Raw genomic sequence first — 144179 nt, forward strand, 5'->3', positions numbered from 1 at the left:
ATCCATATTACCTTACAGACTTTATGTTTTCTTACTGCCTGAAAATCGTTCCTTTGTCACATTTCTTTTCCCAATTAACTTACCATCAGCTTCTGTCCAGTTTTAGGCCTGAAGATAACAAAGTCTGCTTCAATATTGAGATGGATATACCCTTGGTCGTCATAGATGTCACCCAATTCACCAATTAATCTCACTTTATCAAAAGCAATTGGGACACCCTGCAGACTAATAAATATGTCAAAAGGTTATATATGATTCTTCCAGTCATTCTTTTTAGATAAGAGCAAAAATGCACAATAATTGTAGATATCAAACATGCAGAAGCAGCTATCTTTAAAAAAAATTAAAATTTCAAATAGAATAAACATTTTACCTAGATGGACACCACTACAATTCTTAAAATAATGTTTATTATTAAAAAGATACAAGGATTGGTGAAGGTGCAGCATACATGATGGATTTTGAAGTTTAACCTTTCCACTTTCAATGATTAGAAAATGTTTTGCTGAGACCTGAACTGCATGCTCAACAGGCTAACTAACTGGTTTCTACAAATGATGCAATTCACGCATCAAATTGATGTTTTCTCTCAATTTTCCCAAGACAAACAGCTGCACCAGTTTTGGTCAGATCTCTAAACACAGCCTTAGGGACAAAGGATGGTATTGTTGGAAGCACCTACTGGTTAAGGTGTTGCATTCAACTCAAAGGAGTGATTTCCAGTGATAAGGTTGTCTTCCTCTTCATACTCCCGAGAGCAAGTACTCATTCTCAGGAGCTAGCAGGCCTATGCTATTTCACTCAAGTGACCACTCATCATGAGGTGAGACACAAAGCAGCTTGACTATTTGACTGTGAATGGCATAGGACGCTGTAACACGCACACCAGTTTTCTGCAGCAATGTTATTCCTTTCACTCTCATGATTAGGAGCACAGGACCAATTGTAACAACATCCTGTTTGCTGCTGAAAGCAATTTATTCAATACAGACTGGGAATCACACCTGGATCTTCTGTTTGGGACAGTTTAATGCTAAACTGAGTGCTGTCTTTATTCATAAAGCCACATCTAATTAAAAGTTGATGTGAATTATACAGTGAAGAATAGAATCATGGGTTTCCTTACAGGCAATCATTTCATTAAGGGTTCCAGATGAGATCAAAAACCACAAAACTGAAACTCATGATCATGAATAATTTTCTGATTCCAAGATCAAATTACTGCCTTTTAATTAATTTTATACCTAATTATAACATATGCAGCAGAGATCATAAGAGCAATTTTATAGCACTTTGGGTTTTTTCCCAGCTGCAGATATTCGTGTGATGTCTACACTGAAAATAAATCAAAACATGACTTTTTAATTTTCCAACTGGAAAATCAACAGTGGATTCCAAAACTGTTTAAAGAAAGTGTAAGAATGCCTTTATAGAGAGTGCTTTCAATGATCCAATGATGTTCTAGGCCCCCTCCATTATGAAGTGGTTTTTCGGAATTGGTGCCACTACTGTAAGGCAGGTCATCAATGAAACAAATGGCCAGATGTTTTAGTGACATTGGTTGAGAAATAACACTAGTTTCTTCAAAAGCTTATCCAAATGTCTGAACCTCCCTCCATACTCTGCTACACTGGCAGCTAAATTAAGTTCTCAAGTCTCTGGAATGGGTCTTGAACACAACACTGCAATTCAGAAGTTAAACTGCAGCCAAGTAAACAAAAATGACATGGACCCAGCTGGCGCCCACCAAGCCTCTTTGAATCTCACTATTTATAGCTTTTCATCATTTAAAAAATACCTTGTTTGGTTCTTTATGAATCAGAAGTTGATTAACTCACATTAAAATGCATTTACCAGTTTTGCCTATCAACTGAATCTATCAATATTTCTTGGGAATCTTACACTTCCATCAACACTGCCTAAAATAGAGCTGTCAGCACATTTCACTTTAGCTTTCGATAACCTAAGTTAAGCAAAAACTCCAACACAGATCCTTAAACAACACTGGTCACATATTGCCCATTAGAGTAGCTGGAGAACTTGACCATTGGTGCTATAGTTTTTAAACTGATCAGCCAGCTTGCTAAGTAGGCCAGCAATTTGCCTTCATTTCCACAAGCTTCAACTGCAACAGTCTCTCAGAATCAACCTTATTTATATGGAATTCCAGAAGACATTTGATAACTATGACAAAGAAAGAGACTATTAAGTCCTTACCAGCTTTCTTTTGAGCAACACAATTCCATTCTCCTATTTTATCTTTGGAGCCCTTCAAGTTGAGCCCTTGAAAAGAAAGCCAGTTTCCCAGTGAAACCATTCTACCACTTTCTCAGACTACAAATTTCAGATCGGCGTCACTCACTGCGCAAAAACATTCTTCCTCACTTTCCTCTCCAACTCCTGTCCATGAATCCATCTTTCTTAGCATTTTACCATCACTTAATGCAAGCCTCTCATCTACTGTACCTACACCTGTCATAATATTCTGTAACTCTTCAAAAAATTCTCTCAATTGCCTTTGCTCCAAACAAAATGACTTCAGCTTCTCCAAACTAATCTTGTAACCAAAATTTCTCACCCCAGGAACTATTCTGCTAAATCTCACTGCCTGCTCTCAAGAATCTTCTCATCTTTATAAAGCATACAATTTCTGGTCACCATGCTTTAGTACAGGCTGAACTTCATACAAAATGACTCTATTAATGAAGCCCAAGATGCCATATTATTGTCAATAAGTTCTGGTACCTTCAAAACACTATCTACGAACCCTCAATAATGTATGAGTCATTAAGAGTACACAAGACAAGGATGAACCATTCACAAGCATCTTTAATAGATATGCCAAGTAGATAATTCACTTCAGCCTCTTCCTAAGATTCCCATCATCACGGATGCCATTCTTCAGCTAGGTGGTCTCAGTCCGTGTAATAAGATGATGAGTGAGGGCACAATACACAAAAGGCCAATAACATTTTGACTGCAGTATTGAAGAGTCATGCTCCAGGACAAGTGTGTATAACCATACTGTTCCAGTAAAGCGAGCACACCGGCATCTATCCAACATGGTGGTAAACTTCCCAGCCAATCAGCAGTCCATAAAACTACTTTCAATCATAATGTGATGGAAGCTGATATTGACTGTGCTATCATTGTACACAGTCAACAATAATCTACTCAATTTGGGTTCCACCGAGATCATTAGGCTCTTCAGCTCAATTCAGCGTTGATCCAAACATGGATAAACAGTAAGATGGTAAAGGAAACAATATCCTTCTTATCAAGTTACTGTTTGACGACACATGGCATCAAGTAGCCCAAGTAAAATTTCATCAATAGGAATTGGAGAAAACTGTCCATTTGTTGGAAGTCTAGTACAAAAGGAAGGAAATCGTAGATGCTGAAAGCCAACTCAACAGAGCAGTAGACCAAGTTCTTTAGCTGTTTTACGAATAACCTTTCCTTAATGTTATGATTAGAAGAGAGGACAATCTCTGATGATTACTCAAAGTTCAGTTTTATTTGCTATTCCTCAGCTAATGAGTTTATACTCACATGCAGTTAAACCTGGACTCCACAGGTTCAAGCTGATAAGCAACAAGTGCCAAAGTCTCCAACGAGACAGTGTCCAACCACCTCCTTTTAACATTCAATAACTAAAGAACTGACCATCTACTTCAAAAAGAAAGGAGAACACACCTTCATCTACATCAATGGAACTGAGGTGGAGAGTGAAGAGCATCAAGTTCCTTGGAGTGACAATAACCTGTCCTGGACTTAACATGTAAATGCCACAGTCAAGGCGGCACAACAATGCCTCTTTTTCTTCAGACAGTTCAGGAAATTTAGCATGTCCTTAGATACCCTCACTAAATTCTACAGATGCACCATAGAAAGCATCCTGTCCAGGTGCATAACGGCCTGGTATGGCAACTGCTCTGCCCAGGACTGTAAAAAACTACAAAAGGTTGTATGTATGGCCCAGACCATCACAGAAGCCAATCTTCCGTCCATGGACTTTAATTACACAGCTCACAGCTGCAGAAGGGTGACCAATATTATCAAAGACCCATCGCACCCTGGTAATGATCCCCTACAACCTCTTCTGTCAGGCAGAAGATACAGAAACCTGAATACACGCACAAGCAGCTTCTGTCCTGCTATTATCAGACTGTTGAATGGACTCTAGCCTCAAATAATGATGCTTGCAATGTAACCTGTATGCCTCTAAGTTGTTTTGATCTGTACATCCTTTGCTTACGAGCGTGACGGGCAGGTCATGGTAAGCAAAGCCTTTCATTATATTTCTGTACATATGACAATAAAAATCAGTGTTACTACAACAAATGGAATAATTGACACAAACACAAAGATGACCATCAAAACTTCCATCTGCACCATTAGACGTGGTGACAGATTTTTAAGCTTGAGTGCATCTGCACACGCACGGGTAACATTCGTAGGTTCTATTTGCATTAACATCTATGGTTACTCTTGCAGTGATGGTCCTACTAAAGCTGAATGTTTACACAGCTAGGGAAGCCTGGGACAGAGAGCCCAGGCAGAGCGACACTGGCTGTTGAGCAGTTCAGTGTCTCAAAGAGGGCAAGTGAGAGGGTGAACAGTTTTTCAACAACAGCATCTTCCCTTCTGCCAGACAAAGACTCGGCATTTTTCCAGCTAATGATTATCCGATGCAAGCTGCCAACTTAACTTGCAAGTTCTGCTCTCCCTTTAAGGTCAACATGCAACTGACTTAGAATCCCAGAATTATATATTTAAGCAAGTTAGCTAGTTCAAATTTCAGCCACATGACAAGGACAGACACTTCTTTTGTCCACAGCTGGCTTGACAAAATCAGCTCGTGACCAGCAACTGTGCGTCAGTTTTAGGTGGAAATACGATACAACGTAGGTATTTCAGAAACTTATTGAAAGTCATTTGATCAGCCTCAGCTATTTTATAAGTGCGGCAACATTATCCATTTTTAAAAGGAAACAGAATTTAACAAAATTATAGAAGAGAATACTTTGGAATTTAAGTTCATTGCCCTTGGCATTGACAAAAATGCTACTTAAATGGAAAGAAAGAGCAGAATGCTGCAACACAAAGGGTCTATCAGGTGTCCATGCACATAAATCAACTTACATATAGGTGAACAGGTAACTGAGCAAATATAATTTCTGCAAGGAGAACTGGAGGAGGGAGTGGCAAAAATAGGGGTAGAGATGGGGTTCGGTTTAAGAGAAGGTTGCCAGAAGGGGAGAGTTGAGATTGGGGTGAGCAAAAACTGGGCTACGGCTTTGGGAAGTTCAGTTGGGATGGGTGAGAGAAGAGGGGTAAGGAAGCGAAGTAAGGCGAACCAGTTCTGACATTGAGTTGGTAGAGTGATAGAGAATCTGGATCATCTGACCGGGTCCTTTGCTGGCTTCGGAGTGCTGATCCATGGAGTTCTGGTCTACAGAGGTCAAGCCGGATTTCAAATGTGTTTGTAAGAGTAATAGGAATACAGAATTGATTCTGTATTTTAAATCCATGGGCTAATGAGTTTGGAGTTTAAACCTTTGTTTTTAAGTGAGTTCCCTCCTCCACCCTCTGAAACTGATGCCCTCTCATTCAGCCTCTCCGGTCTTCCCCCGTCTTCTGTAATCTTTCCAAATCCCCAGTGCTCCCTCTCTCTTCTCCTCCACCTCTTGCCCCTCTCCTACATCCTCCTCACCCAACTCGTCTCACCCCGCACCCACCCTCACATCAGACGCGTGAAAAGGGAAAGTTTAAGAGTGATAACGGGCCAAACGCAGGGAGGTTTAGTTGAGGGAAAGCGGGTCGGCACGGCCGGGCTGGGCCGAAGGGCCTGTTTCCGCGCCCCTCACCTCTCGGAGAAACGGAGTAGCTCTGTCCGGAGCTGCTTCTCGATGCCGGATCTCTGCCGCTTAAGGAAGACTGGAGACAGGGTGATGTGCCTTCGGAAGGTGTCCAGCACCAGGCACGAGTACGGGCTCTTGATGAGGGAGCAGGCCTGGCTGAAAGAGAGCTGCTGTCCTCCCCCTGAGACCACACGGCCCTCCGGCCCAGAACTCGCCATGCTGCTGCTGCCGCCGTAAAGCGGCGCCGAGCTGTCGTAAAGTGGTTCACCGGCCACCAGGTGGTGCTGGTTTCCAGTCAGAACTGGTACGGGAAGTAGGAGAGGAATGAGCTGTAGGTGGTCAAGTTTATGCAACTGTGGTTATCACATTTACTGTCAGAATTCTCAATAGATTTAAAAATCATCCATGTCGAGAGTTAAAATCGTACTCTCTGTCCACCTGGAATGATTCCACTGCTGAAGGAGGCCATTCAGTGTGTTTTTTTTGTTACTTAGCGAGCCATCTGTAGTTCACCAGGTGCTGCTAACCCTCTACTTTTCCTTTTAACAAAATGAAGATAAAATTCCCTTTGATTCTGTCTCCACCACAGTCTCAGCCAGTGTATTCTAGACCCTAATAACTGAATTAAAACATTTCCCCTGAATGCTTCCTTTACCAGTTATCGAAAGTTTGTGTTCTGTAGTCTATAATGCTCCCATTAATGTTCACTCTCTACCTATTCTGTTCAAACACCTCATGATTTTCAACAATTCTGTTAAATCACACTTCAATCTCCTCCAAAAGGTACAATTCCACTTTGTCTAATCTACTGATGTTACTGATGTTTCTCATCTCTGCAGGCAATTTTGTGAATAGTTCTCTACTGGCAAGAATGAATTGTCCTGGAAACAGCCCTGAGAAAAGTATTCTTCTGTTCATTCCTTCATACTTCAGTCCTTACTTTGAGACGAGGCGATGGTCTCGAGATATTGCCACTGGACCAGTAAGCCAAAGACCCTGGTAATGTTCTGAGTTTGAATTCCACCACAGCAAATGGTGGAATTCCAATTTGATAAAAATCTGGAATTAAAAGCCTAATGATGACCCAGAAACCAATGTCAGTTGTTGAGAAAACCCATCTCGTTCACTAGTGTCCTATAGGAACGGAACTATTGTTCTCGCCTGGCCTGGCTCCAGACCAACAATAATGTGCTTGACTCTTAACCATCATCTGAAATGGCCTAGCAAGCCATTCAGATGTATCAATTACAAGAAAGTAATAAAACAGTGAAACAGGTCACACCCACTTGGCATTGACCAAGGAAAGGACAATAGCAAACACAACCCTGTCAACTCTATAAGCTAACTCTGACTTACTAACATCTGGGCTTTCAAGCCAAAATTAAGAGAGCTGTTTTATAGATTCATTAAGCAACTACTTGACATAATCATACACACAGAATGATACTTCACAGACAATGATCCACTGGCAGGACAGATCTAGTGGATATGACAATACAGTAGTATACAGTTAGGAGGGACATGCCGTGCGAGTCTTCAACGTTGATTCTGTTTGTCATGAGGTGCCACGGCATCAGGTCAAACATGTATAAAAACATTCTCCTGCTCTTTACAGCATACCATCATCCCCTCAGCACCCGGAGCAAGCAATAAGGGTGGTAGCAAGGCCTCATTTAATCAAGTGTGACATCTAGGAATTCTAGCAAAACTAGCATCAATGGGAATCAAGAAGAAAACTCTGCTAGTTGGAGTCAGTCCTAGCCAAAGGAAGTAGGTTGTGATTGATGGAGATCAATCATCTCAACTCCAGGATATCCATGCGGGAGTTCTACAGGGTAGCATTCTAAGCCCACTATCAGTAAGAAGAGCAAGTCAGAGGGAAGAAATTTTTCTGTAATTCCCAAAGTACCCCAAAGCCTGTCCAGCATGCACAAACCACAAGTCAGGACTCTGATGAAATACTCCCTACTTGCTTAGTGCAGCTCTCACATACTCAAGATACTTAACACTATTCAGGACTAAGCAGGCTGCTTAACTGGTCCCACATCCATCAAAACCCACTTCCTCCACTACTGATGCACAGCAGCCTCATTGGGTGCTATCTATGAGCAGCGTTGCAGAAATTCACCAAAGCTGCTTAGACAGCACCCTCCAAACCTACGATCACTTCCACTCAGAAAGTAAAAGGCAGCAGATATATGGGGACACTGCAAGTTTCCCTACAAGCCACTCACCATCATAACATGGAAATGTATCACTATTCCTTCAGCGTCACTGAGTCAAAATCCTGCAATTCCCTCCTTAAGGGCATTGTGCGTGTAACTACACTAACTTGAGGGCAGCTCACTATTATCTTCTGAAGAGCAACTAGGGAGGGGCAATAAATGCCAGTCCAGCCGGTGTCACCCATGCCCAATAAGTGAATAAAGAAAACTAGGAGATCAGATAGATGAATATATTTCAAAAAGTTGCTTTGAGGAACATGACAAGTTTTTTAGAAGTCGTATTTTATTTTCTTACTTGTTAACCTCATGGGTCGGTCATCATTGTTATATATTGATCTATTGCCTAGGCAGAGAAAACCTTTAAAACATATTTGGAGCAAAGGTATATCTCAAAAAGACTAGTTTCTCAGGTCATGATTACAGGAAGTTATTGATCCTTGGTCAGGCAAAAGTAAATTAATACACAAAATGACAAGTCATTTCTCTGAATTCTCTCTTAGGGAGATTCTTTAGCATATCTGGCACTCAAAATACATCTCACATCATCACATATGAAAATTCCCTTTTGGTCTTGATAGATCTGTGAAAGAGAGTACTAAAACTCCGAACCCAAACACCAAAAAGGCAGTCTGTCAAGGATATGCTGAGAAAATGTTGGAGCAGCCAGGATCCTAAAGGGAAGCAAAGATGGGATTATTCCAAGACCACAAAGAAACAAAACAGGCAGACTTATTCTTATTAAGTTAAATAAGAGGACACAATCCTCTTACGGGGTTAATGGCAGGATTCTTGGTAGTGTGGATGAACAGAGGGATCTTAGGGTTCACGTCCGTAGATCCGTCAAAGTTGCCACCCAAGTTGATAGGGTTGTAAAGAATGTGTATGGTGTGTTAGCTTTCATTGGCTGGGGAATTGAGTTTAAGAGCCGCGGGGCTATGCTGCAGCTCTATAAAACCCTGGTTAGACCACACTTGGAATATTCCATTCAGTTCTGGTCGCCTCATTATAGGAAGAATGAGAAAGCTTTAGAGAGGGTGCAGGGGAGATTTACCAGGATGCTGCTTGGACGTGAGAGCAGGTCTTATAAGGAAAGATTGAAGGAAGTAGGGCATTTTTCATTGGAGCGAAGAAGGATGAGAGGTGACTTGACAGAGGTGTACAAGATGATGAGAGGCATAGATAGTGTGGATAGCCGGAGACTTTTTCCCAAGGTGGAAATTACTATTAGGAGGGGCATAATTTTACAGTGATTGGAGGAAGGTGTCGTGGAGATGTCAGAGGTAGTTTCTTCACACAGAGAGTGGTGGGTGAGTGGAATGTGCTGCCAACGGTGGTAGTGCAGTCAGATACCTTAGGATCATTCAAGCGACTCTTGGATAGGCACAAGGATGATAGTTAAATGAAGGTTATGCAGGTTAGTTTTGATCTTACAGTAGGATAACAGGTTGGCGCAACATCGTAGGCCCAAGGGCCTGTACTGTGCTGTATTGTTCTACATTCTATGTTCTAATCGATTCCAAGTGACCTGTGTTCTTCATTGTTGTCACATTTGTGACCATAAGTTTTGCCTGATAAATTAAGTGACTCTGAACAGATTTGTTTATTGTACATTTTATCTTTCTTTGGAATAAATCAGTCAATAATTTGAATGAAAATTTACCTCCTTGACAATTAATGGGTCAATCATCAGAGAGATTGAATATGTCCATATGCTTCAAATACAGAACTTACACCGTTGCAAGTATAATATAGGGCAGTGGGAACCAAGTGCTGTGAAAGTTGGGTGCCCAGGTCAATAACAAGAGTAATCGACATCATTGAATCAGAGGATAGCTTTAGCGGAACAACATTCACAACAGTCCCTCCTAATATTTAATTTGCAAACAAAGGTAAATAAACACATTTATGTCTGTGACATTTACAATGTAGCACATCCTAACTCCTTAGTGATCTCGAACAAATTTGTTCTGGGAACCATTACCTGAGCCTTAACAGATTTAATTAGGTACTATTGACAACTTGCAAATCTGGAGTGAAATATTGCCAAGTTGACACATGGATGGAAAGTTAGTTCTCAGTTTAAGAAGCTTATGAGTGCATCATAGAGTCATAAAACACAGAAACCGTCTCTTTGGTCCAACCAGTCCTTGCTGAACATAATCCCAAACTAAACTAGTCCCACCTGGCCCACATCCCTCCGAACCTTTCCTTTTCATGTTATTATTCGAATGTCTTTTAAACATTGGAATTGTATCCGCATCCACCATTTCATCAGGAAGGTCGTTCCACAGGCAAACCACACTCTGTATAAAAATAATTGCTTCATGTCTTTTTAAAATCTCTCTCATTTTAAAAATGTGCCCACTAGTCTTGAAATCACCTATTCTGCGCAAAAAACAACGACCATTAACTCGATCTATACCTTTCATTCTTTGACAAACTTCTATCAGGTTGCCTCTCAACCTCCTACTCTCGAGTAAAAAAAGTCCCAGCCGACCCAGCCTTTCCTTATAACTCAAACCTTCCTTACCCAGCAACATCCTAGTAAACCTCTTCTGAACCCTCTCCAGCCTAATAATATCCTTTTTATAACTGGACAGAAGAGGCCTCCCTAATGTCCTATACAACTTCACCACGACTTCCCAATTCCTACACTCAAAAAACTGAGCAATGAAGGCAAGCGTGCCGAATGCCTTTTTACCCACCCTGCCTAGATGTGATGTAAACTTCAATGAATTATGTACCTGCACCCCCGGGTCTCTCTGTTCTACAAGACTACCTCAGGCCTGACCATTAATTGTATAAGCCCTACCCTAGTTTGTAGTAATACCTTGCATTTATCCAGATTGAATTTCGCCTGCTGTTTCTCAGCCATTGATCAGTTTGTAATCTTAGAAACTCTTCTTCACTGTCTATTATGCCACCAGTTTTGGTATGATCTGCAAATTTACTAACCACGCCTTCCATAATCTCATCCAAATCGGTTATATAAATGTCAAATGAAACAGGACCAAGAACGATCTCTGTGGAACACCACAGGCTTCCAGTCTGAAAAGAAACCCTCCACCATTACACTCAGTCTCCTGCCATTAAGTCAATTATGAATCCAATTGGCAAGCTCACCCTGAATCCCATGTGACCTAACTTTGCCAATTAGTCTACCATGTGGAACCTTGTCAAAGGCTTTACTAAAGTCCAAATATACAATATCTATTGCTCTGCCATCATCAATCTTTTTGGTAACTTCCTCAAAATACTCAATCAAGTTTGTGAGTCACAATTTCCCTGGCACAAAACCATGCTGATTACCCCGATTCAAGATTTGCCTCTATAAATGTGCATAAATACTATCTTGTATAATCACCTCCAAAAATTTACCCACAACCTAAGTCAGGCTCACAAGTCTATACTTCCCTAGTTTCTTATTATAACATTTCTGAAACAAAGGTACAACATTAGCCACTCTCCAGACATCAGACACCTCACCCATACTTATAAATGATGCAAATATTTCTGCAAGGGGTCTTTTAATTCTCTCCCTTACTGCCCACAATAATCTGGGATACCTTAGATCAGGCCATGGAGGTTTATCCACCTTTGTATTCTCTAAGACTTCCTGAACTTCCTCTTCTGCAATGTGAACTGTTTGTAAAACATCAAAATTTATATCTCTGCATTCTCTACAATCCATTTCTTTCTCCATGGTAAAAACTCATGTGAAATATTCATTTAGTATCTCTCCCATTTACTGAGGTTCAACACAAAGACGATCTCTTGATCTTTACGAGGGCCTCCCTTTTTCCTAGTTACCCTCTTGCTCTTAATGTATTTGTAGAACCTCTTTGGATTATCCTTAAATTATCCACTAATGCTATCTTATATCCCCTCTTTGCCTACCTGACCTCTCTCTTATAAGACCATAAGATCATAAGACATAGGAGTGGAAGTAAGACCATTCGACCCATCAAGTCCACTCCGCCATTTAAATCATGGCTGATGGGCATTTCAACTCCACTTCCCTGCACTCTCCCTGTAGCCCTTGATTCCTTCTGAGATCAAGAATTTGTTAATCTCTGCCTTGAAGGCATCCAACGTCCCGGCCTCCACTGCACTCCGCGGCAATGAATTCCACAAGCCCACCACTCTGGCTGAAGAAATGTCGTCTCATTTCAGTTTTAAATTTACCCCCTCTAATTTTAAGGCTGTGTTCACGGGTCCTAGTCTCCCCGCCTAATGGAAACAACTTCCTAGCGTCCACCCCTTCTAAGCCATACATTATCTTGTAAGTTTCTATTAGATCTCCCCTCAACCTTCTAAACTCTAATGAGTATGATCCCAGGATCCTTAGCTGTTCATCATACGTTAAACCTACCATTCCAGGGATCATCCGTGTGAATCTCCGCTGGACACGGTCCAGGGCTAGTATGTCCTTCCTGAGGTGTGGGGCCCAAAATTAGACACAGTATGAATGGACCTACACTCTTTATACTGATTAAGTGATTCGATTGAACAAAGTAGTTTATATCTAAAATAAAATTCTCTTTTCTTCTTCACTAATCGATTGTTCCTTAATTTTATCAGCCTCACCCTTCACTCTAATGGGAACAAAATGCTCATCCTCACACTCTTGAATGCCTCTCACTTATCAGAGGTACTTTTACCTGTGAACAGTCTACTTCAATCAACTTTTGAAAGTTCTTGTCTCATTCCATTAAAATTTGCCTTACTACAATTAAAAACTTTAAATTTTTCGGAAGCTTATCCTTTTCCAAAACCATTTTGAAACTAATAGAATTATGATGCTAGACCCACGCTTTTATTTTGGTCACCTGTCCTGCCTTATGATCAGAGGATCAGAGGTATAGATAGAGTGGACAGCAAGAGACTTTTTCCTAGGGTGGAGGTAGCTATTATGAGGGGGCATAGTTTTAAAGCGAGTGGAAGTAGATATCGGGGAGACGTCAGAAGTAGGTTCTTTACTCAGAGAATGGTAGGGGCATGGAATGCATTGCCGGAGAGGGCAGTGGAGTCAGCCTCATTAGGGACATTTAAGCAGCTATTAGATAGGCATATGGCTGATAGTATAATGTAGGGGTGGAGGTTAGATAGGCCTTAGGATTAGGGTAAAAGTTCAGCACAACATTGCAGGCCAAAGGGTGTGTTCTGTGCTGTACTGTTCAATGTTCTATGTTCTTATTGCCCAAAATAAGGTCTGAGTTTGCTCCTTTTCTAGTAGGAGCATCCACTTATTGAGAAAGAAAATTTTCTTGAACACATTTGAAAAATTCTTCACCATCCTAATCTTTAACACTATGGTAGCCCCAGTCAATGTTTGGAAAAATAAAACCCCCATTATTACAACTTTACTATGCTTACACATATCTTAGATCTCCCTATATATTTGTTTCTCAATTTTCCTCGTACCACGCTGGGGGAAGGGGGGGTGGGGGGGGGGGGGGGGTTGCGCGGTGGTCCTATAGTACAATCTTGTCAAAATGATCTTTGCTTTCTTATTCGTAATTCTACCCATATATTTTCCCTGGGTGATTTGTTTTTTAGAGATATCTTCCCTAGTTACAGCAGTAATGTATTCCTTCATCAAAAATGTCAACCACAACCTCCCCCTGATTTCTTGCCTCCTTTTCTATTCTTCCTGTAGCATCTAAAACCCAGAACATTGACCAGCCAGTCTTGTCCATCTCTCAGCCAAATTTCTATAATAGCTATGCTGTCCCAATCCTATGTTCTAAAATATGCCCTGAGTTCATCAGCCTTACCTGTAAGACCTCTTGCACTGAAATAAGTGCAATTTAGCTCTTCAGAGTTACAACAATCTCTGACACTCTCCTGTCTTTCTTTTCTAATTAATGTGATCTCCTCACATTCAGAAACATCCCCATCAATCCTTCTTCTTATACTGCTACTTAGAATTCCTTCACTCCCCCTCTCTATCAGAATTATGTCTCCCTTAATGGATTGAGCAAATCTTCCTGCTAAAATATTGGTGCCTTTCCAGTTTAGGTTAAACTCATCCTTTTTGAGCAGTTTTTTTCTATTCCAAAAGACATTCCAAATGTCCTAAAACCTGAATCCTTGAGCAATACACCCGCTCTGCAACCATTGATTTATCTTCCTTAATCTTTTGTTCCTTCCGTTGTTTGAGTTTGGCATTGGGAGTAAACCAAAATTACTACTTTCAATATTCTATTTTTTAATCTTCTATCTAACCTCTTAACTTCACTCAGTACTGCTTTATTGTTTTTCCTTAAGAATGTCATTCCTATCAATGTGTACAATAATTTCTGGCTTCTCAATCTCACCTTTAACAATATGCTTGAAATATTTAGAGACGTCCTTGATCCTAGCACTAGGAAAGCAACAAACCATCCTCAATTTATGTTTACTGCCACAGCATCTCCTGTCTATGTCCTTGACAGGAGAGTCCGCTATAACAATAATTATATTAAATACTGTCAAATGCTGTCCAATGTAACAAGCGTCCAATAACTGACTGGCCTTTCCATTTTCCTCAAAAAGACCATCCCTTTCTACAGTTCCAAAAACTGAAAACCTGTTTGATGGAGGAATAGCCACCAGAGACTTTTGAACTACATTTTTACCTTTCCTGATAGTCACCCATCTATCTTACAGATCCTGCTGCGTATTACTAACCACCTCACTCTGTACCTCATCTATGCCCGTTAATAACTAAAGCCTAAAAAAGTTTCAATAATGCCTCATATATAAAACAAACTAACTTTTATTACCTACAGAAACTAACGTTAAAATGGAAAAAAATTAAAAATATGGGTATCAAATGTATAATATTTCAATGAAATCAACCACTTAGCCAATTAACTGAATAGACAGAGACTCCTCTTCAATAAATTTCGTGAAGAGGAGAAAACTTGTCCAGAGCCGACACCCTGAAACAAAAACGCAACATTCCTTTTTTTTTCAAAAAACAGGTTCGGCTTTTCAAAAAAACAATCTTTGCAATGTGAAACAGAACCCTCTACGACACGTACAGACTTTTTTAACTTCTGAATTTAGAACAAAAATAACCTCAGCAATCCACTGTAAACCCTTAAAAGCTTATTTTTTAAAAAATCCATTTTTATAAAGTTGCAATTTATTTTTGTTTCTTTGGTTTTCTTTGAATGTTAATGAAACAAAATGAATGTAAATATTATATTAGTAAATTATAATGACTGTAATAACTGTTAAAAAAAAATAAATTTTTAACTAAGCTTGCAATCCCAGGAGCAGCTGCAAGAACCACGCTAGAGATTTACAGCAAAGAACCAGACCCTCAATCCAACTCGTTCTCACCACTCAGTTATCTTGAACTGATCTAATCCCATGTGCCAGCATTTGGCCCATAGACCTCTAAACCCTTCCTTTTTTGTACCTGTCTAGGTGATTCTTAGCGTTGTAATTGTACCAGCCTCCCGCACTTCCTCTGGGAGTTCATTCCATACACGCACCCAGCCTCTGCGTGAAAATGTTGCCCCTTTCAAATCTTTCCCCTCACCTGTGGCTCTGGACTCCCCTCCCCTGGGAAAAAAAATACCTTGGTTAGTAGATTAAAATTCATTGTGGTCACCTCGATTACAAGATTAAAAGATAAATATTAAACAGGAAAGTTAAGATCAATTTTGGAAGTTTCAGAAGAAATTTTCAGGCAAGTGTAAACAAGTGGAATGTTATTTTTTAAAAATAAATCAGATGCAATTATAGGAACTAGGAATTATAGGAACTATATTCAACCAAACCTGTTTCAATGTGCATTTAGGTTATGGTTGATTTGTATCTCATCCAGCTTCCCAACCCAACAATATTTATCAAAGATAATGGGAACTGCAGATGCTGGAGGATCTGAGATAACAAAGTGTGGAGCTGGATGAACACAGCAGGCTGAGCGCCATCTCAGGAGCACAAAAGCTGACGTTTCGGGCCTAGACCCTTCATCAGAAATCTCTGTTACGAAAATGTCAAAAGATAAAATATCCATAGCCATTTGAGAGTGGGAGTTTCACATTTCCACTAAAGGATAAATTTTGTCTTCGATCAATAGTATGAAATGGGTGATAGTGAATTGGCAGACCATTTTACATCACTCCTGAATTGCATTTCTCTTGATTTCACAAGGTCTTATGAAGATTTCTGTTGTGTGTGGTACATCATGAATCTAGCTATTTTAGAATAGTGATCATATGGAGCAGTTTCAAGATGAACATTTTCAGTGTAAGTTTGATTGCTTTAAGCCAATGGATTCAGTTAGAGCTGATTTTTTTACATTAATTTTACATTTACCATGCGCGGCGTTGTCTTACAGCACCATCTAGTGCCAGAGATCTGTATAACACCAAAAAGCAATCATAGTTATCGAGATAACAAGGTGTAGAGCTGGATGAACACAGCAGACCAAGCAGCATCATAGGAGGTTGATTAGCAATCATAGGCAGCTTTGAACTGTGGTGATAAATTGGAAAAAAAAAAGCAATATATTTTTGTGCTCTTTCTTTTACTTCTGGTCCTGCTCTCTTTCTTCACTTCTGCTATTGCCTGTATTTTTCACTTTGCCCACTGACATGCTTCTTATTCTCCTCAGTAACATAACATCCACAATGTGTGATTGTGTATAACCTGTCCGTTCAGTATTTCAGGAAGGGGGAATGCTATTTCAGGACCTGCCTGTTGCTTGAGAATGGCTGGTCTTGGACATCATTTTAGGCAAGTCATGAACATAGGTGCTGAACATGTCACCAATGATATGCAGAAAAGGCAGATCATCACATCAGTCAGTGTGTAACATTGATTTTGGCTTGAGCAGTGTCATTATTGACCTCAAGAATCCCTACTGATGATCCCTTTTAACCTTGCAGAGTACAGTAACTGTTGAGCAGCAGGAGAGATCTGCACCATCACCTCAAACAAAAAGTAAATGAGTAAAGCGCTCATCAACAATTTCAGGTTAGCTGCTAGTTGATGTTTTTGGTTTTGTGGTTTGTTTCTGACTTAGTAGCATCATTTTGTGGTCAACTTCCTTATTTTAACAAAGTCAACAGGAATTAGTGTGATACATGGTGAAGGCCACAGTCCTCATATTAATAGATCTGTTCACACCTTGTTTAAAGGCTTGACTGCTATACTTTAGACCCAGCTGACTTCCAGCATGACAGGGAGAATGAAGAAATGCAACGCAGAAGAGAAAAAGCGACTCAGGGCTCTCATCATAGGCTCACATCCACCTTAGGTCTTCAGGGAGCAATCTTCCTATCTCAGACTCAGAAAGTAATCATCTGTGTAGTTTGGGATTAATTCACAATTGAGATGGCTAATGGAAAGCTACCACCTACTGAAGGTAGACTGATAACCTCAGAGCACAGCAAACTTTAACAGAGGCTGTAAAATGTGTCTGTGGCTCTCAACTTCTACATAACAGTACCCAATGGGCAATATCTGCATGATCTCGCCATTCACCATCATGTAAGGGAAGCTACTAACAACATTTTGTGGTAAGAAATGTAAATATATTGCAGTCTCTGCACCCACCAGCACAGTATTCTGGACAAACAATCTTGACTAGCAGCTCACATTTTTGAAGTTAGACATCAACCCATAACCCACCAATGTAGAGGTGGCTGAAAAAAATAGAACTATAGCTGATACCTGAAAGGAAATGCCTGTTTCCATACTCTTCTTTTCAGGCTGCTGACAACCTACTCTGATAACTTACTGTTTAAATTTCTGACTCATTGTGGGTCAACTCCTGTGGTTTATTTTGCCATGGAGAGTTTGGTCCAGTCACTCCCACTGACAGCCCACGATTAATGAATGTGAATTCTTTAATCATTTGGAGGAAAAAAATAATTGTATCATATTCATTTCATAGGCAGTGGCCTAATGGTATTATAGCTGGACTGTTAATCCAGAGACCCAGATAATGTTCTGGGGACCTGTGTTCAAATCCCACAATGGCAGATGGTGGAATTTGAATTCAGTAAAATACCTGGAATTAAGAATCTAAAGATGACCGTTTATCCATTGCCGATTGTCGGAAAAACCCATCTGGTTCACTGATGTCCTTTAGGGAAGGAAACTGTCATCCTTACTTGGTCTGGCCTACATGTGACTCCAGTCACATAGCAATGTGTCTTACTCTTAACTGCCCTCTGGGCAATTAGGGATGGACAATAAATGCTGCCTCGCCAGAGACACCTCTCCCCTGAATGAATAAAGAAATAAAGGTATTGGCTTTAGAAAAAATTAAAAGAAGATCATTTTTCTTTTCACTACTTTTTAAAACACATATGAATATATTTTGATGTAAAACACAATCCAGCATAAGAATTATATCTTCCATGTTCTTTCTGTGGAAAAAAAAGTTCAAAAATTGTCAAGTAAGCCATAATCAGATTCATCACTAAACTGACGAAACACTTTAAATGACAGAATTTCACATTTACACCCCAGAATTCAAATATGAGAAATAACATGAAATTGTCGCTCTAAACCTGTAGTGAAATGAAGAGCAACTCATTCTCAGAATGCTTTGTGATATGACTTCATACAGTAGTGAGAGTTAGGAATAAAACTAAACCCACACAAAATCTCATGTTCCTTGAACATAAAAACTGCTGACATACTATTCAACAGAAAAATAATCAGCATATTAACTAAAACTAAACTGGCAGAGATGAGCATCAGATATTGAATTAAACCACAACCTTAAGTATATTACGCTTACTTTTAATGAAATTCAATCAGTAGCATTAAATAGACGGATTTTGGTTTGACATTTTAATGGTATTAGGATAAATTAAAGCTAATAACATTTTAGTTTTGACAGGTTTTTAAATTTCCCTGCTTTGTGAGACATGAAAACTAAGATAAGTTGTTGAGATAGGGCCCTTTCAATTGATTTCACAGGCAGGAGATTATTCAATTGAATTATCTTCCACTTAATTTTACGATATATGAAATACAGATAAGCCGTTCTTGTAATGAAGCTACATTGATATCTAGGAAAACTGATTATCGGGGTTTTACCTAGATAATGCATACTATATTTTCCAACTACCTTAGTGGCACCCATCACAGCATACAGCATGATTTTTTTTAAAGGTACATCACCCCTATCTTTCTGGAGGTTAATTGATGATATAGTTTGTAAGACAGACAAATCTGGGTTTACTATTTATCGTAATTTAAATGCTGATGGTGTCACCATATCTTACTAAATACACCTCATTAATGACCTATCCTGCCCCAATGACATTCCTCACATCTGATTCTATCCCTTTCTTCACCTGCATTTCCGGAACAACTTATCATTCAGTGGATATTTGCATCCTTGGCCCTGCACTGTATTTTTAAGGTTACTGTGGACCCGGATGGGCACTGGAAATTCAAAGCTGCCATACTCAAGTGATAAACTCAATGCAAAGATATGGTAGTTGGCTTGCTCACCAAACTAGCTAGTTATTGACAGGTATTTTGTCACCATGTTAGGTAACATCATCAGGTTGGCCTCCGATGAAGCGATTTTGTTCTACTCCGCTTGGAATTTAAATGATCCGGTTTGTTAATTTGGGTTGTGTCATTTCCAGTTCTGTTCTGCATGAGTTTGAATATGGGGTCTAATTCCATATGTTTTTTGATTGCATTATGGGTTGAAAACCAGGCCTACAGGAATTCCCAGGCATGTCTGTGGTTTGCTTGAGCTAGGATGGTCATGTTGTCCCAGTTAAATTGATGGCCTTCATTGTCCAAGTGCACTGGGATAAGGGAAAATTCATCATGTCGTTTTGCCGCTAGTTGGTGTTTGCGTATCCTGATGGCTAGTTTCCTTCTAGTCTAGCCGATGTAATGTTTGTTGTAGTCATTGCAAGATATTTTGTAAACTACATTGGAGAAAGGTCACCTATACAAGGTTTTTGATAACAATGGACATGCCAACAACTTTGTCCACAGATTCCTACTAGATAGATAATGCCAAAAGGACACAATACACCTCAGTACATTGACCACTCTACCCTCTATCAAGAATATATCAGAACTGACAACGAGGCTCCTACAAACTCTAGGAATCATGGTAGCACACAAACCACAACCACACTACGACAAACACTCACAAGGAGCAAAGACATGCAGGGCCAATGTAGTTTACAAAATAGCTTGCAATGACTGCAACTAATACTACATCAGTGAGACCCGAAGGAAACTAGCCATCAGGATATATGAACACCAGCTGGAAGCAAAATGACACAATGAACTTTTCCTCAACTCAGTGCACTCAGACAGTGAAGGCCGTCAATTTAATTGAGACAATGTAACCACCCTAGCTCATGCATGGGAATTCGTAGAGGCCTGGTTTTCAACCTGGAATACAATCAACAAACAGCTGGAATTAGACTCCATATACAAACCCATGCAAAAAAGAACTGGAAATGGCACAACCCTTAACAGACACGATCATTTAAATTTCAAACAGTGTAGAACAACATCGCTTCATCAGAGGCCGCACTGATGATGTTACTTAGCATGGTGACGAAATGTCTGTACGATAACCAGCTAGCTCACTAGGCAAGCCAACAACCTCATCCACAACCTGTGCTACAAATCCTTGCAAGAACCCTAAACAGTGCAAAGATATCAGAGAAGGGCAAGGTGGGACCAAATCCTAAGATAGAGACTTGGAGCTCATAGTGAACTGAGTGCTGTAGAGGAGGTTACAACATCAGAGTCCAGTAGCCTGGTCTGGGGTCTTCACCATCTGGAGGAATGGCCAGCAGTGCTGCAAGAAGGTCATTGACCTTCTGCCAAGGCGAGTTCCACACTCTTCTTTCTGCCACTCCATCTCTGCTTCCACACCTGTGTCCCACCAAGGCTCAGGCTCGTCCACTCTCACCATTGCCTGTAACATCTTCCCTGACTTCTAGTTACTCTACATTCCCCTCACTCAAAACTTCCCAACATCACTAAATCTGCATCAACTTTACTGCTTACTCACCAACTTGTGAAATCTCAAGACGTTTCCACTACCTGCATCAGCACTGACTCCTTGCCACCATCATTAATCGTCCTCAATCCTTCCTCATCTCTCATTTCAGAAGATCACCAAAAACAAAGCAGTAAAGGCCCAGATGGGTGAAATCAGTTTGACAACATACTCCACAGCCCCTATGTGGAGAGAATCCTGACCCTCATAGGTGAAGACCAGGACTGCTTCTCTTGGGATGCGGAAGCATTTATAGCCCACCAACTAGGTAAGTACTATTATCCATTCCACTGCAACTCTCACAGTAACCACACTTCCAATGTCATTTATTGCTCACAATTGTTAATGACTGGCCTCTTTGCCCTTTTCTGTCTTGCAGGCACCAGCAGGATGCCCACGACCTCAACGGGTCAGCACCCCCAGAAGCCAACTCCTCAACCACCAAAGGATAAGGGAATCCAGGCTTTTGAGGAAGAGTCAGTAAGACTGCCTCCTACACATCCCTGCCAGCTCAGGTACTGACACCTCGGCGGGAGTGTTAACCTCAGTAAGTTTGGGAGCAGAAGCTGGCCAATACCTGACTTCACTGGTATCTCCATAGACTTCAGTGAAGACTACTCCCCTCTGCCTTTGAGACATGGCTATCTGTTTCCTGCATACAGTGCACTTGCTGAATAAACTGCTGGCATTTGGCGTAAGTTTGAGAATGGCAAAGCACACTGCTGCACAGCAAGATGTACACTCCCTTAACTGAGTAAGTTTCCTCCTCCAATGAGGTGCTTACTGGCATGTCTGGTCTCCTTGTGAACATGCAGGTTGGCACGAGGTAAGCAAGCACAATGTGAGGAAGTAAGCAACCAGGTCTAAGTAGCTTGGGCTAATCCTTGAGCTGGATTCCCATCCTTGCCTGACTAGTGTTCTTCCAGCAGCCTCTTGATGCAAGTTGCTGCTGTGCCCTGCAATGCAAGTCTGTGTATCCCCAGGAGCCTGCAAATGGAGTAGAGGTGCCATGATGATTCTGAGGGAAATGTCAGATACCACTGTCCGCAGATTCAGCCGGTGCCCATGGACTGTGCTTGGTGCTGCTGCTTAGTATGGAGCAACATGGAGGCTCCTCACAGCCAGTGGTGATCTGAAGTTGCCAGGAACCTGCTCTGACTTCCATATTTGTAACTCTGAACATCTTGTTAGTTTCACATGTTTGGCAATGTAGGAAGCTGAATATTGTGAGATGGGTTGGATTTTTAATAAGGTATTTAGATATAGCTACATTCAAACTATAACTTCACCTTAGATATAATGGGAACTTGTCCCCACACCTCCTCCCTCACCCCCATCCCAGGCCCCAAGATGACATTCCACATTAAGCAGAGGTTCACCTGCACATCTGCCAATGTGGTATACTGCATCCACTGTACCCGGTGCGGCTTTCTCTACATTGGGGAAACCAAGCGGAGGCTTGGGGACCGCTTTGCAGAACACCTCCGCTCAGTTCGCAACAAACAACTGCACCTCCCAGTCGCAAACCATTTCCACTCCCCCTCCCATTCTCTTGATGACATGTCCATCATGGGCCTCCTGCACTGCCACAATGATGCCACCCGAAGGTTGCAGGAACAGCAACTCATATTCCGCCTGGGAACCCTGCAGCCATATGGTATCAATGTGGACTTCACCAGTTTCAAAATCTCCCCTTCCCCCACTGCATCCCTAAACCAGCCCAGTTCATCCCCTCCCCCCACTGCACCACACAACCAGCCCAGCTCTTCCCCCCCACCCACTGCATCCCAAAACCAGTCCAACCTGTCTCTGCCTCCCTAACCGGTTCTTCCTCTCACCCATCCCTTCCTCCCACCCCAAGCCGCACCCCCAGCTACCTACTAACCTCATCCCACCTCCTTGACCTGTCCGTCTTCCCTGGACTGACCTATCCCCTCCCTACCTCCCCACCTACACCCTCTCCACCTATCTTCTTTACTCTCCATCTTCGGTCCGCCTCCCCCTCTCTCCCTATTTATTCCAGTTCCCTCCCCCCATCCCCCTCTCTGATGAAGGGTCTAGGCCCGAAACGTCAGCTTTTGTGCTCCTGAGATGCTGCTTGGCCTGCTGTGTTCATCCAGCCTCACATTTTATTATCCTATAACTTCACCTTACTGAGCATCTTTGCCACTACCTAGCAGGAGGAGATGCTGCTGGGCCTGCTGTGTTCATCCAGCTTCACACTTTATTATCTTGGATTCTCCAGCATCTGCAGTTCCCATTATCTCTGAGGAAATTCGCCTCGCCACTTGGCAATATTGTAAAGATGGAGCAAGTTGCTTGCAATGTCAAGACAGGCTTTGGCAGATTTCCTGTATGATTCAGCTTTCACTCTCGGCATAGCCCATTCACCAAGACACAAAAAGTACGTTGTATTCTTGGTGGTATTGAAACGACAAGCAAATTGATACAGAACATTTGGTAAACTGCTTGAGAGGGCTGCTGCTAGCTGGTAAATATAGAAATGCTTAATATCATTTAGTGACTCTGACACACAAGGTCGTAGAGTCATAAAGCTAATAGGCATAAGATAATGCTGTTCAACCCAATGAGTCTATGCACTCTGTAGAACATTCTGTTCTTGCTATTCCTTTGCTTTATCCCTGTGGCCCTCCAACATTACTTATCTCAAATGACCATCACATTTCCATTTGAAATAAGTAATGTTGGAGTAAAAGTCATGGGGTAAAAGTTTTCGAGTCCCTGAATGAATTGGATATTGGTCAGAAAGTTGGGAAATCATGTGTGATTGCCAGCAGGGAGCTTCTTTATATCAAGAGCAAGAAGTCCCATATTCCAACTGAGTAACAGACAGCAACATGATGTTCTCAGTTTGGGCTGTGAGAGGTCTGCATGTATTAGCATGCATTAGCATCCTTATTATTAGTTAATCTCACCTCATTTATATGAAGTTTCCCCATTCTTCCACACGGTGGATAGAATTTATACGGTAATAGTTCCTGAGATGAAAGTCAGAACCGTTAAACTGCCAAATCCAGCTAACCACCTGCTCCTCTGGATCGCCATCTTGAACACCAGTCATCAATGACACAGGACATGCTCCACAGGCAGAGGTTGCATGTAACCCCATCCATGAATGTTGGCATCAAGTAAGTACCAGCCTGATTGCACTTTCCCTCATTCTGAAAGGGAGGGAGGGAACTTTTGAGTGATGTGAGGTCCTTTGGTGGGCAGCAGAATTACACAGATATCCATACAGCACAGGTGAAAGGAACCTGAGAGCACTTCATGTTATTATGTACCTTAAGCAGGAACCTATTGTATAGACCACAGATCATGGCCCTAAGCAGTCATGAGCACATCATGCAGCCTTACCATGAATCAATCCCATTAATGGCTATGATATACTCGCAATGTATTGCGACCTGGGAAGATTGACACTAGCTGTTCAAAGTAGCTAACACCTCCAAGTCCGCATGACCTGAATCTGCTGGAGAAGCAGTTCACTTCACATTTTGAATCATAGGGCAAAGGATAATGAGGTTCCATGTCTTCAATTTCTCAATGCGGGCAGACTGAATTCACTCACACAGGAGATAATGAAAAGTGAATGTAAATATACAAATATGATAATGTATTTACAATGAATTGAATGTGGCCACCCAGCTTAAACTCCCACTGGGCTGAGGGTGGAGGTGGAAGGCCTGGTCATCTCTGAATATTCTGAGTCGAAATGTCTAATAAGCCTGAGTGAGGTTTCTCCTCCAATGACGTGCTTGCTGGCAATGGCCTTCTCTTTGTGAATGGAGGGGTACCTGGAGTGATTTCAAGTTACCTCATCATCCTTGCATCAGGGGCTGAGCACCTATGGTCGAGCAACAGAGTGCAAGTCTGTGCTTATATTCAGACACTGATAGTGCTGGGCTCTGAACTGCTTGCTCAAACAGAGGTAGAGACATGACAGTGATGTGCTTATCAGCACATGTTCCTGACTCTAATCCAACTCTCGTAGTCACCAAGGTGTCAGTGTCTCAGCTGGTGGAGGGTGCAGGAGCCAGCCTTATTGGTGCCTCCTTTGGGATATCTGTGGTTTCCTCCTCAGAGGTTGAGGAGCAGATGTCTTGTGGGACCAGCCTATTGGCCCCTGAGACCATGCCACAAGTGCCTGCAGGAAACAAAAGTGAGAATATGTTGAGAACTAGGGGTTGAAGTTCGGGTAAGCTAACAATACATTAAAGTAAGGGGAGGGCATCACAGCAATGGATGATGACTCCTCCTTAGTTGTCAAGACAGGGATGTTTTAGCATCAATACATGAGCATTGTGTTCCTCACTGACCAGGAGGAGCAGGATCCTGTCCTCATCAGGGGGAAGTAGCTGAATGTCGTGCACTCCACCACCCATCTCATCTCTTTCCCATTCTATTGTGGGCCATTTTCTCCTAGATGGGATGGAGGCAGGGACTGAGTTAGATGAATATGGGCTATGCAGCTGTCATACTGGTGCAGATGGGAGAAGGGTGATGGGGGCAGTCAAATGAGTGTGTAAGCAGGGCAGAGGGTGTGCTCAGTTGGGAGGGTAAGGGAGAATTAGGGTAGTGAGAACAAATGAAGGAAGATATTGCATATTATAGTGACAGTGGTAGACCTTAAGTTTTGATCAGAAGTTTGTGTGGTGGCCAATATAGTGTGTGATAGCAGAGAAAAGTGGTGGGCACTTATGCTCATGGAGCAAGCATTGACATAGGTGTGTTGCAGATTGTGGAGACTTGGTTGACTTGAGTGGCAGCTTCAGACCCGGCTAGCAGAGCCTGGTGCTGTGATCTACTCTGCCAGTCCTGGGTGAGGAATATGCCTTTCTCTGCACCACTCCAACTCAAAACTACTGATCTCAAAGAGGCGTACCAATTTTCCCTTGTCTGACATGTTTGGGGAAAATGATCTTGGACCACGTATGTCAACTCTGAACCTCTTGCACTTGACCTGGTTCAAAACTATGTTTCAAGTATGTTGACTCCATAACTGGAGTCAGATTAAATTAACTTCAGTGCTAGGCAAGGTTTTAGAAACAATAATCAGGAAAAAAAGCCATAGACACTTAGCGGGGATTGTGTTAAGTAGGGAGAGTTAGCATGAATTTGTAAAAGGCAGATTGTATTTGATTAATTGCATTTTCGTTGTCAAAACAGAGATTGATGAAGGGAAGACATTGGATATTGTCTAATTTGGATTTTTACAAAATATTTGATAACGTCTCGCATAAAGGTCTAGTTAACAAAATGTAGGTTCGTGAAATGGGAGAGCCTGTGTCAGCTTGGATAAAAATATGACTTAATCACAGAGAAAGGGGCTTTTATTAGGAACAAAAACAGAAGTTGCTGGAAAAGCTCAGCAGGTCTGGCAGCATCTGTGTAGGATAAAATCAGAGTTAACATCTCGGGTCCGATGACCCTTCCTCAGAACCAGTTTTTATTAAATTTTTTTTAGTTTGGAGGATGGTAGCAGTGGTGTTCTCCAACATTCAGTGCTCAGGGTTCAAAAAGGATAAATTGACAGGATGAGAAGACATATGGAAGATGGAATTTAATACAGAGAAGTGTGAGGTGATGCATTTGGGAGAAGGGATAGGGAAAGATCATTTAGATTTAATGGCACTGTTCTAACTATTGTGTTGGGACAGAGAGAACTAGAGTGTCATGTGCAGAGAAAGCTGATGTGGCACAATATCTATAATCAGCCAAGCAAATGAGATATTGATCTTTACAAATAAAGGTATGAGTACAAAAGCAGGAAGTTATGCTGAATCTATATAGTTCTGCTTGGACCGCAAGCAGAGAATTGTATCCAATTCTGGTCACCACAGTTTGTGAAGGTGCAAAGAATCATTCCACGGACAAAAGATTTTAGCTCGAAGGTTGTTTGGAGAAGTTGGGGTCGCTCTTTTGGGACAAAGAAGATTGAAGGCAGATTTGATAGAGGTATACAAGACTGACAACTTCAGGCAAGATAGGCAAAGAAATGTTTTCACATTACAATGGCTGGGTGACACAATTTTAAGGTTTTGCTTAAGAAATACACTGGGGCTATGTGCAAAGCATTTTTTTACAAAGCTATTGGCAATGACCTGGAACTTGCTGCTCACGTGAATTGTACAGATGGAGACAATTTGCTGAATTTTATCTGAAACTGACTAAGTGTTCGAAAGTCCTGTCGAGTTTAGTCATATTATCTTCACAAACTCACATCATTACCGATGCGCCAACTCCTATGGCACCAGACTTGTCCCACAAATAAAAATCTTCTTCACTGATGGGAGATGAGTCAACATGGGCTCCACTATGTTTGTTGACTCTCATTCTGCAGAATACTGAAGATGTGTTGGCAAATGAGGAGTATGAGCATGTTTTCCTGCTGGTGTACACCTCTCACTGAGCTGCCGCTGCTGCTTTGTCCCTTTTAAGTCAGATTGTGACTCTCTGTAAACTTGCTGTTTTCATTACTGGCTGTGACCTTTATGCTGGAGTTTACCCAACTTTAATAAATCAAACTCGGTTTAGGAGAATGAGAGGTGACCATGTTAAAACACATGATTCCGAAGGGCCAGGACATGGTGGATGCTGAGAGGATGTTTCCCCTCACGGGGTGACCTCCAACTCAGAGGGCAGAGTTCCAAACTTTCAGGTTTAATTCAGAGACGGGGAGGAATTTGTTGTTAGTCTGTGGAATTGTCTTCCCACAGAGAGTAATAGGGACTGGGTCATTGAATATATTTAAGGCCAAATGATACAGATTTTTGAGTTGATGAATTTTCCTCGAGTTTCGGAGGGCTGTGAGGTGACTTTATAGTGGTTTATAAAAGTGCAAGGGGCATGGGCAGAGTGAGCAGCCAAGGTCTTTCTTCCCAGAGTAGGGGAATCTAAAACTGGAGGACATAGGTTTAAAGTGAGAGGGAAAAGATTTAAAAGGGACTTCAGGAACACATTTTTCACGCAAAGGGTCGTGCATGTATGGAACAAGCTGCCAATGGAAGTGGTAAAGGCAAGTACAATTACACTTAAAAGGCATCTGGATGGGTACATGAATAGGAAGCCTTTAGAGCGATATAGGCCATCTGTTCAACACGGCTCAGTTGGACTGAAGAGTTAACATTGTATGGCTCTATGAATGTAGACAGTGTGAGTAATCAGACTATTGGAGGCCATTTACCTAGGGGGATACCACTTGATTCCATCCTTACCCATGTTCATTAATGTACACTGTCCACTTGTAGCCACTGGACAAATGTTATTGTAACTGATTTCCATTCCAGCCTAGTCTGGGTACACACAGACTGCATGCAGTACTTCTATCCTTATCTTGGCTGAAGTTTGGTGATGCAGCTTAGTCCAGTTATGAAAAATTTATTGAGCCAATAATTTTCCCTGACCTGCTGTGCGCCAATTTATAGCAGCTGAGTGAGAGCAATTCCAAGGAAATTACTTGTTTTGGATTATGTGGCACATTTGCAATGCACAGACAGCATTAAACTACAAGTTGCATATTTTAATAAATGTGCTAATATTTATTAATATTCATCAGAATGTTAAAGAATGGTATTTTGAACACAGTACCAATATCCATTGTACTATTATGTAACCATTTTTTTGCAGCAGCTTATGGTAGGTGTAAATATATCATATCTTATGTTGCCCCTTCCGAGAAACTGAAACCAGATTTCTTTGCTAATAATTGTAGTTGGTGTAAAATATCTTATTCTCAAATAGTCCTGTTGGTTCACTTTCATTTTATCTCAAGTAAATGTTTACTCTTTGCAAATTTGCAATCAGAAATCATTTTTCAGTCTGATCTGCATTAAAATTACATTATGTGTACCCAACAGAAAACAGTCTGCAAACAATAGCAAACTGAGGACACAACTGAAAATAATGTGGCACAACAAATTATGTATATATAATATCCTCATAACCATTATCTTAACTTTTACCAATCATTGCAAGACAAATGTTTTGCTGTGTGAGGAAGGAATATTGTTTAAGAAGCCCAAATGCACACTGATGAGGCAATGCTTATTTACTGTGTTATTGTTATGAAGTCATATTAACATTTATAGAAAAATAATGATTCATTATTTTTAAATATAGAATTCAACAACAAATATTCATTATATTGTCCATGTGTCACCCACAGTGTGTATATAGAGTAGTGCATTCAGTATAGATACAGTAACTGGAGACTGAATTTGTTTTTAGTATTGTTGGCATTCCATGAAAAATTGCTTTTGAATATCAATATCTGTTCAATTTAAGTGCTTTCTTTGAAAGCTGAATAGCTTATTTTGCATGCTTCTTGGAAAGTCTGTTGAGTGATGTTTCTGAAAAGTTTAGCCTTTGATTTCTCACAAAACATTCCTTAAAGCGACACACCTGGACCTTTTGGATCACCTTAAAATCTTCTTGTAAACTCAGAGCTGAGTAAGTATGTCTTTGAAGATTCCTTGAGATTGTAGTGCCACGCTGCTATTTCTGGTAGCGGGTGGTGGTTTGTTTGTAGCAACCTGAACTCCAGGCTTTGGCATTAATAAATATGGGATATGTAAAAATATCACATTCATCATGCAGAGTTAACTTGCAGTAAAAGTTTTATTTCTGTAAAATATTCTTTTCATCATGTTGGTCTCCCATTCTGCATAATTTGTGGTATTCCGTTGCTCATATTATCTGGAATCTCTTGTACCTGAAAAATAACAAAATGAGAAGTTAATTTGTTCTTACTGAACCATTGGCATGTGTCCTTTAATGCTAACAGGAATTGATGAATGCCAAGTATTTGTGGCTGCAATTGACTCAGTGACACAGGGATCATGAAGGTACATAATTGGGAAGTAAATTTCTTGTAGCAATTTGTTGGGGGGAATGAGTTGCTTGATGCACAAGGTTCTGATGGAAGCAAATAGATTCTTTGTGACACTCATCAAAATAAAAGTCATCACTGTCCGTAGCTAACGACAGAATCATTCGCCTGTTTGGAACTGACCAGTAGGACTTGAGGATGTTGTTATTGAAAGCATTAAAACAAAAACAGACCCATTTAGTTTTTCGATCATGCTGCAGCACTCCTCAGGTTTGAAGCTGATTTTCTGTATTAACTCCAGCTGCCCATGCTACCCCATTTCTCTTTAGTCCCTTCATGCTCCAGAATTTACTGGCCTCAAATATTCAGAGCCAAGCACCCATAGTGCTATAGCAGAGATAATTGTAAAAATTCAGAACTTTCTGACAGAAAGAATTTCTCTTCATCTCAATCGTAATTCTCTGAGGCTGATGGCTAGATTTCTCATCATGGGAAACCATTATCTTAACATCCATTCTGTTAAACTTCTAACGATTTTTTTAATGTTTCAACCAGATCATTGCTCATCCTTGTCAGTCCCTAACATTCACTTAGTCTACTCAATCTCTTCTCGTGGGGCAATCCAGTTCCTTCAGGGTGAGTGTGTCCTTACTTACAGAGGAGCCCAAAACAACATATGGTTATAATTCACACAATCATAAAGAATAAAAGAACAAAAGTGAAGTACAACATAGGAACAGGCCTTTGGCCCTCCAAGCCTGTGCTGACCATCATGCCCTAACTAGACCAAAAAAATTATCCTTTTTCCCTTATTCGGTCCATATCTCTCTATACCCTCTCCATTCATGTAACCATCCAGATGCCTCTTAAGTGTTGCCAATGTGCCCACTTCCACCACTTCTTCTGGCAAAGCATTCCAAGCTCCCACCACTCTCTGCATGAAAAACTTCCTTTGAACATTTCCCTTAAACTTTTGCCCTCTCTGACCTTGAACCTGTGCATTCCTGTAATTGAAATTTCAACCCTGGGAAAAAGTCTCTATCCACTCTGTCAATATCTCTCATAATTTTATAGACCTCGATCAGGTCTCCTCCCAGCCACTGTCTTTCCAGTGATAACAATCCCAGTCTTTTTAACCTTTCCTCATAGCCAAAGCCCTCGAGACCGGACAACATCCCGGTGAACATCCTCTGCACTGTCTCTAAATCTTCCACGTCCTTCTGGTAGTGCAGTGACCAAAACTGCACACAATACTTCAAACGCGGCCTAACAGGGGTCTTATATAACTGAAACATGTTTTGCCAACTCTTGCACTCTTGCATATGCCTTCTTAATCACCTTAGCTAACTGTGTTACCACTTTTAGGGAACTGTGGACATACATGCCCAGGTCCATCTGTATGTTAATGTTCCTAAGGAATCAGCCATTTATAGCATAATTCACACTTAAATTTGATTCTCCAAAATGCATCACGTCGCATTTGTCTGGTTTAAACTCCATCTGCGATTTCTGTCTCCTAGACACCAATCTATCTATATCTTGTTGTATACTTTCACAATTGTCAGCACTATCAGCAAGTCCACCAATCTTCGTGTCATCTGCAAACGTATTAATCAGACCACCCACATTTTCCTCCAGATCATTTACTTATACTGCAAACAATGCAGGACCTAAGGCTGATCACTGTGGAACACCACTAGTTACTGGTCTCAATTCTGAAAAGCACCCTTCAACCACTAGCCTCTGTCTTCTATGACCAAGACAACAAAGTGTGAAGCTGGATGAACACAGCAGGCCAAGCAGCATCTCAGGAGCACAAAAGCTGACGTTTGGGGCCTAGACCCTTCATCAGAGAGGGGGATGGGGAGAGGGTTCTGGAATAAATCGGGAGAGAGGGGGAGGCGGACCGAAGATGGAGCGAAAAGAAGATAGGTGGAGAGGAGAGTATAGGTGGGGAGGTAGGGAGGGGATACGTCAGTCCAGGGAAGGCGGACAGGTCAAGGAGGTGGGATGAGGTTAGTAGGTAGGAAATGGAGGTGCGGCTTGAGGTGGAAGGGATAGGTGAGAGGAAGAACAGGTTGGAGAGGCGGAGACAGGCTGGACTGGTGTTGGGATGCAATGGGGGGAGGGGATGAGCTGGGCCGGTTTTGGGATGCAGTGGGGGAAAGGGAGATTTTGAGGCTTGTGAAGTCCACATTGATACCATTGGGCTGCAGGGTTCCCAAGCGGAATATGAGTTGCTGTTCCTGCAACCTTCGGGTGGCATCATTGTGGCACTGCAGGAGGCCCATGATGGACATGTCGTCTGAGGAATGGGAGGGGAAGTTGAAATGGTTCGCGACTGGGAGGTGCAGTTGTTTATTGCAAACCGAGCAGAGGTGTTCTGCAAGGCGGTCCCCAAGCCTCCGCTTGGTTTCCCCAATGTAGAGGCAGCCACACCGGGTACAGTGGATACAATATACCACATTGGCAGATGTGCAGGTGAACATCTGAATATGGAAAGTCATCTTGGGGCCTGGGATGGGGGTGAGGGAGGAGGTGTGGGGGCAAGTGTAGCACTTCCTGTGGTTGCAGGGGAAGGTGCCGGGTGTGGTGGGGTTGGAGGGGAGTGTGGAGCGAACAAGGGAGTCACGGAGAGAGTGGTCTCTCGGAAGGCAGACAATGGTGGGGATGGAAAAATGTCTTGGGTGGTGGGGTCAGATTGTGGATGGCGGAAGTGTTGTAGGATGATGCTTTGTATCCGGACATTGGTGGGGTGGTATGTGAGAACGAGAGGGGTCCTCTTGGGGTGGTTGTGGCGGGGGGGGGGGGGGGGGGGGATGTGAGGGATGTGTTGCAGGAAATACAGGAGATGCGGTCAAGGGCGTTCTCGACCACTGCGGGGGGAAAGTTGTGGTCCTTGAAGAACGTGGACATCTGGGATGTGCAGGAGTGGAATGCCTCATCCTGGGAGCAGATGCAGCGGAGGCAGAGGAATTGGAAATAGGGGATGGAATTTTTGCAGGAGGGTGGGCGGGAGGAGGTGTATTCTAGGTACCTGTGGGAGTCGTTGGGCTTGAAATGGACATCAGTTTCTAGCTGGTTACCTGAGATGGAGACTGAGAGGTCCAGGAAGGTGAGGGATGTGTTGGAGATGGCGCAGGTGAACTTGAGGTTGGGGTGGAAGGTGTTGCTGAAGTGGATGAACTGTTCGAGCTCTGACTGACCTATCCACTCCCTACCTCCCCACCTATACTCTCCTCTCCACCTATCTTCTTTTCTCTCCATCTTCGGTCTGCCTCCCCCTCTCTCCCTATTTATTCCAGAACCCACTTCCCATTCCCCTCTCTGACGAAGGGTCTAGGCCCGAAACATCAGCTTTTGTGCTCCTGAGATGCTGCTTGGCCTGCTGTGTTCATCCAGCTTCACACTTTGTTATCTCGGATTCTCCAGCATCTGCAGTTCCCATTATCTCTGATCACAGTCTTCTATGACCAAGCCAGTTTTGTATCCATCTAGCCAGCCCACCATGAATCCCATGTGATTTTCTTTTGGTGAATGATAATCCTGGAGCCAATTTTTACTCCATCTTACGTTTATTTGGAATTAAACATCACAAGCTGACATCTCCCAACCTCATATACCACAGTTTCAGCAGGCATTCATGATAATACAATTTTGAAAGCCCACCTCCTGCACATCCAGAGTCATTGCCTGTGTTAAAAATGGTGCTATTCAAATATACTTGGAAGAGATAAGACTCTTTACCTTTGCAAACTCTACTTAGTGCAATAATGAAGTCTGAAAATGGTGGATAAACACACTGACCGCAATTACAATTACCGAGCAATGAGACAAAGAGAGTGGATGAAGCAGGTGAGGAAGTTAGTGAGGTCCAAAAGCAGTGTGTGAAGCAGGGAAGAGAGCGGCTGAAATTGTTTCCCTAATTGCTTCCTCTACCCATATGTTATGTTTCTGTGATTTTTGTACAAGGACATTCAGCACCTGCTGAACGGAAGCATTGTGCAGTCTTTCTATCATACAAAAGGATCTTTTTTCAGCTCTCATCTGTCACATGCATTCAGCCAACCTGTCTGTAATTCCTCTGCAGTCTCTGCATCTTCCTTGCCATCTACTTTCCCACATAAATTTATATTGATAGCAAAGTTAGATATGTTACACTCTGACCCCTCATCTATGACATTATCATAGATTGTAAATAACTGAGGCCAATACTGATCAGTGTAAAAACTGAAAGAAGTGCGGATGCTATAAAGCAGGAACAAAAACAGAAGTTGCTGGAAGGTCAGCAGGTCTGGCAGCACCTGCAAAGTAAAAATCAGTTTTGGGTCCAATGACCCTTCCTCAGAACTGATGGTAGCTGGGAAACACTAGTGTGTATGCAGAAAACAGGGAGGGTGATTGGGGAGGGACTAAACAATAGGACAGAGCCGAAAGAGAGAGAAGATCAGTCGCATAGACAAAGGAGTTGCTAACAATCAGGTTGGGAGGGTGAATAGTTGTTAATGGGGATTGTTAGTGACTAACAATGGGTAGCGTGTAATGGCAGGCTGAGTGATAACAAGGCCTGGTGTGTGGGGTAAGGGGCTAGGCCATGGGAGAGTTTAGGCCCTAAAATCATTGAACTCGATATTGAGTGGGGAGGGCTGCAGGGTCCCCAAGTGGAAAATGAGGTGTTGTTCTTTGAGCTTGCAGGTGAAGTGTTGCTTCACCTGGAAGGTATGTTTGGGCCCTTGGATAATGGGGAGGGAAATGGGCAGGTTTTACACCTTCGGTGGTTGCATGCCAATGTGCCATGGGGCTGTGGGGGTTTGGGGGTAAAGGATGCGTGGACCAGGGTGTCCCGGAAGGAACAGTACCTGCGGAAGGCAGGCAGGGGAGGGGGAGGGAAGGGAATATATGTCTGGTAGTGGCATCTCACTGGAAGTGGTGGAAATGGCATGAGATGATCTGGACGTGGATGCTGGTGGGATGGTAGGTAAGGTCAAGGGGAGCACTATCGCTGTTGCAGGAGGAAAGAAGAGTGAGGACAGAAGTACGGGAGATGGGTTGAACCCAGTTGAGGGCCCTGTCGACAATGGTGCTGGGGATTCCTCAGTTGAGGAAAAAGTGCACACTTCAGAGGCTCTATTGTTGAAGTTGGCCTTTTCTGAACATATGCAAATAGACAGAGGAACTGAGAGAACGGGATGGAGTCTTTACAGGAAGCAGGGTGTGAGGATGTATAGTCCAGGTAGCTGTGGGAGTCAGTGGGTTTATAGTGGATAATAGTGACCAGTCTATCATCAAAAATGGAAACAGCAGTGTTGAGGAAGGTAAAGGAGGAGTCAGAGACAGACCAGGTGAAAGTGAGGGCAGGGTAGAAATTGGAAGCGAAATTGATTAAACTTTCCAATTCCAAATGGGAGAGGGAAGCAGCACCGATGATGTCATCGATATACCAGGGAAAGAGTTGTGGTTGGGGGCCGGAATAGGGCTGGAACAAGGAATGTTCCACATACCCCATGAACAGACAGGCATAACTAGGGCCCATGTGGGTACCCATGGCCAACCCTCTGACCTGAAGAAAACGAAAGTTAAAAGACAAGTTATTGAGGGTGAGGACGAGCTTGGCCAAGCAGAGGAGGGTGCTGGTGGGTGGGGACGGTTCAGGCCTTTGCTCCAGCAAGAAGCAGAGAGCCCTAAGACCCTCCTGGTGGGGAATGGATGTGTAAAGGGATTGCCATCCATAGTAAAGAGCAGGCAGCTCGAACCTGCAAACTGGAAGTTTTGAAACTTGCATAAAGTGTCAGAGGAATCATGGATGTACGTGGGTTGGGACTGAACTGGGGAGAGAAGACTGAGTTAAAGTGGGAAGAGATAAGTTCTGTGGGGCAGGAGCAGGCTGAAACAATGGGCCTACCCTGACAGTCCTGTTTGTGGATTTTTGGAAGAAGGTAGAAGCGAGCTGTGCGGGACTGGGGGACTATCACTTTGGAAGCAGGGGGGCGGGGATCACCGGATGAAATGAGATCAGTTATCGTAGTTGATTCAATGGCCTTATCTGTCATGGTGGGGTAATAGTCCAGGCGAAGATGGAAAGAGGTATCTGAGGGATGCTGCCCAGCCTCTGCAACGTAGAGGTCAGTACACCAGACAGCAACAGCACTACCCTTATCAGCAGGCATAATAACAAAGTCAGGGTTGGATCTGAGTGCATGGAGTGGTCAGTTTACAGGGGGATAGATTGAATTTACTGAAAGGGGAGGCAGAGAAATTGAGACGACCAATATCATGTCGACAGTTCTCAATGAACAGATCAAATGCAGGTAAAAGACCAGAGGGAAGGGTTCAGGTGGAGGGAGAGTGCTGAAACTGGGTAAAGGGCTCTGCGGGACAGGGAGAGGACTTTTGTCCAAAGAAATTGATGCGGAGGCGAAGACGATGGAAGGAGAGTTCGACTGCATGTCGTGCCCGAAATTTGTTAAGGTGCAAATGCAGAGGAATAAAGCTGAGGCCTTTGCTGAGGACAGAACATCTACGTTCTGCTTGCAAAAAAGACCCTGAACTATCTATTGCCTGCCACTTTAACACACCACCCTGTGCCCTGACCAACATCTCTGTCTCTGGCTTGCTGCAGTGTACCAACGAAGCTCAATGCAAGCTGGAAGAATAACACCTCATTTTCCACTCAGGGGCCTTGGAGCCCTCAGGACTCAGTATCAAGTTCAATGATTGTAGGGCCTAAACTCTCCCATGTTTCAGCCCGCTACCCTACATTCCAGGCCTTGTTATCACATAACCTGCCATTACACATTACATACTCATTGTCACTAACAGTGCCCATTAACAATGATTCACCCTCTTAGCCAGATCATTATCAATTCCTCTGTCTATCCAAATGCTCTTCTCTCTCTTTGAGCTCAATCCTGTCATTTACACCCTACCCCACCACCCTCCCTATTTGCTACTGATTCATGTGGTACTTTGTTATATACAGTCTCCCATTTGGAAACAGTCCTGTTTATACCTAACTTTTTTTCCTGCCCATTTTCCAATCCTCATTCAATGTTAAAATTATTCTAAACTCACAATGTCCTAATAACTTCTTGTGACCCCCTTCACTTTCAAATGCTTTCGAAACTTAACATATTATTACTATCCACTGGTTCTCACTTATCCATTACTGGTCATATCATAAAAAATGACTCATTTGTCAAGTATGATTTGCCTTTCAAAAATGTAAGTCCTGCTTTGTACTGTTTTCTAGGTGCGTTACAAAGTATCTATTTTTGAGTTCTGTCATTGTGCCTACTACTGTAGGGCCAATTACAATACAGCTGACAATTTCTCCGTTCCTTAGAAAGCAGGATTATTTTTGCTCTATTCCAATCCCTAGCCACTGTTCTAAAAGCTTAGGAATTCTGAAATATCAAAACCAATACATTCACTATCTTGGAAATTATCTCATTAGAGAGCTAAGCATATAGGTTTTCAGGTCCATTGCTTTTGTCCCAACACTGTTCCTTTATTTTTTTCTGTCCTATTTCTTTACATCTCTTGATTTATTTAAGTTTTGTATTCTTGCTAAACTTTTGGTTTCTCATGATGTTTTCCTTCTATGTCTTCTGCCAGGACGACAAGTACAAAGTACTTATTTATATTTTTGCCATTACCTTATTCCTCAATTCATTTCACCTCCTTCTGCCTCTATTGGGCCGACTGTTACTTTCATTAACCTTCACGTAGTTACATTGTAACAGAAAAACTTACAATCTTCTGTCACTGTTATTCTCTTTCCTTCTTCCTTATCAATGCATTAGTCCTCCTTTGCTGAATAGTTAAGTTCTCCCAATTCTCAGGCACACTACTCTTTTAGGCAACATTATAAGGCGAATCACTTGATCTGATGCTATATTTCACTGATCTTGTTAGACACAATTAGACTGAATCTTTTCTGCTGCAGATTTCTGCCTTCATACAACATACATTTGTCGTTAAATACGCATTAGAGTTTTAACTGTTAGCCACTGCTTGCTTATCAACATGTTTTTTTTAAATGGAGTTTCACAATCGACTTTAGACAACTTGACCTTCATAGCTCTGTAGTTTGTTTTGTTTAGATTTAAAACTCTGGTTTCTGACTTAGCTACGTTACCCTTAAACTCAAAATTAAATTCAATCATATTATGGTCTCTCTTCCACGGAAGCCCTTTCAACATCAGGTTATTATTGAGACCTTTTTCATTGCACAATACTAGATCCAAAATAAAAGCAAAATACAGCGGATGCTGGAAAGCAGAAAATGCTGTCAAAACTCAGCAGGTCTAGCACCATCGGTAGAGAAGGAGAAAAGGTTAAATTTCAAGCCTAATATGGCACTTCTTCAGAAACATTAACTCTGTTTCTCTCTCCAAGTATGTTGCCAGATCTGCTGAGTTTGTTCAGCATTTTCTGGATCTAAAATAGCCTGTTTCTCAGGTTGCTCCTTCACACGGTGATCTAGAAAATGGTCCTCTTTACAATCCATGAACTCATGTTCCACATTGTTTCGGTAAATTTGGTTTCCCCAGTCTACATGAAGATGAAAGTCCCACACGAATACTGTATTATCCTGGTTACACATGCCTCTAATTTCCTAGTGTATTACTATGAGTCAGAAAATCAATAATTAAAAAGAGTTTGGTGAATTAAGAAATAACAAGAATCAGAAAAAAAAATGGTAGGACTTGTTCAAATCCAACTGCTGGAAAACATTCCTAGGGTCTTTGAATACCTAGGGTATTTTCTGAAGAAGGGTCTAGGCCTGAGACATCAGCCTTCCTGCTCCTCTGATGCTGCTTGGCCTGCTATGTTCATCCAGCTCTACAGCTTGTTATCTCTTATCCCAGGGTCTTTGGCTGCAGCTTTTCACCACTGTGCTGCAGGTTGATTCATGAAAAGTTCACCATATGTACTGACAGTAAAGGCAAAATAAGACTAAGTACTAATTGTTAAGGAATACTTGTCGAATTGAGAGCAAGGGTTAAAGTTCTGAAAAGTGGCATTATGTTGGAGAGCCATCATGATTCTGCACTATTCCAGGTTTAAGTGCCACCAGTTGGGAGTTAAGTATGAAAATGCTGTGAAGCTAGTGGGTAAGTAGTTTCAAAATGTAACAAAATTATAGACTTAACCTAATATTACATCTTTATCAGTTCACTCCTGGTTTTTCTGAGGAAAGAATTAACATGTCAGTGTCAACAGTGTGAGCACAGGATGGAACTCTTGTTGAATGAAATCAGCAGGCTTGCGAGCTTTGAAAGGGTGAAACTGTATACATGCTGTCCTGCCAACATAAGAGGTTTGTGCACAGCGCATATTTTTTTATGACTGCTCCAGAAGCGGCCTCCAACCATGGACTTCATCCACTTTGGTCAACTGTTCTCTGTTACTAACCTTCACTACAGTGTTGGACCAAATCATAGGAGTTGTTATCATGGACCTCAGATGAGGACCAACAGGAACAGCCACAGCATGAAGAGGCACACCAACATGTACAGTTAGCACTAGCTGCAGGAGCAGCAAGAAGAAATTGTAGCTCTCTTCAACAAAGCTACATGCTACCTCAGAAAACAGAGGATGGACTGAGATCCATCTCAAAAGAAGCAATACTACCAATGCAGGGTGTGCAATTAGAAGAACACGTTCTGAAGCAAAAGTGCCTAATGAGTTCTAGACTCTTGCAATGAGTTGTTTCTGACAATATGCAGAGTTCTCGAACAAAGCCTCCTTCCAAGAGAACTGTAGGGACACCGATTATTTAATTATCAAAGTCACCTAGTCCTGACTTGTTTTGGCTCTGCCTAATTTTTACATATATCAGCTCACACAGTATCCACCATGGATAGACCTCAGGATCTATGCAGAGATGATTTAAAACTATTTGAAAAAACTATAATGCTCGAAGTATTTAGTGCAGGCTTCACTATACTGAAATAAAAACTCGCATTCACAAAGACACAAAGCATTTACTACCTTTACATTCCTTCAATTAAATAAAACCTTTCACAGCAAATATTTCATTCACGAGCATAAGCCTTATAAAAACAAGACTTGGAACTCACAGACCCTCATCAAACAGTTTATAACTACCGCAGATATTAAACAGACTGAACTGGCAGACACCCTACTGTGATAATGGATTGTTATGAATACTGCTGTCCAGCAATAATCAAGCAATAGATGCCTTAAGATATATGTAAACAGATAGTGAAATACCAAGCAATCATTTTTAATAGCTGAGACATTTCTCTTTCAAAAATCTACTTTTAAATTCGTTGCCAGATTAAGACTTCCCTTTCACATGCCTTCTTGACGCTCTCAATAGATCCCTTTCACATTTCTGACAGCTCTTCTTAGCAGGTCCTTTTGACAAATTTCTTCGACGCTTTTGACAGGTCCTCTTGATAGTCCCTTTTGATGTGCCCTCTTGAAAAATCCTTTGACAGTTTCAATGTTCTTCACAGTAATGACTTTATGCACTTTTTGCATTCTTTTGCATCTAACTTTGACAATTCCAAAGGGAAATTTACCTACCCTGAGAAGTACCTGACTCGCACCAAAAGGCAGTTGACCTCAAGATAAAGGAACCTAAATGGCATCTCACCTTCACCAAAGGAGTCCCAGGACTAGGCCCAAAGGGTACATTATGTTTCCAAAACAGTATCATTGGCTAGCCAAAGAAATACACAAAGTTCACACTTTACCAGCTCTACTCTTCATATTTCAGGCTTCATACTCTAAAATTATCAAAACCCCCTTCAGTGTCGGCAGCTGATGACTTAAATAGCCAGCAACATCTGTGAACTCTGCATGCCCAAATCCCACCAGATCCCATGTCTGTCCTTGTGAAACTAATGATGTGGAGATACCGGTGTTGGACTGGGGTAGACAAAGTCAGAAGTCACATGACACCAGGTTATAGTCCAACAGCTTTATTTCAAATCAGAAGCTTTTGGAGCTCCTTCTAGAAGCCGGCTGCCCGAGGCTTGTAATGTATGCTCACACCATCAGGAGATGCATTAATGCCAGATTCATCCGCTGCGCTCACCAGATAGCAGAGAATGTCACCTAAGCACAACACAATGCCATCTGTGCTCTCAAGACCAATCACAACATTGTCATCAAACCAGCAGACAACGGAGAAACCATTGTTATACAGAATAGAACAGATTATTGCATTGAAGTATTCCGAAGCTGAACAACCAGGAACAACACAGTCAACTGCCTGCTGATCCAATCAAAGACTACACCTGTCAACTGAACCAAGTGATCAATACTTTTGATCCATTCATTCAGAGTATCTTATGCACTCTTATCCCACAGACATCTTGCATAGGGGATTTCTACTGCCTTCCGAAGATAGATAAAGCCAACACACCTGGACGTCCCATCATATCAGGCAATGGGACCTTGTGTGAGAATCTCTCTGTCTATGTCAGGGCATTTTGAAATGCATAGTACAGGCAACCCTAGATTCTGTCACGACACTATAGATTTCTTACAGAAACTCAGCACCCACGGACCAGTCGAACCAGGAACATTCTTCGTCACAATGGACTTTTCAGCACTCGACACCAGGATCCCGCAACGACGACGGCATCGCTGCAACACCCTCAATACGCGATGACCCCAACTGGCAATTTCCAGACACCATCTTACAACTCATCTACTTCATCCTCGACCACAACATCTAACCCTTCAAAAACCAGTTCTTTATCCAGACACATGGAAGAGCCACAGGGGACAAATTTGCTCTCCAAATACACTGACGTTTTCATGTATAGGTTCGAATAAGACTTCTTTGCTGCAGAGGACCTCTGACCAACACTATACACCAGATACATTGATAACATTTTCTTCCTTTGGACTCATGGTGAGAAATCACTGAAACAACTACATAGTGATATCAAGAGTTTCGTCCCACAATCAGACTTACCGTAGGCTACTCTTCAAAATCAGTTTCATTCACGGGCACTCGCACCTCCATTATGGGCAAACACCCCAGTACCTCACTCTATCACAAGCCCACAGATAACCTCACATGGCTGTACCTCTCTAGTTTCCAGCCTAAACATATTAAAAAGCCATCCCTCATGGACAATTCCTGCACATACTCAGGAGCTGCTCAGGTGAGGAAAGATTTTGAAGGGCAACCTCATAAGAATGGGATATGATGCTCAACTGATCGATCCGATCTAGCAGTTCCGAAGTGCCACAGTGAAAATCTGCAACAACCTCCTCAGAAGACAGACACTGGGTATGACTGATAGAGTACACTTCATCATCCAGTACTTCCCAGAAGTGGACAGACTGGGTCATGTTCTTCACTGCCCTTAACATGTCATTGATGATGACGAGTATCTCACCGAGACCACGCTTTTGCTTCCACTTCTCAGCTTCAAACGGCTGCCAAACCTTAAACAGAACGTTGCTCGCAAGAATGCTCCAAGGCATGATATATTGGTGAGACCAGGCAGATGCTACAGCAATGGATGAACGCCAGACAGCAATGTTCCCTCCCAGTTGGGGAACACTTCAGCGGTCAAGGACATTCAGCATCCGAACTTCGGATAAGCGTCTTCTAAGGCGGCCTTTGGGATACACATCAATGCAAAATCATCGAGGAGAAACTGATAGCAAAGTTCCATACCCATGAAGTTGGCCTCAATCCTGATCTTGGGTTCATGTCATGTGACCCCACCACACTGTTCTGTATCTGTACAATCTTCCCTACTGTCCTGTTTTGACACCATCACCTTGATAACTTGTTATGATCTCGCTACCTTAATCAGTTTATACTGTTTTGGATTACTTAATACTTTGTTAGACCCTCAGCACACAACTCTTATGCCTATCATGTTATTCGAGCCATTTGGTTTCTCTCCAGCACCACCTTATTTTTGTTTTTTTGGAAATATTTCTCTGCCTCATTTGACTGGATTGTAGGTTATTCCTTCGCTTGTTATTCAGCTACTGACACTTTACTAACGTTATCTAATACTTTTGATCACCTGTGGAGACTTACTATTTTACACTCCAGTCATACCATTTGTATGATATTTTGAACTCTCTGCCCTTGATCCTTCTGCCCATAAATTGTGTTTTGTCAGCTTCTCTCTCACTTTACCTGACAAAGACTGTACAGTCTGAGAGCTTGTGATTTCAAATAAACCTGTTGTTCTATAATCTGGTGTGTGATTTCTGACCCTGTGAAAGTGGAAAGTGACATGTTAGGGCTAGACATCCAATTTTTGGGCTTGTCTGCTAATTTTTATGCGACACAAAGACTCTTTGGTGCGGTGGAAGTCCAGGTCAAAGTGTTATTGAAATAACCATAAATATAAATCTGTGAACATTGCTTTGAGTACTTGTGAGCCTTGTTGTGCAACAGTTACTTCTTTTGTATCCTCTTGTTATTACCCTAGGTGGCACAATCCCTGTAACTTCAGCACAGCTTGAGGACAGTTATTAGACCCTCTGTTTTGATAGTCAAGATGCCTGTGGTGGACATCCTTTTCATTTTGGAGCCCTTTAACACCTTCCCTTTTGCATCTATGCATGGGTGGTCTCAGTCATTGGTAAAAGTGACAGTAGTGTAGCTCTATCTGGAGGTGAGGGGACAACAACTTGACAACTGTCCCTGTGGCCATATTCCCATTTCTATCTTCCTTCTCATTCCCCAGCTATATTTCTCTGCTTGTTAAACGTAGAAAACATTTGGTTGCATATCAGTGAAGCGACCAAGGTAAGGCTTTGCTTCTGTAAAGTGTCAGTTAGAATGTGCAAGTCAGAATCAAGAAGCAGTTGGTTTCCAGTCACATCTAATTCTCCCTGCAGGAAGTCATTCTTTTCACAAATATAGAAATCAGTGCCAATATCTGAGACATTACAGTACTATTGGTGGCAATGGACTCCTTTAATTTCTCCTGTATGGTTTGCATTACCTCTGGAAATGCTGAAGAAGCAAAAATATTTCATTTTCCTGTTCCAAAAACTCCCCATTCACAAAGGCCTCCCAAAATTCAAAAATCTGCATTCAGTTGAGCACCCTCTGATAGGTCCTCTCCACTACTGTTCCTGTCTTCAGCAACTGCTACTGCACCCATGTGATGTTTTCCTCACCATGTGACAGCCTTGTTATTCCCTGGTGGGAGTTCCCACTTATATGCGTGGACTGGAGCTGGTCAAGGGTGCATGCCTGTCAAGTGGCAGTGATTTGCAGAGTGTTCACTGTCCACTGAGGATCCATTGGCATCTTTCTGTTCCAGATTCTCTGGCACTCTTAAAGTACCTGTGGGAAGTAATGGACATTGATTAGAACTGGCCATTGGGTAAAGGTTAATAGTCTTCACTGCATAGACCTTAAGTCCAGTTAGTGATAAAACTGTTCAAAATGAGTGACAGCATCGTATCTAATTCTGTTACCAGCTCTGTGGGTCACTGCCATCCCTCAATTCGTAATGTCAAATGTCAGCACCACCCTGTCAAACTCCAAATTTACTTCCTTCAATATGTTCAAGGGGACTATCACTGCAAATTGAGAGCTGGTTCTCTGCCATTCTTTGTATTAAGAAAAGGCAGAGTGATGAGTGCAATGGGAAGCAGACTGTGAGGATGAAATGAGAACATTTGTGGTGGGGGGTCTACTGTGAAGAATGCATATGAGATGAAAATATCATGACAGTTAGAGTTAGTTATTCAGAGGGAGATTTGAGGAGATGCCTAGAAATAAATAAATGTGTGGAACAACAAAATGTGTTGGTTGGAGGAATGCTGTGCAGAAAAATGCAAAGGAAGTCAGAAAGTGATGGCTAAAACCTTTTTTGACACTGTATCCAGGTTCTTGACATCTCACTCATGCTGCACACAGCCAGCACCATTTGAAGTCATGCCTGTTCCCTAAGGGACACCAATCTCTTTCTTCTGTCCTGAGGAAACAGCACATCCTTATGGGTACTCATCTCCTCCAGCAATACATTCAGGTAAAAGTTAGAGAACTAATGGCAGCCTTCCCACACTTTGCTTCCCTTTCTTCACATGTTCAAGCCTTCACTGTAAAGGCTAGTCTTAGCCATTCTGACCTCTGTACCTTTACAGAGAGGTCCTTCACTATCGGTTTGCTTGAAAATGAGATGTGGTTATCTCATGGCCAGCTACTGGACTCCAATGCAATCTGAACAGCTTCCACAATATTTGGGCCAACATGACAAAAGAATGAAAAATACTGGTAACATTTTGATATATCAGGGATGTTAACAGAACACACAGCCAGACACACACAGATATGGTGCTGGATCCCTCCATATTTTGTGTAAGTGTCATTTTTATTGAGTTACATCGGATACTTCTCTCTGTGAGGGCTAATGCATTTTCTCATATGATAGTTCCAAACTCACCTAATTAACTACCTAGCACGTCAGTCAGATCTGATATTTATCCGGTTCTCCCACCTGCTGTAGTCTTTAGGTCAGTAACTCTTGACCTGATTCTGTACTTCTCCCCACTGCATTCCTGTGATTAACTGGGCTGGTTCCACTGGAGCCACCGGGGCTGACCCTGGCCCATTTCCAAGCCTAAAGAGGCACAGATTTCCTGGTCCTGACCACTCTGGTTTGTTTCCAAGCCTCCACACCTCCCCCCCTCCATAGACTGATACTGTAGACTGCCCTTGACGTACTGTACTGGGATTGTCTGCCTGAAGGCTGTCTCCCTGGGCCTGACTAAGGACTATTCCCTTCAGATCTTGAAACATGACCGCCTGGTTGATACACAAATAGTGTGTATGACGTATTTCAGTCTGGCACATGGTATGGGTGTAAGGTTAATGTAGGACTGCTGTTCAGCAAAAGGTCTGCCTACTTGCCTGAAGGCTACTGACATACAATAACAAGCTGCTTGGCTTCATGTGTGCGCTCAAATGCAAGGCAAGGCAGACTTACTGTGAACCTTCAAGGTGGGCTAAAGTAGCAACACACTAAAACACAAGATCAGATGAGGCAAAGCAAGACAAATTAAAGTAAGACAGGAATGCTGTGAACATCCAGATATGCCTGAAGGGAGTGAGTACTAAGAGAGTGAGCAAGAAGCACTGAGGTGGAGCCTTGTCCAGTCCAGTTTTGAGGGTTCCCATCCCTCAGCACAAAGTGTATTTGCAGCAGCTATGCAATGAAAGGTGGTGGTGCACTCCAAAGTTCATTGGAGTACAGAACCACATTGTAAGTAACCTGGAAATGGGTCACGATGATGCAACGACACTGGCATGTCCAGTGGAAATGGACATCTGGAGGTGAGCTGGAGTCACCAGCCACCCACTTGGAGTTACAGGTTGAGAATTTCTTGGTGTCTAGTTTCTATCCACATAGTGCCAGAACAGGAGCCTGGGTATTAATGAGGCAGGAATTAGGCAGTAATGAGGATGATGATGGATGACAACTCAGGTTCAAATCACAGCTGGTCCGAAAGGGTATTGTAATAACACTGAACAGATTGATGAGAAAAATATCTAGAAGGGGCCTGTGAAGAAAAGTTCAAGCTCTCTCACCTAGAAACGAGGTGGTGTCTTGGGCTGAGAGCTGGTTACCATTGACAGGGATGATGCTCCTCTCTGAAGTAAATGATTAAGTGGTTTCGATGGGGTAAGCACACAATATTAATTTTAAGCATCACAGAATTGTTATACCACTGAGGGAGGCTGTTTGGTCTACTGTGCCAATGCCAACATCACTGTCTCGTGCTTTTTCCCTGCACCTTTGCATGTTATTTTTATCCAATGCCCTCTTGAATGCCTCAACTGAACCACTTCCAGTCAATGCATTCTAAGCCCTAATAACTTGCTGAGTGAATGCTTTCAGCAAAGCATGAAGTGAAGGACCAAAGAATGTAAACTGAGGCAAACTAAGCAGCATTTAAAACAGATATTGGGAAAGAAATTTTTATTTCAAACATGTTAATGAACGGAATGAATACCTTGGTGGGTTGGTGGACACTAAAATCATTTGAGAAAAATAGAACAACTCGCTACATGGTGCTGAATTAGAAAAGTAAGCACACCGAAGAGTCAAAGTTGACAGGGATAAATCACCTTTTTCTCAATAGCCTACAAATTCAATGTGAGATGATAAATGTTTCCAAATTAAATATTGATAGGTCATTTACACATTTAATAATATCAGTTTCTCATGATTCTATTCACACACTGGTATTATTGTTCATTTTCTATTGCGAGTGGATACTTTTTGGAAACAGATGAAGAAGAATGAATGGCTTTTCACAATAAGTTACTTAAAAATATCCTTTGCATAAATAAAATCATTGACCAGATACAGCAAACCTTTGTTGGATCTAATTCCAACAAATGGAATCAACTTAAATACACAGCAGCGACTTTGTCATATGCATGGTCACCATAGATTCATGATTTCACAAAATACTGGATGTGAGTTTGCTCGCTGAGCTGGAAGGTTCGTTTTCAGACGTTTCGTCACCATTCTAGGTAACATCATCAGTAAGCCTCCGGTGAAGCGCTGGTGATATGTCCTGCTTTCTATTTATCTGTTTAGGTTTCCTTGGGTTGGTGATGTCATTTCCTGTGTTGGTGATGTTATTTCCTGTTCTTTTTCTCAGAGGGTGGTAGATGGGCTCCAAATCAATGTGTTTGTTGATGGAGTTCCGGTTGGAATGCCATGCTTCTAAGAATTCTCGTGCGTGTCTCTGTTTGGCTTGTCCTAGGATGGATGTGTTGTCCCAATCAAAGTGGTGTCCTTTCTCATCCGTATGTAAGGATACTAGTGATAGTGGGTCATGTCCTTTTGTGGCTAGTTGATGTTCACGTATCCTGGTGGCTAGCTTTCTGCCAGTTTGTCCAATGTAGTGTTTGTCACAGTTCTTGCAAGGTATTTTGTAAATGACGTTTGTTTTGCTTGTTGTCTGTATAGGGTCTTTTAAGTTCATTAGCTGCTGTTTTAGTGTGTTGGTGGGTTTGTGGGTTACCATGATGCCAAGAGGTCTGAGTAGTCTGGCATTCATTTCCAAGATGTCTTTGATGTAGGGGAGTGTGGTTATGGTTCCTGGGCACGTTTTGTCTGTTTGTTTGGGTTTGTTGCTGAGAACTCAGCGGACTGTGTTCATCAACTAGCTACAAAAAGACATGATCCCCTATCACTAGTATCCTTACATACAGATGAGGAAGGACACCACTTTGATTGGAACAACACATCCATCCTAGGACAAGCCAAACAGAGACATGCACGAGAATTCCTAGAAGCATGGCATTCCAACCGGAACTCCATCAACAAACACATTGATTTGGAGCCCATCTACAACCCTCTGAGAAAAAGAACAGGAAATGACATCACCAACCCAACGAAACCTAAACAGATAAATAGAAAGCAGAACATAACACCAGCGCTTCACCGGAGGCTCACTGATGATGTTACCTAGAATGGTGATGAAACGTCTGAAAACGAATCTTCCAGCTCAGCAATCAAACTCACATCCAGAATCTCAACCTGAGCTACAAATCTTCTCAAAACTCACTTCACAAAATGATTTAAGCTTTTAATTATTGCCACTTTCTGCTTAGATTATAACTCTGGTTTTGTTTTGCTTGCCTGTTTGCTTTTTTGTTACATTTTTCTATGGAACTGTAAAACATGTTGCAAGACATTTAAAAGCTCATGTGAGAAAGATAACATGACAAAAATATGTACCCAAATTCAATACAATTTCCATGTCTTATGCCTTTTGAAGTGTTTCCGTGACACACAGGTAAGAGTTATGTATAAAAAAAACTATAGTTTGGTGATCTGAAATAAACTGAAAATTATTCACACAATAAGCAGTATTTGACAGAGAAAATTTATAGAGGGTGAATGATTCCGGTTTAACCTTAACTTAATCTCTTGCTCCACACTGGCTGAGAATTACTTCCCAAAGTAATTCTGGAGTTAGATATATTTAACTGCTGACCTCACCTCTTTTCCAATGGAATATGGGTCTGAGAGACATTGAAATTTATGCGCCAATGACAAAGATCAGCAATACAGTGTAAGTTATCAAGTCACGCCATTTTGTGAGGATATGAACTCAAAATGTTGTGTTCTCATCAATTTACTGTCTTCATAACAGATGTTACTTTGAAGCCCTTGCTTTAAAAAAGGATTAATTTAATTATTCCTGTTAGTAATGAGGTAGAAAAGATGGCACTTGTGGCCCACTTCATCTTTAAGATCAGTTTTAAAACAATAAATCTAATCTGATGTAAATATACAGAAAATGCTTATGGTCATGAGTTTTACAAAAACTTCATTCCCTTTATTTAATTAAAGTCCTCTGCTAATAAAATAATTGCTACAAAGTGACTTTTTTATGGGTATTGATCGAATCTTTAATCAGCTGAACACTTATTCTGTGGTAATTAGGTCAAGGGAGCTTTTTGAGGCCAGAATCTTAAAGTCAACCCTTTGATGAAACAGAGCATAGAACATTACAGCACAGCACAGGCCCTTTGGCCCTCGATGTTGTGCCGACCTGTCATACTGATCTCAAGCCCATCTAACCTACACTATTCCATGTACGTCCATATGCTTGTCCAATGACGACTTAAATGCACCTAAAGTTGGCGAATCTACTACCGTTACAGGCAAAGTGTTCCATTCCCTTACTACTCTCTGAGTAAAGCAACCACCTTTGACATGTGTCCTATATATTTCACCCCTCAATTTAAAGCTATGGCCCCTCATGCTCGCTGTCGCCATCCTAGGAAAAAGGTTCTCTCTATCCACCCTGTCTAACTCTCTGATTATTTTATATGTCTCAATTAAGTCACCTCTCAACCTTCTTCTAATCAAATCAGCCTCAAGTCCCTCAGCCTTTCCTCGTAAGACCTTCCCTCCATACCAGGCAACATCCTAGTAAATCTCCTCTGCACCCTTTCCAAAGCTTCCACATCCTTCTTATAATGCGGTGACCAGAACTGTACGCAATACTCCAAGTGCGGCTGCACCAGAGTTTTGTACAGCTGCAGCATAACCTCTTGGTTCCGGAACTCGATCCCTCTATTAATAAAAGTTAAAACACTGTGTGCCTTCTTAGCAGCCCTGTCAACCTGGGTGGCAAACAGAGGCAGAGCAAAATGAAAGCAATTGAAAAGTGCAAGAATAAGGGAGAAAGAGAGGTTGAAGTAATCATTAAAAAAAGTGTTCAATCAAATGGTTAACAAATGGGAATTTATGAATGGCATACAACTGAGAAGTTAGAAAAACTGAAAAGGCTCAGTTAAAGGAACACAATGTCAGCAGGCATGGACACAAAATATTTTCAACTTAAAAAAATGTGGAGCTGGATGAACACAGCAGGCCAAGCAGCATCTTAGGAGTACGAAAGCTGATGCTTCAGGCCTCGACCCATTTTCAAGTGAAGTGCCTGACATTAAATATAAAAGTGAGGAAATCTGTGAACTGCATGTGGAAAGTAAACTAGGGAATCCAAATTATGTCATGGGAAGACACCACAGAAGCCCAGCAGCAACAGTGCGCCTCAGATACAAGATGCTAGCGACGAGACTCCTTCAGCAGCATCTTCCAAACACATGACTTCTACCACTTAAGAAGCTAAAAGCAGCAATCAAAATTATGAGAACACCACCATCTGAACATTTTCTTCCAAGCAACAAGCAATCAACATCCTAGAATTACCTTCCTATCAGCACTGAAGGTTGTATTGATACCCTATGAACCACAGTGGCTCAAGAATGCAACTCACCACCAACTTCTGAAGACCAATAAAGGATTGCCTACAAGTGCTGGTTTTGCAAATGAGGTTCCCATCCAAAGATTTTTTGTTTAAGTAAGTGGTAGGCATAAGGGAAATGTGGCTGCCACTCTGGGCAAGAGTGGAATACACTGGAAAAGAATTTACTCTCCAGAAGTAACCAAATGGCATCTGCTGTACTAAAGACATGCAGTTGCCCACAAATTGTTCAAGGGGATTCTGTATTCTAACTTACCATAAGTTAGCTGGAAAATGGAAAGTGTGACAAAGATATGGGACTTTTGCAAGCAGGGTGAATAACTATCTCCTTCACACAGGAGTGTAGGACTTGGGAGCAGAGATGGCCTATTTGGCCTTGTGGGGTTCTCTGCTCTTCACTAAGACTCTGAACAATCTGGTTGTGGTCTCAATTTCACTTTCCCAACTGAGTATCATAACCAAAAACCTTTCTCACTTTGCCTTGAGTAAATTCAATGACCCAGCAATCCTGTTTTCTGCGAAGAAAATTCTACATACTAATGACCCTACATCTAAGAGAAAAAAATTGTTCTTCCTGCCTTTCTCTTCGAAGAGAGTCATATAGTGTCCCATAATTTTACTCTCCTTCACAAAAGAAAATGTCATCCATTCTATCGAGCTTCCTCAGGATCCTGTATGTTTCAACAACATCATGACTCATTCTTCAAATTGTTTAATCTTTTATTTAAGTAAACACTTCATCAAAGCAACTGCACATATTTAAAACTTAATTTCAATGCCAGCCCAGTTGTTTGCAAATAATTTATACTTACCACACCATTATAAGTTTACTTACATTGGTAGGAATAAGTTATTTTTATTTTCTAGTAATTTGAATTCATTGAGGTACCATCTAATGTGAAGGTTTTGGACAGCAAGGCAACTTGGTCAAAAACTTGTCTATTTCCGCATTTAACTATGCATGTGCAGTTGCTAGAATTTGGTGTTCAGTTTCCATGCACACAGTTGAGAGCACTGATAACCTCAACATTATTTCTGTCACAAGCTTTGACCTTGTTTTTACACTTTGCGACAAATTCTCTGCCTAGCAACTGACTGAATACTTCTGCCATTAAAACTGTCTAAGATTGATCCAGACTGTTTGTAACCTTAGCATCAAATGTGACCAGATGGATTTCCAACCACATATCCATGCCATACCTAAGACACCAGAAGGAAAAAAAAATTAGGAACTCTTGTGAATCAGGCATACTTGTTTCTAAAATCTCATGACAGTGCTCCACTGCAATCAGTATGTTCATTTGCAAGTGCTAGTGTTTTTTTCAAACAGAATCTTCCTTCTAGAACTGCCACTTTTAACCTGAACATCCAACTGCTCAGGCCTATTTTAGCTTATCTATAGACAAAACCTACATTTACTCATCACTTCCAGAACTGACGGCTCATATGTATTTCTGGACTATCTCCCATGTTCAACCTGCTATAGGTTTGGCATCTTTAAAAACTCTGTTGCCTCTTTAGGAGAATTAATAATCTGTTATGATTCTGGACCAACGTTGCAACTCTGGGTGAGAAGTAGTAACCATTTTCTCAAAAAAAAACTTGAAATGGACTGAATATTTTGCACCCTATCCTGGTACTTCAGATCAGGATGGATGGTGCACCTTCGCATCCAGTCCCAACCCATTCCCTTAATATGGAAGTTGGGCAGATGCCAAATTAAGCAGCCGAACCACCAATTATAATAAACTATTAAAGATGAATTCTGTTTGGTTAAAGACGAGGCTGTTTTTCTCAGTGTGTTTAAAAATGGACGGAAGAAAAGACACGTGACATCATTTGGACAGTGCCTCTTGCTCGCCTGGGCTAAAACCAAAGGAAGACGGCACCTCCCTCTCATAGTATGAAGTCCAACAACCTTGTTTAGCCCCTAAGGCAGTGTAAGCGGCTCCTGCCCAATTCCCAGAGACTTCTCTTCTTCAGGAATGCTGTGAGCCTTCTTTCTCAGCTTGCTTCCAGTACTGGCAGTATCTATCAAGGAGATCTAGTGCTAGAAGGAGTGCTGTAGCTGCCAGCTGATTAGACTTGTATTAGGTCCCAAAGGCAGGACTTCCTCCCAGGAGGAACATAAGTTTGACTAGGAGCTTATTTAGTCCATTTATAGGGTTTTACTTATTTTATTCTTCAGCACTAATGGGCGTGGCTAGGTTAGGGTTTATTGCCTGTCCCTAGTTGCCCTTGAGAAGATGGCGGTGAGCTGTATTCTTGAACCAATACAGTCCATGAGCTGTAGGTGGATCCACAATGCCTTTAGGGAGGGAATTCCAGGATTTTCATCCAGCAACGCTGAACGAATAGTGATATATTTCCAGGGCAAGATGGCGTGAGGCTTGGAAGTGAACTTGCAGGTGATAGCGTTTCCATGTATCTGCTGCCCTTAAACTTTTAAATGGTTGCAGTCATGGATTTAAGAAGTGCTCTCAAAGGAACCTTGCTGAACTTCTGCAGTGTAACTTGGAGATAGTACATATTGCTGCTACTGAGCATCAGTGGAGAAGGGAGTGGATGCTTGTGGATATAGTGCTATTATGCTTTGACCTGAATGGTGTCAAGATCCCTGAGTGTTGTTGGAGCTGCACCCATCCAGGCAGGTGGGTAGTGTTCTACTGCACTCCTCATTTATTGCTTGTAAATGGTGGGCAGGCTTCGGGGAGTCAGGAGATGAGTTACATGCTGTAGAATACATGAGTTACATTCCTAGCCCCTGACCTGCTCTTGTAGCCATTGTATTCATGTGTTGAGACCAGTACAGTTTTTGGACAATTGTAACCCCCAGGATGTTGATACTGAGGAAGTCGGTGATGATAATGCCATTGAATATCAAGGGGCGATAGTTAGATTGTCTGTTATTGGAGATGGTCATTGTCTGGCATTCGTGTGGTGCAAATATTATAATGGCAATGGAACAGACATCTAACAGCCAGCAGTCTAGCTGCCAATCTTTCACTTCCAAAGGTGAAGTGACCTGTCTGTCCTTCCATTTCACCAATGTTTCTGCTAATTATTTTTCATTTGGCTACATGGATCTCCTTGGTCTGTGCATGGCAGCGGCTTCTGAAAGTGGAAGCCAAAGTATTAGCCCACCAACTGGCATCCATGGTACCTCCAAACTTAGAGGGAGCATTGCTCCCCACCCTTTAATTTTTAGCCCAAATTTTGAGATCCCAGGCATCTGCTAATAAAATAAAAGCACAAGATTCCACAGTTTTGAACAATGTAAGTAAACTTTACTACACAAAGTTAGAGCCATAAGTCTGCAATTTCTTCACCACTTTTATTCTAAAAACCAATTAGCATTCACCTGAGGTAAATATGGGTAGATGACACTGTGGTTGAACAGCCCACAGAACACATCAGAAAGCAAACGTATTCAAGACAGAGCCCACAAATCCCTCAGCTGCCATCCCCCCCGATCTTCATGGCACAGTGGGTCAACAAATCTCACTAAAAACATACAGGGGATTGCAATTCTTCATTCTGGAAGACTTAGCGTTGAAACTCCCTCAAAAACCATTCTGTCATAGAATGCTTCGAAGATTCACTCTCCCAATTGAGGCTGTGCCCTGCTGGATTCCAGAAACTACACTCTAACATATACCCCCGGGTGAAATTTCAACTTTTCACAGACATGTTGCTTCACCAGTGGGTACTGCATCTGCTTTTCTCCGAGGTCTAATCTTGCTCAATTGCGGAAAGCAGAAACTGCTTGCTGGTTTCTTTTAGAAGAAATAATGGGAACTGCAGATGCTGGAGAATCCAAGATAACAAAGTGTGAAGCTGGATGAACACAGCAGGCCAAGCAGCATCTCAGGAGCACAAAAGGTGACGTTTTGGGCCTAAGGGTCTAGGCCCGAAACATCAGCTTTTGTGCTCCTGAGATGCTGCTTGCCCTGCTGTGTTCATCCAGCTCCACACTTTGTTATGCTGGTTTCTTTTACCCTGTTTCTCCACTGCACTGAAGAATATAGTGCCACGAGGTCCCAAAGCTTTTAGAGCTTTTCCTGAACTGAAACAACATCACTTAGCTTTATCTCCTGACTAAGTAGATCAAATTGCATTGAATATGACTGGTTTTAACCATAACTTGCTCCTCTGAATAAAAAGTGAGCTTCACTATAGTCAATTCACAATAATTTTCTTAAATTTTTCCAGAGCTGCTTTTAAAGTCTAGAACCTGCTTGTCCATAGTGCACACCTCATCTGTCTTAAATGAAAGCAAAGTACTGTGATGCTGGAACTCTGAAATAAAAACAGAAATTGCAGGAGAACATAGAACTTAGAACATTACAGCACAGTACAGGCCCTTCGGCCCTCTATGTTGTGCCGACCTGTCATACCGATCTCAAGCCCATCTAACCTACACTATTCCATGTACATCCATATGCTTGTCCAATGACGACTTAAATGTACCCAAAGTTGGCGAATCTACTACCGTTGCAGGCAAAGCGTTCCATTCCCTTACTACTCTGAGTAAAGAAACTACCTCTGACATCTGTCTTATATCTTTCACCCCTCAATTTAAAGCTATGCCCCTCATGCTCGCTGTCACCATCCTAGGAAAAAGGCTCTCCCTATCCACCCTATCTAACCCTCTGATTATTTTATATGTTTCAATTAAGTCACCTCTCAACCTTCTTCTCTCTAATGAAAACAACCTCAAGTCCCTCAGCCTTTCCTCGTAAGACCTTCCCTCCATACCAAGCAACATCCTAGTAAATCTCCTCTGCACCCTTTCCAAAGCTTCCACATCCTTCTTATAATGCAGTGACCAGAACTGTACACAATACTCCAGCTGCTGCTGCACCAGAGTTTTGTACAGCTTCCCCATAACCTCTTGGTTCCGGAACTCGATCCCTCTTTTAATAAAAGCTAAAACACTGAACGCCTTCTTAACAGCCCTGTCAACCTGGGTGGCAACTTTCAAGGATCTGTGTACATGGACACCAAGATCTCTCTGCTCATCTACACTGCTAAGAATCTTACCATTAGCCCTGTACTTTGCCTTCCAGTTACTCCTACCAAAGTACATCACCTCACACTTGTCTGCATTAAACTCCATTTGCCATCACTCAGCCCAGCTCTGCAGCTTATCTATGTCTCTCTGCAACCTACAGCATCCTTCGTCACTATCCACAACTCCACCGACCTTAGTGTCGTCTGCAAATTTACTAACCCATCCTTCTACGCCCTCATCTTTTCATTTATAAAAATGACAAACAGCAGTGGACCCGACACCGATCCTTGCAGTACACCACTAGTAACTGGTCTCCAGGATGAACATTTCCCATCAACTACCACCCTCTGTCTTCTTTCAGCATGCCAATTTCCGATCCAAACTGCTATATCTCCCACAATTCCATTCCTCCGCATTTTGTACAATAGCCTATTGTGTGGAACCTTATCGAACGCCTTGCTGAAATCCATATACACCACATCAACCGGTTTACTCTCATCTACCTGTTTGGTCACCTTCTCAAAGAACTCAATAAGGTTTGTGAGGCACGTCCTTCCCTTCACAAAACCGTGCTGACTATCCCTAATCAATTTATTATTTTCTAGATGATTATAAATCCTATCCCTTATAACGTTTTCCAACACTTTACCAACAACTGAGGTAAGGCTCACTGGTCTATAATTACCAGGGTTGTCTGTACTCCCCTTCTTGAACAGGGGAACCACATTTGCTATCCTCCAGTCATCTGGCACTATTCCTGTAGACAATGACGAGTTAAAGATCAATGCCAAAGGCTCGGCAATCTCCTCCCTGGCTTCCCAGAGGATCCGAGGATAAATCCCATCCGGCCCAGGGGACTTATCTATCTTCACCTTCTGAAGGATTTCTAATACCTCTTCTGTGTGAACCTCAATCCCACCTAGTCTAGTAGCCTGTATCTCAGTATTCTTCTCGACAACATTGTCGTTTTCTAGAGCGAATACTGTTGTAAAATATTCATTTAGCGCTTCCCCATCTCATCTGACTCCACACACAACTTGCCACTACTATCCTGATTGGGCCTAATCTTACTTTCGTCATTCTTTTATTCCTTAAATACCTATTTGGTTTGCCAGAGTCTGTGGAGACAGAAAGAGAGTTAATATTTTCCGTTCATTATGACTTGTTCAGGAGGTGAGTAAACATCAGGTGAAACCTCACTCTTATTCAGGTAAGGTGCAGCTGTGCCAGGGTCTTTGGAGGAATTTTCACTGCAAGGCCAGAAAGAACTCACCTCATTAACTACTTACCTATCCCATAAACCTCGGTGTCATATGTTTCTATCTTCAACTTACCACACACCAATGCCAGGATAACTCACCAATTCAGATATTTGCCAAAAGACAGGTATCCATTGAATGCATGCCATGTTTAAAGCCTAATATGCCATATCAGACTCTTGGCAACTGACAGACAGTCCCAAGATGCCAGAGAGTGGGAAAATGATTCATTAAAGGGCCCTGGAGGTCCTGCAGGACAGGGTAGTCCAGAGGAAGTCAAGAGGAACCTCCTCTCAAAGGACTGACAGAGGAAGTCATGACACTTAACCCTGGCAGTCTGGTTTAGAGTCACTACCCAGATCAGTGCGATCTCCACAAACTACAGTGCCATAAAAAAAGTCAATTACCTTCTCCCCACTGCCAGAGTACACACAACACTGCTCTCTGCTACCTTACATTCACTCTTACTATGCTTCTTCACCCAGCTCTCACCAAAGCTCAGGCTCTGCTATTCTCACTGTTGCCTGCAACATCTTCCCCTACTTGCTTTTGTTCTCCCACTCAACCACAATCTCTCACAACACCCACTCTGCATGGCCTCTGTTCTGCCTACTCACTCCCTCGGGTGACCTCACCACCTTCCACCGCCTGCACCAACACTAACAGCCGTGCCACCCACTTTATCTCTTTCAATCTGTTCCTTTCTCTCATTTGGTGGCTCGGTGGTTAGCACTGCTGCCTCACAATGCCAAGGACCTGGATTTGACTCCAGCCTCAGGCGACTGTCTGTCTGGAGTTTGCACATTCTCCCCATGTCTGTGTGGGTGTAAAGATGTGCAGATTGGGCAGATGGGCCTGTTAACATGCCCATAGCACTGGGGATGTACAAGTTAGGTGGATTAGCCATGGGTTACAGGGATAGGGTAGGGGGTGGGTCTTTGGAGGGTCAGTATGGACTTGATGGGCCGAATGGCCTGCTTCCACAAGGATTCTATGATTCTACTCCAGGAAATGGCAGAATACAACAGGGCAGAAAGGTCTCACACCCCAGTGGAAAAGTGCTTGACAACAAACTCCTCACCCCTATGAGGGAAGAAGACCAGGGCTGCTCCAGCGGGGATGCCGAGACCTCCATGTCTAGCCACCGATAACTATCATTCTTCATTCCACTATAATTCTCACTGCATCCCCATTGCTAGTGTCAGCCAGGCCCCACCTGGACCCAGCACAACATCGTTTTTTGGCTGGTTCAGGGCTCGGGACTCATGGTGGATGTGGAGGAGCAAAGATAGACTTACTCTCAGCTTTGTCTTTTTATTCTTGTAGCATTCAAATGGCACTGGATTGTGGTGGCAGCTGAAGCTTTTTACTGTACTTTACTGTGCTGTTCATTGAGGAGTACAAGTGGCCATACATCATCATTCATTCATCGGCTCAATACTGAAACCTCAGTGGGAAAGTTAGCCTTAGAGAGTTTAGGAGGAGCATATGCCGGTGAATGCCTCACTGTTGCAACTACACAGCTGTCCAAGGGAGAAAATCCACAGGGCCCTCACACTCGGAAGGCTGAGAGAGAGACTTGGTATTTATTCAACCCCAGGCAGAAGAGGGCCCTGTGCTGTCGGTAATCAGAGACGTCATCCATGTACACAGGGAGGAACAGCAGCAGCAGGCAGGGACATGGGAGGGAATGGCCCTCACTGCCCAGAGACTACATGAGTGCAGCCACGCTATGGGAATCCTAACATGCCATTGCCTGGCTGCCCTCATGAACAGGATGGTGGCTGCCATTGACAGCCAGGTCCATCACCTTCAATGTCTGCTGGAGACGTGCATGTACTTTCACTCCATTGCCTCAGCCATTGTCCATAGAGGTGGGGTGCATGCTGCTGGTGTCTGTGAGACCAAGAAGACACGAGAATCTGTTTAATGCTGCGCAACATGGAGACTCTCTGCTTCTGGCAGTGAGCTGAAGGCATCAGGTACCCATGTGACTTCCAGGATGAGAATTCTCAATGCCTAGCTTGTTTGGTAAGTTAGGAACTTGAATGTTAATGAGGTGAATGTTGCCGTTTAAACAAGTTAGAATCCCTCTTAATTGGCAACCTGCTGCTTCTTGTTGAGAAACTCACTCGCCACTGGAGAGATGCAATATGCTGGAGCAAGATGCTCTCAACATTGAAATAGACCTTAATGGAACTCTTACACGATTCTGCCACAAATCTCACTGCAGCCCACGTTACTCAGATCCTTGCAAGATTCCACCCACTATTTTTTTTAAAGTGTTAGCTCTGTTTTGCTCTCCACAGATGCTGCCAGACCTGTTAAATTTCACCTGTTTTTAGGTGATCTTTCTTATTGTGCAGATTGCAGCGGAGTTCTAAACTCTCCTTGCTCTTTGAAGACAAAGCTCCAATAGACAGCTGGGTCAGTCTGGGCTTTTAATTCTATATTCAACCAAATGTTCTGACTTATCAGCAATTCCATTTCCTGCTCAAAGCATTTCCCACCGTACTTCATCGAGATCTCTGATACTCGAAGGTCATCACGTCTTATTTGAGTACCTATTTTTGTTCAATTTGCCTCAAGTTCACTTTCAAGTGTTTTATTTGCAGTGACAGATACTCAAATGTTGTCACCAGCTTGCATTTTTCATCGGCCATTTCATCTTTCACGTGGGAAGCTTGGTTCCTTAAACTCATCAGGTTTTATTTACTACAGCTTTGTTCCGGATGCTGCCATTTACATGCTTGTACATCTGATATTAACTTTTCTTGGTCCTGAGCTCAGTATTTTTTCCATTCTAAACCAGGACAACTGCACGAAGGGGAAGAGTCTAGGATGTATCTCCTGCAAAATCTCCATCTCTCTCATCGCAACAGGTTCTCTTCACATTTTCACTGATGCCAAGAATTGCATACCTGGCAAATCATTAATTAGTATAAAGTCCATTTGCTCCACAAGTAATCTAGGAATAATCCCCACAATAATAATTGTCTAATAAGTCCCTTCAAAAATTAACTTCTAACAAGGAGACAGAGTTCATAAATCCCAGTAAGGACACATTATTCATAATTTATCTTTTACTAAGCCAACTGGAGGACAAATCATAACATCAGCAACCATCAATGACTGATCTGCCCCAGCAGCTCTCAAAACATTAATTTGTTACTTCTATTGTTAGAAGAATAAGGGATCACTTCACTCTTAAAATAAAACCTCTATAATCTCCTGTAAACTGATTTATTGTCAAAAATCACACAACATTGGGTTATAGTCCAACAGGTTTATTTGAAAACACAAGCTTTTGGAGCCTCAATCCTTCTTCAGGTGTTAGTGAGAGAGGTAGTGTCAGACACAGAATTCAAAAGTAAAAGATCTAAGTGTCACACAACTGATGAGGATATATTAAACAAACCTAAGACGCTGTTCAATCTTTAATCAGTTAGAAGTTTTTAATTGATGAATATGGATAGGTAAATGCCCGAATTTCTTTCAAGTCACTTCCCTGAGAGAACTAAAGGTTTTGTCAGTATAAAGGTGACATTTTAGGTCAGACAATGCATGTTAGGTGTGAGGCCTTGTTTAGAATCTGTTTCTGTTTTGGTGTGGAGTCAGACAGGTTTTATTTCTAAAGCGGTAATTTATAAAACACCACACTGATTGACTGCCTGTAAATTGTCTGCTTTTGAACAAAATAGAATGTATCTGCAAATACAAATTCACCCCAAAGATATGTGTGTGTGTGTGTGTGTGTGTGTGTGTGAGAGACAGACACACAGAGTGAGTGTGTGCGTGGGTAGGGGGGTAAGAGACAGTGAGAGAGAGAGAGAGTGTATGTGCGTGTATGTGAGTGAGCGAGATGGGGGAGGGAGAGAGCGAAAGTATGTGTGTATGACATGGAGGGAGGGAGAGTTAGAGAGAGAGAGAGAGAGAGAGACTGTGTGTGTATGTGTATGTGCATGTGTGTGTGTGTCTGTAAGTGACAGTGTGCATCTGTGAGTGTGGGGTCACCTGTAGTGTTGACATGAACCAAAGATCCTTGTTGAGGCTGTCCTCATGGGTACCGAACTTGTCTATCAGCTTCTGCTGTGTATTGTTGTGTATCCTGAAGTCCAGCTTAGAGGATGTTTACCCAAAGATCCGAGGCCCAATGTCCTTGATCGCTGAAGTGTTCCCTGACTGGGACAGAACATCCCTGATCTGGTGACTGTTGTGCAGTGTCCATTCATCCGTTGTTGTGGCGTCTGCATGGTCTCACCAACGTACAATGTAGCAGCATTCAGGGAAGGATTTTCTTGACTACACTGAGATATTTCCCTCTTGCCATTTGGTTCTGAAGGAAAACACTTCATATGCACCATTTTCACTGTGTTAACAGCCATTTCTTTTACCGTATTGCCTTTGCTGACAAATCCTTAAGTGTTACTATTAATCTCTCTTTACTGTTTCACTTCCAACAATTTGATCCAAATGCCCTCTCTTATGGCAATGAAAACATGGTAGTTTTTCAACATCACTTCTTTTCTTTATATTGTATTTTCTATTGACTGCGCCGCATTCCCTTAACAATATAGCTTAAACCTTTCTTTAACAAGTGCACGTTTTCAGACTTCTTCCTTTCTTCAAAGTTTTTTTTTATCTTCTCCTTCGCTAATCAATCTCACTTTCTGGAAGTCATATTCAAACATCAGTCTTCTTCTTTCAGATTCCCTCATCTCCACTTCTATTTCAAGCTGCTTCATCTGAAACTGGATTCCAGCCAATCCATCAATGTTCCACCTGAGCTAGACTCCTTTCCTTCCAATCTCAGCTCCTGTTACCTCGAATATATCTGCCTTCCAAGAACCTGCTTGTAATTCAAACTCCATCTTTTCCTGCCAACGATGTTAGCCTAACTTTGGTTTAAGTTTTCAAAGCATCAAGGGGTCAATCTTGCCTCCCCAGAAAATTCACAGTAACTGGCAGAGCCATTTTTGTTTTCAACACATCTATGAAATTCATCATGAAAACCTTAACCATCCGTAACCTTGGCAACTGTCAGCAGTCATGCTTTTCTGTGGATTTTCATATGCTCGTTGAGTCCCCAAATTATGTCATGATCCTGGAATAGACTGCGAAATTTAGGCTATTGTCTAGCCAGGGACCAGTAATCTTTATTTTTAAAGCAGGCAAAGTGTGAGATGCCAGGTACTTACTAACATGAATAGAGCCGCAAAATTCCACAAGTTGGAACAAACAACAATGGCAACTGTGACCAGCTTCCTGGCCTTAGGCCTGTACTAAATAGCACGGCAAGACATAAGAACAGTGAGTCTAGTATCTTTGGCTGAGGGCAAGGTGTAAAAAGACAGGGTACTGCAGAACAGGGATGCCCGAACATCCATGTAGGCTGAGTGAATGAGTGCTATGACCGCAGGTGAACAGCCCAGGGATCCTGCTTTGTCTGGTCCATGAGCTGGGCGCCTGTCCCTGAGTGAACAATGTCCTTACTGCAGCATTATAATGGTAGGACCTTCCCACTTTGTGCTGCTCATCCAGGCAGAGGCTGCTCTCTCCTCACATCTCTTCCTGACAGGCTCACAAAACATCACTAGTGAGCTTATCGGCAACTCATTCTGCTGAGAGTTAGCCTGTGAATGGGCTGGTCGAACCCGCCAAGAATGCACTCACCTGTTTTTCCCTATATCTAAGACAAACGTATGGCAGTCTACATACAAAGTCTCCACAGGCCACATTTCAGCCCCGGGGGACGTTTGCTGGAAAGTCCTGAATTGCACTGCATTCTTGTTAAGGGAATGATTTTGCCACATCCTGCTGAAGCAACATAACAGACCTAGAAGGTGAATTCAGTATGAATGATTGGACATTTTCAATTCTTTAGCAGCAAAATAATGGTCAAAGTCTTGTGATCAGTATTGTAGCTGATCGGGCTGATACCTGCCCACTTACCTGGAAACACTGTTTTCAGGCCTAACCTCCTATTCATGATGTAAAAGAGCTCCCTCAGCAATGGGCATCCATGCAGAGAGCAGCAAAAGATCAGAATACAACCCTCTTCTTAAGATAAGTTTAAATGCTAGCAAGTGGGTGAATAAATGAATTGCTAGATTGTGAGGTGGCTGAGGCCAGTGGGTAGGGTGGAAGGTGGGGCAAGATGGATTGACTGTAAAGTGATTAGGTAGTAGTTGTGTAAGGTGGTAATTAGGTAGGCAGGTGAGTGAGGTGATGGGATGGTAGTGAAGCATGTGTGTAGTGTATTTGGTATGTGAGGTGGGCATGTGGGTGAGTGAGTAGATGGGTAGGTGGGCTAAGATATTTGAGTCAGGTTAAGAGAAGTTGTCAGTTCAGGGCCTGGTCAGATCTGGCTGCAAGGGGTAGTCAGAGGGTGGGGAGCTACTGAACATGATTTTGACTGGTTGGGTGGGGTTAGGAGTGGCATCTGGGGTTAGTGAATGGACTGGGGTAGGTCAGACGGGGCCACTCAGGGTGTTTAGTTTACTGGTGCTCAATTGTAATTACCCAAGTGTTAGACTAGGATTTTTGCACTGAATGTTTTGTTTCCAATGATCTGTCAGTGGCTATCAAACTCCAAACTTCGTCGGGTCAGGAATCATAGGTCTGGTTTCTGACAATACTGAGGCTGAAGGAGGTGAATCAATAAGTTTCAAGGTTTTTCAGAAAGCATGAGGATACCAAATTGGAATAAGGCATGTTTTGAAAGACAAATGATCTTTCTGAGGTCAGGGGGGAAAAAAGCAAATGTAACTAAGGATCATTGATCAAAAATGTCAGGGTCATATAAACGCAAGGGTAAGATTGTGAATTAAGGATTAGAATTTTAAAAATCTGCAGAATACACAAGATAAAAAATAATTTAAAAATAATGAATGTTAAAGGAGATGACATATGGAGCACAAAGGTACGATATCGTTGAACAGCGCCGGAAATTCTGTTGGTGAGGCATACAGAATTGTGCAGAATGTGAGGAAAACAGGGGAAAAGTGCTGATGATAGCCCCAGTCACCCACCTCACAACCCCTCCACAAAGCAAAGGCTAGCAACGGTCCCACTCTCCCACCCAACTCCTCATCCACGATTCTTCCCACCTCAGCTCTTGCCACTTTCCTCACTGCAAAAGGACCAAGTAAGAAGTGTCCTTCCTTCAGGATGACAGGCAAAGGCCAGTGAGCCTAATGAACTGAGTGTATTTGGAAGTGGCGGCATTTGTATCAGGGATCTGGTGCCAAAGGCCTGGATTTTGCATTTAGTGTCAGAAAAAGTCAAACAATGTCATTCGTTCAGGCAAACTGACTTTCAGCTGACGACTGTCACATCCTCCGGCTGCCTAGTGTTCTCTTGCACAGCACTCCCCTGATCAACATATCATGCAGTTCCATACATCCCTTTGTCTCTGGATACCGTGTTAAATTTCTATTTTGCGGCTAACACTCACGCTCATTCAAATGCCCCCTTACACCTATTTTTCACAGTGTGTCTCCTCAAGTATTCTGTTACCATCCTGAACACATATTCCACTTTCACACTCTCCCTCTTCTAATTACAGGAGAAGAGTCAACAACAGAAAACCAGGTATAATTTGTAATCATTGCCATATCAACAGCAGTGTAAAAGTGTGTTTTGCAGTTCGGCCAAGTGGCAGATTCACTCAATATCAGCTATGGAGAGATAGGGCCAGCCAATAGATCTGGTGACAACATTAGACAATATGCTGTCATTTGGCACTAGTTGTAAGGAGAGCCATTAAAAGAAAGATCCATTAGAATTCAAATTCTGCTTAGAGTAAGCATTTTAAGCTTAATGTAAAGAGACATGTCATGAATACTGTATCACACTCACAGCCTATTGGACTTTGTAAGCCAAAGTTAAGTATAACACATCCTAATTTAATATTGGTTCACAAACATAACATCATACAATCTCGTTTCAAGTTTATGTGCAATAATTTTAAAGAAGTATTCAAAATTGCAAGGTGTAGAGCTGGATGAACACAGCAGGCCAAGGAACATCAGAGAAGCAGGAATGCTGACGTTTCGGGCCGAGACCCTTCTTCAGAAACTCCTTCAAAATTACTATCTGAGTTTAAGTCCAAGAATAAAAGGGTTAAATTATGGGGACAGATTGCCAAGACCAGGTATGAATTCCTCTCAGTATGGGAAGCTGAGGGTGATCCTATTGATATGTTTAGATGATAAAAGGTGTTGGTAGGGTGGACAGAGAGAAACAAATTCCATTTGTTGGGGAGTCCAGATCAAGGATGCAAAACCTTCACGTTAAATTGAGCCAATTAAAAAGTGATGACAGAACAAACATTTTCACATAAAGCAGAGAGGAAATCTTCTGCGTTTTCCCTAAAGAGACCTGTTAATTAAAATATTGATGTCAAATTATTATATAGAAGGAAAAAAACTATGCACTCGTGCTCATTTTCTGAAATAAACAGTAAACATTCATTTCAGTTGCAAAATTAACCATAGTCATACAGCACAGAAACAGATCCTTCAGTCCAACCAGTCGATGAACATATTGCCAAACTAAACTAGTTCCACTTGCTTACTCCTGGCCCACACCCCTCCAAACCTTTCCTATTCATGTACTTATTTAAGTGCCTTTTAAATGTTGTAACTGTGCCCACATCTGCCACTTCCTGAGGAAGTTCATTATGCAGGCAAACCAGCCTTTGTGTAAAACTTTGCTTCTCGTGTCATTTGTTCAATCTCTCTCCTCTCACCTTAAAAATGTGTTCTCTAGTCTTGAAATGCCCCATCCTAGGGAAAAGACACCTACTATTAACCTATCTATAATCCTCATGATTTTATAAACCAGTATGAAGTCACCTCTTAACCTCCTATGCTCCAATGGAAAAACATCCCAGTCCATAAGCCTCTCGTTAGAACTCAAAACTTCCAGACCCAGCCACATTCTGGTATATCTTTTCTTAACCCTCCCCTAGCTTAATGATATTCTTCATATAGTTTCTAACACGTTTAAAAATCATAACTGGATTTAATTCAATAGATAGCCATCCACCTCCTTCTTATGTGCAGTTAGGGTTGGGCAATAAATCTGGCCTTGCTAGCATCCCATGATTGAATAAAAATGAAGCCAAGTACAGGCAGATTAATTGATTTGATATTATTCAAACTAAGAATTCACTAAACGTCAAAATTATTTCATGGTTCCCTTTATTGGTATTTATGTAATATTATAGATGCCTCAATCGCCACCATAATCAAAAGTCTCTTGCAACAATGTTACTTCTCTCCTATGCAGTTTTGGATTTCATTTCTAATACAACTTAATTTCAACCTAGTCACTAAAGGTGTCCTAACTTGTTCTTCATTCTTGCTTTTTAACATAAAAGATCCTTAGTTTGGAATTAAATAACAAGGTGTGGAGGTGGATGAACATAGGAGGCCAGGCAGCATCAGAGGAGCAGGAAAGCTGAAGTTTTGGGTCTGGATTTCTGAAGAAGGGTCCAGACCCGAAATGTCAGCTTTCCTGTTCTTCTGATGCTGCCTGGCCTGCTGTGTTCATCCAGCTCCACACCTTGTTATCTCAGACTCCAGCATCGGCATTTCCTACTATCTCTTATTTTGGAATTACGTGTTTTTCAATGCACCCTTAATCTTGTGAATATTAATGCTTAAAAATGGAAAACTTTGGTCATCCTGTCTCAAGATTACGCTTGCTAAGTGCCCTGATATTCAATTAATCCCCTAATATTTCTCACAACCTCAACATAGTTGAGTATAACAAAGTGATATTACTATTATGGATTAAATCCACAATAGATTGCCATCAAATGTACCATTGTAATATTTTCCATGCCCGCAACAGTTATCCTGTAAGTGAGAGCCAGAACTGGATTTTTCAATGCACCCTTAATCTTGTGAATATTAATGCTTAAAAATGGAAAACTTTGGTCATCCTGTCTCAAGATTACGCTTGCTAAGTGCCCTGATATTCAATTAATCCCCTAATATTTCTCACAACCTCAACATAGTTGAGTATAACAAAGTGATATTACTATTATGGATTAAATCCACAATAGATTGCCATCAAATGTACCATTGTAATATTTTCCATGCCCGCAACAGTTATCCTGTAAGTGAGAGCCAGAACAGACTGAATTATGAACAGGGAATACTCTTGACAATGATGTTTACGAATTTGGTGAATGCTGCTCTCACACATGTCATGAGAGACTCTGACATTTTAGCCAACAGCAAGAAACCATTTCAATATCCTGGGATGAGCTGCAGCTCAATTATTAAAAGTTACAGACTAATTACCTAGCCAACCGCAATTCCATCTATGTACCTTTTTAATGACCACTTTATTCACAAAACAAAAAAATCCATCAATATGTCTCATTACTGTACTCAATGACTGGACATTCACAGCTCTCTGCAGAAAATTCCAAAAGTTCAAAACCCTTTGAGAGACGACATTTCTGCTCATCTCAGCTGTAAATGGTAAGCCTTATTCTAAGACTGCAACTCAATAGAGATGGGCTTCCCAAATAAGAGAAACATTCTCCCAACTTTTATCCTGTCAACCTCCTAAAGAAATGTATACTTGCTGATGAGGTCATCTCTCAATCTTCAAAATTCAGAGAAATATGGACCGGGGGTCTCCACATTATCTACAAATACCCTGAAGTCTAGGTGGTAATTTGAGACTGGTAGGCATGTACATTCCATCAAATTGGTATCTGAGAGCCAATGTGGTACTTGGGGTTCGATTACCTTCATTTGAGAAGATACTGTCTCACAGGGATTTGTTGAGTCAAAATAGGCTTTCAAATTAAAAGCAGAGGATGATTGGAGGAAGTGATTTCATCTACAAATCTGCAAAAATCTGACTTTAAGCTCAATATCATTTTGCACAGTATTTATCTCCATATCAACTCCACTGCTTTGTAATTCAAATACATGATAGAATTTCATAGCCAACCCACCAAGGTCTACTTGAAGGAATGGATTTGAGACAAGCGTGGCAATTTGTTTTATCACATCTAATTCCTGAAATTGCCTATGAATTCCTCTCTAACTTTGGCAGCTGTGTACAGAAGGCCTCTGGGTGAAAACATTTTTTGTCTTTGATATTATTTTCAAGCATTTTCTCCAGATTTGTAAAGTGTTGCAGGTTTTTTTTTTAATTGGGAGGACATTAACCCCGCTTGAATGCATTCACATCACTGATCATTTGCACTAAGCCTCTGTACATTCCTTCAGTTTGTGGTATAGATTGTTCCATTTTGACACTACGTCCAGAATGAACCCGAAGCTCAGCAACCTTGTACTGTCTGACAGCACAAGGTAGGCTTAATTTTTGGATTTAGGAAGTGACAATTTCAGGCATCAGAACTGAAAATATTTGCAGGATCTTCCCTTAACTTAACCATCTCAAACCAGCAGGGAAGATTAGTTCAGTGTAGGCAGCATTGAGATGTGGAAGGGCACTTGGTCAAAACAAGTTTACAATTTTAACAACAACTTTCACAACATGAGAAAAATCCACAAATGTACTTGTTAGCCTTGCTCCTGGGAGTACTGCCAGCTGTATTGATGAAAGTGGGGAAATCAGGACCTTTTTTGAAAAGTGCACTTTGCATTGACGTGAAACGTGACTGGTGCACTGTCAATTGTGATGGAAACCAGATAGTTGTTTGGAATGTCTTTTTCTCAAGCACGTATCTTTTGAATTGGATGGAGATATCCCCACCTCTTGTCTATAAGGGGCAGAGGGCTCAGAAGATTATCTTTCATTGCTGTATCCTTAAAAAACGTGCACAAAATCAGAGATATTAGGAACTGCAGATGTTGGATAATCTGAGATAACAAGGTATAGAGCTAGATGAGCACAGCAGGTCAAGCAACATCAGAGGAGCAGGAAGGCTGGCGTTTCGGGCCTCGACCCTTCTTCAGAAAATGATGTTCTGAAGAAGGGTCCAGGCCTGAAACATCAGCTTTCCTGCTCCTCTGATGCTGCTTGGCCTGCTGTGTTCATCCAGCTGTACACCTTGTTATCTCAAATTCTCCAGCATCTGCAGTTCCTACTATCTCTATAACAAAACATTTTGGAAGCATTTAATGATGAGCTGGAAAATTGATTAAAATTAGTGCCTGAGAGAAAAAGAAAAAAAAACTGACAAAAATGAACAATGGAATGTTAACTGGCACAGCGACGAATACACAGCTACAGCCCATATTGAACTTGAAAGATGATGATATTGTAGAGGCACTTGAGAAGTTTAAACAAAAATGCACATTGACATTCAGTAGTCCCAATAAATGGCACTAGCAATGAAAAGAGGTTCAGCTACATCCATCTACAGACGGGTGACAAAGGATTAAATACATTTAGTTGCTGCGAATATACTACAGAGGACATCAGAAGCCCAGACAAAACTTTTGAAAGAGTCAGCACCCAGCCCCAGCTGATATCGAATTATCACATCTGAGATATGAACTTCAAGGTTTCTGATTCGTCTTAGATGACCCAACTGACAGCTTTGAAACAAAATTGAAAAATGCCAAAAAGGTACTTTTTAAAGATTGAGATGAAAGGTTGATAGATCAACTAATTGGGAGAGTCTACCCACCTCGAGGTACAGAAAATGTGAATTGGAAAGAACAAGTTTGCAACATTGCAGGCTGTAGGCACAGGCAGAACAAATGAAGACACAAGCAGATAGGTGAATACATTGCCTACCGAAACAGACAGCTTTTATATAAGCTAAGGGCAGCAGGGTTAATGTACAGGAACAATATAATCCACACCAAAGAGAGAAAAACAAACAGCAACTTTATGTGATAATGGGAACTGCAGATGCTGGAGAATCCAAGATAACAAAGTGTGTAGCTGGATGAACACAGCAGGCCAAGCAGCATCTCAGGAGCACAAAAGCTGACGTTTCGGGCCTAGACAATTCATCAGAGAGGGGGATGGGGAGAGAAATCTGGAATAAATAGGGAGAGGGGGAGGCAGACCGAAGATGGAGAGAAAACAAGATAGGTAGAGAGGAGAGTATAGGTGGGGAGGTAGGGAGGGGATAGGTCAGTCGAGGGAAGATGGACAGGTCAAGGAGGCGGGATGAGGTGGTAGGTAGGAAATGGAGGTGCGGCTTGAGGTGGGAGGAAGGGATGGGTGAGAGGAAGAACAGGTTATGGAAGCAGAGACAGGCTGGGCTGGTTTTGGGATGCAGTGGGGGGAGGGGACGAGCTGGGCTGGTTTTGTGATGCAGTGGGGGGAGGGGAAGAACTGGGGTGGTTTTGGGATGTGGAGGGGGAAGGGGAGATTTTGAAGCACATTGATACCATTGGGCTGCAGGGTTCCCAAGCAGAATATGAGTTGCTGTTCCTGCAACCTTCGGGTGGCATCATTGTGGCACTGCAGGAGGCCCATGATGGACATGTCGTCTGAGGAATAGGAGGGGGAGTTAAACTTTATGTGGTTAGGTATTTAAATTTCCTTTATATATATATTTGAAATATTCCTGAGAAGCACCTTGGGACATTTAATGTTAAAGCAGAAATTAAGTACCTGTATGTAGTTGTAGAGTATGGCCAGCAAATGTGCTGAAAAGGTACAAGTGAGAATATATAACCTTCTGTCTCACATCCCACTTCTCCCACAACATTGTCTGATTTAGAAACTGCAGATGATGTAAGAACAAATCTCTTGCTTTTCCCTCACATTACCCCTCCTCTCACTGCAGTCTTACTCTTGTGCCTTTCTTCTTTCTGTTAAGCAAGAATTGCGAACTGACGGTGTCAGAGCTAGGCAGTGATGACGGAGAAACACTATCACTCGATCTCACACTGTCAGCAATCTGTTCAGATACAATGTGTGTAATCATAGGATATTTAGAGGTGGAGACTGTACATAGCCATAAACTGGATATATTTGTGTTCCCAACCAGTCAGGAAACAAGCTACAATAGGTTCCAGATCCTGTACAGCAACTTTGCAAGTGAAATTTGTTAAATGTATAATTTAGTCAGTTATTTGATAGCACATATCTTGAGTATTACTGAAGACAAAGATGCAGTTTGTCTGAGTCAGGCTCATAAAGGGGCACACTTGTGCATACTGGAGTGCAGTTTGTCTGAGTCAGGCTCATAAAGGGGCACACTTGTGCATACTGGATGTTAGGTATATTAAAACACAGGGCCCTCTTCTTTACAAACAGAAAGAAAATGTCTCTACCAACTGAATAAAGTAAGTGAAAGCACTCTCAGGTTCACTCCTCATTAATGTCTTGTCCAATCAGAATCAACCTGCCTGGTTTAGATTTAAACAAGCTTAGCAGTTAACTGTCAGTCATTATCTAACTGGTATATTCTCTATGGCAATGCCTCTATTAATCAGAACCCAGTTGCCAATCAGCTTGAAGCAGCATGCTGCACTCATACAGTGTAAGCATAGTTTCCCCTTACATTGGTTTTCTTGAAAATAATCTGATGAATGCAAGATAAAAGGCTATATCACAATGTGTTTTTTTTAGCCATTTTAGTCATACATGGGACTTGAGCATCGCTGGAAAGGTGACTAACACCACCAAATGCATCGAACTAGGTGACAGTGAATTGCCTCCTGAACTTCTGTATTCCATGTGGTGTAGGCACACCCCACCCATAATGCTGACCGAAAGGGATATTCAGGATTGTGATGCCACAACAATGAAAGCACAGATGCAGATGTGTAGTTTGGAAGGGGACGTGCAGGTAGTGGTGTTCCCTTATGTCTAGTTCCCTTGTCATTCCAGGTCACAGAGGTCACAAGTTTGGCAGGTACCATCTAATGAGTGTTGATGAGTTGTTGCAGTGCATTTTGAAGGTGGTACACAATGCTGTGACTGTGCCTCGATGGTTGAGGGAGTAAATGTTTCCGGGGGTGGATGGGTTGCTGATAATATGGGCTGCTTTGACGTAGCTGGTACTGATCTGTGAATAGTATTGAAGCTGCAATGATCCAAGGAAGTGAAGAGTATATCATCACAATCCTGACTTGAGCCTGGTAAATCGTATTTGATCCTGGGAGTCAGAAGATGAATTACTTGCCACAGAATTCCCAAGTATTTATGTGACTGGTTCAGTTGTTTGTAGCCTGCGGTAACTCCCAAGATTTTGACAAGAGGGGAATGCAGTAATGGCAGTGAGGATGAACATCAAGAGATGTTTCAATTTTCCCAGTGAACACGATCGTTGCAAGGCATGCGTGTGATGCAAAATGTTGCAGCAATTCAGTACAGAAGACACCTAAAGGATATTCACAATGAAGTGCTTGATGCCTTAACAGTTTGCCAGGAAGCCTGTGTGACAGACCTTTACAAAGAGTTTAGTGCTCATTCCTGCCAGCAATCCTTTCCAGGAAATGGACAGCAATTTCATGAGAGCACTTGTGGATCAAACCATGATACAGCATGTTGATTAAAGTCTCGGCTTTGATATTAGCACAATGGCAAGCAATCTAAAGTGTGGGTGTTGCTGGGAAAGCTTAGACATTTTGTCATGTCAGCTCATACGTACATACAAACATACAACTTGTAGCAGGAGTATGCATGAGGCCTTTGAAGCCTGTTGAGCAACTCAGTATGATTATGGTGGATTTTCACCCTTAACTTTACTATGCTCTCCACACTTCCGCCTGAGGGCTCAAAACTATAAGTCAGCCCCCAGAATTCCAATTTACAAAACAACGTGAGAAAATAAATTTCTCTTCATCATAGGTCTATGCAACCAACCTCTTTTGCTGAAACTGAGCCCTGTGTTCTAGATTTCACAGTCAAAGAGAGACCCTCTCAGTATCTAGCCTGCCAAGCCCCTTCAGAATCTTGTGTGTTTCAATGAGATTATCTCTCAGACTTCTCAGCTCCACTAGGTTTAGATCTAATTTACTCAGCCCCTTATCAAACTTCCCATTCTCAGGATTGATGTAGTGAACCTTTGCAGTACTATCACCAAGTCAAGTATATCTTTTCTGAGATATGGATACTAAAATGGCATGCAGTATTCTAAGTCTATCTTGAGTGCAAGGAAATTTCTTGCATTTTAAGCAGTAAAAGTATTGTTACAGCTTCCCAAGGGTTTACTCTATCATATTTGGTTGGCAGCAACGTTTTTGTAACATGCACGCTTCCAGTGTGTGCATGAGGTGCACACTAAGGTCAGTAACTTTATAATCAATGGCTGCAGTCATCCAGTCACCACCCTTTGCTTTATCCAGATAGTTCAAGCACCTGTACATAAGGTATAGTTAACTGCTGCAGAATGAAGGTATCATGACTCTAGCCAGGATTCTGCACATTAATGTGATTTATTTAAAGAGGAGAATCCCTTTTGATTGTGGTGCACATCAATGTTTACATGTGATGTCCACAAAGCAACAAGCATACAGTTACAGGCTTTGTAATCCTTGTGAAGCCACATATTCGCCCTCATGCTACTGCCTGACAAGACTGCATGAAACATATTTAGCTGTCATGGAGCTCCAGTTATCTCCATTACGCAGAGTTGATTGGCCATGACAGAAACCAACAGCAGTAGCAATCATGACAGTAGCTCAGTTTTTCCTGCTGAATGGCACCGAATACTCTGGCTGTCATTATGGGCCGATCATATGCTGCACTTTGACATTCAGTATGTGGGCCATGGCAGAAAAGATGTCCCAGTGCCAGGAATGTGAGAGCCAATGCCTTGTTTTAACTGTTCTTTCACAACAGGAGATTATTTCTGAAGCCTAGTGATAATTATTGTATTGGCATCAGTTCCTGATAAATGGCAAGGGTTGAGACCTCATGGTGTGATCAATAAAAAGACAGCTAACGTTTGCTCCTTACAAGCTGCATTTTGTGATGCAGCTGCAGGATATATATGTCATGAAGTCACGGAGGCCTGTATCATAGAAAAAGACCCTCTGGCCCACCAAGTCTGCACCAGTCAAAAATGAGTACCGAACCAGTAAAATCTCATTTGCCAGCACCTGGCCCACAGCCTTGTTTGTCCTGGCATTGGAAGTGCATATCAATAATGTTTTTTCTAAACTTGGCTAGACATAGTCAAAGATATCATCACATGACCTCCCAGATTGAGCCATCACACCCTCTGATTCCTGTTACTGGCTGCCCGACATAGCAGTTCTCACAGAGCCCCATCTTCCCCAAAGTCTTTGGATGAGTCTTGGTTTTGACATTTGAAAATCTAGTCAACATAACCAACCATATATATGGTTTCCTGCTCCTACTTTTTGCTCTTTTAACAGTTTATCCTGCTCTGCTTGCCTTCTGCTCATTATGCATTCAAGAACATCTCCGTATGAGACGTTCCAAGCTGTGGGTTCATAATTCCTCCATTCCCCTCCTGTTAACATTCTGTAATAGACAAACTTACCAGCTATGAATTACCACCTACTTCACTTGTTTATTTCTTACAGAGAATGGCATAGGATATGTTAAGTTTTATATAAGTGTTCTTTTTTTGCACAACTTAACAGAAATTAGAGGGGGTAAATTTAAAACTGAAATGAGACGACATTTCTTCAGCCAGAGAGTGGTGGGCTTGTGAAAGTCATTGCCGCAGAGTGCAGTGGAGGCCAGGACGTTGGATGCCTTCAAGGCAGAGATCGACAAATTCTTCATCTCAGAAGGAATCAAGGGCTACGGGGAGAGTGCAGGGAAGTGGAGTTGAAATGCCCAACAGCCATGATTTGAATGGCAGAGTGAACTTGATGGGCCAAATGGCCTTACTTCCACTCCTATGTCTTATGGTCTTATGGAGTCCAACATACTATATAGTCAGCATGGTTTTATGCTAGGGAAATTGTATCTCACAAACTTAATTGAGTCTTTTGAGCAAGTAACCAAGAAGACTGATGAGGGCAGAGCAGTAGACGGTGTTGTTTGCTTGGACTTTAGTAAGGCATTTGCCAAGGTTCTGCATGGTAGACTAACTGGTAAAGTTAGATAACATGGGATTCAAGGTGAGCTTGCCAAATGGATACAAAATTGGCTCTATGGTAGGAGACAGAGGGTGGCCGTGGAGGGTTGTTTGTCCGACTGGATGCCTGTGACCAGCAGTGTTCCTCAAGGATTGGTACTAGGTCTACTTTTGTTTGTCATGTATATGAACAACTTGGATGAGAATATAGGAGGCATGGTTAGTGAATGTGCAGATCACACCAAAAGTGGTGGCATAGTGGACAGTGAAGAAGCTTATATAAGGGATTTTGACTAATTGGCTCAATAGGAGCGGCAGATGGAGTTTAGTTTGCGTTAAGTGCAAGATATTACATTTTGGGAAAACAAACAAGGGAAGGACTTACACAGTTAATCGTAGGGTCTTGTGCAATGTTGTTGAACAAAGAGACCTAGGGGTTGAGGTACATATTTTTTGGAAATTTGAAGTAGGCAAGGTGGTTAAGAAGGCATTCAGCATACTTGCTTTCATTGCTCAGACCTTTGAGGATAGGAGTTGAGATGTTGAGGTTGTACAGGGCTTTGGTGCAGTCCCTTCTGGAGTACTGTGTACAGTTCTGGTTGCCCTATTATAGGAAGGATATTATTAAATTGGGAGGGTTCAGAAAATATTTACAGGGATGGTGCCAGGAATGGGGGGGGTGGGGGGAGGCAGCTTGAGTTATAAAAATAGGCTGGAACATTTTTCATTGGCGTATGGGAGGTTGAAGGATGGCCTTATAAAGGTTCATAAAATCATAACAGGCACTGATAAGGTGAATAGCAAGGGTCTTTTTCCGACAGTGAAGTAATTTTCTGATGAGCGTCTAGGCCCAAAATGTCAGCTTTTGAGCTCCTAAGATGCTGCTGGGCCTACTGTGTTCATCCAGCTCCACATTTTGTTATCTTGGATTCTCCAGCATCTGCAGTTCCCACTATCTCCAAAACTAGGGGACATGTTTTTAAGGTGAGAGGAGAAAGTTTTAAGAAGGACATGACAGGCAATATTTTTACACAGAGGGAGATTTGTGTGTGGAATGAACTGCCAGAGGAAGTGGTGCATGCAGGTACAGATATAACATTTAAAAGACATTTGGATGGGTACATGAACAGGAGAGGTTTGGAGGGATATGGGCCAAACACAGGCATGTGGGACTGGTTTAAATTGGGAACACAGTCAGCACGGAATAGTTCGACTGAAAGGTCTGTTTCCATGCTGTATGACTCTATCATTCTATCCGAAGGGAGTGAATGAATAAATTGAAGGAGGAGCATCAACCGATTACAAGCCCAATGATCTGCTCCACAGCACACAGAGGGCCCATCTGCTGTCAGTGCTATCAAAACTTATGCAGCAGTGTTTGGGATTGCCTGACAAGAACTGGGTGTGAGTTCATTCCTTCTGAAGCTGTCTGTTACCGTCTCTGTTACCATCTTGTCAACTCAGAACATCTTTCATGGTTATACCGTGCTATCACACTAATTTCATCCATGCCATTGCAAAGGCCCACGTCATCATTGTGCAACAAACAGTAAAAATTCACATGGTCTTGAAACCCCTCCTTAACCTGTACAAGTTAAAGATGGTTATAAAATCTTCTCAAAGCTATGGACATTGAAACTTCCAACAGCAGCAGTTGGGCATTTTTGAGAGATGCTCTTACTACACACCTGACTAACCAGGAATTTTATGACTCCTGAAATACTGTTAACAGTCCATGTACAAACACAGCAAGACCTAGACAATATCCAGATTTGGATTGAGAAATGGAAAGTATCATTTGTGCAAAAACAAGTACAGGCAATGACTATCTCCAACAATAGAAAACGTGACCATTGTCCCTTGACATTCGAGGCCATTATTATAGCTGAATCAACACCATCAACATTCTGGGGGTTATCCCTGACAAGAAATTGCACTGGACTAGCCATACAATTATTGTGGTTACAACAGCAGGTCAGAGACTTGGAATTCTGCAGCAATAACTCATCTCCTGACTTTCCAAAACTTGTCCACGATCTACAAGACACAAGTTCCCACTTGTCCGAATGAGTATAGCTTCAACAACACTCAAGACGCTTGGTACAATCGAAGGCAGAACAGCCCATGTGATTGGCACCATCCACAAACATTCACTCACTCCACCAGCAACACTCAGTAGCAGCAGTGTATCCCATTTATAAGATGCACTGCAGGAATTCTCCTTCGACAGCACCTTCCAAACGCAGGCCACTAGAATGGACAGGCACAAAGGCAGCAGATACATGGGAACATCACCAGCTGCAAGTTCCTCTCTAAGCCCACAAAAGTCCTGACTTTGAAATAAATTGTAGTTCCTTCAGCGTTCCTACGTCAGAATCAGGAACTCCCTCCCTAATGGCACTGTTGGTTCATGTGCAGCATATGGACTGCAGCAGCACATGAAGGCAGTTCAAGGACAACTAGGGATTGACAATGAATAACTGCCCAGCCAGTGACACTCTCAATGAATATATAAAAAAGAATAATAACCATCAACACTGTAGAAACTGGTCCTCCATAGCATCATTCAAGTCAGTCATTTACGTCACTAATGTGATGGATGGAATTGTCCATCTAGCTTTCAGGATCTTCATATGATGTAGATTTACTTTCACCGTCTTCAAAGCAGGTTCCACAAGACCAGTGATCCCACATAGCTGAGAAGGAGTGCTCAATATGCTAGATCACTCCCTTGCAATTTACTGCATTTTTAGCTTCAAACATTGCTACACATCCTCACTCATGCTAATTTATTATTCCGACATTATTCCATCAGGCATTCCCTCTTAGTATTTCTCTCTACTTAGCATGAGGTGTCTGTGCTGGTATGTGCTTCACATGCAGATGGATTCAAAATTCTCTCATGGTTTTCCTCCTCTAATTCACCTCAAATTGGGGTCAATTGTTCTTGTCCTATAAAGAAGGTAAAATGCTTTATAAACAAATAAGCATGTGTTCTTACCGGTTGTGCATTGTTATCACATGCTATATGTACATGTGGCCATAAGGAAAATGTATGCCTACGTTCATATTCAGCAAATCAACAAACATTTTAATACAATGGGACATATATTTTGTAAGATACCTCCATGGAGCACAGACTCCATGCTTTTCAAGTTTTCCTTTGAGATCTGGTAGACAATAGATTCCTCATGTAAGTCCATGATGCTATGATCGAGGTTCGTCAACTGTCATAGTTACTACAGTTCTATTATGTTTCTGAGGAAGGGTCACCAGATCCGAAATGTTAACTCTGCTTTCTCCTTCACAGATGCTGCCAGACCGACTGAGCTTTTCCAGCAAATTTGTTTTTGCTACAGTTTTATTATGTGCCTGGATTTGCCTTTAAATGCAGGAATAATGAGGGGTGGACATTGTGACTCAGCCTCTATACTTTATGCTACACTTTCTTCAAAAGCATCAAGAATGTAATTTGCATAATTCTGCAATTTCTGGCTGTAATAATTATTTGCTGATGGTTCACAGTTTGTTCCAGCAGGGTACCTAATGTTGTGTGACACAAGTTAAACATGCCCTTGCAAATTATGTTTTCAATTTTTTCACGTGATGAAATGCTGAGAAGGCGATCTGATATTTCAGTGGAGAAAACAGAGTGCAGGATATGAGAACTAAGCCAACAAAACTTGCAACAGCATGCCTTCTGACCGGTCAGAGTGAAAGACTGTGAAATTACAGTGCAAGGGCTGACAAAGGAAGTACAAGTGAATTGAAAGCCAAATCAAATATGTAAAGACAAATAAAGAGAGGGTATCAAAGTTTGGATTATGCAAGACAGAAAAACTGACTAAAAAAAAACAAAAAAAACTTAACACTTTTTAAAATCTCAAACAACCATCAAAAGAACTTGTATGAACAAGAATCCACAACTGAATTTGCCAATTTTCAGTACCGGACTGCTTGACTGACAGTAATTAATATTTATCACACTGTTAAAAGGAATGGATTGGATTTAAGCCTCTGAGGCAAGTTTAGTTCAAATCTATTCCAACTTCATGCCTTTCGATGCTTTCCAATAGTAAGCAGATAATGAGGTGCCACTATCATGAATCTGACAATGAACCAGAAGGACTCAAACATATTTGTTTGAATTGTTCTGGCTCCCATCTGAAGCTGCTGTACACGTGCACAAAAATAACAATGAAATTTATAAAGCTTGCCACTGCATCTGACCACTTAACTTAGTGTTGCAGTTTACAATTGCCAGCTCTGCCTTCATACCCTTACAACAATCTTTATTCATGTTTAAAAGAATGGCCTTTCAACTAAACAGGAAATGCTACCTGTCATTTAGAGGATCCTTTAACACGAGTTGATTGGTGAATCCAACATCATTGTTCATTACCAGGTCTAGAATAGTCTAATTCCTGGTTAGCTCTAGAATATAGTGCTATGAAAAGAAGTGCCTCAAGTACACTCTATGAACTCAATTTCAAAGCAAGTTTTATATGCTAGATCTAATTATAGTTCAGAAACATCCTCACCTTACTTTCATATTTTGTTTTGCAGGATTTGCAGCAGAGTTCACAACCTCTGATATTTAGCACTCACCAGAAATAAATGCGAAACATTCCAATGGAGAATTCAAGAGAACGCATAGTGGAACAACATGAAAGCAAATAAAAATAGATAGTCTAGAGAGGCATATATGGCAGTGTCTGTGGAGGGGAAAACACTTTGAGTCCAATATATCTTTTTCAGTTATGATCAGACTCAATATGTTAATTTTGTTTCTCCTCTCTCCACAGATGCTATTAGACCTTCTGTTTTAATTTCAGATTTGCAGCATCTGCGGTTATTTTATTTTTTCTGTCATTAAACCCAAAATTTCCTTTCTTGAAGCTAAGTTATACTCTGGTATATTTGTCAAGAATTTGTTAGCGTGCTTTTCACAGCTGAATAAAATAACTATCAACTATATCGGAAATTGACATATTTAACAGCTCGTAAAGCATTAAAGCATTATTACAATACATGCTGCATCTGTTCTTCTAACGATGAACAATCATTGTCAACAGCCAGATACATCAGAACTGCATGAAAAGTTAAATGCTTCATGTCAAACAACAAAACATTTGTTTATTGTTTAAACAAAAAGTCATGCCACAATGAAAATTGATCGATCATAACATTATTTTACTCTTCATTTATTAGCTTACACACATTTCTCTGATGAAAATCAAGTCATATGTTGCTGGGAATTAATCTTTTCAGGCCTTCTGTATACTAGGTCCAACGTTTGACTGTTTTATTTGAGATTGGGCTGGAGTTGGGAAGGGAAATCAAAGTTTGGTTTCATCAAATGGCTGGCACATGAGATGAGAGGAAATGATACTCAAAACATGCTGACAGCATTGCAAACTTGGAAGATCTGCATTATGTTCAGAGATGTGGCTAATTAACTGATTGTGTAGTTTGTGGAAATTTGTTTGGATGATACAAAGCAAGAGAGACAATGTGCCATGCCATGTTGTGGTGTGATTAGGGGCTCACCTGCAATTCCTCACATGGTAAGTTACCAATCTCACTCAGCATGTCAGGAGGAGACACTGAACAAAGTGTGATGATTCTGTACAAGGAAAGAGGAAAACATCAGAGGGAAAACTACCTCTGCCCCATTCTAATAAACTCAAGTAATTTTTTTTAAAAAAAAGAAACATACGTAGGGCATGGATCTACAGTGGCGAACACCACAAATTTGCAAAGTTTAGAAGAGATGACAATAAATTTAAACAAAGTAACGGTGAAGTTAGATCAAGCTTGGTTGTTCACAGCACGTAGCCACAAAATTCTTTCTCAAGGACATGTGCAGGGATCATGTTGCACAATTAAACAATGCCCATTGCTTCAGTTAGAGCATTAAACTTTGTGCTGCCTCTTCATTCACATGACAGAAGAGTGCACACTATTAAGCATTCCCAAGCTGAGAATCCAAAAACGTGGTAAAGAAGTTTGAATTCTAATGAGTATAAACCCATTTTAACTGCTTACAAGGAGAGTATTTTTGATTGGAACATTTGTTAGAAGTGACTCTAATCATGAATTTGCCCTGAAGAAGAGACAAGAACTGTACCTATTGTCAAACAGTGAGCTTTAAGGTTCTCTAAAATAACGGGACAGAATTTGGTGCAGTTAATGATAACAAGGTGTGAAGCTGGATGAACACAGCAGGCCAAGCAGCATCTCAGGAGCACAAAAGCTGACATTTTGGGCCTAGACCCTTCATCAGAGAGGGGGATGGGGAGAGGGTTCTGGAATAAATAGGGAGAGAGATGCTCAGTGAACCCAGACTAGTGATCAAGGCTCGAGGGCGCTCATTCAAATGATATAAGGAAGCGGAGCCTCTGACTACAAATGGCAGTAGCAAGAGATGGAGAGAAAAGAAGATAGGTGGAGAGGAGAGTATAGGTGGGGAGGTAGGGAGGGGATAGGTCAGTCCAGGGAAGATGGATAGGTCAAGGAGGTGGGATGAGGTTAGTAGGTAGGAAATGGAGGTGCGGCTTGAGGTGGGAGGAAGGGATGGATGAGAAGAAGAACAGGTTAGGGAGGCAGAGACAGGCTGGGCTGGTATTGGAATGCAGTGGGGGGAGGGGATGAGATGGGCTGGTTTTGGGATGCAGTGGGGGGAGCGGAAGAACTGGGCTGGTTTTGGGATGCAGTGGGGGAAGGGGAGATGTTGAAGCTTGTGAAGTCCACATTGATACCATTGGGCTAGAGGGTTCCCAAGCAGAATATGAGTTGCTGTTCCTGCAACCTTCGGGTGGCATCATTGTGATACTGCAGGAGGCCCATGATGGACATGATGTCTGAGGAATGGGAGGGGGAGTTAAAATGGTTTGCGACTGGGAGGTGCAGTTGTTTATTGCGAACCGAGCGGAGGTGTTCTGCAAAGGGGTCTCCAAGCCTCCGGTGCAGTTAATGGTCAGGAAGAGGCAGGTACTCAATCGGCTTGGGAGTAAGAGGTGTTAAAGGTAATTCTTGCGAAAGCAGTCGGAAGAGGTTGCAAGATGCTCAGTGAACCCAGGCTAGTGGTCAAGGCTAGAGGGCGCTCATTCAAATGATATAAGCAAGTGGAGCCTCTGACTACAAATGGCAGTAGCAGGAAGGCGCTCATAGCACTGCCAGATACCTTGCTGGATGGAATAGTAGCATTGTTGGGCTGGGGAAGTCTCATGGAGTGGGAGAGTGGTAGTGAGAGCGATAGCGAGTGACAGAGAGAGAACAGCAGCAGCCACGAGTTGAAGCAGAGGTCCAGACTGGTGATTCAGCATTGGAGGGCTACAGGCATGTATAGTGCAGGCCAAAGCCACTGATGGTAGATAGAAAGCTGGAAAGTGTTAGTGAACTAACATCTGCGGGCTTCTTAAGTGGACCATTTCAGCAAAACCCTGAATTCAAGAGGACACAAGGAATGACAGATCTCCCTTTTTATTGGGGAGGCAAGGTCATCAGTGTTACTTGGTCACAGGAAGTTAACCATAGAAGTTCCTCCCACTGAACAGGCTGTCCAGCTGATTAGAAATCAGGTATTAAGCTCCACATGAATCTGTAGCATTATGCAAATGTTCATTTTCAATATTTCATTCCTCTCATTATTTCTTCATTATGGTTTTGCAACAGCTCACGGTGTCTCAACATCTGATTATTAGGATCGCTGCACTGTCATCATGGGCTAGTGGCTCTGTGTAGCAAGATCGTGCTGCTATTCTCTTCACTGTGACAGCATTTATGCCCCTATCACTGCCATTCCACCAGTGCTCTTGCTGTTTTCTTTCCGCCTACCAGCGTGATTGCTGCTCCCCATGCTGAGATGTTGTAACCTGAAATCAAACTTTCTCGGCCCAGAATTGCTGATTTCAATCTGCAAGGCCATCTGTAGTTTCCCAGACTTCCACCAGTACTAGTGCAGCCATTGGTTTAGCCAGGCGTAGATGCATTAAGATAAAGGCACAAGCATATGAGAGACAGACACAAGGGGAATATACAAAGGTAACTAGTTGATTTCAATATTGGATAGTTTCTATGATACAACTGGCTTGGATTGTTTGTTTTGCTGTGGCTTTTTTTGCAGCACTGTGATTAAGAGCATGCTGTAATGATCTGTTAACAGAAGGAAGATAACTTGTGGGACTGTTGATGAATGGGGAATTTAGTTTACGTTCCCTGGAACCACAATCAAATGGGCTGATCATAAGCAGCCCAGTGGAAAGGAAAATTGTGCGACTGCCTCCACCTCTCTCTTGCTGCTCTTCCTTCTCCTCTTCTTTCTCAGTTGCTTTCCACATACCTGATGCCAACCAGCTCAGCAAACAAGCCAACAATCTCATCCACAGCCCAAGCTACAAATCTGTGCAAGAATCTTAAACACCTGCAGACACAACACGCTCAAAGTAGACAAACAATGGGAAACCTTTGCCAACCGACTGAGCGCTACCCACGAACTACTTCACTTTCTCCACAAATGCTTCAGGAACCAGGAACTGCCTCACAGGATTAGATACAAACCTCCAATCAACAACCATAGGCATGCAAAACAGCTGAACAAAATGGCCAGAGAATGCTACGGGTCATGATCAATTATGCCTGCAACCAGCTCAACAAGTATGCACAGGAAATTGCACACCAACAATCATTATACCTAAACACTACTGACCAGCAATGGACTACAACCCTGGAACATGCCATCACCATCAAAATACACAGGATCAGAACAAAGAAGAAACATATGCTACAGGAGAAATTGACCAAATTGATCAAACACAAAGACAAGGACAACAACAAACTAGATTCTTGGGTAAGAAACCTATCCAGCAGATCACTTACAGAAACTGAGAAAGCTGTCCTAAAACACAGACTAAACTATAACCACAGAGATGCAAACAGAACAGACTTCATGGCCGCTCTGGAAGCTACACTAAAAGCTAACGGACTCACAGACAAAACACAACAACTATCTGACAATTCTGAAGAAGGGTCTAGGCCTAAAACATAGCTTTCCTACTCCTATGATGCTGCTGGGCCTGCTGTGTTCATCCAGCTTCACACTTTGTTATCTCGGATTCTCCAGCATCTGCAGTTCCCATTATCTCTCACCAAACTGCGGTGTTGGGTCTATCGCCATCTGTTGGTAAATGTGTATCTGCAAGCAGTGCCTGTGCTTTTTCAACGTAGTCCGCTTTGTTCATTATAACGGTTATGCGCCCTTTGTTCACTGGTAGGTTTGTAATGTCCTTGTCTTTCTTGAGTCCTTCGAGTGCTTTTCTCTCTGATATGTTCAGGATGTCCTAATCATTTCTCCAGCTCAGTGTAGGGATTATAGTTTGTCAGATAACAAGGTGTGGAGCTGGATGAACACAGCAGGCCTAGGCCCGAAACATCAGCTTTTGTGCTCCGAAGATGCTGCTTGGTCTGCTGTGTTCGTCCAGCTCCACACTTTGTTACCACAGTTTGGTAATAGGATCAAGCAAACACTGAAGAGACTAAAAAATGCAGGACAAATAACTAAGACAGACAGCATGTCAATGAAACCAGATGGCTCAATCACCCTCCGCTTCTATGGACTACTCAAAGTACACAAACCAGACATCCCCCTCAGACCCACTGTCTCCCTACCAGGCACGCTTTCACACAAACTGGCCAAGGACCTACAACACAGACTGAAGCACATGATCGACAAATCACCCCAGTCCATTTGCTCAATCCAGGAATTCCTTAATGAGCTCCAGAAGATTAAAATCAATGACGGCAAGATTATAGTTTCCTTTGATGTTACAGCACTAGTCATGTCTGTTGACATACCACTAGCCAAAGAAATATTTGCCACATTAATGGATGCAGCAGGATCATCAACTCCAAACAGCTCCAACAGCAAAGACAACATTCTCAGACTACTGGAACTAAACCTCACCACACACCTCATCTTTAACAGCCACATATACAAGCAAATCAATGGCACACCTACAGGGTATCCAGTCTCAGAACTTATTGCAGAGGCAGTCATGCAAAGACTGGAACACGCCACCCTCCTCCTCATACAGCCAAAACTGTGGATTTGATACGTGGGCAGCACATTTGTCATCATTAAATGCACGAAGTTAGAAGAGACAAACCATCTCACCAACAATTCATTCACCAGCATCAAATTTATGAGAGAAGGGAAAGACAACAATCAACTTCCATTTCCAGATGTCAGGGTAGAACGAATGACCAACGAAGAGTTCCAAACCACAGTATATAGCATGGCAACCCACAGAGGCCAAATCCTCAATTTCCTTAGCAATCACCCCAACGTCCACAAACAAAGCTGTGTTAGGACACTATTCAAATGGGCCACAACTCACTGCAACATGTTAGTTCTATGCAAGGAGGAGGAATCACACTTATGTAAGGCCCTTGTTAACAATGGATATCTCAACAAATTCATCCGCAGGTACCTACGAGATAGACGATGCCAAGAGGACACAGTACGCCCCAATACACTGGTCACACTATCCTACATCAACAATACATCAGAACTGACAACACGAGTCCTGCAACCACTAGGAATCTTGGCCGCACACAAACCCACAGCCACTCTACGGCAAACACTCACAAGAGCCAAAGACCCTGTACCCATGGCATGCAGGACTAATGTAGTTTGCAAAATATCTTGCAATGACTGTCACAAGCATTACACCAGCCAGACCAGAAGAAAACTAGCCATCAGGATACACAAACACCAACTTGCACCCTTTCCAACGCTTCCACATCCTTCCTATAATACGGTGACCAGAACTGCATGCAGTACTCCAAGTGCGGCCGCACCAGAGTTTTGTACAACTGCAATATGACCTCATGGCTCTGAAACTCAATCCCTCTATCAATAAAACTAACACACCATACGCCTTCTTAACAATCCTATCAACCTGAGTGGCAACTTTCAGGGATCTATGTACATGTACACCAAGATCTCCCTGCTCATTCACACTACCAAGAATCTTACCATTAGCCCAGTACTCTGTATTTCTGTTACTCCTTCCAAAGTGAATCGCCTCACACTTTTCCGCATTACACTCCATTCGCCACCTCTGAGCCCATCTGTTCTAAAAGCAAAACAACACAATGAACGTTCCCTCATCCCAGTGCACTGAGACAGTGAAGACCATCAATTTAACTGGGACCATGTGACCATCCTTGTTCATGCACGAGAATTCCTAGAGGCCTAATTTTCAACCCGTAATGCCACATCTTCAAACGTGTGGAATTAGACCCCATATATAAACCCGTGCAAAAAAAGAATTGGAAATGACTCAACACAACTTAACAGACCGGATCATATAAATTCCAAACACAGTAGAACAACATCACTTCGTCAGAGGCCACACTGATGATGTTACCTAGCATCTGAACAATAGCCAGCCAGCTTGGCAAGCAAGCCAACAAACTCACTCAAACTTTATTTTAGCACCCTAACGGTCTGCTTAATGACACTTCTTATAACAGTGTGGCTCTCCTTATACAAAAACTGTCTCTACATGCATGCGTTCCGAACCAGAATCATAAGCCAGGTGGTCAATGGTTAGAACATTGCTATACAACAGTCACGCTCTGATTTCTATTCGGTGCCTTAAGTGTAGATGATTCAACAGACTTTTGCAGTATAAACCATCATGGCTGCTGGACATTATCCTGCTTTTTGTGTTAGATATATTCACATACTAGCTGGGGCCCGATGAAGTATGTTGCAGGACACTGATAAAACTGCACTCAGTGTCCTCAAAGTGCCATGTGTGCACAGTCAACGACACGCTGTAGCATTGGGATAACTGCTATCCTGGTGAAGCCACATGCTCAAGTCATCTGACTCCCCCAGGAAACAGAGAATGCAAATTGATTCCAATCTCCTGACATTTAGCATGTTAGTGCCCTATCTCAGAGATTTACAGAAGTCATCTTCTCCAACATGGAAGGATGCTGTCATTGATGTGATCACTTCTACAGACACAGCAATAACTGCTCCTGAAGCTACAAACCTGACAGGATGGTGTCACAGATATCAGCAAGCTCCTCTGGAACAATAAAGGCTGGAAAACATACTGTTGCTCACTGAAGCTGAAATTTGAGTAATGTTCATTGACAACCCTGATGGACTCCTGCTGAGAGGCCATCTCACAATCCTTTTCCATTTGTAAGAAGCTTATTCTCCTCTCTGTTGACCTTCCTCATTCCCTTTGCCTTGCTGCTGGTCAAGGGAGATCCATTCCAGGTGAGCGTTGTAAGCAGAGCCCTTGAAGCGAGAACAAAGGCTTTCATCACATACAACCCAGTTTGACTTCAATAGCTTTTACTAAGAGGTCAAACCACCAGCACTTGTACTACCTCAGGAGCCGCTAGTGAAAGTCAATCAGCAAATAACTTAAAAGTAATTGGTGAGCCTTCAAATAATACTGGTGGTGGGTGGCAGCAGGAAGTTTTTTTTATTGATGAACTCATCATCAGCGACGTAAAGTTAAGAGAATGGATGAGTTGGAATACTGAGTTTGAAAATAGCACAGCTAAAGGAAACGCCAGCAGTAAAGAATGTCTGGCTTCAATCTGCCTGTTTTGCATATTCCAGTACATGATCCTTAGAGCTGAGCCAATGGTGTGCCTAAAATGGCATCCACACATTTGAGAGCTCACGTGCAACACAGATGCTGTTGAATGTGAAATGGCATCCATAACACTGATAATACAAAGTAATCAAATCTTGCTCTAAATTTTAAGTGCAAAGGAAGGTGAGAAGTTTTAATCGGCACAACTCAGATCAAAGTTCTCATGTTGATTCTTGGTACAGCAATTAATGCTGTAAGGAACCCAAACAGCCAAAGTGAGAAAAAAAGCACTAAATGCAAGCAACCAGAAAATAAAAGCAGTTTATACAAGTTTACGATATTTGTTTCCAATGGAAGTACAACAAAAGTGAGTAAGATTCTGGCACAAGTGTAATGAGACAAATGGCCTTTTCCATGCAGCAAAATCCCATGACACTACACCTGATATATAACATTACTGAACTTGCTACAACTACAATACACGCAGCCAAAATCAATAGACTTTGCAGGCAAGACATCATGCAGACATTCACTGCTTTTAAAGACCAGCCAGCTTCTAAAGTTATGATCGGATTGTAAGTATTTCTGAAAAGGCACATTCTGTAAAATATTTTCATCATGCATCCATCAGGACAATTCATGAGGATACTAATTCAACAATCAAGGAAAAAGGAGGGAGGTTATGTGTGGAACCAGAGGAAATTGATGAAATCCTTCGTGAACACTTTGCATGGGTATTTCCCTAAGAAAGGGATGTGAGGGATGTTGAGATTAGGGAAAGGCGTGTGAATTCTCTCAGGCAGGTCAACATAATGAAGGAGGAAGCGTTGGGTTATCTTGAAATACATTAAGGTAGACAAGTTCTCTGGATCCCAAGACCAGATGGGATCTATCTCAGCATTTTGTGAGAGGCAAAGGAGGAAACAGCTGGGTAAAAACCGAAAGAGCAGTGGATGCTGTAAATCAGGAACAAAAATAAAGTTGCTGCTCTGAGGATGAGTCACCGGCCCCGAATTATTAACTCTGTTTTCTCCTTCACAGGTGTTGCCAGAGCTGCTGAGCTTTTCCAGCAACTTTGTTTTTGTTCCAGGAAATAGCTGGGGCCTTAACAGATATCTTTGCACCCTCTTTGGCCTTAGGAGAGGTTCCAGAGGAGAATAGAATGGTCAATGTTGTTCCTTTGTTTAAGAAGGGAAACTGAGATAATCCAGATCTTTACAGGCCTCTGATCCTGATGTCAGTTGTAGAGAAGCTGTTAGAGAAGATATTGAGAGATGGGACTTTTTCACATTTGGAAGCAAATGGACTTGTCCATGATAGGCAGCATGGATTTGTGCAGAAAAGGTCATATCTCACCAGTTTGGGGAGGTGGCAAGCATGATTGATCACAGAAGGGCAGTGGATGTTGTCTACATAGACTCTAGTAAGGCATCTGATACGATACCTCATTGCAGGCTGGTATAGAAGGTAGAGTCTCAAGGGATTTGGGGTGAGCAGCTAGATTGATTTTTAAAAAAGTAGCTTGATCACAGAAGACAGACAGTAGCAGTCAAAGAGTGCTTTCAGGAATGGAGATCAGTAACTAGTGCTGTTCCACAGGGATCAGTGCTGGGATCTTTGTTGTTTGTAATATATATGTATATTTGATCTGGAGGAAAATGTAGGAGATCTGACTAGTAAGTTTGAAAATGACACCAAAATTGCTGGAATTGCAGATAGTAAGGTGGACTGTCAAAGAATACAGTTTGACATAGATACATTGCAGACTTGGGCAGAGAAATTGCAGATGTACTTTAATCCGGGCAAATGAGAGATGACGCATTCAGAAGATCAAATCCAGTTGTGAATTATACAATAAATGGCAGAACCCTTAGGAGTATTGACATACAGAGGGATCTGGGCATACGAGTCCACAGATCTCTGCAAGTGGCAATGCAGATGGATAAGGTGGTCAAGAAGGCAGACAGCACTCTTGCTTTCATCGGCCAGGGCATCAAATATAAAAGTTGGCAAGCTGTGCTACAGCTGTACAAAACTTTAGTTGGGTCACATTTGGAATACAGTGTGCAGTTTAGATCGCCCACTAACAAAAGGATGTGGATGCTCTGGAAAGGGTGCAGAGACGGTTATCAGGATGTTGTTTGGTTTGGAGGCTTTTGGTTACGAGAACAGGATGGATAAACTCGGATTGTTTTCACTGGAAAGATGGAGGCTAAGGGGTGAATGGATAGTAGTCTACAAAATTATGACAGCAATGGATAGGGTGGATAGTCAAAAGGCCTTTTTCCCAAGGTAGAAAGATCAACTATAAGAGGGCACAGGTTCAAGGTGAGAGGGGGAAAGTTTAGGGGAGAAGGGCAGGGAAACTTTTTCACATGGTGCCTGGAACATACTGCCAATGGAGGTGATGGAAGCAGGTATGTTACAAACTTTTAAATCATATGTTGATAGTCACATGAACAGGAGGTGAACAGAGGAGTGACAGATATTGCAAGAGCAATAAGTGCCTGTAGCCGGTCTAAATAAGTATTAGGAATCGACACTGGCTTGGTGGGCCGAAGGGCCTGCTCCTACGTTGAGTTGCATTATTGTGTAATATAGTACAGTCAAAATACAAAATAATAATTATTTAATGTAATTGGTAATTAGTCACTAATTAAATCGAGTGTTATTATTTAATGTAAATTGTTTAATTATTACTTAAATTAATATAATATAAAGTGAACTAGTCAAAACAATCTAAATTTTCTATAAACACACTCAACTAAAATTGGTGGGGTTTACCAACCTTACTCCTGTGCTGAAAAAAGCAAAAATAAACTTCATATAATCTATGTATATCAGATATTCTCGATTGCAAGCCTTACATACTTTGTCTGTCATTTCGTGGGAGTGATGCAATGAATGGTCTCTTTCCAGGAACATCCTCTGCTGCTCGTTGCTGGCCAGGCGACAGGTGAGCCAGGCAGAGAGAGTGCAGCCTGCAATTCCCAAACATGCCATTGACATGGAAGCCACATGTACGGGGTAAGCGATTTCTGTCCTTTTTGCTAGTGCCCGCAGAAACTGAAAATTTAATATTCCTCCGATCAGTCCACAGATACAACAGGCAGAAAATAATATCATCTGGCAGGAGACAGGAAGAATTAAAATCAGTCTCCAAATCAGCAAGCTAGAAATAAAATTATAAGGCATAAGAGAAATATTACTTTCTGGTATAGAAGTATTTAAAGCAAGTTGTTCATTTAAGCAGAATTTTAAAGTTACAGTTGTCTGATCTCTTCCCACCATTCCCTTCCGAATTTTCCAATAAAAGCAATGACATTTGTTGTTGTAATGGAGGAATCAGTCCCAATAAACTCTACCAGAAACTTCCCAATAGGATTGTTGCTGGCCTGAGCTCAAGTATTATTCTTGTCAGTAGGTAATTTTTACACGTATGAAACAGAATACTGACTGAGCGTGTTTCTGCATAGGCATTCTTGAGTAAAATACTTACCATAATAATGAGATTACACAATACTGAATGAAACTTCAATACATCTGCTTTTAAATAGATTATTTGATCATAACATCTTCCCAATTCAAACAAAATGACATTACATAAGTTGATACATATCTTCTTTCTTTTTCCATTCATAGGGAGTTTATGCCTGTGGATATACTTATTCTCAGCATTCAACAGTATGTTTTATTTTAATACAATCTGTTTCAGTCAAGTTTTTATATTTTTTAAATACACATTTGCTTTATATTCTGCTGAGAGATCAAATCAGTTGTGTAAAGTAAAGAAAATACAATCTGAATAAAGTTTCATCATTAACAGCCTCCCAACCCCTGGAATTTTATATTTTCTACACCATTCAAAGGAATGTGCTCTCAGCTTATACAACAAATATTTGAAATACCACGTATTTATACTATAATTGTCTTTCAAAGAAGCATATTTTTATAATTTATATATCAGAAATATGATAACTATGCCACCACTATTTAGTTAGAATAATATCATTTTGGTGGAGACAGTGACTAGTGATATTATTGCTAGCCTATCAACCTAGAGGTGCAGACTTGTCTGAGACATGTATTCAAATCCCACAATGTTAGATGACTCAATTTGAATTTGGTAAGAAACTCTGGTCTAATGATAACCATGAAACTATTACCAATTGTCAGAAACAAGCCATCTGGTTTATTAATATCCTTTAGGGAAGTAAATCTGCCACTCTTATCTGGTCTAGCCTAAATGTGATTCCAGTCCCACAGCACTGTGGGAAATTAGGGATGGGCAATAGCCAGTGATGCCCACACTTGGTGAATGAATAATAAAAAAAACTCCTATGTAGCTGTCTAAGAGTGACACCATTATTAAACTAAATTTTAATTATGCAGCAAGAGCCGACGCTTATATAATTGGTATCTGCTTAACATCCTCTGCAATTAGAAATCCACTTGCTAGATGTTTTGTATGGCAAACTGCCTTAACATCAAGCAAATCCAAACATGAATCAGAATTCATCAGCAAATACTGTAACAATCATGTTGTCTTCTATTTACTTCTTCGTGAAACAAGTTATAATGTCATTGCAAAGCTTGTGCTTCATTTAAAAAAATCTAAATTCCACGTTGAATCTGGGACTGGTCAATTTCTAAAATTACACAGTGCAAAATCATTTTCTCAGTGAATAATTCAAAATGTAGAAAGGAGTGAAGAAAAAGAAGTGCATGTTTATTAGTCCCTATCATTGTAGGGAAATTGTTCCAGCAGTGATGGCAAAATAATGATGTGACATGATTGGCCGTTCACATTTTGGCATTTGGAGGGTTGGTGTTGAATGTTTGAAAAATAAAATCACTCACTATGCGACCCGACTTCTTTATCGCACAGACAATTCCACATATTCCACAGACTAAAAACTGGAAAGAGGAAAAGATGGCTTAGATTTTTAAAATCTTCATACCAATGATTTGTGTGTTGCCACAATTCTTTATATATTATTTCTTACTGCGTTCTCATATTGAATATACTAGAATTTACTGCAACAAAATTTACCACTCTTTAAAGTAAGCTTTATTTGATTATTATAAAGAGAGTTACACTATAATAGATTATGCATGCAGAATATAACATACTAAGGAAAAAGTTTTATTTCTCATTAAGTATGATCCATCGCAATTTCAATAATTTACAAATTTCATATTAAATTACTTGGTAACATATTAAACGTTACTTCTCACAAATTGTAACATGCAATATGTACCTTGTTAAAAGAATCTAACGTGTAATGGATATTACATGTTTTCAACAAGCTGTGTTGTGACACAACAATGTTTGTGCTTGCTAAAAATATAACTGTTCACGACTGCCACTTCTCATCACTCAGCTGACTGCTTTAGCACCAAGTCTGTACTGTCTCTTGGAAACATAAGTTTTCCAGGTGACAGGACGGTGAGTTTGGAAATAAAGTGCTGGGAACATAAAACAGGGTTTATGGCGGGACTGCCCCAGAACACACTCCCGAACTGGGAAAGTTTCTGTGTTGTGGCCTAGGAAGTGAATCAGCTAACTTACATACTTCAGGCCCCAAATGGGGTGATTTTTTGACATTACTGGCACTCTGGCACTGGTCTTGGCACAGGCATGGAACTTGGACTCCCTGCAGCAGAGTGAGAGGAGGCATCTGACGCAGAGGCTCCATGCCACAGAGACAGCCCTCAGAGACAGAAAAAACCTTACTGATAAAGTGTCTCACTCATCTCAAACATTTCTGCCAAAAGGAGTTTTGCTCCTGATCTGAGCCAACTGACTTAGGTTTTCTGAATTTTTCATTTCAATTACCTTGGAGGAAATGCGCACACCTAAGTGTGCTCACAGTGTGTGACCTATTTCAGCAGCACCCACTCTCCTAATGGGACAGTCAATAGGCTCCAGAGTTGCCGGCCCTGTGAAGGGTCTGCAACATCGGGAGCCTATTGACTGTCCTTAATTGGATGCGAAGCAGGGAGGGAGCCAAGGAGGAGGTAACCTCTGAGAAATTTGCTCTGCTGATCCCAGTCCAAGCAAATTCAGGCTCAGGATTTGAACTTGATTATTCTGTTTTTAGAATCCTGAAGCCTATGGAAAAATCCAGTCCTACAGCTCTGCAACCGACCTGCAGTCGAGAGCTGAAAGTCCCTGGGTTAAGGCGTGTTACCTTAAATTATAATGTAAGAAAGATGTCAGGGTTAAAAAGTGATGGAGGTCCTGAGTGCTATAAACTAACATTCTCACTGCCAGTCATAGTATTGTCGTACAGTATAATCCAACACTTCATAGCAGCCAAAGGGTGCAGTTCATATCACTCAGGTACTAAAAATCAGCATCTGAAATCCATTAAAGAAGCATTACATGTATGAAGCTTTGTATTTTGAATTGTCTTTCCACTTTCCAAATAATTTAACAGGATGCCACAACCTCGACAAAATATACTGGAGGATCCCGAATAGTTTGCATCAGACACTCCAAGTTGGAAAACTCAGTCTGTTCCCCACACCACCCCTGAAACAAAATTGGTCCCAACATAATTTATCAAATGCATACAATATGTGAGGCCCTGCTCAATAGATTTAATCTGGTAACACAGCATAAGCCAAACGACGTAGGACTGCGTACAGTTCAGAAATAAGGAATAAGGCAATTACAGTTAGAGCTTACCGCAAAAGCAAAATATTGCAGAGGCTGGAAACCTTAAATTTAAAAGAAAGGATTGAAAATAGGTCAGAGTGGATCTGTGGAGACAAACCATGTTCAGGTTTTAATTCAGTTCGTGACTTCCCCTTCATCGTTTACAGTTTTGTTAACATCGAATACAGTTTCCTGGCTTTTCAATAGGGATGCCAAACGTGGGCTTTATCAAGCACAGAAAGGAAATTCACAACATCCCCGGACCCCGGTTTCCAACTGTCAAGTTTCTGTTTTAACCGAAAGATCCAGGACAATTGGGCGGGAGGTATAAAGCTCTGAAATGTTCGTATCCAGACGGTTTTCGACTTTATTTCCCCAGATGTATTAAGCATCAAAAAATGCAAGTGGTCATTCAAGTCAATCTTAATTACGCGCGGGGCAAAAGTTCACCAGATGCCAATTACGTCTGCAAACAGCAATTTTCACAGCAGACATACAATTTGTGATGCATTCAGCAAGTAGAACTGTTCTGCTGGTTTTGGAGGAAGAAAGTGGGATAACATCAGGGTTGCTTACAAGACCTAGATTCTTTGCGTTCAACTTCAATACATGCAATCCTTTGGCTCATGTTTCATATGGCGTGCACTGACAGGGGACTGCATTACAAACGGTGCACAAGATTTAAGGCTGTCACTTTTTGAAATGATACAGCATTTTACAAAACACAGAAAATGCTAAAGCCTGAAGTTGTTTAGATATGGAATGCAATGTTACAAGCACTCGTGGTTAGCAACTCGATTACGATGTGCAGTTGCAGTATTGCCCCTTGCAAATTCATTTCTGTTTCAATTTTTATAATCCATACCAAAACTGTAAGTGATGAATTCAGAGGGTTTCGGAGATAGGGCTGGACAATGGGACTAAGTGGGTACCTCTTTCGGTGGTCGAATGGCCTCCTTTCGTACTTCAAAACCTTAACGGACTCTCCACTGCTCTACCTAACTATCTTTGATGCATGATCATGTACTGCCCGAGATACACAAAGCATTCACCGATTCTGAACGCAGTCAAGAAATGCAAGAGAAACAGTTTGCAACGTACACAAACCCCGCTCCATACCGGTGAGGAGTCCCCGAGGTGGAGTTCTTGAGCACGGCTCCTCCCGATGCTGACTGCACCCAGAGCCACGCTGGTGATGCCGAAGCCTATTTCCAGCGCAGAGAGCACGAAGAGACTTCCAATGATCTGTCCGCGGGTGCACATGGTGCTCCCACCAGCATTCTCTCAGGAAATACTAACCAACACGCCTGACACAAATCTTTCTCCCAATTATATATTGTTTGAAAAAGCCTCCATTGACATCAACATTCCTGGTCTGAATGAAAGACGGCGCGCACAGCTAGCTAAGGTTAAAGTAATTTCATTCACTGGTTCTGAAGTACAAGGAGTCTTGTTACAGTGGGAGCTGTCTGCCTGCGTGCTGTACTGGGTTACGGCTAAGTCAGATATCACCTTTGTCCCAGGAGAGCCGTACGGCGCTAGTCTTTCGCATTGCAACCGTGACCTCACTGCTACTTCAACACAGACAGCGTTTCGGTCCGGCCAGTCAGTTCAAATAACAATCGCTGACACTGTCTGCTTCCCTCAACTGCATTCACCGAAGCCAGCTCACAAGCTGAGAACATGAATGCGACCTGACAGCCTGATTGGTCGGACGGATGGCAAAGCTACAGTGGCAATAGCAGGACTCTTGTTAAAAAAAAACAGCAACACGCACGTTATTTAAGCACACTTCCCGTGTTCAATTTTTCCGAGTTGAACCGAAGTCTTCTTAAATCGTCTCCATCGCATACAGAACTAGTAACATAAAAGCTGTCTATTTCCATTTCGTTAACATCACCTCCACCTTGACCTCACTTTTGCACTCAGATCAGGCGATTTCACCTGTCATTGCTGGGGGGAGGGGGTTGATCTGCAAATTAGTTTTAAGAATAACATAGAATACTTGCCATTTAGAGGACATCTAGTTTTAGGACGTACAATAACATTGTCCAAATTTCATAACTACACAGTGTGGCTGCTTTGGACCGAAGGCAAAACTAAACAGAAAAGAACATACAGACTATCAGTGAATACTGTAACGTTCATTTGAATATACTTTAGTACAAAAGTTCGGTGTCACGTAAACTTTCTACAACCATGAAGGTGAAGAAGTGTACACACTACCCTTGATCTCAATCTGGAGAAGCTAGGTCGAATCTTCCTGTCATGATAGGCAAATCAAGATGGAGGTGGGCAGGGGACATGTGAGGAAGGCTTGTCCCCAACTCTGATCATGACTGGTGCAGAAAACAGGTGCACAATATGATGATCCCATATGCAGCATTCCTAACAGTGTGGGCTCCACTGTGGGCACTGGCATCTTAGGTTGTCTGCAATTTTCATGAAGTGGGGCAAGATTCTGAAAGCAACTTTGCTGATGGCAGCTTAGGGATGTTATCAATAATGGGAAGGGCAAAACCAATTCTGGAGTCAGAAATGTTTCCGAGGTAAAATCAAAAAGCACTGAAAACATCCCATGTCAGAATGTAAAGCTGCGTGGAAAGCTAAACATGTTTTCAATGCAGTGGTTAAAGATGGCGCTTCGCTCTTGAAAGGTGAGTAACCATTACAATTATTGCATTGTGGAATTGGAAAAAGTGTTCAGATGTATTAGAGTGCATTACCTAATGGGTAAAGTGTTCTCTACGTGAACAGTATTGATATTCAGATTGGACTGTGCCAGTTATCTCTGCTGATTTAATCTTCCCACTGAACAACAGTTCAAATGTTCGTTCTCTTGCTTTTAAGTTGAAAGAAATGGTTGAAGCCTTTAAATGACATTTTAAAAAGCATGTAATTGTTTGTGAAGGCTTCTTTATAATTGTGCTGTAGACTCCCATTCTGGTTGTCATAAAGAGTTCAAAATTGCACTATTGGATTCACTTTAGCAGGAATTGTTGACACAGCCATCAAAGGAATCACAAATTTATTTATCTTGACAGTTTTATAACTACTTCATTAGATTGTACTTTTGAAATGGTTTTTGTATAACTGTTCATTTGTCTGGGTAGCTTCATGAAAATCCCAAAGAATTCCCACTGTTCATCTGGGGATCAAGAGCACATAGCATTGTAGCTTCTTGGTGGATATAAATCAGGGAGCATAAAGGTGTATAAGGCCTGGCCGCAGCAGTATGAGGGTGAATAAGCATGGAGACTTGTTGATTTAATGAGTTGTGTGCAAATAATTTCAAGTTGCTTATGGTAGTTAAGATAGCACAAGGATGAGATGAAAAAACATGACAAGTATGGCAGTGAAAGAGGCATGTAAGTCATGGACATAGGGACACCAAGGACAGTGTTACTCAAAGATTTTGCACTTTTTTTCTGGATATTTCATAAATAGAGACAGTGAAATTTAAAAACTGCCCCTAGTTAAATGCATTTTTAAAAATGTACAAAGAGCGAATTATCTTGTTTTTTTAGATTCATTTGAATCTCTATGACAGGAATCAAGAATATTTTTCTTCCTTCAATATAATTATTGTCAATATCACAAGTTTTTGTATTAAAAGCAATTCACACCTTGGAATTATGAACTGTACATGGAGGAGGAGCATCTCTGCAATGTTGTATTACTCAGTAACCTGGTCAAGGAAGACTTAAAACAAAGTAAATTGAAAAAAAAATGCATGTTTTGTTGTTTCAACAGTTACAACTTTGCCTGAGATTTCTTGAAGAATGGATCCTCTTTTTACCAGGATCTGTTCCTGGCGCACTGTAACATGCCTATATCATGGACATGAACCTAATGCTGCTGACAAATGAGGTGAGACTGTGAGTTTTTTGGTGGATGATATCATCTTTTCAGTTCCGTGTTTTCTCAAGAAACCTGCATGGAGTGCGGTTTTCAATGAAAGAGGAACCACCCCACGGAAGTAATAATTCTCAAAGCTTCAAACATTTCAGTCAACAGCTTTTTGCTAACCTTTGTAAAGGAAAACCAGCCCAAGAAATTCAGTCTTTGGGCTGAATCTTGCTTTGTTGTTAAGGGCCATTTGTGGTGAGTTCTTAGAGGGTTTTTCATTGTGAGGCCAGCATGATTTTTCACATTACTTTACAAAATTTACCTCAGTAACTACCTACCCTGTTGCTTTGGCACTCCCTGTTGTTTGATTGCAGCCCCATCTAACCAGACGCCATTCCTGAAATAACTCGCCATTGCTGGGATACCCCAAAGCCATTGCCAACAGCATCTTTAAAAGAGTGCTGAATGCTCAGACAAGAACTTTCTTCCACCATTCCTGACATTTGCCCTGGACATAGCAAACAGGAGAAATTTGACAGCCCACTTTGTGAGTAGGGATCTGAAGGTCCTGTTGGGTGGGCTGGTGTGCAATGGGATGTCGTCTAACCCCTGGGCCACCTGTGGTGCCACAAGCAGGGTCCTGAAGAAGGATTTCCTGGTTTCAGCCTGAAACATTGAATTTTCTTCTCCTCCGATGCTTTCTGACCTGCTGTGCTTTTCCAGCTCCACTTTTATTGACTCTTGTCGCATGCTCAGTTTAATCTCAGCCATCCAGACAAATGTGCAGCAATATAGGAGATAAGTCAACATCCTTCTCCATTCCACCAGCATAAGTGCTATGTCTTCTCTCCGCTCAATCCCGTTCACTCCATCTGATTTACTTTAGCCACCTCCCAGCAATGTTCATACTCCACCACTCTCACTATTGCCTGCAATATTTTTCTTCACTTGCCACCACCCACCACAGCCCCGGCACAACTAACCATTTATGGCCTCTGCACTGCCCACACACTCTTTCAGGATTCAGCCTGACCCACACCAATGGTACTGATTATGCTACCCATTTTCGACTCCCTTAACAGCTGGGATTCTCATTCCAGGAAAAAAAAACCCTAAGAGACCAGAAAAGAACTAAGAAGGGTGGTGGGCTTTTTGGTATTTGGTCCCTCACCTTTTATGTGGAGACCATCATGACACTGACTGTCAATAGACAATAGGTGCAGGAGTAGGCCATTCGGCCCATTGAGCCAGCACCACCATTCATTATGATCATGGCTGATCATCCACAATCAGTATCCTGTTCCTGCCTTATCCCCATAACCCTTGATTCCACTATCTTTAAGAGCTCTATTCGTCTCTTTGTTGAAAGTATTCAGAGACTTGGCCTCCACTGCCTTCTGGGGCAGAGCATTCCATAGATGTCCCAAGCAGCTGACTGACTACACCCAAGCCTGATATCAGAGGCTGCCATTGACTTCTCGTGATGGGACCCTCCCAGCAAAGACCATCTCCCATGACTTGCCTGAAGATTTCTGACAACAATTGACAGTCGTCCTGGCTTTGTGTCTGCACCAAATGATGAGGCAACGTAGCAGTACAGTGAGCCTGGTCGCACTTTCAGGGAGCAAAGTGCAAAAAGGCAAAGCAAGGCACTGCAAGTCAGGATGCTGTATGTATTCAGGTAGGCTCAGAGTGTGTGAAGAGCCTGGAAATACACTCCAGTCTTGAGGTGGCTGTACGTCCCTGAATGTACGATGTCCTTGCAGTAGCATGATAGTTGCTGGTGCAATTTGAAATTCAACACTGAAGTGCAGAAGCAACCTGAAAGAAGAACAGGGATATGCCATGAGGGTTCATAGGTACTGACATTTGTTAGATGCTGATGCCCATGGACGTGGACTATGTGTGGCTAATGTTCAGCGAGTGCCTTGAGTTGTTCATGCTCAGTACCCAACATATAGGCCCTTTGACACAAGTGCAAACTGGAATTGCCAGATACCTGCTCTGACTTCCATGATGAGAACTTTTGATGTATACCATGTTCCATGCATTTGTATTATAGAAACTGAATATTAATGGAGTGAGTTGTGTCATTCATAAGGCACTTAAGAAACTATAATTCCCCTCAGTTGACGACTTGCTGCTGCCTTTTGAGGAACTTGTTACCCTGCTTGGGAGATGCGTAAAAGACGCAATAACTTACTTCTGATGTCAAGATAGGCCTCAACTAACTTCTCATGTGGTTTTGCCACAAATCTGCCCATTACACATGTCATTCAAACCCCTACTCACTGATTGCTGAATCATCAAGGAAATTTTATGACATGAACAAGCAATTTACCAGGTAGCTAAGAGAATGATGTCCACACTTTGCCTATTTCAGTACAATAAATTATTAATACAATGGCAATCTGACTTTTGATCAAGAATCCATTTGTTATCTTCTGAAGAATGCCTTCACTTAAAACATCAGGACTATATCTGAATAGCAGTTTTAGGATTATTTCCTACATGTTTTACAATTTGGTTTTACTTTGTTGCAGTGAAAGAAAATTTCAGTTGAAAATCTTTTCCGTGTGATGAATCAAAGACTTAAACATTCTGCCTAAACTTTTTTTTAAACAGAATGTGTTAGGTGGAAGTTACAAGTCATAGATTCATTTCACTTGTATCTGAGTGTGCTTGAGATGATGTAAAATGTACCCAATATCTTCAGCAATTAGAAAGAAAAGCAAATTGAAAATTATGCTGACAAAATAATAAGTTGCAAGTTAAAAAGGTAATGCTCAATGATATTGCTGTAAGTATTATACACTGATGCACACTACATCCAGGAAGATATGGGGACACGCTGTGCAGAAATTGTTTATTTCTGAAACAGCATTTTATGTGTTTTGCAGATAAATATATTGTACTATTTAATGGTAATTTTAGAAGTGAACACATAACATATAAGTCAAATGAAGTTTCCTTTTCCAAAATATTGATATTTGTTACTTCGCCATTTTATTTGACACGTTTTGCTCTGCTTAGTAGCAGAATTTATTCTACTATTCCTTGTGGAAGACAGTAAAAACCATTGAACTGAGTAACAAACTGCACTATTGACTCGTGTGTTGAGGTACTTATCTGTTAGTGTATTACTTTATTTCAAAACGTCTTCCTGTGGTCCCCACCAAATCTTTGTAAATATCTCTTTGAATAATTGTCCGATCATCAGTTTAGCGTAACAGGTTTGTGATCAAAACAAACTGGGCTTGTTATCAACATACTTTCTTTTCATTTCTTGACAAATTATTCAGACAAGAAATAAGGCATGTAAGTCTTTTTCTTATAACCTCCACAGTGTCTTCTCTTTATCAGAAGGCGGCTGCTTATATTATCTTCTAGGCCCGAAACGTCAGCTTTTGTGCTCCTGAGATGCTGCTTGGCCTGCTGTGTTCATCCAGCTTCACACTTTGTTATATTACCTTGCATGATTTGTTTGCCTGTGCTCTTTTTTCCCGTTCTCTACAGAAAAGAGGTTCAGTTCAAGTTTGCAAACATAAGACTTACAGAAAGTATAAGACCCAAAGAAATAGGAGCAAGATTGGACTACATGGCTTATTGAGTATGCTGCACCATTCAATTTGATTAATGGTAGACAGTGGGCTTTAACTTCATTTTCCTGCTTGCTCTCCAAATCCCTTCATTCCCAGAGAGACCAAAAGTATGCCTATTTCAGCCTTAAATATTGTCAATGATGGCTCAACCGCAACCATCTTTCAGAGTTTCACAACAATTTGAGTGAAGAAATGCTTCTTCAGCTGAGTCCTAAATGATTAATTTCTTAGTCTGAAGGTCTACTCTTTATTTCTCTAGATTCCCCCGGTAGGAGAAAGAACATCTCACTGTAAAGGCACTTCACAATCTGGAATGTTTTAATGGGAACAACTTTCATTTATCAAACTCCTGATTTACTCAGCCTCTCATCATAAAACAACCCTGCCATCCCAGAGACCAGATCACCTGGAGTACAGGTACTATATCCTTCCTTAAAAATGGACACCAAATTTACACACAGTATTCTGGGTGCAGTCTCACTGAAGCCTTGTACAAATGTAACTGCAGTTGCTTCTAGATACTCTCACCAGGATTCTTCTATACTGGCACAACGTGCTCATATGTAATTGCCAACTTCACACATCCACTGTAACTGATCTGCAACCATTCTGACATCCATCATCCAACTATGCCTAGCTTCTTCGGCTGTGCTCCACTTTGCTTTCTAGGAAAGATTTTTTGTAGCTTTTCATCTCTGATCAAATGGCCAAATGTAGACTTTTTATTTTTTAGGATGGCTTTTTAAAGATTTACTTAGGAATAACAACAGAGGGCAACAAAAAAAGAAAGAAATAAGGAGGTAGAAGATTAAATATGAGGGTAAGCAACCAGTAATATAAATGAAGATTGCAAGAGTTTAATTAGATATTTAAAGGCCAAAATAGAGGCAAAAGTGGATATTGGACTACTGGAAAATGACGCTGGAGAGATAGCAGTACGGAACAAAGAAATGGCTGAGGAACTGAATAATTACTTTGTGTCAATCTTCACAGTGGAAGACACGAGTAGTATCCCAAACATTCAAGAGAGTCAGGGGACAGAGCTGAGTATGGTGGCCATCACCAAGGAGAAGGTGCTAGAAAAACTGATTGGCCTGAAGGTGAATAAATCAACCAGGACCAGACGCTTGAACCCCAAAGTTCTTAAGGAGGTAGCTGAAGAGATAGTGGAAGCGTTAGTGGTGATCTTTCAGGAATCACTAGAATAGAGAGGGTGCTTGAGGACTGCAATATTGTTAACGTGACACCCCTGTTTAAAAAGGGAGTAAGGCAAAAGACTGAACATTACAGGCCGATTAGCCGAACCTCGGTCATGGGTAAGATCTTAGAGTCCATTGTGAAGGATAAGATTTCTGCATATTTGGAAGTGTATGGTAGCATAGGGCAAAGTCAGCATAGTTTCATCAAGGGGAGGTCATGCCTGACAAATCTGCGAGAATTCTTTGAGGAAATAATGAGCAGGTTAGACCAAGGAGAGCCAATGGATGTTATCTACCTGGACTTCAAGAAGGCCTTTTACAAGGTGCCACACCAGAGGCTGCTGAGTAAGATCAGGGCCCATGGTGTTAGATGCAAGCTACTAGCATGGATAGTGAAGAGTCGCTTACGAATCTCCGAAGTATCTGACTGCACTACCAAAGCCGGCAGCACATTCCACATGCCCACCACTTTCTGTGTAAAGAAACTACTTCTGACATTTCCCCTATACCCTCCTCTAATCACCTTAAAGTTATGCCCCCTCGTAATCGTCATCTCTGCCTTGGGAAAATATTTCTGACTATCCACTCCATCTATGCCTCTCATCATCTTGTACAGCTCTAACAAGTCACCTCTCATTCTTCTTCGCTCCCTCAACCTTTCCTCATAAGACCTGCCCTCCAGTCCAGGCAGCATTCTGGTAAATCTCCTCTTCACCCTCTCTAAAGCTTCTACATCCTTCCTATAACAAAGCAACCAGAAGTGAACACGATATCCCAAGTGTGGTCTAACCAGGGTTTTATACAGCTGCAGCAGAACCCCGCAGCTCTTAAACTAAATTCCCCCGCCAATGAAGGCCAACACACCAAATGCTTTCTTTACAACCCTATCAGCTTAGGTAGCAACTTTGAGAGATCTTCAAGAGAGACCCCAAGATCTCTCAGTTCCTCCACACTGCCAAGAATCCTGCCATTATCCCTGTACTCTACATTCAAATTTGACCTTCCAAAATGAATCACTTCACACTTTTCTGGGTTAAATTCCATCTGCCACTTCTTTACCCAGCTCTGCATCCTGTCAATGTCCTGTTTCAACCTACAACAGCCCTCCACACTATCCACAACTCCACCAACCTTTGTGTCATCGGCAAACTTACGAACCCACCCTTCCACTTCCTCATCCAAGTCATTTATAAAGATCAAAAACAGCAGAAGTCACAGAACAGATCCCTGCAGAACACCGTGGTGACTGTGCTCCAAGCAGAATACTTTCCATATACTACCACCCTCTGTCTTCTATTGGACAGCCAGTTTTGTATCCAGACAGCCAAATTTCCCTGAATCCCATGCCTCCTTACTTTCTGAATGAGCCTACCATGGGGAACAGTGTGAAATGCTTTGCTAAAATCCATATACACCACATCCACTGCTCTCCCTTCATCAATGTGTTTTATTACATCCTCAAAGCATTCAGTAAGGCTTGTGAGGCATGACCTGCCCCTCACAAAGCAATACTGACTATTTCTAATCAAACTGTTCTTTTCCAAATAATCAGAAATACTGTCTCTCAGAATCCTCTCCAATAATGCCCCCACCACAGAAGAAAGACTGACTGGTCTGTAATTCCTAGGATTATCCCTATTCCCTTTCTTGAACAAGGGAATGACATGTGCCACCCTCCAATTATCTGGTACTACTCCAGTAGACAGTGAGGACACAAAGATCATTGCCAACAGAGCAGCAATCTCTTCCCTTATTTCCAGTAATAACTTTTGGTATATTCCATCTGTCCCAGGGGACTTATCTATTCTCGACTTTTTCAAAATTTCTAGCACATCCTCCTTCCTAACACCAACCTGTTCGAGCATATCAGCCTGTTTCATGCTGTCCTCCCAAACACCAAGGTCCGTATCACTGTTGAATACTGAAGTAAAGTATTCATTAAAGACCTCCCCTACCTCCTCTGACTCTGTGCACAAGTTTCCTCCACTAACCCTGATTGGCCCTACCCTCATTCTGGCCATCGTCTTGTTCCTCATGTAACCCTTTCTAGCTCTCCTAAGTCCATTCTTCAGTTCCTTCCTGGCTACTGTGTAGACCTCGAGAGCCCTGTCCGATCCTTGCTCCCTCAACTTTAAGTAAGCTTCCTTCTTCCTCTTGACGAGGTGTTCCATGTGCCTTATCATTCAAGGTTCCTTCACCATACCATCCCTTCCTTACCTCAGAGGGACAAGACTATCCAGTACCTGTAGCAACTGCTCCCTAAACAACCTCCACATTTCTGTTGTGCATTTCTCTGAGAACATCTGATCCCAATTTATGCTGCCCAGTTCTTGCCCAGTAGTCAGAAGAATCGCGGTATGGACTATTTTCTAAATGGGGAGAAAATTCAGAAGTCTGACGTGCAAAGGACTTGGGAGTTCTAGTCCAGGATACTCTCAAGGTAAACTTGCAGGTTAAGTCAGTAGTCAGGAAGGCAAATGCAATGTTGGCATTTATTTTGAGAGGACTTGAATATAAAAGCAGGGATGTACTTCCAAAGCCCTATAAGGCTCTGGTTAGGCCACATTTGGAGTATTGAGCGCAGTTTTGGGCCCCATATCTCAGGAAAGTTGTACTGGCCCTTAAGCAGGTTCAAAGGAGGTTCACGAGAATATTCACAGGAATGGAAAGCTTAACGTATAACGAACGTTTGAGGATTCTGGGTCTATACTCATTCGAGTTGAGAAAGATGGGGGAGATCTAATTGAAACTTACAGAATACTGAACAGTCTGGACAGAATGGACATTGGGAGGATGTTTCCATTGGTCAGAGAGACTAGGACCTGAAGGCATGGCCTTAGAGGCCAGGGAAGACCTTTCAGAACAGAGAGAAACTGCTTTAGCCAGAGAGTGGTGAATCTGTGAAGTTCATTACCACAAATGGCTGTGAAGGCCAGGTCATTGAGTATATTTAAGGTGGAGATAGATGTGTGGTTGATTGTCAAGGAGATCAACGGTTACAGGGAGAAAGTGGGAGAATGGGGTTGAGAAACTTATCAGCCATGACTTAATGGAGGAACAGACTTGGTTGGCTGAATAGCCTAACCTCTGCTTCAGTGTCTCATAGTCTTAGGTCTTCAGTCTTCATCTCTTTCATCAGCCTTCACAGTGGAAAGCTTGGTATATCCCAGCTTACCAGAATTTCAAGAGATTCGGAGACAGAGATCAGTGTGGTGAGAGAAGGTGGGAAGCTGAAAGCTCTGAAGGTGGATAAATAAATCAGGACCAGAGTACTGGAAAATGGCTAAGGGAGCAGATAAGTGGGCGACAGAATTCGGGAAATTACTAAGCGGTTTGCTTGACTTCAGTCACTGTTAAGATTTGCAGGTGCTTGTAAGTGCATGGTAAAATAGAGCTGAATCAGCATGATTTTGTCAAGGGGAGACCATGTGTGACAAATCTGTTAGAATTCTTCGAGGAGGTGACAAGCAAGTAAAACAAAAGGGAACTGGTGGACGTGATCTATTTAGATTTCCAGAAGGCCTTTGATAAGCTGCTAAATAAGATTAGAGCCCATGGTGTTACGAGTAAGGCCCTGGCATGGATAGAGGATTAGCTGACTGGCAGAGGCAGGCTGTTGGAATAAAAAGGGTCTTTTTCCGGGATGGAGGCAGTGACTAGGAGAGCTGTGTTGGGGTCGGCGTGGGGACCACAATTATTCACATTGCATATTAATTATCTGGATGAAGTAACTGAGGACGTTGTTGCTAGGTTTGCAGATGAAACTAAAAAGTGGTGGGCCAGGTACTGCTGAGGAAGCAGTGAGGCTGCAGAGGGACTGGACAGACTAGGAGAGTGATAAAGAAGTGGCTGATGGAATACAATATGAGGAAAGTGTGAGGTAATACATTTTGGAAGAATAAAGACTTAAACTATTTGCTAAAAGACTTCAGAAACCTTCAGTTCAAAGGGACCAAAATCTGAGTTCAGTCTTAAGGTTAACATGTAGGATCATTTGGCAGTTAGAATGGCAAATGCAATGTTATCATTCATTTCAAAAGAGCTTGAAAACAAGAACAAAGATGTACTACTTAAGCTGTATCGGGCTCTGGTCAGACCACATTTGGAATAGTGTTTGGATCCCATTGGTAAGGAAAATGTACTGGCCTTGGAGGAGGTCACAAGAAAGATCCCTGGAATGAAAGGCTTGGCATACGAGGAGCAGTTGAAGTCTTTGGGTCTGTTGTCAATGAGTTCAGAAGGAAGAGGAGAGGGGCGGATCTCATCGAAACTGACAGAATACTGAAAGCCCAATAGAGTGGACTTTGGGAAGATGTTTCCACTGGGAGGGACTAGGATGTGAGTGCATCGGGTCAGAATGAATGGACAACCCGTTAGAACTGGGATGAGGAGGCATTTCTTCAGCCAGAGTGGCTAATCTGTGGAATTTATTGCTGCAGATGGCTGTTGAGGCCAAGCCATTGAGTGTATTTCAGACAGAGGTGATAAGTTCATGATTAGTAAGGGAATTACAGAGAATGGGATTGAGAAACATATCAGCTATGATCAAATGGCAGAACGGAAGTGATGGGCCAAACGGCTTAATTTTTCGCAGGTATCTTATATTCTTTGGCTATTTCAACTCTAGTTTTAAATTTTGCAATATGTCTGCCATCTTGTGGGGTTTTAATTTGTCCTAAGCAGACAAACCTATTTATTTATTCCAATGTGAAACTATTCACTTCAATCCTCATTATAGTCTCTTCCAAAATATTCCTTTTAACTGCTAGAATTTAGGTCTTTTTGGTTTTCACACTTCATCTATTTTTCCAAATTTCTAGATGTTATTTGATCAACAAAAGTTTGAAGGACTTTTGATTCTATACGTAGTATTGTGTTACCAGAATTCTGCATGTTTATGGCCTTGCTTCCAATCTTTACACCTTAAATATACTTGAATCACTGAATATTTGTTTTCTGTGTGGATTAAATAATGTTGGCAATAGTTCACAGGTTTATCATAGTCCTCTTTTCATTTGAAAAATATCTGATTGTTGCTTTTCTAGCCATGTGCTCACTATTTGGTCAAAGAATAGACTCTGGATAAATCTCATCTCTTCGCTATCAATGTCATGGTTCAGTGAAATGTCTGTTAGGTTTTAGTAATAAACACAATTGAATGTTTTGTTGTGTTCTACAAAGTGAGAGTATTGTTCTGCTTTACTGCTAAATATTTCACAAAGGTCAGACTCAGGTTAATTTTTTTTCCCTATTCCAGGTCTAAATCTGAACTGTGTTTCACTCAAGATAATAAAATGTGAGGCTGGATGAACACAGCAGGCCAAGCAGCATCTCAGGAGCACAAAAGCTGATGTTTCGGGCCTAGACCCTTCATCAGAGAGGGGGATGGGGGGAGGGAACTGGAATAAATAGGGAGAGAGGGGGAGGCGGACCGAAGATGGAGAGCAAAGAAGATAGGTGGAGAGGGTGTAGGTGGGGAGGTAGGGAGGGGATAGGTCAGTCCAGGGAAGACGGACAGGTCAAGGAGGTGGGATGAGGTTAGTAGGTAGCTGGGGGTGCGGCTGGGGGTGGGAGGAAGGGATGGGTGAGAGGAAGAACCGGTTAGGGAGGCAGAGACAGGTTGGACTGGTTTTGGGATGCAGTGGGTGGGGGGGAAGAGCTGGGCTGGTTGTGTGGTGCAGTGGGGGGAGGGGATGAACTGGGCTGGTTTAGGGATGCAGTGGGGGAAGGGGAGATTTTGAAACTGGTGAAGTCCACATTGATACCATATGGCTGCAGGGTTCCCAGGCGGAATATGAGTTGCTGTTCCTGCAACCTTCGGGTGGCATCATTGTGGCAGTGCAGGAGGCCCATGATGGACATGTCATCAAGAGAATGGGAGGGGGAGTGGAAATGGTTTGCGACTGGGAGGTGCAGTTGTTTGTTGCGAACTGAGCGGAGGTGTTCTGCAAAGCGGTCCCCAAGCCTCCGCTTGGTTTCCCCAATGTAGAGAAAGCCGCACCGGGTACAGTGGATGCAGTATACCACATTGGCAGATGTGCAGGTGAACCTCTGCTTAATGTGGAATGTCATCTTGGGGCCTGGGATGGGGGTGAGGGAGGAGGTGTGGGGACAAGTGTAGCATTTCCTGCGGTTGCAGGGGAAGGTGCCGGGTGTGGTGGGGTTGGAGGGCAGTGTGGAGCGAACAAGGGAGTCACGGAGAGAGTGGTCTCTCCGGAAAGCAGACAGGGGTGGGGATGGAAAAATGTCTTGGGTGGTGGGGTCGGATTGTAAATGGCGGAAGTGTCGGAGGATAATGCGTTGTATCCGGAGGTTGGTAGGGTGGTGTGTGAGAACGAGGGGGATCCTCTTGGGGCGGTTGTGGCGGGGGCGGGGTGTGAGGGATGTGTCGCGGGAAATGCGGGAGACGCGGTCAAGGGCGTTCTCAATCACCGTGGGGGGGAAGTTGCGGTCCAACTTCCCCCCCACGGTGATTGAGAACGCCCTTGACCGCGTCTCCCGCATTTCCCGCGACACATCCCTCACACCCCGCCCCCGCCACAACCGCCCCAAGAGGATCCCCCTCGTTCTCACACACCACCCTACCAACCTCCGGATACAACGCATTATCCTCCGACACTTCCGCCATTTACAATCCGACCCCACCACCCAAGACATTTTTCCATCCCCACCCCTGTCTGCTTTCCGGAGAGACCACTCTCTCCGTGACTCCCTTGTTCGCTCCACACTGCCCTCCAACCCCACCACACCCGGCACCTTCCCCTGCAACCGCAGGAAATGCTACACTTGTCCCCACACCTCCTCCCTCACCCCCATCCCAGGCCCCAAGATGACATTCCACATTAAGCAGAGGTTCACCTGCACATCTGCCAATGTGGTATACTGCATCCACTGTACCCGGTGCGGCTTTCTCTACATTGGGGAAACCAAGCGGAGGCTTGGGGACCGCTTTGCAGAACACCTCCGCTCAGTTCGCAACAAACAACTGCACCTCCCAGTCGCAAACCATTTCCACTCCCCCTCCCATTCTCTCAATGACATGTCCATCATGGGCCTCCTGCACTGCCACAATGATGCCACCCGAAGGTTGCAGGAACAGCAACTCATATTCCGCCTGGGAACCCTGCAGCCATATGGTATCAATGTGGACTTCACCAGTTTCAAAATCTCCCCTTCCCCCACTGCATCCCTAAACCAGCCCAGTTCATCCCCTCCCCCCACTGCACCACACAACCAGCCCAGCTCTTCCCCCCCACCCACTGCATCCCAAAACCAGTCCAACCTGTCTCTGCCTCCCTAACCGGTTCTTCCTCTCACCCATCCCTTCCTCCCACCCCCAGCCGCACCCCCAGCTATCTACTAACCTCATCCCACCTCCTTGACCTGTCCGTCTTCCCTGGACTGACCTATCCCCTCCCTACCTCCCCACCTACACCCTCTCCACCTATCTTCTTTGCTCTCCATCTTCGGTCCGCCTCCCCCTCTCTCCCTATTTATTCCAGTTCCCTCCCCCCATCCCCCTCTCTGATGAAGGGTCTAGGCCCGAAACGTCAGCTTTTGTGCTCCTGAGATGCTGCTTGGCCTGCTGTGTTCATCCAGCCTCACATTTTATTATCTTGGAATCTCCAGCATCTGCAGTTCCCATTATCTCTGTGTTTCACTCATCTCTGTTGAAAATGTGTATTTATTTCTTTTTGCTGTGATTTTCAAGATTGCTTCATTAAGGTGACTCATTAGTTTATAGTTCTAAATGCACACAATTGCTTTAGGTTTCTTAGGTAACGACAAATAATGAATGTTCCAAATTACTTAGAATGTATTCCTTCGTATAATTGTAACCAGATTTCTTTATCCTTGTACTCCAATCACCTCACAACAAAAGACCAACATACCAATTGCTTTCTTAATGGCTTGTTGCACCTGCATACTAGTAACCTTTTGCGATCATTGTATAAGTGCACCCAAGCCGCTCTTTCATTCAATATTTACAAGTTTCATTTCTTTGAAAAAAAATTTATATTTTGACCAAAATGATAACTTCACAACCCTCTGCATTATACCCCATCTGGCAAATTGTTGTCCACTCATTTAAACGGAATTTTTTTCCATGTTCCAAGCTGATTTTTTGAGCACATTCTTTTTCCTCACCAAATTACTTCTGACCACCTCTCCTCTTCTAACTTTTGCATCACGTATGCCTTCTTCTGTTACAAGTTGACCTAAACAGTCAAATCCACATATTTGTTCCAATGTGAAACAATTTACTTCAATCCTCATTCTAGTTTATTTTGCAGGCTCTTTGTGTCCTGCACACAGCTTGCACTCACTCCTAGCTTTCTATCATCAGCAATCTTAGACATATTATTCTCTGTTTCTTTGTTTAAATTATTAATTGAGATTGTAAATAGCTGAAGGGACAGCACTAATCCTTGTACCACTCTACTAATCGCAGTTTGTCAATTCAAAAATGTCCCAATTCTCCCTGGTCTTTGCTTGCCAATTGCTAGCTAATTTCTATCAATGCTGCTGTATTGTTGTAATGAAATGAGCCTTTATTTTGTATATTAATCCTTCTTGTGAGACCTCATTGAATGCCTTTGGAAATCCAAATATATATTTTTAATGCATTCATGCGATATGAGCTTCATTTGCTAGGCCAACATTTTTGCCCACCCCTAACCTTGAACTGTTGCAGTCTATTTGGTTAGGTACACTGACTGTATTGTTAAGGATGGAGTTCCAGGATTTTAACCAAGTAACACAGAAGGAAAACAATACAGCTGGTAGTGCCCATATTACCCTCTCTTCTGCTTAAATTCAGAAATAAAGTGCAGTAAGTTAGTCAAGTAGGACCTCCTGTTTGTAAAAAAAAGTTAACTTTTTTCTTAAATATTATCTAATATTTGTAAACGTTCAATCTGCTTTGTTTTTCCAAAATTCCTCGATTCTGGAATAATCGTTATCTCTCCAGCTATCTTTTTTAGAATTCGAATTGTAGGCCATTGGATCCTGGGAATTTGTCGAATTTCAGGCCCAAGTGTGATGTCATTTTTTTTCTTTTCTGTAGATAGAATTACCTTAATCTCCTCATATTGAAGCCCTCAGAAAGTAGAGCAGTTAGTATTCCTGCCTGCCACACAGGAGGCCAAGGTTCCAGTCTCCACCAGGGAATGCTCACATATTTCAATGGGAAGTGTAGTGGCTCAGTGGTTAGCACTATTGGCTCACAGCACCAGGGCCCTAGATTTGATTCCAGCCTTGGGTGATTGTCTGCGTGAATTTTGCACACTCTCCCTGTGTCTGTGCAGATTCCCCACAGTGTTCCGGTTTTCTCCCACAGTCAAAAGGTGTGCAGCTTAGGTGGTTTGGCTAGGCCAAGTTACATGTGGAGGCTAGGTGAATTAAACGTAATAAAATGTAGGTTAACAGGAAAAGAATGGGGTGCTCTTCGGAGCTTCAGTACAGACCCAATGGGCCGAATAGTTTCTATATGCACTGTAGGGACTCTATGATTCTTAGTAGTTTTTTTTGTGTTACACGTGTTTTCTACTGTGTAAATAAACACAAAATATTTGTTCAACATCTCTGCTATATTATCATTTTCTCCTGATTGTTTTTAAAAATATCAATGTTTACTTTATTTCTTCTGTTCCTTTTTAGCTCTTACCAATTGATTTCCATGTTCCTTGTTAACTTATTCTCATATTCTCTCTTTTACCCTTTATATAAAATAGAGGTGTTTTACTAGTTTCTAAAGCACTTCCAATAAGCAGACTCCACTCATTGGTACTAAGTTTCAGTTCCTTGAGCTGCAGGCATTTGCTGCAAATGTGATTGTTGTGGAACACACTGGCCTCCAGTAACTTTCACAAGCGGCAGCTGTAACACATCATCTACCTTACCAGCTTTATCCAGGTTTACTTAACAAATTTATTTTCAATTTCAGAAGTATCACTCAACCATTATTTGTTATTATATTAAGTAAAGTAATTAATCAAGCTGTAAATTTCATGCAATATTTGTAGCTTACCAGAAATGGTCTAAATTATTGCTCCTGTTTAGAGAATTCACAAAACTCACCAACCAATGCTTTTTTATAGACAAAAAACAGGTAACTATAGGCCAGTTAGCTTAACTTTGGTGGTGGGGAAAATGCTTGAATCTACCATTAAGGAAGAAATAGTGAAGGCATCTGGATATAAATTGTCCCATTGGAAACACCCAGCATGGGTTCATGAAGGGTAGGTCATGTTTAACTAATTTGGTGGAATTCTTTGATGACATTACTTGCATGGTAGACAATGGGGAACCAGTGGATGTGATGTATTTGGATTTCCAGAAGGCATTTGACAAGGTGCCACACCAAAGGCTGCTACATAAGATAAAGTTGCACAGTATTACAGGTAATGTGTTGGCATGGATAGAGAATTGGTTGACCAGTAAAAAGCTAAGAGTAGTGGTAAATGGGTGTTTTTCTGGTTTGCGGTCAATGGCTAGTGGTGTGCCTCAGGGATCAGTGTTGGGACTGCAATTGTTTGCAATAAATGATTTGGAGTTGGGGACTAAGTGTGGTGTGTCAAGATTCACAGATGACACGAAGGGGAGTGGTAGTACAAAGTGTGCAGAAGACACTGAAAGTCTGCAGAGGGATAGAGATAGTCTAAGTGAGTGGGCAAAGGTCTTGCAGATGGTGTACAATGTTGATAAGTGTGAGGTCATCCATTTTGGTAGGAATAATAGCAAGATTATTGCTCCTGTTTAGAGAATTTACAAATTCTGGATGTGAGTTTGCTCGCTGAACTAGAAGGTCAGTTTTTAGACGTTTCGTCACCATTCTAGGTAACATCATCAGTGAGCCTCCGACGAAGCACTGGTGTTATGTCCCGCTTTCTATTTATCTGGTTAGGTTTCCTTGGGTTGGTGATGTCATTTCCTGCATTGGTGATGTCATTTCCTGTTCTTTTTCTCAGGGGATGGTAGATTGGCTCCAAATCAATGTGTTTGTTGATGGAGTTCCGGTTGGAATGCCATGCTTCTAGGAATTCTCGTGCGTGTCTCTGTTTGGCTTGTCCTAGGATGGATGTGTTGTCCCAATCAAAGTGGTGTCCTTCCTCATCTGTATTTAAGGATACGAGTGATAGTGGGTCATGTCGTTTTGTGGCTAGTTGATGTTCATGTATTCTGGTCGCTGGCTTTCTGCCAGTTTGTCCAATGTAGTGTTTGTCACAGTTCTTGCAAGGTATTTTGCAGATGACGTTTGTTTTGTTTGTTGTCTGTTTAGGGTCTTTTAAGTTCATTAGCTGCTGTTTTAGTGTGTTGGTGGGTTTGTGGGCTACCCTGATGCCAAGAGGTCCGAGTAGTCTGGCAGTCATTTCGGAAATGTCTTTGATGTAGGGGAGAGTGGTTATGGTTTCTGAGCTTCTACGGACTACCAAAAATTCACAAACCAGGAGCCCCCCTCAGACCCATAGTGTCACTGCCTGGAACACCAACCTACAGATTAGCCAAGGAATTACACCAAAGACTAAAACACCTGGTAGAAGACTCCCACCACTCCATTCGCTCCACCCAAGAATTCCTGAACACCATCAAAGACACCAAGATAGAAGAGGATGAAATAATGGTCTCCTTTGACGTAACAGCCCTGTTCATATCCATCAACATCAACCTGGCCAAAGAAACACTGACGACACTATTAGAAGAACAGAAGACACATACACCAGACACCACTAACCTCATCAGCAAGGACAACATCATCAAACTAGTGGACCTATGCCTCACCACCCACTTCACTTTCAATAACAAAACCTACAGACAAACCAATGGTACACCCATGGGATCTCCGATATCAGGGTTCTTAGCAGAGGCAGTAATGCAGAGACTCGAACAAACAGCTCTGCCAATCATCCAACCCAAACTTTGGGTCCGCTATGTGGATGACACCTTTGTCATCACTAAACAAAACAAATTAGAGGAAACATTCAAGACCATCAATAATACCCTTTACTGGCATAACATTCACAAAAGAGGAGGAAAACAACAACAAACTGCCATTCCTAGATGTCACAGTAGAGCGAACAGTCAATGGGGAACTTCAAACCAGCGTCTACAGGAAAACAACACATACGGACCAAATACTGAACTACAGGAGCAACCATCCCAACACCCACAAATGAAGCTGCATTAGAACATTATTCCAATGAGCCACCACACACTGCAGCACAGAGGAACTACACAGAGCAGAGGAAAATCACCTATACAGTGTATTCAAAAGGAATGGGTACTCTATGAACACAGTCCGCCGATTCCTCAGCAACAAACCCAAACAAACAGACAAAACGGGCTCAGAAACCATAACCATTCTCCCCTACATCAAAGACATTTTCGAAATGACTGCCAGACTACTCGGACCTCTTGGCATCAGGGTAGCCCACACTAAAACAGCAGCTAATGAACTTAAAAAGACCCTAAAGAGACAACAAACAAAACAAACGTCATCTACAAAATACCTTGCAAGAACTGTGACAAACACTACATTGGACAAACTGGCAGAAAGCTAGCCACCAGGATACATAAACATCAACTAGCCACAAAACGACATGACCCACTATCACTCGTATCCTTACATACAGATGAGGAAGGACACCACTTTGATTGGGACAACACATCCATCCTAGGACAAGCCAAACAAAGACATGCACGAAAATTCCTAGAAGCATGGCATTCCAACCGGAACTCCATCAACAAACACATTGATTTGGAGCCAATCTACCATCCCCTGAGAAAAAGAATAAGAAATGACATCACCAATGCAGGAAATGACATCACCAACCCAAGGAAACCTAACCAGGTAAATAGAAAGCGGGACATAACACCAGCGCTTCATTGGAGGCTCACTGATGATGTTACCTAGAATGGTGACGAAACGTCTGAAAACTAACCTTCCAGCTCAGCGAGCAAACTCACATCCAGAACCTCAACCTGAGCTACAAATCTTCTCAAAACTCGCTAATTTACAGATTCACCAACCAATGCTTTTGAACATTTAGCAGCTACTTCAAGCTGAAAAAAAAAGTAACGCCTACCCTTTTGCACCATATTCAAAGCCTAATGCTCATTTCTTGTCACATTCATTTCTTGCCGTCCCCACCTAGTACAATCTGTGCCTTCAGAAAACATTCCTACTTTCAAAAGAGTCGGTGACTCACACCCAACTTGCAGTCCCTAAGTCAGCTGTCTTCCACAGTAATTAACTTCCATTCAGGTTAAAACTTCCAATTAGAACAGTACAGCACAGAACAGGCCCTTCAGCCCACAATGTTGTGCCGACACATCCAGGCAGTTTCTGTTAAATTAGGCTTTTTAACTAGCTTGCAGTTTTAAGTTCTCGGAGCCTGACTGCTAATGCTAATTTTAGCTTCAGAAAAACCCACCAGACATACCTCACCTGCCCAATAAGCTACATTATCATTTGTTCCTCATTGCAATCAGGGCTCCACTCATACTTGGATCTAACAGCGCAATTCTGAGATCTGTTCATTGGTGTGAAACAACCGTTCTTATTCAGCTGTGCATGAGGATTTTGACAAATGTCAGAAGAGATTTGAATTTGCTGGGCTGGCTTTGGCATTTTTTTTGACAAATCCCTCATGCTATCAAAATCCTACTATGAATCTAACTAAAGATGCTGAAAAAGATGGCAAACTTTTCTCTCACCATGACAACTGCATGGAGGACAAAATTACTTGAATCTGTTCAATGTGGTCTGGATTGTTCAAACCTTAGTGTAGATTATGCTATACGCTTTGCTTGCTATTGCATGAATCTTTGCAAAAGCTGCAAATGTTGCTTAGTTTCCAGTTTGGTTTGATTGTCTGGAATGATCTCTGATTTATACATAGTTTTAATATTGGTTATTTTAAGTGTAGGCTTTGAATCATTGGCTAGTAACAAAATGATTTGTTTTATCAAAAGGTAATGATTAACTTTTATGCATTTCTGTGGCTATGGTGATTTGTTTTGAAATAGTTTGTGAGAGCTACTTTAACAACCTAATGTGTTTTTGTTTATTTATGTTTATACATTAGCAGGGTGAACCAAAGTGCTTTCAGGTCTGTTAGAAATTTACAGACTTAGTGAGTCTCCTCACCTTAAGGGAAACACCCATAAGCTCAGAGGGAGAGATTTCTTTTTTCTATTTTACTTTGTTTTGCGCAATTCAATGAAGTCCTTGCATTGAGTGGCAAATATACAATAGCGCTCCTGATTTTAAAAGAAAGCAAAATAAAGTGAAGTTAGATTACAATAGATTCAGTGACTAGTACTAGTTCTGGACTGGAAATATTGAGATTAAACCCCAAAGAGAGCTTGAAGTTAAGGTTAAACACAGGCATGTGATTGATCCAGGATTAGTTTTAAGAGGTTCCTGTAAAGGAGTTGAATTTTTTGTCACCTTAAACTTATCGAGGTGTTATGGAAAGGGATAACAGTGTGAGTGCTGATAAAAGTTAATTTGGATACTGTAAGAAGACTTTGTTTTTGGAATTGGTAAATGAGTGTTTTGGGATTAGTAGAATTATATTTTTACTGTGTTATTTAAAATTATTTGAAATCAAATTGTAAGTAAATAAATTGCTTTGTTCCGTTTTGTTTTAATATTTTTTCCTTAATAAATCTCAATTCTATTGTTTAAACAAAATCTCCAACACTGCACATTCATGTTTTAATAAGAGATCAACTCATTAAAACTTAAACAACAAAACATGCTGTATCAAGCCAGATTTCAGTCTGACATCTGGTTTGTCCAGTAATAACACACCATAATGAAAGATACAGGTCTGAACTCTATCAAACCTTCTTGAAACCTCCTCAAATTTCTTCCCTGGTGTAGCTCTAAAATAACTGAAGACTATCACCACCCTTTTAATTTGGTGTTTTGTATGGGCCAAGATAATTACACAGGTAGGAACTTTTCATGGCAACTTTGATAGATGTTAAACACATGCTGAAACATGGTCTGTAAGTGAGACATTGAAGGACCAGCAGTTTAAACGCTTACAATTCTTTGTTTCATATCCCCCTCATGACGTACACACGCAAGCAGCCCTGAAATGTTGAAAGAGAGATTCCTAGAATAGTTATATAATTTATAAATGACTCAAACTGCGCATCACGCATGCCCCATGGTTGGGACATGTCCACTTTATTAAATTTATATCTCATAAATGTACTTTTTAGATTTTCGGCAAATGACAGCAGAGGCTGTCATATTTTCTTTAAGGTTTTCGAATGATTAAAGTTGAACAGGTTGTGAATAGTATCCAAAATCATGAGCACAACATAATGTTTTAGGCAATGCCATTATCAAAAAAAGACACTTCTAATTCAAATTTCGCCATTCTTGCTTTCCTCTCTCCTGTCACAGTTGTCCATCACATATGAATGACATCCAATTTTCTTTAAAACAGTGCTCATGGAAAACAGCTGACCTCAGACAGGCTGAGACAGTGAATCAGTGACTTCAGCAGTTTGTGCCTTAAGCTGTTCAGTTCCAGGAATATAAAAATAGAACTTCCCCTCTCCTGTTCCAGCCTTCATGTATTGTAGTGGCACAGGGTTTTACAGGGAATTGCTGATTCATCCTTCAGCACTGACAGCTTTTTCAAAGCTTCTACCAAGTTTGTCAGTTATTATCTTTACTTCTTTGCCTTGATGTAATTTACAACACATTTTAAATCGTACTGTGTATGCAGGATGATTGAGATGCTGCAGCCCCATCTACATATTGTAGTCAATGATGCAAACACATCATTTTATAAACATGGAAGCAAATATGAAAAATGTAGCTACATTTCTGGGTCTTGGTTGTTTCCTTTATTCTGTATCATATCATCTTTGCCCTCCATTGTTGCGCAGTCTCACGTTCCACTGAATCCCGGTGATTGCAGATTTTTATGTGTTGTAGGTGACTTGTGTCTTTGTCATCTTTTTGCTGGCTTTCAAATGATACATTTCCAAAGAGCTGGAGTCCCTCTCTTTTTGCCTTTTTGCTATCATTGCAATGAACAGGAAGGAATTAGAGAATGGGCTTCATTTCTTAAATCTGCCAAAAGAAGTAGAAATGGTCATAAGTAAATTTGTTAAATTCCATGGTTCAGCAACCTGGAAAATATTCTGCCTTTCTTCAGCTGCCTCCGCGCCTGTCAGTGCTGCTATGCTTTGAGGCCTAAAACAACCAACTTCTGTCCACTTTATTTGCACATCACTCTGAAAATTCATTTAGTGTTAAGGATACATCCTTACAGTGAACAAAAGTTTATCACACCATACTTTTGCCAGTATTACGACCAATGTCAGATCCAGATTCACTGGACTCTGTGGTATCTTCCATAGATTGGAAAACATCCAATGTGATGTCACTGTTTAAAAAAGGAAGTAAACAAAAAGCAAATAACTATAGGCCAGTTAGCTTAACTTCAGTACTGGGGAAAATGCTTGAATCTATCATTAAGGAAGAAATAGTAAGACACCTGGATATAAATTGCCCCATTGGGAATACTTAGCATGGGTTCATGAAGGGTAGGTCATGTTTAACTAATTTGGTGGAAAAGTTTGAGTACGTTACTTGCATGGTGGACAACGGGGAACCTGTGGATGTGGTGCATTTGATTTCCAGAAGGCATTTGACAAGGTGCCACACCAAAGCTGCTACATGAGATAAAGCTGCACAGTATTACAGGTAATGTGTTGGCATGGATAGAGGATTGGTTAACCAGTAGAAAGCAAAAGGTAAGGGTAAATGAGATAACATGGTGTGAGGCTAGATGAACACAGCAGGCCAAGCAGCATCAGCAGAGCAGGAAAGCTTGACGTTTCGGGTCAGGACCCTTCTTCAGAAAAAGGGTAAATGGGTGTTTTTCTGGTTGGCGGTCAGTGGCTAGTGGTGTGCCTCAGGGATCAGTGTTGGGACTGCAATTGTTTACAATTTACAGAAATGATTTGGAGTTGGGGACTAAGTGTGGTGTGTCAAAATTTGCAGATGACACTAAGGTGAGTGGTAGAGCAAAGCGTGCGGAAGACACTGAAAGTCTACAGAAAGATAGAAATGGTCTAAGTGAGTGGGCAAAGGTCTGGCAAATGGAGTACAATCTTGGTAAGTGTGATGTCATCCATTTGGCTAGGAATAACAATGAAATTGACTGTTTTAAATGGTAAAAAATTGCAGCACGCTGCTGTGCAGAGGGACTTGGGTGTCCTTGTGTGCATGAATCGCTGAAGCTGGGATTGCAGGTGCAGCAAGTGATTAAAAAGGCAAATGGAATTTTATCTGCCCTTGCTCAAGGGATGGAGTTTAAAAACAGGGAGGCTATGCTGCAGCTGTATAGGGTCCTGGTGAGGCCACACCTGGAGTACTGTGTGCAGTTTTGGTCTCCTTACTTGAGAAGAGATATACTAGCGCTGGAGGGGGTACAGAGGAGATTCACTCGGTTGATTCCAGAGTTGAGAGGGTTGGATTATGAGGAGAGACTGAGTAGACTGGGTTTATACACATTGGAATTCAGAAGAATGAAGGGAGATCTTGTAGAAACATATAAGATTATGAAGGGAATAGTTAAGCTGGAGGCAGGGAGGTTGTTTCCACTAGAAGGTGAAACTAGGACTAGAGGGCATCGCCTCAAAATAAAGGGAAGCAGATGTCAGACTGAGGTCAGGAGGAACTTGTTCACCCAAGGGGTTGTGAATCTGTGAAATTCCCTGCCCAGTGAAGCATTTGAAGCTACCTCGCTGAATGTGTTTAAGTCAAGGCTAGATAAATTTTTGAACAGTAAAGGAATTAAGGGTTATGGTGAGTGGGCGGGTAAGTAGAGCTGAGTCTCAGGGAGATTAGCCATGATCTTATTAAATGGTGGGGCAGGCTCGAGGAGCTAGATGGCCGACTCCTGCTCCTAGTTCTTATGTTCTTATATGTTTCTGTGTCTCATTTCTCAGCTTTCACATAACTCAGTGTAATTTTTCTTCATCTCAGTTAAAAGCAGGTTTGCTCTTTCGTGTCACAAACAAAAGCAGAAGTTGCTGGAAAAGTTCGGCACGTCTGGAAGCATCTGTAAAGAAAAATCAGAGTTAACATTTCGGGTCTGGTGACTCTTCCACAGCACTGATGGTAGCTCGGAAAATGCCAGTGTATGCGCAGAAGTTTGAGGGTGGGGGGCTGTGCGGACATGGCAGTGCAAGGAGTAAATGATGAGTGGAGATAGAGCCCAAAGAGAGAAGGACGGTTGGACAGGTAAAGGAGTTGATAATTATCTGGCTAGGAGGGTGAATAGCTGTTAATGGAGACAATAGTGGCTAACAATAGTTAGTGTGTAATGGTAGACTGTGATAACAAGGCCTGGTGTGTGGGCTAGGGAGCTAGGACATGAGAAATTTCAGGCCCTAAATGTTTGAACTCAATATTGAGTCCGGAGGGCTGCAGGGTCCCCAAGCAGAAAATGAGGTGTTGTTCTTCCAGTTTATGCTGAGCATAACTTGACCACTGTAACAATTCTGAGGCAGAGATATTGGCCAGGGAACAGGATAGTGTGTTAAAGTGGCAAACAACTGGACGCTAAGGGTCAATTTTGCAGGCAGAACGTAGGCATTCTGCAAAGTGGCCACCCAGTATATTCTTCAGTGTTTCACTTTTCTTTGTAGAAATCTGCATTCAGTTGACTATTGAAAAGTTGCAGTCAGATTGAAATCTGAAGGAGAGATCTGGATCTGAGGGAGATTTTGGGAGGTTGGGAGCTGTGTCAAAGTCAGGAAGAAAACTTCCATTTGGAATCCAAGTTGTGTAGGCTTAAGAGATGGGAGCCATTACTTTCTGGTGGTCATTGCTAAATGCCAGAGGAAAGCTTATGCTTTTTATGAATGCAAATTGAAAGCTATTTGCAGAGTTTCCCTGACTGCTGTAAAGAACACTTTTATTAGGATTTCAAAGCTGTGGGTACACAAATTCAAAACATCCAGCGCTGCTCACTTTGGCACATCTCACTTGTTTCTATAGTGTATGTTATCATTTCTAATAGCCTGGACACCTTATGTATTGAATAGATTCCCTCTGCCATTCAAAGTGATGCAAACTCACTTCCCTTTAGTGTCTGTGTTGAGTATAATTCAAATGAATTTTAGGATGAAGAGCAGAGCTTCATCATGCCTCAAAGATTTTGGTATATTTTTTACAAAAGTTGCTTATAAATAGACATAAATGTAATTTAAAGAGTTGCTTTAATTATTTGCTTTTAAAACAGGACAAAAACATTACGCTGGCTAGGGACACCTACATCTCTCTGAAGGAACTTTTCTGATAAGGGTCTAGGCCCAAAACGTAAGCTTTTGTGCTCCTAAGATGCTACTTGGCCTGCTGTGTTCATGCTGCTCCACACTTTGTTACTTAGGATTCTCCAGCATCTGCAGTTTCAATTATCTCTGTGAGGGAAATCTGTTTTCCCCTTATCAGTACTTACAATATTCTAAATTATTTGCAACAATGCCTGGGTGACTGCAGCTCCAACAATACTCAGGGAACTCACGCTCATCCCAAACAAAGGAGACTGCTTGATCAGTACCTAATCCACCAACTCAAAGATTCACACTGTCCACCACAGACGTACAGTGCTGCAGTGTGCTTCATTTAAAGATATACTGCAGGAATGTGCTCAAACTTTCAAAACTGTGATCCCTGCTATCTGGCAGAACAAATGTAGCAGATACGTGGGAACATTGCAAATTGCAAGTTCCCATCCAAGTTGTATGCCATTTTGACCTGAAGTAGCTGTTCCTTACTGCCATAGAATATCAAAATGCTGATCCCCTTCCCAGCAACACAATGGGCTTATCTGCACCAGGGAGACTTCAGCCTACTAAGAATGTTTGCTCAGACTCAGCATTGGCTTCTCAAAGGACGCTCAAGACAAACAACAAATGCTAGCTTTGACAGAAATGATACATTCTATGAAATAATAGAAAACGAAGTAACTTCACATCATCAGTGTTATAAATTATACATACAGGAGGCAATTAGCAATGGAAACTGTTCAATATGTCACATCGTCAAACATTAGGGTCAGAGGCAATTCAATGAAAGTCAAAAAGAAACTGAAGAAAATTATACTTCCTACTTTTTAGATGGCCATGCTATTGTCTCAGCTTGTTTGAAATAAATTCCCATTCTGTCTTGACCTGGTACAAGATACGGGACAGATGCGAGATATTCAGATCTGTCATCAACTAAGGAACATTTCACATGCTTAATCTCTAATCTTGGAGGATGTAGCAATAAACAAAGATTTCATCATAGAGTCCCTACAGTGTGGAAACAGGCCCTTCAGGCCAACAAGGTCACACCAACCCTCAGAGCATCCCACCCAGACCCATTCCCTTGTAACCCACCTAATCTCTACATCACTGCACATTATGGGCAATTTAGCGTGGCCAATCCACATATCCTGCACATTTTTGGACTGTGGGAGGAAACCAGAGCACCCTGAGGAAACCCACGCAGACATGTGGAGAATGTGCAAACTTCACACAGACAGTCACCCAAGGCTGGAATTGAACCCAGGTCCCTGGTGCCGTGACGCATCAGTGCTAATCACTGAGCCACCATGCCACAGGAAGGCTAGGATGATGAAGTAAAACAATATAGATTTGTATAAAAGAAACTGTCAGAGTTAAGTAGGAAGTCAGTCCCAAAGTACCGAAGGGTAAATTTTGAATGTTCTTCTCCATAAGAATGATCAACAGATGAATAGGATTTTGATGGAAGTAAGATGATGGAACCATTTAAGAAAGCTCTGCAGACTTTTGTAAGTTAACTGTATTACAGTAAGAGTTCAACGTGTGGTCACATTTAGGTTGCAATTGGTCTGTAGTAGGCATTACAAACTCTACTCCAGGCTCTGGAAAACATGTGAGAAACACCATGTGAAATGCATTAGTAATCATAGAACCTTTATGTGTAATGGAATTGAATTGAATTGACTTTGTTGTGCCATGTACATTGTCATATGTCGCCACTTACAGAGCCATCCTAGGTACAAAGGTATTGCGGTGCAGTTTCTTCAGTTATAAGCTTAGTCACAGTTTAACAATGTCACCAACACACAACACCATCTTAGGTATAGAAATCCTAAATTACAGAATGGAAAATGAAGGAAAAAACAGTTACATTACAGCATTGGCCAAAAGGCAAAGAACAAAGCTAAAAAAGACAAACTTCATAGTCTCTCTCCAAGGGCTTGGTAAAGTTAAATTAGGGAATAAAATGACCAGAAACATTTCAGATTAAGTCAAGGACAGTGTTCATAATTCAGATAAAGGAATAGCAAGCAGAACTAATTTAAAAGTTCTTGCTTTAGAAGAGTAAGGCAAAATATCAAAACAAAAATATCACATTTGATATTGATGTTTGTGATTTCCTAATAGCATTTCCTGGAACCATTAAAAATAAAGTACAGACTTGACAAGATTCCATTTATTAAATTTTCCATCTGTTTGTGAATACAGACCACAGTGCAGGTCTATGTCTGGTTTCTTGCCATGATTTGTCATCCTGCACCAGTTCTCAGCACATTGCTTCTCCCAGACCACAGGCTGGAAGGCTGGCTTTTCAGACAAAGAGATATTCTCGCACCAACTGGCTCAAAGCTACAAATAAAACACTACAAATTCAACCCCATCCTTCCTTCACCTTTTCCTCACCATGACTAATATCCACTCTCATTCACACCCAGTTTTTACTTTTGCCCATTACCATTATAATCCCTTCAAATTCCCGTTTCAAACTAAGCACAAAATATTATTTGATAAATGTCTGGGGGGAAATACTTTCCACCAGAGAGTCATAAGTCACTCAAAGTAGTCATACCATTTAAAAATCTCTTGAAGAGTCACCATATCAAAAAGTCAATGCCAATCTGCCCAAGTGCTGTTTCATTTGTAGCCAAATCCCTCCAGCTCTGTTTATGGATGACACTGATATGTCTCAGATTGTGACATTTCCTGATGATCAGTTAGGCAGGAAACACTCTTTGTGCCACTACGGTTCATGACCCCACTCCTTAGATGTAGATCAGGCTGCCTTCCTGAGCATGGTTGTCACCATATAAGTTACAGGGGATCTGAACTGTCCACTTTTAAATGTGTCCCATTAGTGAGAATCACAGTTTGCACGTCATTGTGGAATGGGCAGAGGGTGATTACAGATCTCAGAGGACAGCCACATCTAAGGAGGATACTCAATATGTTTTCATAGTGACAGAGCCAAAGATCTTTGTTAGGTCCAAAAAGGCCATGTACAGTGTTTGTTGTTTGTTGCTGTCATTTTTCTTGAAGTTATCATACAATGACAATTATGTCTATAAGTCCATTTCAATGGACAAAAACACACTGTGTCTCTGGAAAGTGTTCCTCAGCCATTGACAAGAGGCCATTGCACTAATCTTCATTGTGAAAGGCAGCAGGGAGACTCCTCTGGAGATTCACTGATCAGACTTCCCTTCTTGACCATAGTAATAATCACTGTGCCACTGAGATCTCCCAGTATGCTCTCCTCTTTCCTGATGAGGGATATGAGATTATGAAACCATTGCCAGGCTGTATGCCTGCCTTGTTTCAGAATTTCAGTAGCTTCAGAGGCTTTGTTGTTTATCAGCTGCCAAATGACTTCAACTTTTCTATGGCCTTGGGTAGCACTGAGACTGAGCTGTTGAAGAGCGGAGTTGGGGACATCTGAGTCAAAGACAGATCTCCTTTCAGAAGTTCCTCAAAATGTTTTCCCCCGTAAGCTCTCTGTCCCTGATGAACCCTCCTTCATGCTTGGCTGTTGGTGTGATAGGCACTTGAGTGGTTGAGCTGTAGATGGTCTTGACAACATTGATGAAATCTTGCATGTTATTGGATCACCCATGAACTTTTGAGCTAGCATTTGCTTTTTATGGGGTTTTGTGCTGTCTTAAGCTGCCTGTAGAATGGCTGTTTTGTGTTACTATCACACTGTCAAGGTCAAACTAGTGCCCTATCAGACTGCAAAAAGAGTTGCTTTCTCACCACTGAAGATCACTGATTGTCAATGGCTCCAGCCCTTTCCATAGCATTTAACCAGTTTTAACTGACACCAATAAAAGCCGAAGTTATTGTAGTCTTACCACACCACAGGTCACTTCACCCTCAGGCAAAGGGAGAATTTGAAAAGGGGAATCCTTCAAGGTAACCTCAGCTGGCGCAGAAATTGAATCAATGCTGTTGGTACCACACTGTATCAGAAACTAGCCACTCAGCTAACTGAGCTAACCTGACCCTTCACCAATGAAAACATCTAACTTTAAAATCTATGCTGTCATCCTGTAAAATGCATTTGCAATTGTTTATTTGGACCAATTCATTTAAAACTCCCGGGTAGGTTTTCTTTCTTAGAGAAAACTCTGCTCCACTTTGATCCACTTTCAGCTGATTCAGAGAATATCTGTGTAATTCTTTTGTTATCACTGTCAGGAGAGTTTATAGTGTGATTGAATTTTTATGAGGATCTGATGGAAAGATATTAATAATTTCACATTGCATTTGCTGAAAATATAAACCACCATTCTCATGCATTTGAGAGGGGAATAACTCATTTTGAAGCAAAATGCACACTTGCCTGCATTGTCACATATTAGTCTTTACTTACTCATACACTTCCTGAAACACGTTCTTGAAAATGATGATGATTCTTTTCTGGGCATACTTTTTGCAACCATAGCTAACGGGCCTGTTTCTGTGCTGTATGACTCTGTGATATTTAATTGCCTTTTGCCACCCCCGCTCTACTTTATAAACTGAATTATGTCTATTTGTACCTTGCAAATTATGTCATTCCTGATAGCCCCATTCTTTTCTAATCATTGTCCTTTTTCAGTCAGAGGAGGAAGAGTAAGAAAATAGTGCAAATGAAGAAAGATTAACTCAGTCCTTCACCCTCAGCTATCAGTGCATGGACTGATTCTGTGCGTAGGAACACAGAAATATGAATGGATCATTGAATAGTTTCCTCTATTCAATGAGATTGTGGCTGACCTGAAGAATAATTCCACACCCCTACTTTTGGTTTATATCTCTTTAGTCTTTGGATAATAAAAATCTATTGATCTCTTTAAAGCTAAAATTTGTTCCAGCATCAATTATTATTTACTGGTGGTTGTTCCTTACTTCTACCACCCTTAGTATCTAGAAATGGTTCCTAAATTAATTCCTCAAAGCTCTGGCTGTAATCTTTAGAATATGCCCTGATCTATGCTCACCCAAAAGAAAGAGTTTCTGTCAATCCACGTTATCAGTTCCATTTAATGTCTTGGAAACTTTGATCAAGTTACCCATTAATATCTTACATTCCGTAATATACAACCCTGAGTTTGATCATCATAGAAAAGCGATCACTGAGACTGTTGGCTACTTATTTGGCAGAGGGATCAACAAAGAGGGCAGCTACATTTCTAATCCCGTGATCATTTCTAATCTGCTTTCCGCATTCCTGCTCAAAATCCTGGAACTGCCTCGGCAACAGTAATGTGAGGGAAGCTACTCCTCATGAATTGTAACTGTTTAAGGAGGCTGCTGCACACCAGTTTCTCCGGAGCAAGTGGGGATAGACAAAAGACAATGGAGATGCTGGAGATTTGAAACAGAAACTGAAAGCTCTGAAGAAACTTCGCAGCTCTGTCAGACTCTGTGGAGGGAGGGAAAGAGTTAACAGCCAGAATCATGCAAGGATCTGATTGGCTATGGTGAGACATGTGGCAGAATTGGCCCGGAATAGCTACGAGGCCCATCTCGATGTCGAGTTCATGTCACTCCATCCTTTATACTTTTCACAAAGAATTGTCTTTGCAGTTTATATGCTAAGTCTTTCTCTCTCTATAGATGTTGCCACGCCGACTGAGTATTTTTTTCAACACTTTCTGCATTTATTTAAGAAATGCGGGTTGTTTTTAGGTCATGATAGCCACTTGGAATATTGGGTACCCTGTAGATATTTGCAGCCAATGGCGTGAATACCAAAAACATTGTAATCCTTACCAACGGCAGGCAACTTACCTCTTTTGTCATGAGTAGACATGCAAATCACACAATGGTTCCCCATGTCTGCTTTGGAGTCTTATTGAATTTAACGCCCAATTGCTACTAAAACTACCATTTCTCTTCAGCAAGGAATGATTTCACTTTCAATATAGATATATATCTCTTTAGTTCTACACCACCACCGTAATCCCAGGGGTAAAGAAACTCTTATTTCCGTGCAGTTTAAAAACAGAAAATATCAATAAGTTGACGGAGGAAATAAAAACAATTGGATTAGGAAAAGCATTTATGTGACATGAGCATTAACTCATTGAAGTGAAAAAACTGAGTCTAAATATGGTTAGGATTCTAAAGGAATGAGATAATGCACGCAAATTGACCAAGACTAATTATTCACCAATTATTATTTTAGCATATAACTAAAAGATTTGAAGAAACTGCATTAATCATTCTGATTTCCATTGATTACCACCATCTTCAAAATTACCAAATTGTTCTCCAACTTTTATTAATTTCCATCAATATTGACAACTTTAAGGCTAAATGGAATAGTCCAAGATTAAGTTCTTCATGGTTTTGACCTAATTAAGCCCTCTTGATTTATTTTCCACAATTGTATAAAAAGAAAAGGCTGAATAAGCCAAGGATGCATAGTGCTTTGTTGTGTTCAAAAATGCAAGAAACATTGTCAAATTTTGTTCTGAAAATGGTAACTCAGTTTCCCTGTCCACAGATGCTGCCAGAATTGCTGAATTTCTCCAGGATTCTCTGCTTGTTTTATAAAACTTGATCCCATCCTGTCCTATCCTGTTTATTACTACTCCTACCAGAAAATCTACTGACACGTTATTTCATCCTCATCTGCCTTGTGCCATCTGCACACATACTCAGTAGCTCATCTGCAGCCATAGTGTGACATCTGTCATCCAAATGCCTCAGCCCTCCCTTCTTTCTGCCCTCCATGTTGTGCTCTGGGAGAGATCTCTGTAAATTTCCAGCTTTGTTAAAATAGTTGAAATACAGGCATTTTCTTCTTGGGATGTTATTTATTCAATTTATTCTTGCTCTTGTAATTCAATCACTTCCTCATTGGTCTTGTGCCTTGTTCTTCATCAATAAAATTACCTAAAATTGCTTTTTTTTTGCCTATGCAATGCCTTCATATATGGAACATCCCAAAGCACTTCACCATTGAATTGTGGAATTTGCTATTATGTAGGAAAACTTGAGACCCAGTTGATACACTGCAAAGCTCAAACAATAAAATAATTATTCACAAGGCATAAAAGTAAAACATTGCAGATGATGGAAATCTGAAATAACCGTAGAAAGTGATGGAAATACTCACTTGTTCAGGCGGTGTAAATGGAAGAGAAGCTGAGTTAAGATCATATACCATAAAACTATATGATGCAAGAGCAGAATTAGGCCATTTGGCCCATCGAGTCTGCTCTGCCATTCGATCGTGGCTGCTATGTTTCTTAACCACATTCTCCTGCCTTTTGGGGTTGAGAAACATAACAACCATGATCGAATGGTGGAGCAAATATAGCATTTAAGATAAATGAAATTTGAGCAAAATAATCACCGTTCATGATTGAAAGAATGCCCCTGTCTTTCATCATCCAGTAAGACGACCTCTCCATTGAAAGCCATGGCTGCCATAGAAGTTTAAAGGATAAATCAAACACCTGGCAATTGTAATTGATTATCTGAAATTACATTTGAACCTGATTCTTCTCTAGTTACTTATGATAGCAAATACATTCTGTAATTGTCCCCATAGTTCCTTTCTTATTTGACACAATTATCATCTCTGGCAATGATTGCTGAAAAGTAGTAATAAACTTGCACAATCTCTATCTTTGTATGTACAGAAATCGATAAATACATATGCGAAAATTTTAACTAATAGTCTGCTAGACAGCAGTACTACCAGGAGTTGCAGCAGTAGGTCCACATTATGTTAATAGTTAAATTGAGTTGCCCCACCTGCCTGGTTCAAATATGTGTCCCCAAAGAGTTCCTGGTTTGGGCTGATATGATATCAGTCAGTCGACAGGTTGCCCGACAGCTAGTGAGGAGTTGGTGGAATGAGGGATCTCAATGTGACAGCAGGAGGAGGAGGAATCACTCAAAAAATTCATTGTTTTTAAAACATTCCTTGACAAGCTTGCACCTCTGGTCCAGCAGCTTTTACCAAGCGTGGCATGTTCTTAAGAAGACAATAAAACTGTGTGTTGGACCCTATCTATGTAACTGCAATTTGCATAAATTTATGGAGCCATTATTCTAAATCAGGCAGTTTCAGCTGGGTTTAAAATGATATGGTATTGGAATGATGAGTATTCTGTCTTCATTCTATCTTCTGCACTGCCCAGCTTCTACTGGGTGATAGATGTGAATACATCAACAATTGGAAGGACACAGACTATAAACAGAAAAGTAAAACAGAAAATCCCTGCGGAAGAAAAATGCTGAGCAGGTGAGTCAGTGCAGGTAGTTCTCCTATAACGCGATAGTTGCATTCTTGTGTGACCTCATGCTAAAGAAAGTCGCATGATTGGAAAATCGCTATACCTGTACAGCAGAAAGCATGTGTTATCCAGAGTCCACTATTCATCAATAGCTTTACAGCCAATTCGTGTTAACGAAACATGCGTTATAGCAGAACTACATATATCTAAGCAAATAGAGAAACCAATTATACAGCAGAATTTTCTTTGATCGATCAAGGCAATGGCAAGAAACTTGGGAAAATATGGTCAACATGAAAAAGTGAGTTTTTCAACATCAGGAAAACATTTTTTTTCTGAAGTTACAACAGTTAGCTAAATTATGCCGCCTACTGTTTAAAAGGATTATTGTGTTTTTCAAACAGTTAATTGCAAATATGTACGTCTGCACAATATTCCAAGTAGCTGACTCCACCTAACCCCATCTCTCACTGATAAGCAGTGAGCTCCTTATTTCCTCATTGTTAGTTAATCTTTCCTCATTTTTATGCCGTTTATGACTCTTCCAGGAATTGGTGAGAAACATGATCGTGCCAATTTCTGACATGAACTTCTATAGAGCTTATAGAAAAGTTACAGAGCAGCTACCTGGCTTCTGTAGGCCTCAATTTTGACTATTGTTCCTGACGGAGCACAGTCGATGGGCAGCAATCCCGCCACCCTTCTTGTGCTGCAGCTAGAATTGGCAAAACACCAACCTCACTACTGCATCATGTTTGAATTTGGAATAACATATGAATCACTTCAATATACTACTACACCTTTAGAGCTCGCCATATCTTACATGAAAAGTTCCTGCCAAGGTGCCTGAGTGCACACCCATCTCATGCATTGTAACACAGTGCATCTTCGGAGACCTTACTTGTTTCCTCAATGTGCTCTCACTTTGTACTTACTTGGTTGCCCACAGCATTTCTGCCTTGCCTTTAGCACAGAGAGAAAGCCAGGCACCTTATCATGTTGCCAGCACTGGGGGCATGGACATGTTTCTGCTAGCAGGGCACTATGTCAATGTCAGCGTGTGCCAGCAGCTTACACAGCAACAACACTACATGCATTTCAATACGGCCCCATTTGAACATCTAAGAGGAATAATCTTTGGTCGAGTCAAATGCAGCTATGATCAATGAGGTTGTGCCGCCACAGTCAGCCATGCTATTGTCCTGTCGCAGACCAGAGCGTTGGCCACTGTGATTCCTCTAGACCTAATCCTACCAGTCTGAGGATTACAGGAAGGTCAGTTAGGACGCTGTGGAGGTATCAGTCTAGGCGATGGGTCACAGAATGAAGTAACCAAAAAAGGGAAAAACTGAGTATGATGGAAGTAGATAAAGGGCTATTGTGGTAGTGCTGGAATAGGAAAGGTTTGGAGGTGTCCCCGCTGAGTGTGAAATCACAGAGGATGGGATACTTAGTGATTTTGGAAGATGAGGAGGATTTGGCCATTAAGTGGAGATATTGCATGCAGTAGTAGCAAGGCAATGGCCTCGTGGTATTGTCACTGGAATGTTAAACCTGAGACCCTCCTGTCCCATACCCTGCCCACCAGGACCTCCAGACGAGGTGCCAATTTCCCTTCCTTGGACATTTCCTTTCAAACTGCAGTTAAGTAACATACTTGGAAAGCCTGCTCCTGGCTTGCAGCATGGAACTGGTGCTTGCCCTGGGGTTTAGATATAACACCCACAGTGTGAACATTCAAAGGTCCTGACACTGGTGCACAGTCCTACCTTTGTTGATTGCATGATTGTCTGACAAGTCCAGATACATAATTAACGACATGAGCCACAGAAGATTACATGAGATTGCAGGGCTCAGGAAGGGAAACCCTCCATAAAACTTTGAAATTGACACTTAGCCAAAGTACGGCAATGTTCAAGCTAACATTTTAGATCTGTAACATTTCAAGGCAACTGGGAAAAGTTAGAAATGAAAATTGTTTTTTGGCAAGTGTCAGATAGGACAAGAACAAATGGAAGATCTCAGTGGGGGGAGAGGAAACAGGACAAAAGAAATGACAGAAGGGACGCCCGCTTCAGGCATTTTCCTTTCCTTGCATTTTTGTTTCACTTACTCCATCACTATTTATTTGGGCCCTGGAAGGCTGCCTCCTGTCTTTCAATCTCTCCTGTCTTCAGCATTTCCTTTTTTTTATTGTAGATTTCCAGTATCTGCAACATTCTGCATTTCTGTCACACTGAAATGTGATTGCACAGGTTGAAGCCCTACCATGGCAGCCAATCAAACATAAATTCAATTAATTTACAATTTTGGAATGGAAAGCGAGTCTTAGTAGTGGTGATCATGAAATGATCATCAGTTGGCATAAAAACTCATCACAATGCCCTTTGAGGTAGGAAATCTGCTGTTCTTACCCAATCTGGCCTACATAATCCACAGCACTGTGTGGCTAACCTTAAAGCTCTGTACAGCAATTAGAGGTGGGCAACCTTACTAGACTTCTAAGTGATATGCACAGCCACATATTAACAATGATGATAACCCCTGCTGAGGCTAGATTCAATGTTCACAGACCACAGGAGAAAAATGTATCCAGAGTAACACATCTCTACTCAATCAGAATATACTAACTTGAGCTAAAATACAGAATCAGGACCGAGCCTTAATGGGATGTAAAACTTCCGAGAGCTGCAGTAACATTTTTATTCCCTCTCAGAAGTGATTGCCAGGTTTGATCAATTCATTCTATTGGGTGCAAACTAAATAAAACTGTTGTCAGGAGTTATACACACTTTGCTCACTCTTCTGAAGGTCCCTGAACAATTCCGAATTCACAGTTAATTGCCAAAAAGCTAAATGCTAAAAGGAACTCAGCCAGAATTTCAGGTACAATTGTGCATTACAGCTCTGAATAAAAGTGGCCATGGTAAATCTGATGCATTTATACTCCATAAGTTTTCTCTGGATTGGAAAGACATGTGGATAAGTATCAAAACCATCCATTCTAAAGCTACAACCAATTGCGGACTTATCTAAACTAAGCATGTATTTGGCGGGCCACCTTTCCATCAGATTCAAGACAAATACAGGGGTAAATGGTCAATACATGCTCAAGAGGCTTTGTGCATACAATAACCACATTTGGCCTCTTCATGCTTTAAACTCTGAGGAGAAAAAAAACAAAGAATTGCACCATTATTGGATGGCATTTTGCTTGTATCAATTCATGCAATTTTCTATGATTGAAAGCGAAACGTCAATACTTTTAAATGTACAAAATGAAATTTTGGTTGCTACTGTAATTTGAGCTGCTTTCAGAACTGTGTAATAGCAGCTGGATTTCTAATGTCTTGGGCAGTTGAGTTCTACAACTGCAATGTGTAGCATACTAGATCAGAAGAATTCAGAAATAAATCCTGGATATACTCAGCATGATACAGTAGCGTCCAGGGAGGGAGAGAAATAGAATTAATATTTTGGGTAGAATCTTGCCAAGTACTGAATAATGCGAGATATGGTGAGAAATGTGGGAGAATCATGTGAGTAGTCGAACATGTCATTATTCCTGACACATTCACCGTCTCTTACTGTATTTGTGTGACATGGCTTATGCCAAATGCATCTCAATAAGGCCTACAATATCAAATGCTCATGTAGAGGCATCTCATTGCCCTCCTTGTCAGAATCCTCCATATCCCACTGTCTCGAGGACTATAGTAATCTTTTATTTGTGTATGCTGCGACTACTGGTTGTTCACATTACTAAGGAGCTGTTCCGCTTGTGATATTTAATACATACAATCACTGGAACCATCATTTGGGTCAATCATTGGATCCAGCTTTAGCAGTCGTTATCATCCCTGTGACAATGGCAGAACAAATGTGAAATAACTTCTCAAAGGCTGGTATCCCATCACCAAGTCACCCTTTATTTACACATGGAGAGTCCTTGACACTGACCTGACTCCTGCAGAGCCAGCTGTCAGAGCGAACAGGATGTCTGACACTCCTGTGCTTATCTGTCAGCCAGGGCTCCCTGATTGGACCAAATTAACTACCCCAATTAGGGAATTCATATTCTATGAAGGCACCCTGGCTGATGTTGTTACAGGCACTACAAAAAGTACAGAGAAACTGGGGGAGGGCAATTGCACCAGCAAACCAGCAACAACTCCAGCAACTATTAAACAACCTTCACATGGAGAAGTCCCAGCTGCACATCTCATTGGGATGCAGAGATGTACAGAATGCATCGAACCACTTAGCCATTTGTTCCAGATGAGCAAGGCGCATTATTACCACAGACTGAAAATGTCCCAGGTCACCGTCACAAATCTGTGTCATCTGCTGGAGCAGCACTTGTGATCTGAACAGTGGGTAACCATCAAGTAACAGCTGAGCTTATTTTTTACTTCAGCTGTCTGCTTCTGCAGATCCACGGGGGGGCCTGTTATAGGTTCTCTTAATCCTCAATCGACTGTTACCAATGCAATTTGCTCAAGATTGCACTGCTTCATGTCATTGCCCCATGAGGAGATCAGTGCCACAGCCCATAGTCTTTGCCAACATGCCCAGGTGCAGGGCACTATAGACTATACACTACTGTGTTGAGAGTGCCACTTTATAACACAGTTGACTTTATTAATGGAAAAGAGTTCCAAGCAGTCAATTGAAATGACCTGTGATCATTCCTGCAACATCTTACAAGTCAGTGCCAGGTACCTGGGAGCTGCCAGGATGTCTATATCCACAAGTACTCCCAAGTGCATGCTTCATTCCACGAGTAGGGTGCCTCACAAGAGGAGTAGTCTCATGGCTGCTAAAAGACAAGTCAGTTGCCAGCTTGGCCAAACAGAAAGGGATGCTGGCCATGGGACATGTTGGCTAAGTACAGCTCTGCAGATTGCATACCCAGAAACTAGACACTGTGCAAACACAGCAGCCAGTTGTAAATGACATCAGCATAGTGTAAAGGGACACATCTCATCAACAGTTCAAATAAACGAAGGAGGAATGCATATTTTCAACAAAAACCCAGATAGAAAGGCACCCAGGCCCTTCTACACAAAGAAACAAACATTAACAAGCCATCCAAACAATTGACAATATTTTGAACCATTAAGCGAGTTTCCCTGATTGGCCAGAATTGTAGAAAGTTTCAGAAAGCCATTCAAAAAAGAATAAAAACAAGGCTTACGTGTAGATCGATCTCATGGACTTTCTGGAGATAAAGAAGAAGTGACCGATACAGCAAAGGCAAAGAACGATTGACCGTCCAGGATGAGAGAAAGAGAGCGACTACTTTGTGAATCTGATTAATGTTACAAGAGACTCTGTGAAGTATTGTACCGACTAATGGGGAATCGGGCAGGATTAGGAATAATATTGATAGTATTAAAGCCTGACTGTTACTTGTTCCTTAATAAATTTGCAACAGTTTGCATCGTACCCGTTTGTTTCTGTAGTGGTTTGACCATTTTGTTATTGTCGGACACCTGACTAAATTCATCTATTATTTATTAATCAGCATGCCTAACTGGTTCTAAAGGGCTTGGACAACACAAGGATGACTCTAATAGACCAGGGATACTCTTTCCAACTGTGGCTGATAGCTCGATCACCTACCCTCTTGTCTGAGACAGAGTATAGATACAATGCAATTCTTCTGCAATGAACTTCACAGAGTAGGTGACAGATTCCTCCCAATGGGAGTGGTCCCCAGTGTGCTGCAAAATCTTAACCTGCTGTTCACTGCACAACTGAAATAGGTAAGGCGGGGAAGTGGGGATGGACTGAAGAGTTGGGAGAGCAGTAGCAGTGTTCCATGGAGGAAGATGAAGACATTGAGTGAGACGAAAGTGACCTTCACATGATCGAGTGGTGCAGTGTTGGGTGCACAAGCCAGAGAGCATGTAATTGACACCCACTTCCAATAGATCTGCGTTGGGTGAAGACATCATTTATTGGGTGTAATGCAGTTGCTGCTCAAAAGGCAAATAGTCCCTGTTTAGCCTCAGAAGCAAATGCAGTTACATTGTCCATTCTTTATTTGCTTTTTGTGTTGTTAAAGAAAAAAATGAACAAACTATTTACAATAACAATGTTATATTATAACAATATCTGATGCTCCCAGATTCATTGTTGACAAGAAGCTACACTAAAATGCTGGTCAATCAGACAGGTGGCCGTAAGACCATAAGATGCAGGAGCAGAAGTAGGCTATTCAGCCCATTGAGTTCAGCTTTCAATGAGATCATGGCTGATCTGATTAATTCTCCTTTCCTGTTTTTTTTCCTATAACCCTTGATTCCTATACTGATTAAATACCTGTCATCCCAGCATTTAATGACCCAAACTCAACAGCTCTCTGCAGTAAAGAATTTCACAGATCCACTACCCTCTGAGGGAAGAAATTCCTCCTCATCTGTATTACCTGTTATTCTGAACGTTTGTCCTCTGTTCCTAGAATCTTCCACAAAGGGAAATAAATCCTTATGCATCTACCCTGTCTTGTCCCCCAAGCACCTTGTTTGCTTCAATAAGAATCATAGAATCCCTGCAGTGTGGAAACAGGCCCTTTGGCCTAACAAGTCCACACTGACACTTGGAGCAAAACACCCAGACCCATCCCCCTAAAGCCCACCTAAGGAACACACCCCTGGACACTAAGGGGCAATTTAGCATGGCCAATCCACCTAACTTGAGATAACAAGAGCTGGATGAACACAGCAGATCAAGCAGCATCAGAGGAGCAGGAAAGCTGACGTTTCAGGCCTTCTTCAGAAAAATACTAACCTGCACCTCTTTGGACTGTGGGAGGGAAATGGAGCACCCGGAGGAAACCTACGCAGGCACAGGGAGAATGTGCAAATTCCAAATTTTGAAGACCAACATTCTATTTACCTTCCTTATCATCTGCTGATCTTGTATGCTGGCTTTTTATGATTCATAGGTGATGGCTGTCAAATCCCTCTGCTCCGTAGCTTTCCACATTCTTTGTCAATTTAGATGATATTTAGCTTCTCTATTTTCCTGCCAAAGTGCACTACCTTGCATTTTTCTACATCATATCCCATTTGCCAAGTTTGTAGCCATTTGTTCAAACTGACTATATCCCTCTGCATTCTTCATGTCATCCTCATCACTTGCCTTTCTACTTATTTTTGAGCCATGTCCAAATTTGACTGTAATAATAATTTCTTTCACCCATATATATATTGTGGCCCCGATACTGATTCCGATCACAATCCACTGGTTACAGGTTGCCATCCTGAAAATCTCTGCTTAACCTGACTCTCTGTATTCTTCAGCCAATCCTCTATCCAAGCTAATATACTACCTCCAAACACAATGGGCTCTTAACTTAATAAGTTGTCTAATGTTTGGCATCTTCAAACCCCCTGTGAAAATCCAAATATATTACCCCCACTGCTTCCCCTATGTCGATATATTTGTGCTATGTATAAATGTGATTCTGTTTACAATGAATCCATGGAACTGTGTGCCCTCAGAAGGCATATTTTGTGTTTCCACTAGATCCAGGTACAGTCCAAGGGTCTGCAGCTGTGGGACGAGGAACCTGTCCACTAGTCCATTGGCCTTGAAGTTTGGGGGTGCTTGTGGCTAAACGTCCTTACGCACAGGGATCAAAACAGTACATGTTACTCCAGGTGTAGCCTGAACAACACCTGTACGATTTTAACAAGACTTGCGTATTTTTAAAATCAAACCCCCTAGCAATACAGGTCTTCTTAATAACTTAGTACACTTCTTTGGAGTTTTCCAGCAATTAAGACCATAAGATATAGGAGCAGAATTAGGCCATTCAACCCAGTGAGCCTGCTCTATAATTCTATTGTGGCTGATACATTTCTCAACTCTATCCTCCTGCTTTCTCCCCATAATCTTTGATCCCCTTACTAATCAAGAACCTATTTATCTCTGTCTTAATACACTCAATGATCTGGCCTCCACAGCCCTCAGCAGCAAGGTATTCCACAGACTAACTACCTCTGGCTGATGAAATTCCTCATCTCAGTTCTCAAGGGCTGTCCCTTCAATCTGAAGCTGTGTCACTGATCCTAGTTTCTCCTAATAGTGGAAGGATCTTCTCCACATCCACTGTATCCAGAGCTCTCAGTAGTCTGCAAGTTTCAATCAGATCCTTGCCCATCCTTCTAAATTCCATCGAGTACAGACCCAGAGTCCTCAAACAACCCTCCTAAAGCAAGCCCTTAAACTTTGGCATCATTTTTGTGAACATCCCATGGAACCCATCCAAGGCCAACACATTTTCCTCAGATATGGGGCCCAAAACTGCTCACAATCCTCCAACTGCCATCTGACCAGAGCCTTATTCACCCTCAGTAGCACATCGCTGCCCTTGTATTCTAGCGACCATTGCATTGGCCTTCCTAATTGCCCACTGAACCTGCATGTTAACCTTAGAAGAAATCTCTTTGTGCTTCAGATTTCCAAAACCTTTCCCTATTTCGAAAAAGTCTACACCTCTATTCTTCCGACCAAAGTGCATAACCTCATAGTTTTCCACATTGCATTCCATCTGCCACTTCTTCATCCACTCTCCTAACCTGTCAAAATCCTTCTGTAGCTTTCCCCCTTCCTGAACACTGCCTGTCCCCAACCTTTGTGTCATCTGCAAACTTAGCAAAAATGGCCTCAGTTTCTTTATCCAGATCATTGATGCATAATGAGAATGGTTGTGGTCCCAGCATTGACCCCTGCAAAACTTCACTAATTACTGGGCTGCAATCCCAAAACAGACCCCTTTATTCCCACTGTCTGCCTTCTGTCAGCCAACCAATCCTACGTCCATGCCAGTATCTTGCCAACATCTTCCTGTGGCTGAATAACCACACAGCTTAGAGGGAATATCAGTTGAGACTGCTTTCTACTGGGATTGAGATTTTTTTTAAATTCAGTCATGGCATGTTGCATCTGTGTCTGGCCCAACATTTATTGCCGTCAGAGATAATGGGAACTGCAGATGCTGGAGAATCTGAGATAACAAAGTGTGAAGCTAGATGAACACAGCAGGCCAAGCAGCATCTTAGGAGCACAAAAGCTGACGTTTCGGGCCTAGACCCTTCATCAGATGAAGGGTCTAGGCCCGAAACGTCAGCTTTTGTGCTCCTAAGATGCTGCTTGGCCTGCTGTGTTCATCCAGCTTCGCACTTTGTTATCCAACATTTATTTCCTATTGCTAATATGATGATTTCAATGTACTGCAGTCTTAATGGTGAAAATATTCTAAGGAAGGTATGGGTGGGTAGGTAAATTAAATTAATGCTACAGACCAGGAGAAGACTTGAGAAGATGGTGGTGAGTTGCCTTCTTGAACTGTTGCAAAGCATTTAGTGTAGCTAGACCCACAATGCTGTTAGGAAGTGAGTTCCAGAATTTAGTCCCAGTGAAGGAACAGTGATATACTTACAAGTCGGGAGGGTGAGTGGTTTTTTCAGGACCTTGCATGCAATGATGTTCCAATGTATATGTTGACTGTTTTTCTCTAGATGGTAGCAGTTGTGATTTTGGAAATATGGTTGAAGGAACCTTGGTGAATTTTTACAGCACAACCTGTAGGTGGTATACACTGCTGAGACTGAGTGTCAGTGGTAGAAGGAGTGAATATTTGTGGATGTGGTGCCAATCAAGCAGGCTACTTTGTCCTGAGTGGTGTCAAATTCTTGTTGGAGCTGCACGCATCCAGATAAGTGGGGTGTATTCCATCACACTCCTGACTTGTGCCTTGTAGACTGTTGATTGAATTAAATTTGCTTTATTGTCACATGTACTCAAATGAGTACAGTGAAAAGTTTACAAATCACCACATGCAGTGCCATCTTATTGTCAAAGGGAACTAGGTACAACCCTTAGTTACAGAATGGAGAAATAAAGAAAGACAAAGTTGCACTAACTATACACAGTCTGACCATAGGTCAGAAAAATAAAAGAAGCAAAGTTAAAAAGACTTGATAGGATGCAGAGCTGGGCTGGGAAGTGGCAGATGGAGTTTCACCTGAAAAGTGTGTGGAGATTCAATTTGGAAGGACAAACTTGAAAGCAGAATACAGGGTTAACGGAAAGATTCTTGGCAGTGCGGACGAGCAGAGGGATCTTGGGGCTCATGTTCACAGTTCCCTGAAAGCTGTCACCCAGGCAGATAGAGTTGTTAAGAAGGTGTATGGTGTGTCATCTTTCGTTCATAGAGGGATTGAGTTCAAGAGCTGTGAAGTTATGCTCCAGCTATACAAAAGCCTGGTTCGGCCATCTCTGGAGTATTGTGTCCAGTTTTGGTCACCTCATTACAGGAAAGATATGGAAGCATTGGAAAAGGTGCAGAGGAGATTTACCAGGATGTTGCCTGGAATGGAGGGAAGGTCTTTTGAGGAAAGGCAGAGAGAGCTAGGGCTTTTCTCTTCAGAATGATGAAGGATGAGAGATGACTTGATAGCAGTGTACAAAATGATCAGAGGTATAGATAGAGTAGACAGTAAGAGACTTTTTCCTAGGGTGGAGGTAGCTTTTATGAAGACACAGTTTTAAAGTGAAAGGAGGTAGATATCGGGGAGACGTCAGAGGTAGGTTCTTTACTCAGAGAGTGGTAGGGGCGTGGAATGCACTGCCAGAGAGGGTGGTGGAGTCGGCCTCATTAGGGGCATTTAAGCAGCTATTAGATAGGCATATGTATGATAGTATAAAGTAGGGTTGGAGGTTATATAGACCTTAGGATTCGGGTAAAAGTTTGGCACAACATCATGGGCCGAAGAGCCTGTACTGTGCTGTACTGCTATATGTTCTATGTTCTATGACTTTGAGGTTTCGGGAGATGAGTTACTCACTACAATATTGTTAGACTCTGACCTGTTCTTGTCGCCACAGTACTCATACAGCTGATCCAGTTCAGCTTCCAGTCAATGGTGATTCTCAATTTGTTGACAATGGGGAAACAAAACAGTCTCAAACTATAGGTTTATTATGACACACCTCTGGAGAAGGTGGGATTTGGGCCCAGGTCCACTGGTTCAGAGTTAGGGACACCACCCCTGTATCAGACCAGCAGTTCTAACAAGAGGTCATAGCAGACTTGACACACTAATCCCACTTCTCTCTCCTCAGATACTACAAAACTTTGTTGAGCTTCTCTGTCATTCTTTGTATTAGTCCCAAATTTCACTTATCCTCTCCTTTGTTTGGAATGGAGGTCGTAGAGGCGCCAAATGTGAACATCAACATGGCATGAAACTTGGAAAGAAATTGAATGATTTAATGCAACCTGGTAGATTTTATGCAGTGCTTTGAAAATGCAAAGTTTAACATTTAAAAGAAAGTTTTTGCTTGAATGGAATGTTCGGGATCAAACAAAATCAAGTGGTCGTAAAATTCAATGGCCTTTGGAGATGGGCATTGCTGAGTGCTTGTAAAGATGTTTTATCTGTTTTCCACAGACTTAAGGCGTGAAATGGCTTTTAGTGAATTATACTTGGTCTCCAAAGAACTCAGTAAGTCTCTCTCATGTCAATAATGAAACACAAACTCATACTTATTTTCCATGGTCAGTAATGCACTTGATTAGTGAATGCTTATAGCTGGTGAGGCCTTTCTAAAAGAACCTTAGTGACCATGCAGAAATGTTCAAACATCTGCTAAGTATTATTGAGAGATCAGTGACTAGTTCTCAGTCAGATACTGGGATCATGAAAAGTGAATGTCACAATGTTTTGAAAAACTAAATGTGAATACGTATGTGAACATGTGAACTTCCTTGAAATGACAAATGAATGACAGTATCTGACTTCAGAAAACCAGTAGCAGTAGGAGACAATCTTAACATACTTTTATATTTATTGACTACATTACGCATTGCAAGCATATTCCTTATAATCATACCATGAATGCTTTTGTCCATTTCTTCATTAAGTCTGCCCTTTGTCAAACATTTGGCAAAAAAATCATCCTTTGACCCGATTATTCTTGTATATTTACAAAAAAAAACAACTTTGAAGAAGTCGTAAATAGATATTTATCACAAATTTCTATGAAAGTAAACAAAGAGGGCACATGTAGAATCATGGCTATTGCAAAGCATGGTTCAAGGAGAGACAGCAATGGCAGTTCAACATAACTCATTGAATCATAGAATCCCTACACTGTAGAAACAGCCCTTTCAGCCCAACAAGTCCACACCAACTCTCCAAAGGGCAAGACACACAGACCTATCCCTCAACCTATATTTGCCATGGCTAACACATCTCACCTATACATTGCTGACCACTATGGGCAATTTGGCATGGCCAATTCAGCCAACCTGCACATCTTTGGATCGTGGGAGGAAACTAGAGCAGCTAGAGGAAACCCACAGGGAGAATGTGCAACAGAGAGTCACTCGAGGGTGGAATCAATCCCAAGTCCCTGGCGCTGAGGCAGGAGCGCTAAACAGAGAGCCACATTCAAACAACATACTGGGGGCTAGAAAATTGAAAGGGCTGACAGTTTTACTTGAAGGACCAATTACAACTGAGTGAGGAGATGATATGTAAGATGGATCATCAAATCAGGCCCTATATATTGAGCTAAGAACCAAAACGCTGTGGCCACACTACTGGCAGTGTATTATAGAGTTACAGTCAGAGGGAGTTAGAAGAACAAATTTGAAGGCAAATTTCTGATAAATGCAAAAACAATACAGAAATAGGCGATTTCAACCATCTTAATATTAAATAGGATATTTTATTGTGAAAGGAAATGAGGAATTCAAGTTCTTAAGGAGCTTTCAGAAAAAAAAATGGCGATCATGTAGCAAGTCTAAAAAGGGAGGGGCATTCTTCTGGATTTAATTTCAGGATATGAAGCTGGACAGATGGAAGTAAAGGGAATGGGAGAACATTTTAATGGTATTGATCCCAATTCAGTTTGTTTTAATATAATTCCAGAATAAGACAAAGCTGTATTGTATTATTACATAGAATTGAAGTTAGACTTCTAAAACTGAGAGTAATTGAGCAAAAAGGTGGAAAAAAACTGCTTGAAGGTAAAACATTGTCAGACTAGTGGCGAGCATTCAAAACGGAGATTTAAGAGGCTCATTGTAACATGTTCCCATCAAATAGACAAATCTAGAGATGCCTGCATTTCAAGGAGCTTACAAGATGAGATGAGGCATAAGAGGAGAGCTTCTGTTCGACAGCAGGAACTCAATATAGTACTATAGAAAGCCGAGAGAAGTATAGAAAGTGGAGGGCTAAAATAAAAACAATAATGGGAAAAGTAAAGGGAGTGTATGAAGGAGTGTGGCAAGCAAAATCTCTGTGTTCCCAAATATGGTCTGCCGATATATTAAAGACTAAGAGGATAAGCATGTAAAGAGTAGGTGATTGAAAGAGCAAAAAAAGTAATGCATATGTGGAAGTGGAAGATGTTGGTGTTGTTGTTCATGAATATTTCATGCATGTTTTCACAAAAGATGGAGCAATGTATCTATTGTAGTTAAGGAGGAGAAATATCAAAATTTCGATGGGATAAATATAACGTGAGAAATAATTAGAGGCCAGTTAGTTGAAACTAATCTAAGTGGGCAAAGAATTGGAACCAATTCGAGAGACAAGGTAAATTGTTATTTACAAAGGCACAGATCGATCAAAGATAGTCAGCATGGATTGGCTAAGGGAAGTTTGAGTGTGATTAACTTGAGGAA

The 144179-nt window shown here is 41.8% G+C and overlaps 2 protein-coding genes across 6 annotated transcripts in view; both read right to left on the minus strand.

The window, feature by feature from the left end:
• Positions 1 to 6097, minus strand: part of polr1f (RNA polymerase I subunit F) — a 15962-nt gene extending 9865 nt beyond the window's left edge. Inside the window, exons 1-2 of the mRNA XM_048547558.2 lie at positions 5871 to 6097; positions 84 to 225 (exon numbers count right to left, since the gene is read on the minus strand). Of these exons, the coding sequence (XP_048403515.1) occupies positions 84 to 225; positions 5871 to 6082 (354 nt within the window). The 5' untranslated portion in view covers positions 6083 to 6097. The remainder of the gene's footprint in view (positions 1 to 83; positions 226 to 5870) is intronic.
• A 22689-nt stretch (positions 6098 to 28786) lies between these two features.
• LOC125467228 (transmembrane protein 196) lies at positions 28787 to 95914 on the minus strand. 5 transcript variants are annotated; one of them, XR_009443134.1, is made up of 5 exons: positions 95348 to 95914; positions 92443 to 92499; positions 90454 to 90708; positions 44089 to 44257; positions 28787 to 29826 (listed from the first exon to the last, which is right to left on the minus strand). XR_009443134.1 is itself a non-coding variant. In XM_059641713.1 (5 exons), the coding sequence occupies exons 4-5, from the start codon at positions 90706 to 90708 to the stop codon at positions 29758 to 29760; spliced, it is 324 nt and encodes a 107-aa protein (XP_059497696.1). In that variant the 5' UTR covers positions 92443 to 92499; positions 94277 to 94308; positions 95366 to 95420; the 3' UTR covers positions 28787 to 29757. The 5 variants fall into 5 exon arrangements, 4 of the variants coding, with proteins under 4 accessions (XP_059497696.1, XP_048418761.1, XP_048418752.1 ...); XM_059641713.1 differs by lacking the exon at positions 44089 to 44257 and adding an exon at positions 94277 to 94308 and having other exon boundaries at positions 95366 to 95420; XM_048562804.2 differs by lacking the exon at positions 44089 to 44257 and having other exon boundaries at positions 90454 to 90648.
• Between the last annotated feature and the right edge of the window lie 48265 nt (positions 95915 to 144179).

The sequence above is a fragment of the Stegostoma tigrinum genome, chromosome 2, assembly GCF_030684315.1.
Source record: "Stegostoma tigrinum isolate sSteTig4 chromosome 2, sSteTig4.hap1, whole genome shotgun sequence".
Classification (NCBI taxonomy): Eukaryota; Metazoa; Chordata; class Chondrichthyes; order Orectolobiformes; family Stegostomatidae; genus Stegostoma; species Stegostoma tigrinum.

What these genes read in the sequence shown, in the direction of transcription:
- LOC125467228 (XM_048562795.2), bottom strand. Translation starts at nt 95,509, where the DNA reads ATGTGCACCCGCGGACAGATCATTGGAAGTCTCTTCGTGCTCTCTGCG. An exon ending in CGGTATGGAGCGGGGTTTGT is followed by an intron (nt 92,500 to 95,347) that starts GTACGTTGCAAA and finishes TCCTCTTTCCAG; the next exon opens with TTTTTAGTCTGTGGAATATG. An exon ending in CCCACGAAATGACAGACAAA is followed by an intron (nt 29,827 to 90,453) that starts GTATGTAAGGCT and finishes GTTATTTTTCAG; the next exon opens with GTACAAGAGATTCCAGATAA.